Consider the following 121,896-nt stretch of genomic DNA (forward strand, 5'->3'; position numbering starts at 1 on the left):
GCCTGATAGGGCTTTTGAAAGTAAAAAAAAAGCCCCGAAGTGTTAAATATATGTAATATAATCATGGCGGTAGCTTGCAACGTGAATAGCTTATTACTAGATCAAATAGAGTTTATGCACCACAGTGATGACAAAATTTTACATCATTCGCTTCCAATCAGTCAGAAAACGGTTCTTATATGTGTAAGCATGCAAACCGACTCCTTAAGGCACGAAGCTACAAACTGGGGTGAGAATACCCGGCGAAGCTTCGTAAATAACTGTAGACGCAGCATATTAGTTCCTACTGGTAACACGAGCGAGCGAATCTAATTTATTTCACGCCAACATGCAGCTTATAGGGAGAGAGCGAGTGTGGTGAAGTCCACTTCCAGGACGATCTGACTTGCGTGACGTCACGCCGCCGTGTGGGGGCCTTCAGTCTTCTAGGTGGTGTTGCTTGGGCTCCGGCCCAGGCGCATCGCGGCTCTAGCGATTCGGCTGGCCTGGGGGGTGGCTGGTAGCACAATTTAGCGAGTAAATCCGCCTGCACTACCTTCGCTTGGGCCTCGAGGAATAGCTCACTTTACTCGAGGTTTGCAAAACCGCGTCCCCGCAAATATGGCTTGAAGCGCGGATGGCATTGCCTGGCCACGCGCGCGACCTGTTCAAGATCGGTTGCCGTGGGATCTGCCCCCTTGTAGAGCTCCTGAATTGCGCGTACATACTCGAAAAGCTCTCCTCTGGGCACTGTGTGCGCAACGCTAGCTCCTCAAGCATCCGGCGCTCGTAATCAGGCGGCAAGAACTCGGCACGGAAGCGATCAGTGAAGTCTGCCATCGACTGGAGGGCCAGCTGGCAGCGTCTCCATCGCGCCGCGCTCTCAACAAGTGCTGCGGGAATCACCTGCGCTAGCACCACGTCGTCTGGGGAACCCAGTGCTGTCTGATAATCCTCGAATTCTTGTAAGAACTCGTAAACTGACTTCACGTCCGTGTAGCCGGAAAAGGAGGGAACCTCTACATTTATCCGCGGACGGGAGACGCCCGCCGCAGCTGCGGCTTAGCCGAGCTGACGGAGTAATACAGATAACATCGCGGTCATGTGCTGCATAAGAGCGGCTGCGTCGGGAACCTGTGCGGGCTCTGCCGCGTCCCTTGCCTCACTCCCGGACGCACCGGCATCCGAAGCGGCGGTCCTATCTGCCACGTCCTTCTTCGGCGGCATGCCTCACTCAAACTGTGGCTAGCCGAAAAAACTGTTCGCGCGTAAACACTACTCCGCGTCAGCAGGCCGGTCGCGAAGACTAATCCCGGCGACAACCCTCACGTCTATGTACAGCATATGCAAAAAAAAAAAAAAAAATTAAAACACAAACAGCCCGACACTAAAAAACACACACATAACCCAAAACATAATTGAAACACTGCACAAACACCACTATACTACATTCCGCCTCATCTACACACACCCTAACCCTAAATTCAAAATGGCGTCGCGACTATAACACAAAGAACGGGCCCGTCGTGACCCTTGCCATGCGCTCCCACGTCAGAGAAATCGTCCACATGGGTGCTAATTCAGCCCCAATTGGGTGCCAGCTTGTGGGTGATTCCTCTACCCGAGGAAGACGCAAGACACACAGCGGGCCGTGGAAGAAACATCTTTATCTCACTTCAGAAAGGGTCCGTCCATGGCGGTGCGGAAGGTCAGCGGGGTCGTCGTTGGGAGCAAGCAGGCTGGCCGCGGGCCGCAGGGAATCCAAGAAAGAACAGAGAGAGGCGACGGCGTGCGCCTCTCTTTATACACAAGCGTCAGCCCGTGACGTCAGTGGAGATGCGGCGGCGCTGGCGACAGCAGTGACTTTCGTGGTGTAGGCAAAAGGGCAAAAGCATGGGCCGTCTGCATTGGATGCGCGGCGCTTGGTGCGTTTTCGAGCATAATTCCCGATATTCCTGCAATGTGTGGTGCGGTTGGTTGAGCCACCAAGCCACAAAAAAGAAAATGGTACCTGTTCTCACTTGTTTCTTGCGGTCGGATAAAGATGAGAGCGAATGACAGAAGAGATGAGCGCGACAATTGTAGGATTGTAGACTCTTCGGCGAAAGATTGCCTTGGCAGTTAACTTGCTTTGCACTTCTGCACTGAAACTTGATCAGTTCGTTTGCAGCTCTTAATTGTCGTGATTGCTTTTCTCCCACATGGCGAATAGCGCAATAACAAACGCCGCCAGCTCGTTCACGTTTTGGTGTATAGACCAACACCGATCTGTGACGTAAGCACGATGCGGTGGCGCTTCTAACGCTAGCGTGGTCCGACTGGGGGTGAAAAATAGGCTTAGCTCCCATAGGAATACATGGAAGCGAAATATTCCAAAGCAGTTTTCTAATTTCACGGGTCATCTGTGATGTCGTTATTCGGTACAAAACAACCATGAACAACATCCTAGAACAGATCACGAAAGTATCAAATCTCATTAACGAGGCGAAGTATTTTTAAGACACCGCAAAACGTATGCGGGTGCGAGTTGAGAGAGCGACCCATAGAAATATATGTAAACACAACTTACCGCAACGTTTTGCTCGGTTCAGCAGCGTTGAACCCTTCTCATTTTTTAATGAACGTCTTGCACGACGCCCCGAAGTCATGTTGCATGACACACTACATTCTCTTGCAAGTAATGCAAGTCTGACGACTTGCGAGACCGCTAACAGCACGATAAACTGACCGCGCACAGTTGCAGACGACCATATGCATCACCTACGCTGTCGCTAGCAGACGCTCCGGAGCTGGAGGAGACCGCGGTGGGCATAGCCAGCTGCGCTGTCGTCTGCTGCAATGCGCGAATCTCGTTCGGTTCATATTGTCGTATGGCGTTTGACAACTGCTTTTTAAATGTGATTCTGTCTAGCACGTATCACTGGAGCGACAGTATTATCAAGCTTATTTACCCTATGCGGCAGCATATCAGACTGTAAGCAAAACTGCGCGATTCGCTACACCCAGCTTGCCTTTTGGCGGTGTCTGGATTCATAACACAGGTTATTCGGGGACTTTTTAAAAGTAGACTGCCTCCATAATGACGCACCATACTTTATCAAACACTTCTTCAAAGCGCTGGTCAACGTTTAACGACCGGCCAACACTTCTGATGCTCTGCGAAATGAGAAAAATGTCCCGGCAAGTTGTGTTTGCATGACTTTCTACGGGTCGCCCTCCCAACTCGCACCCCAACATGTTTCGCGGTATTTTAAAAAATATTTCGCCTCTGTAATAGGATTTCATATTTTGATGATCTGTTCTAGGATGTTCATAGTTGCTTTGTACCGAATAACGACATCACAGGTGCCCCGTGAAATGAGAAAACTGCTTTGAAATATTTCGATTCCATGTATTCCTATGGGCGCTAACCCTATTTTTCACCCCCAGTCGGCTGCGGCGCCGCGAGCGTCCCCTTTGTTTGTAAACACGGTGTTGGTCTTATAGGCAGCTTGCATGAAGCGATGCATGCTTGGTAATCCGCCATGATGTTGTCGCGGGCAGCAGACGACGTAGCACGGCACTACCACACAGCCTCGTCTACGTCGTCACGTAGTGCACGCAGACGATGCTGGCGCGATCGGACAGGCCGACTGCGGGTTCTTCACGATTCCAAAAATACGTCTGCACGAGGGAGAGAAGGCAAGGGATTCCTCTAGCGACGCCGTCGCGAATGGCTCGCACAGGCCTACACACGCCAGATAGACGCCAATCCGGGCAAGCATCAAACTACTTGCCAGAACTAGAAATCATGAATGTCGGCGATGTCGACGGGTGGCCAAATCCAGACGCATGGTGCATTCAGTCGTTCTCGCGTAGCTTGAACAGGCTCGCGTCGCACTGCTTTGCATTTCTTCCTAGCGCGGCAGATTTTTCGGGCAGAGCGTCGACACGTTCCTCGGGAATCTGCCGACAATTGCACGCACGTAAGGGCAGCGCACGAAAAGCCGCGTATTCGCTCGGTGGACTGTCGAAGACAGCAAGGCACTTGCCGTTTTCGGCTGCGCTGCCTGTCGTCTGCAGCCAGCATGGATAGCATGGAGGAAGGCAGCCAGTGACAACATCATGGCGGATTACCCAGCATGCATTGCTTCATGCAAGTTCCCTATATACTACCAGGCCATAATAAGTTTAGGCGTGATATTCCGTGCGCGTATGATCTTAATCGAAAGCAGCTAGGAAACCGCGCTGCGAGTTCCATTCATCTGAGGTACTACCAGTACATATTTTAGTACAGAAAAGGACACAAAAGCTGCTGCAAAGGCAACTGCAGTTACCTTGAGCGGTCACTCCAGCGCGATATTGCCGAAACAGGCCAATAGTTTCGAAGTAGCTTTTCTCTGTTTTCACTTTACCGAATTTAAACAAGTGACGCGCACTTCAACAACGGTCCTAGAAATCGAGTGAACATCGTTAGGATCCGGACAGTCAAGCAGCGCTGTTTCTCAGAGTATTAAATTTTATTTTTGAAGGCCATTAAGATCATAATGAACGAATTAACCACGTACAGCCAGCTCTGATCGAGCAAGATATTTAATTGTGGTATATACGGTACATTAGGTTTAATGTTCTAAAGCGGAATTGACTATAAGGATGAAAAATAAGCAGAATAAGATGACGCGCCATTTGAATAAAAATTTCCCCAATATATATTAAAACATGCTCAGCAGATCGCGCAAATTGCGCTGCAAGTGATCGTGGACATCGTGGAGAACATTGCATTTGCGCTCATAGCAAAAAAAAAAGCATTCTTACGAGCCTTCATGTATATATTAACCTCTGAATGACCCTGACTATGTCTGTGCGATATTAAACAGGCGTCGAACGTCTTTTTACCGAGCAGGATAAAACAAGTTGGCAGCGCGCCCATTAGGCGAATGTTACAAAGAACTAGAGAACTGAGTTCTTATTCAGTGAAATTCTGTGACAAATTTGCTGGTATACAGTGAGCTAAAAATATGATTTCTAGTTCAGTATAGTTGCCAGTAATATTGTTTAGAATGAAGGTGCTTGGAGCAGCAGAAAACTACCCATCAAAATAGTCGTCATATGAAAAACGCACTTCCAATAATTTATATCATCGTCCTTGAATGCGCTAACAATAGGCCCGGAAGTTGGACAGTGTTCACAATATATTAGTTTCTCTTATACATTGTGATTTCTCGTTTTCATTAATTTAATCAGTCACTATACAATCCAGCGTTGCTATAGTCGCCCACCGTAGCCGCGCGCTCTTCAGGCCACGGAGAAGGAAGCCAATGCAGCGCTGTTCGCCAGTAACTCCAGCAGTAATCAGCTAGTAAAGTGCTGAACTACTCTCCAGACATAGACCAAATTATTTCTACGCACAAGCAAAGCTTACGTTTCAGAATATTTGCACGCGCGAACTGGGTTCGAAGGCGGCGTCACTTGGCGCAGTGCAGGCACACTGCGTTTTTGCCTACACCCCTTGTCGCTGCTGATCGCAGCGCCACCTTTGTTTACAAACATGAGACCGTTTTCGCGGCGAGGAGGAAAATAGCCTCGAACTGGAACGCGCTGCGCGGCTCCTCCTGTCTGGTATGTGGGTAGGGTGTCTAGAAGGGGAGGTGTGAAAACCGGACAGGAAAAGCTGGTCCCTTCCGCGTGATCGGCGCGCGGCGGCGCTGTTGTCAGCGGCGCCGTCAGCTCGCGCGGCGCGTCTGCTTGCTCGAGCAAGGACAAGACTAGTCGAAACGCGTTCCGTTTAATGTTTCGAAGTTTTAGCAGACACCGCAGGTCTTCAAACATTATAAAGCGTGACTAATACTACTGTTGACATACAAACAAAGAGAAACAACAGTGTCTTTGGGCATCTGAGCAAATTTCGCGCGAGTTTTCTGCTAGCCGAAAGCACATATTTTACGAATCTATTAAAGCCAATCAATTTTTATGGAGCTTAACTACGACGGAATGTGTTGTATACGCAAAAATTTTCCTCTTCTGCTTGGTACTACTGTTGACATACAAACAAAGAGAAACAACAGTGTCTTTGGGCATCTGAGCAAATTTCGCGCGAGTTTTCTGCTAGCCGAAAGCACATATTTTACGAATCTATTAAAGCCAATCAATTTTTATGCAGCTTAACTACGACGGAATGTGTTGTATATGCAAAAATTTTCCTCTTCTGCTTGGTGAACGTGATAGTTATTGCCAGAATCATACGATTCTTGCGCACGTTACTTTTTGCGGCGGGTGTTATCACGCTCGAAAGCGATTGAATGCGATTAAACCTACCAGAGCATTACTGAACCATCACAAACGTATTGAAAGGTTTCAGAGCCATTTCAACTACTTTTTCCTCGAATATTCGCTGCTCGTGCTGTGGTAGGCGTCATGCAGCCTACGTAAACAAAATTAAGCTTGTTGCCCGTGCAATAGCAAGATCGTGTGCTGCAACCAACATTCGTGCATTTTGGATATGATCAGTTCAGTTCAGTCGTTCAGTCGTGTCCGGCTCTTCGTAACCCTATGGACCATGTCACGCCACGCTTTCCGGTCTCTCACTATCTTCCTAACATCACATAACTTAATCTGCAGTGCCTCAAGGATGCCATCTAACCATCGCGTTCGCTGCCTACCCCTTCTCCGGCGACCCTCAACCTCTCCCAACATCAAATCTTTCTCCAGTGACTCCTCTCTTTTCATAAGTTGACCAAAGTAGCTGAGCTTTAACTTTAGAATTTGACCCTCCAATGAGCAGTCAGGGTTTATGGTCGACAATATCGACTGATTTGATCTTCTGGCAGTCCAAGGAACTCTCAAGAGTCTTCGCCAGCACCACAATTCAAACGCGTCAATTCTTCGGCGGTCAGCCTTTTTCACAGTCCAACTCTCGCATCCATACATCACAACTGGAAAGACCATAGCACGAAGCAGGCGTCTCCTAATTTCAGGACTGCAGTCTCCTTCCGAGGTAATATTGGAGCCCAAGAACAGAAAATCTGTCACAGCTTCCACTTCTTGTCCATTGATGCTCCAGGACAAGAACGCAATAAAATCATGCAATGTGTTCCTGGACAAGCAAGCTTTATTGGCACACAGCAGAATGTTTTCGATCAATTTTGCTGTTTACTTCAAATCACACAAGGCTTTGTTCTTTTACCTTTTCTTTTTTTTCATTAATTTCCTGATTTAGACCCTTCAAAAGAAAGTGGATTCTGGTGAGGCAGAAACACCTTACTACCGATTTTGTGATTTCAACACAATGCTCCACACAACCAATCTGTGGCACATTTGAGCTCACTTTCTGCAGTATGCTGAAAATAAATCTAGAATGCAGACGGGTTCTGCTGAATTCATGTGTCAGCCTATTTTCAAGTGTTGGAATGAAATTATACAGTGATGATGATGAATACAGTAGCCCACCCACTCTTTACAAGCATCAGCTGGAAGATCCCTATAGGGACGCAGTCTTTCTCCACAAGGCAAGCCTCCCTGCATGCTATACAGTTTGTCGACAGCACACGTTTCCTGGCCACATAGCCCGCAATATAATATACCAGCCGAGCGTCGCTTCGCTTTTCGACATAATCTGTGTGGTCTAACGCGGCCTCAACAGCATCCAGGGGGACTGCAGCTCACTTCGAGAGCTGATCTGGGCAAGACGGTGCATGGAAAAGAGACACTTTTTCCGAACACGACTTGTAACCCGAATCGTACCCGGGAACAAAGCACCACCTCTGAGTTTTTTTTCTTTGACGTCGGCGGCATTTCTGCCAGCACGCAGCGAGGGTATGCAAGCAGCACACGCAGGAAATCGCCCCGAAACACACAACGACGACGGGTCAAACCGCGCTCTGACTACCTTCACTCTGCCGCCCCCTCCGGAATGCTGACGGCGCCCCAGACCGCGGCGCTCCCTGGCGGCAGTCACGCGCAGGGGGCCACTCCTCTCTATGGGCAGCGCGCCGCGTTTTTCACACCTCCCCTTCTAGGCACCCTAATGTGGGGACGCGGGGATAGCAGCGGGGGCGGCAGGGCATTCTACGGAGAAAGGGCACACGTTGCAGTCTTTTGCACACAGAGTATCTCGAATAGCCGCAAAGTATCTAAGCCGATTAGCTGTTGTGAGTGATGTGCTTTCTTTCCTTCATTTCCCTGGTCGTTTCATTTCCGCCGGCCGCAGTTTAGCTGCTAAGAGCTGCCGCAGTTAACGCAATCTTTTTTTTTTTTTACTCAGTTGTTTGCAATAACAAAAAAAAATAACAACCAAACAGAAGATAAAAGATTAACAGCGATGGTATGCGCGTGTGTTGCTCTACACTGTTTCACTTGCAACTCACTCAATTGGACGAAGACGAGCAGCTTCTGAATTTCAAGCCAAAACCGAAAATGTTTCGCTTTGGCAGCCTTTCGTGCGAGTTCCGAACACTGTGTTTCTAGAGTAGGGACCGGAAAAACTGAATACCCGTGCAACAACGGCAGACTTTGGGCAACAAGCGGATGATATTCCTTGCGGCAAATATTTACGAGATGCCGCCAGGTAAAGAAGAACCACGGCCGCTCAATGGAGGCCATTGAGCGGCCGTGGAAGAACTATTTCGATTCAGTAACCTGAGGTTAATGCAAGTATGAAAGAACCTGTCCCACTTGAAGACAACGATATACTAATAAATTGGTTGTCAACATATTTAGTGAAACAGCGCTAAATTTTTTTTTGAAAACACGCATCTCGTAAGATTTTGCTGCCGATAATAAATGGGAATATGATCATAGGAATAGCAGTGATTGCTTGCAGTAAGCAAACCTTGCGACGAAAAATAGACTATATAATTGTTAATAAAAGCAACTTTCGATGAGGTCATTCTGGGACATAATTTAAGGTCACTATTCCATAAATGGGAATATGATCATAGGAATAGCAGCGATTGCTTGCAGTAAGCAAACCTTGCGACGAAAAATAGACTATATAATTGTTAATAAAAGCAACTTTCGATGAGGTCATTCTGGGACATAATTTAAGGTCACTATTCCATAGGTATCATTTGTCCATTTTATCTTGCATTTTAATGTCAGCATGACGGCAGCGTCAGACAAACACAACTAATGCCCAGTCAGAGAAATTGCAGGATAGCAGCTTCCGCTGTTGACAAATCATCGCCACTCTCCGCACATACCGGCAAACAGGTGGTTGAGTCATGTAGGCATTGCTGAAATCCGATTGCCTGGTAGTGGACGCTTGAACACCCTGCCTGATTGTCACCCAACAAAAGTTGCCAGGGTAGAGTAAATGGATCCGAAATGGATAATGGATACTTAAGAATAGAACCCCAGTGGAGGTGTGGGAACTTCCGCAGTAGTCGCTCAAGCAGTAAAGAGTATGTGAATGATCGGTTGACCCAACAAATCTAGCGTGATTAGCATTGCTCCTAAACGTGACATATGAAACGGCTACATTCGCCTTCTTTCTTTCCTCAAATTGTTACGGTAAGCCATCTCTAGAAATCATTTAAGAATAAAAAGTAGATCGAAAGCTGCCATCACTGGCAGTGGTGCGCCGCCGGCTCTCTGTGCCACATAAAAGTTACACACTAATTCGATCATATCTACCGATCTACTATCGATCATATCCATACCATCAATCAGGTGATAGAAAAATGCTCGGAATATAACCAGCCCTTATACATAGCATTCATTGATTACGAAAAAGCATTTGACTCAGTTGAAACCTCGGCGGTGATGCAGGCATTGCAAAATCAGGGGGTAGACGAGCCGTACGTGAAAGTGCTGGAAGATATATATAGTGGCTGCACAGCAACCATAGTTCTACATAAAGAAAGCAACAAAAATCCCATAAAGAAAATTGTTAGGCAAGGAGACACAATCTCCCCAGTACTATTCACAGCTTGTTTAGAGGAAGTATTCAGAGACTTGGAATGGGAGCAGTTAGGGATAAGGGTAGATGGAGAATACCTCAGTAATCTGCGATTTGCTGATGACATTGCCTTGCTAAGCAACTCGGGAGATGAACTGCAAATAATGATTGATGACCTAGACAGGAAAAGTAGAAAGGTAGGCTTGAAAATCAATATGCAGAAGACTAAGGTAATGTTCAACAGCCTCGGGAAGGAACAGGAGTTTACATTAGGTAGCGAAATACTGGAAGTAGTAGGCGAATATATCTACTTAGGACAGGTAGTAACCGCAGATCCGGACCATGAAAAGGAAATAACAAGAAGAATAAGATTGGGATGGAGCGCATTTGGCAAGCATTCGCAGATTATGACTAGCAGCTTACTGGTATCGCTCAAGAGGAAAGTATACAACAGTTGCATCTTGCCTGCACTCACCTATGGGGCTGAAACGTGGAGGCTAACCAAGAGATTTCTACTTAAGTTGAGGACAACCCAGAGGGCTATGGAACGAAAAATGATAGGGGTAACATTAAGAGATAGAAAGTGTGCAGAGTGGGTCAGAGAAATAACTCAAGTTACCGACATTCTGGTGGACATTAAGAAGAAATGGACATGGGCAGGACATGTAGTGCGAAGAGAGGATAACCGATGGTCGCTTAGGGTAACAAGCTGGATTCCAAGGGAAGGAAAGCGTAGCAGGGGGAGGCAGAAAGTTAGGTGGGTGGATGAGATTAAGAAGTTCGCAGGGGTCAAGTGGATGCAGCTAGCACAGAACCAGATTAAGTGGAGAAATATGGGAGAGGCTTTCGCCCTGCAGTGGGTATAATCAGGCTGATGATGATGATGAATTGTAATCAGGCTTGTAGCCTTCAGCCGACCTGATCAGGAGCATATTTTTTGTCATTTCTGACCGAATGGCTTCGCTGCTACTGAAAACTTTTTTTTCTTTCAGCTAGGTACTTTCAGAAAGCAACACTTTGCACGCGAAAGCTCCAAAATGCCAATTTCCGCTACTTGTCGCCTGTTCCGCAGATGGGACCCCACATACCAGCATGGCGGTTGTTCACAACTCGGCCGCTAGATGGCGCCACATACACAAAATGGCAGCGCCCATGATAAAACTGTCTCCCCGCTCGAGACCGGTTATCCCGGAATAAGCAGGGAGAGGGAAGGGGTAAAGCGGCGGCGCATCGGTAGCCGCGGGAAAAGCGCTCCCTTTAAATGCGGCTGGCGCGGTCCCCACACATCTTTGACGTCACCCTAATTGACCGATTCAATTATCTATTTTAGTATCTGATACATTCAAGTGTGGCGCCAGGTCATTCGCTAATAAGACCATTTTTGCCTTTATTTTTCATTTTTTGCCTAATTATTTACCTAATTAACATATTGGCTTAATTATTGTTTCGCACACTTTACATCAGCATCTATCGATTGACACCACTCATTAACCTCTACGGCTTCCCAATTACTCACAAATGCTGCGGAAACGATATTGCAAATTGCGCGCTAATCCAATCCCTTCCTATGCCCTTTTTCGGCTCTACTTGCGGTTACGTGACGTCACATCTTTGACGTCAATTTAATTCACTTCTTGCTTACCCATTTTAGTCTTCAGTACTTTCAAATTGCGCGCCAATCCCTTCCTCTGCCCTCTTTCGGCTCTACTTCCAGTTGCATGACGTCACATCCTTGACGTCACCCTAATTGGCTGCCTTAGTTAACTGCTTTCTGTGAACATAACGAAGTAATGCTTTCCCGTTAAAACTGGTATTCCTGTTGTTCTCTTGATGCATTCCGTCAATTCGACACAAAATTCAAAAACGCCGATCCGATGAATTGCCCAAAATGACCGAAATTGGTGGATCCCATGGAAGGCACGTCCGCTCGATTCCTTGGCGAAATTAATGAGGCAGACCTGTTCCAACTTCCAAGCACTCGAAAACAGGCTTGACGAAAAACTGAGTGCCTTCATGAGCCAAATGACCCAATTCATGAACCAAATTCAGAACCAGGTACAGGCACTTACAGGGGAAGTGCAAAGAGTTCGAACCGAGCTCATAGCCGTCAACACGTGGCAGCAGAAGGTCGAAGGGGACAACAACGCGCAAGCTTTCTGCGCTGCAAAATGGCCAGAGGCGTAAATGAAAACCAAATTTACTAGTGGAACTATCGCGGCTTAAAGCGCAAGAGAGCGCTGCTGCAGCAATACCTTCCACTCATAACTGAGACCCCCCTCGCATCGTCCTTCAGGAAACGGGAAAGCGAGCCAAACTAATGGTAAAGCAGGCGTTCAATAGCGACAGGGGCGAGAAATCGAAGGTGGCCACCTTTGTCAAGCGCAACGTAGCGGTGATAGAACACGATTTGCATTCGACAGAGATATTAATGGGCAGAAAGAAGGATCCCAGTCTATTCCTTTTTAACATATATACAGTGTTCTGCAACTTTATCGAACCCCCGTTTGAAAAATTATCCCGTCTAACTAGAGACTCATTTGCGCTGAATTAAACTGCGCAGAAAGCTTGAGCGTTGTTGTCCCCGCCTTTACGAGTTGAGTTTGGCCATGGTGCTTACTTGGTTTGGCCGCGCATGATGAGAAAACAACCGTCTGCGACGAGACTGAGGAGTAAAAGACGCAAACGTAAATTTTCCGCCGAAGGGCAGCAGTGGCGCCATCTATCATGATTGCAGTAACGTGCATTGCATGCCTGGGCGCTTTTGAAACGCAGCACTTTCCTTGAACGACGCTAGATGGCACCACAACTGTCTTTTGCTTTGTCTTTTACAATTGACAGTTGACAGCTGTGTGGTGCGGAAGCGTGTTCCATCGCTCCTCCGATTGCACGTGGCTACCGGAAACGGACGGATTGGCGACAGCGGGAGCTTCCGAAGCGTCAAATAGAGGAGTTCTTTCTTTTATTAACTTGATTTCGTTTTCAGCTAGTTAGGTTAGGTGCAGCCTAAAGAATATATTTTAGCTTTGTCCTAGCGGCCTGGTTTTTCGTGCCGGCAGCTAGGTTTTGTCGGCGTTCATTCTTTAACTATTTTGTTTAGATAAATACTTTTTTTCTAGGCTATTGGCATTCGCAGAATTTATTTTAACGCGTGTTTGCTAGTCGTTTCTTGTGTCTTCTTTTGGCAATTTGTATTTCTGAGAATTCGTAACAGATATAGCTCAGTCGATATATGCTTAAGATGTGCAATCAAAAGAAGGTAAAGTGTACTCAGTGTGGGGCGCAGGTTAATCTCAAGGAAATGGGTTTTGACTCTGTAGCTGAAGCGGAAGGCAGCGACTTTTTGTGTTGGTGTTGTGTGCTGAGTGCGCGCCTAAGATTTGATCAAGAAATGAGCAGTTTAGTGTCTCGTGTGGATGATTTAGAAAATTAAGTACGTTTGTTAAGGGCAGAAAATCAGAAACTGCCGGGGCAGCTTTCTCAAATGGAAAAAAAAAGTGGCAGATTTTATCCTTGGAACCAACGAGGACAAACATTCCAGTGCGGGCCATGTGGCTGGGACCAGCACTGGCATGGAAGGCATAAACAAAGTAGGTCAGGCGGATCCAAACCGACAGAGTTATTTAGAAGCAGCTACTAAGAAGCCGGAAAAAAAGAAGCAAGGAAGAATGAAAATCCCAAAGATAAGGACACAGATAACCAAAAGCAGGAGCCAACAGTTGGGAGAGGGAGAGAGAAGGCCCAGGTGCTTATCGCCGGAGATTCTAACATGAGCAGGTGCAAGCGAGATATCTTGGAACGTGTAATGGGTGATAAGAGAGTGTTGGAGTCTTCCCAGGGAGCACAATGAGGGCAGTGCTGAAAGAGAGTAAAAATAGGCTGTTGAAAAATTCCGCAAAGCGCAGTATGGTGATAGTAGCCGCCGGGCTAAACGATGTCCTAAATGGTGAAGCTGCAGGAGTGGTGGAAAGTTTAGCTAAGGCAGCGGACGATATCAGGGAGATAACACAGCAATTGCAGAGAATTGTATGAACAGTACCGGAGGTGCTAGGATTGAACGGAAAGCTGGAAAAGGACGTGGTGACAGTTAATCAGGACATAAGAAAGTTAAGCCTGGAGAAGCGTTTCGAAGTGGTTGAGGCAAACAGGGAAGTGCATAAAGCAGGTTTTGGTAGGGCTTTTCAGAGAGATGGCATTCATTTTAACAGAAGGGTGGGAGCTGAGATCGGCTGGCGCCTGGCAGGCAGGGCTGTAGCTTTTTTAGGGGGTCCACCAGGACTCCGTGCACAGAAGTAGTTAGAAGTGAAGCAGAAGAAAGTGTAATAACAGAGGCTGAGCCCCAAAAAATGGCAAGGAGGAGGTCGAGAAAGAAAAGTACAAAAAAGAAATTCAACACTAGGATCGGTTACATAAACATGCAAGGAGGTAGAAAAAGAGCGAAATGGCTAGAGATAGAACAGCAGTTGAAGAATGACAAAATAGGTGTGTACGCTCTTTGCGAGACTCATCTCAGGGATCTAGAAGATCCGCTGTTTATAGAAGGCTACGTCTGGGAAGGGTGCAACAGAACGAGAACGGAAAAAAAGGGTGGAGGGGTAGGTATGTTGATACACCAGGGAACAAATTGGCAAAGAATTAAATCATCTTGTAAAGAACATATCTGGGTATCAGGAACAATTGCCGGCATAAGGACATGGCTAGAGGTAGTTTATTTAGGAACAGGAGACCAATGCAGGCAAGAAAACAAGGATCTTGTTGAATGTCTCAGTGACGATATAAGCCAGTTTGTAAACGGGGCCAATATTATTCTGCTGGGGGACATGACTGGCCACATCGACGATCTGGATGGATACACGGATTGTAACGGGAAGCTAATGATAGATTTCTGTGAGCGACACGATCTATAGTAAATAGAGAAACAAAATGGTGAAGGCCAAATCACGTGGGAATTTCGCAACAGGCAGACGACCATCGACGATTGTCTAATGTCGCAGGAAATTTATAGCAAGGTCACAAAAATGGAAATAGATGAAGAAGGGGAGTGTAGTCTGGGAAGTGATCATAAACGTATTAGTCTGCAGATGGGGCCCTTGATGAAAAGAGAAATGGAACTTACACAAAACGTAAACACAAAATTAAACGACGATCAAATAGCGCAGATAGCAGCATAGAGAAAGCAATAGAGAAAAGCCCCATGAAAGACTGGGATTATGAACAGGTAGAACTACTCATAAGGAAGAAAATTAAGGAGGTTAAAGTAGCAAACCGCTGGAATGGAAAGAGGAAGCCACAGAGCTGGTGCAATAAGGAAATCAGGGAAGCTATTGAACAACCACGGGCTGCTTCAAGGGAACACCGAGTGGCAAAGAAAGTGCAGGTATCTCAGGAGGAAATCGACTAAAAATGGGAACCATATCGACAAAAGAAACTTGTGGTACAGGCTCTCGTCCAAAGTAAAATAAGGCAGTCCACCAATCGCTGGATGGCTGACATACACGATGCCTCTAGAGGCGGAGCAAGAAAGTTCTGGAACCATATAAGCTGGCTAGGGAAGAAGAATCAAAGAAAGCAGGATTGGATTCAAGATAATGAGGGAAATTGTTTAACGGGAGACAACGCAGTGAACTACATTACACCAGTTATAGCTGAGTCATTTAAGAGCGACGATAGGGTAATCTCCGCAAATCAGGAAACAACACAAGGTAGCAGAATACAAAGCAGCTTAGAACTGACCAATCTAAATGGAAAAAGGCAGAAAAAAATATTCATAAAAACACATCTACAGGAATAGATGGAATTCCAATCAAGCTGATTAATGAACTTGGTCCAAAAAGTAAGGAAACGTTAAAAGCTCTGGAAACAGTCATAACGAATAAACAAATTCCGGACAGCTGGCGGCAGAGTAAAATGAATTTGATTTATAAAGAGAAAGGAGAAAGGATGCAAATAAAATCCTACAGGCCGATTACCATAACATCTGTTATGTACAGGTTGGCCATGCATGCGGTGAAATTAAAGGTGCAAGCATGGGTAGAAAGTAACAAGATACTCGGAGAACTTCAGAACGGCTTTAGAAGTGGTAGGCGCTTAGATGATAGCCTGTTCGTGCTTACCCAATGCATCGAAATATCTAGAGTGGAACATAGACCTTTGTATTTGGCCTTCCTGGACATAGACGGGGCGTACGACAATGTAAACAGGGAATTCCTGTGGAACATATTAAAAGAAGAAGGTATCGGTTATGAGATAATAGAGTTCCTACAGGAAATATGCCGGGATAACAAAGTAGAAATTACGTGGGAAGGGATAAGAAGTACGGAAGATGTCAAAGTATGCAAAGGATTAAGACAAGGCTGTCCTCTATCACCGCTGCTGTTCATGCTTTATATGATAAACTTGGAAGGGAGGATACAAGACAGTAACCTAGGTTTTAACCTGTCATATAGATTAGGTGGAAAGGCGGTAGAGCAGCGCCTCCCCGGTTTGATGTATGCAGACAATATTGTGCTGCTAGCTGAGAGTCTGGAAGAATTGCAAGCTCTAGTTAAGTATTGCGGAGACGAAGGGGACGCTCTAGGCTTCAGTTTTAGTGCAGTTAAGTCGGGTCTGATGATTTTCAACAGCTAAACTGATCAGGGTCTTAAAATACAAGGCCATGAAATACCCAGAGTAGCAGAATATAAATATCTGGAGGTGTGGGTAAACGAAGGATTGGCATACATTGGAAATCATGAGCCAAAGGGTGAAGGAATGCCGGGATAATAAAGCATAGGGCATTGTGGGGATACAACAGGTATGAGGTTTTGAGGGATATTTGGAAAGGAATTATGGTGCCCGGACTTACTTTCAGAAATGCGGTTTTGTGCCTAAAATCAGAGGTACAGTCGACATTAAAAATAGATCAGAGATCCGTGGACGATTAGCACTAGGTGCCCACGGCAAAACCACAAATGAGGCGGTACAGGAAGATATGGGCTGGGCATCTTTCGAAGTACGGGAAGCTCAGAGTAAAATATTATATGAGGAACGCCTGAGGAAATTGGACAGTAACAGATGGGCAGCTAAAGTATTTAAATACCTGTACTTAAAAAGCGTTGACTCACAATGAAGGAAAAGAACTAGGAAACTAACTAGTAAGTATGCTAGTCACAAGGACGGAGAAATAAAGAGCACTAAGCAACAGGTGAAAAATACAGAAGGTAAAAATTGGATAAATTCGATGGAAAAGAAACGAAGTGTGGAATTATACCGAAAGTGGAAAATGCAGATCAGGAAGGAAGATTTCTTTAATAACTCAAGAGGGAGTGCCCTACTTTTTGAAGCTAGATTAGGGTGCCTTAGAACACGCAGCTACAAAAAGAAATTTAACAATGGAGATGACGCATGTGTTGTATGTGGTAACTCCAGTGAAACAATTGACCATATTATACTCGAATGTAATGGTATTCATCCGGAAGTTGATGCAGGTGCAGTCACTGTTCCTGAAGCTCTGGGGTTTAGAGATACCAGTGGCCGGGTGAATAAACTGGCAGTGGAAACTAGCAAAAAATGACTGGAAGATTGGTGGCTTAAAAGCAGAAAAGTGACATAATGTTAGTAATGTAGAAACAAAAATTTAATAAATAGAATGATGGTTTAGTTAACCAATCTAAATCAATAATTAAGATATAGGTAGGAAAATGAGCATGATAGCTACTGCTACCACCCCGTTTCAAAGCGGATGCTCCTACATTCCATCCATTCCATCCATCCGCTAGAAACTGCGCTGGCGTTTTTTGCTCTCGCCCAGATGTCTCTTCTATTACAGTATGTTTTTTGGTCCTCAGTCTCATCACAGACGGGTCCGTTTTTCGTCATGCGCGGCCAAACCAAGTAAGCACCATGGTCAAACTTACCTGGTAAAAAAGGAACAACAAATAGCAAGCTTTTATGCGCAGTTTCAGCCCAAATGACCCTCCGGTTGAGGTGGGCGAATTTTTCAAATGGGGGTTCGATAAAGTTGCAGAACACTGTAGCTCACCGAAGCAAAAGAAAATTAGATTTAGGGCCCTGGAGCGCAAAGCCATCAAGGCGGCTGGGAATAATCCCTTGCTCATCGTTGATGACTTTAACGCCAGACATCAAGAATGGGGCTACGCTATATAGGACACCAAAAGTGGGTAGTTATGGAAGGACACGCACGAGCTAGGTCTCACCCTCCATACGGATCCCGATCATCCATCGAGGATGAGTAATAACGTATGCGTGGACACATCCCCAGACCTGACATTTTAAAAAAACTTACAGGGTTTAGACTGGCAAAATTCGGAGCTAAATGTTGGCAGTGACCATTTCATTGTTGTTTGGTCCTCAAAGAAGGCGTCAAGACGCGCAGGGCGCACCAACCGGCCATTACGGAATGGGATCAATTTAAAAAAAATCAGGGCAACCACGCAATCAGAACGGATTGGGAACATTGAGAAATGGACGGAGGCACTCAGACGCCACGTTGGGAAAGCGACAAAGACGCCAGTAAGAGGCGATGCTCTTGATGGGTGTAGGTAAAAACGTCCCCGGAAAAAAGGTCCCCGGAAGATACGTCCCCAGAAAAAACGTCCCCTGAAGAAGCGGCAACTAGGATAAAACGTCCCCAAGGCCAAAGCATGCACTAAAAAAGATTTCTTCCAGAATTTACATGTACAAAAACATATTTTATGCCATTCTTTCTTGGCTTTGAGTTAAATGTAATCATCATTTGGAACCTGCATCCTCTGGGGGCCCGAAATGTTTACAAGAACTGTGTAAAAGCATGGTGAAAGAGTCACCTGGCTCTTTATACGTTGCGAGGTTCCGAGCTCCGCAGCTCGTTAAGCAATCATATATGGCAGGTCTAATAAGTTTGGTAACACTGCCCACTTAGAAAGGTACAAGCGGATCGAAGTATGGTAGTCTCAGGCAACCACCCAAAAGCAGTACACGTCACTAGAATTACTTTCCAGACCTTCTGGTGACGAGGTTCAACCGCGTTCTTCTGATGCTGGTGTAGAACTGCGATAAGGGTGATGATGGTATAAGCAGAACGAGGCTTAACCGGTCGTGCATCATGGACATGTTAAAGCATCGCTCCAAGCTTCTCCGGTAAAGCCGGTGATCAGCTCCACTTCTCCAGTGAAGACGAGGCGCTGTCACTGGTATTACCACTGCCATAATTTTTTTTTGTCATGAATGCCCGCATCAGTTTGATGTTCGCAGTCAATTCTAAGCCGACAAGTGAAACCGCTGTAATAAAGTTAACATGAATCATTCATCATTGCAGCTCTCCACGGGGAAACATAGTCTACGTAATATAGCGCAAGACTTCAATCCCATTCGGGGACATTTTTTCCTACTTCGCCAATAGAGACATTTCTTCCGGGGACATTTTTTCCGGAGACATTTGCTCCGGGGACGTTCTTACCGGATCCCACTCTTGATACAGCAGATAGCCAAGTGCTCCACATGTGGGACGCTAAACAAAGCATGGAACGCAGGCTGAAAAAGCAAAAGTGGAACAAGCATCTCAGAAGATGAATCGCGAGGCATAACAAGGAAATTGAAAGATACGCGATTAAATTGTGCTAACAAAACTGGTTCAGCAGATTCGAAGAAATGGAGGGAGGCATGAATCTCTCCAAGACGTGGGGCATGTTCCGGCATCTGCTGGACCCAACAAATTCAAGAACTCAACCGTGAATAAGATTGGCAAAAGTCAGACACTCTTTCGAAGGAGACGACGCGGCGTTTATGAATAAGTTAGTAAAAACGTACGTTGCAGACAACCAGCGTTCCCCCCTCCCGAGCTACGGTGGGGCGCCCAAAGAGGCGCGTGATGCCCCCATCATGGAGGCAGAAGTGAGGGCAGAAATTGTAAGACTGAAAACTAAATCAGCCCCAGGCTCCGATGGGATCACCAATAAATTGCGAAGGAATCTGGATGATGACTAAATTAGTGTTCTAACAGAATTCACTGGAAAAGTCTGGGAAACGAGCCAGTTGCCAGATTGATGGAAAACGGCAAACATAATACTAATACCCAGACCGGGCAAACCCCTGCATTTGGAAAATTTAAAACCAATTTCCCTAACCTCATGCGTAGGGAAGTTGCTGGAGCACAAAGTCCAGACAACATTAATGTGCTTCATGGAGCAAAACGACTTGTGGCCGCATGAAATGGTCGACTTCCGACCGCACTTGTGCACGCAGGACGTAATGCTCTGACTAAAACATGATATCACAGACTCGTGATCGAAAGACGCTAAATTGATCCTGGGCCAAGACCTCACCAAGGCCTTCGACAATGTCAGGCACGAGGTTATCTTCGAAGGGCTCGAAGTGCTCGGAGTAAGGGAGCGAACGTACAACTACATAAAAAGACTTCTTATCGGGCAGAAAAGCATGCATGATATTTATAAATTTAGAATCTCCCATGACAGAGTTAGGAAGCAAAGGCACGCCGCAGGGCTCAGTGCTGTCGCCTTTCCTATTCAACGTGGCGATGAGTGGCCTTCCGGGTCAACTTAACCAAATCAAGGGGCTAATTTTTAGCATGTATGCGCACGATATCAACCTCTGGATTAACCAGGGGAGGAACACCTGCAGGCAGCGACCGACATTATTGTCGATTGCGCGGCTGAAAGGGGACTTTCGTGCTCCCCGCAAAAATCGGAGTTGTTCGTATACAACCCAAAGCACCTCCGCTGCAAGAATAGCGGGGAGTTTCGTATTCAGGTAGAGGGCAAACCGGTGCCAAAAGTAGATCAGATCAGGATTCTGCAGATGGTCAGAAATTACAGTTACGCAATGCAAACCCTCGGGCTCTTGAGGAGGGTCGCCACTATAGGAAGAGGCCTCAAGGAGAGAAATTTACTAAAACTAGTCCAGGCGCACGTAATAAACAGAATCAGTTATGCTACACCCTACCTGGACATCAAGGCCGGAGAAAAAGAGAAATTAGACTGCCTGATCCGAAGATGCGTTAAAGGAGTATAGACACCATTTTTTGAAGCGTCAGAAGGAATACGATTGCTTTCCTTGTTATACAGAGATGCTCCCCAAGCAATCCCAACCTCAAAGGTTTCCGCGAAGATATTTTAATTTGATTTTAAAAACAAGCCAGGCAAGTACTCCGTTTTTCAAAACCCATTGGCATCGACATCTCTGTGACGAAAACGTGTACATAGGTAAACAACATGACATCATCAAACAACTCTGACGTGAAGTCGGCAAAGCAAAGAGCAGTGACGACACATAGCCGGACTCGAACAGCGCCGCTGCCGCTTCGGACCGTGCCCTGAGAAAGAACTCCGCTTCTGCTCGCTTTACTCGATGGCTTCTTCGTTGGTGCATGTTACAATTACCTCACCGGTGTACGTATGGAGACTGCCTGCTAAACTCAGGCCCCAACAGCATGCTTGCACAAGTGTAGGGCTTACGGCAACGGTGCCTGTCGATGGCGCGCCGGGAACATACTGCGCCGCTCCCCGCCTACCCTAGACATCGCTAGCCCTAGCTGGTTTCACATCGAAGTGCCAGCGAAAGGCGCTTCGGAACGAGCTAACGCTGTAAAAAACGTCGGAGTTTGGCGCCGCTTTACTGGCAAGCCCATTTCTTAAAATAATTTCTTGCTTTACGCGACGCCTTCAGCAGCGGAGCTAGCTGACATCAGGTGCGTCACACCGGGCAGCAGCTGTCGGGAAAAAAAAAGTTCGCTTGCATCACTGTACTTATTTCTACAGGACCTCCGTATTGGTCGAATAATCCTCGCAATTTAATCGTGACTGATAGTCCTTTGTACAAATAGCTAAGTAAGCGAATGAGCAGCGATCTGCGATAGCTAGATTACCGATGGCGGATGCTGAGGCAGCTATGACTTGGGAGCCGATCGCGGCAGCCACGGCTTTATGCACCCAGATTGCCTTGACTGCGCCAGATGGCGCCACATGCTTGGACGGCGGCACGCAGGCCTGCCGCGTCGGGACCAATCAGAGCGTGGACAGGCGTGAGCACGGGAGCCATCGGGAGAGCATACAGGTTACGGTGGGCGATCGCATCATTACTAAAACATTTTTTTAGAAAAGCTAGGCTCACAGCATTGGCCAACCGGACTGATAAAGCAGCATCTTTACGGTTCCTTTGTTCAACATTCCTACCAGTTGACATCTCCTGCGCGTCAGCCCACCAAGCTTTCGTGGCTGCTGCTGATTCCTGCTTCGTCGCTTGAGTCGCAGGCGAGCGGGTCGGGATTAAACTGCCCAGAAATGTTAGCAACATCCACGCTATTGGGCGAAACAACGTCGCAGTACTAATTATGCTACGCTGAAGCGCTGCTCGACGACGATATTTTCGTGCAAGTGCGACAGCAAGCAGACGAAAAACGCGACCCGAATACGTCATCAGATTTTGTGTTTACGCGATCACCAACCTTGCCAGTAGGGGGCGCTCGTGTGGCGTTCTCGTATCTTTGACGTCATCGCGCGCTCGTGTCTGGAAAGATCGAAACCGAAACTGGCCCTAATAAATGCACTGATAACAAATTAATTATCTGTGCTGGGGCTTTTTAGGTCGCAGTCCCTGTTTTGGACCACTGTGGATCGATTAAAGCAAAAATACCGGAACAGAAAATGTACGTGTCTATACTCCTTTAAGAAGACGCTAGGACTGCCCATGGGTACCTCGAGAGAATGACTGCTCGAACTCGGGGTGCATAACAAGTGGGCAGAATTGGCGGAGGCAGTGCGAGTCTCCCATTTAGAGACTAATGGCGAATTCAAGTGGGAGAGCAGCATGGAGGAAGGAAAACGCTTAGGAGAGGCCCTTGCCATTCCCAATGCATTGGAGAAAGTGTGGCGGAAGTGAGGTCAAAATTTAGGGTTAGCCAAGTCGGGCCATTAGCAACGGCGACGCTGTTGCTATGAAAACTCGGGCCACTGGCAACAGCGTTGCTAAGGGCCCTAGGTATGTGAGCGTCGCGGAGAAAGTGAATGCAGAGGGTAAAGGAGGAGGAGAGACGCAGCGTCCGGTCGCGGCGCGGCCGCGCCGGCTTCAAAAAAATTACGTCAGGGCCTCTCCTAAGTTCTTTCCTTCCTCCATGGAGAGCAGGCACACTCGAGAGCACTTCGAAAGTGCTCTCAGACAAGTGGGCGCCCTCCAGTGGGAGAGCAGGAGTAGAAACACTGGCTTCCAATGGCAGAAGAGGAGGGCTTTTCCTCCGCTGAGAGCACCCAAGTGCACTCCCGGCTGCTCCCTCGTATAAAGAGAGTGTAGAGGAAGTCAAGTGGCATAAAGCGTCACATCCGCGCCATCTTTTGTTTTTCTTCTCTTGAGTCGGCGACGCTCAAAATGATGGCTGCAAAGAGTCAGCGCTCGGAAAGCATTGCTCAGGTGCTGTATGCATGTTTGAGAGTCGCTGCTGGCATCGAAAGGGCCCAAGGAGGCAGATCGCCGCGCTTTCAAAACAAGCGGTTCTTCATGGAGCATTGGCCTCTCCTCGGGTTGCAACTGCCGCCACTGCAGGCAGGCGGAGAATGCTGGGGAGAGAAGTGCGGTCACATGGTTGTGGCGTGCTGCTCTCGACACGCAGAGAGCGTTCCCGTGGGAGGACAGTTACACCCTCGCTCGGCGTGCTCCTGTACTGCTCACCGCCTCTGCTCTCGTCCCCCCAACCGAATGTGCCATAAGCATGACTGAGACGGGCAGGGTGATCCTTGCAAAAGTAGGATTCAACCCAGACAGAGGAATTAAAAAATAGTCACAATTAGTAGGGAAAACAGGAACGCCTTGGTAGTCCCCCCCCCCCCCATTCCTCATAAAGATGCATCCAGAATTTAATGTCGAAAGAAGGGCCACACGAGCCGAAGCTCTAAAGCGAAGGAAGTAGTCCATGTTGATGCGGCAAGTGGCAGAACACGTGCGGCGGTAGCCTCGGTAGTCGATGGCCGAGGGACGCCGGATCCGCGGCAGCCATCGGAGGCCGCAACATAGACACTGCGGAGAAAGTTGCGATAGCGCTAGCTTGCGTAGGGATGGAAGCCAAGTTCATAATTAGCGATAGTAAAACTGTCATCCAACATTTTGCAAAGGGGAGGATATCGCCGGAGGTAGCCAAAATCCTCACCCAAAGAACGCCGAATAGGAAAATTCAGTTAATTTGGACACCCGCTCACGCTGTCGGCCCTGGTAACGAGGCGACTCACAAGCTAGCCCTAGCTGTCTACTTCCAGGTAGCCATCGAGCCCCCCCGAACACTGGGCATATGACGAACGCCTGCAAAATTATGGGGAAATCATCGACCATTATAAATTGGGACGTGGACTGCTACCCCCGCCAGATGTTAGCCTAAATAATAGAGAAGCTGTCTAGTGGAGGCGGCTACAAACTAATACCTTCATGAGCCCGGTGTGGGCATTTCACGCGCTACCAGACCGTAGGGACAATGATCAGTGCAAACACTGTGGGGCGAGAGGAACCCTAAACCACATAATTTGGGAGCGCCCACAATCCCCAGGGATAGGATTAAATATAACAAGTAGATAGGCCTGGGATACCCTGCTGTGAAGCGCGGACTCTGTAGGGAGCCTCGATGCTCTCACGCCCTTTTTTAGGGTGGTGCCAACTCCAATAAGAGCGGCGTGAGTGGCCGCTAGATTTGGTGAACCAGCCACACTGTGCGGGCAGCGGGTGGGTAGCGGCCGCTAAATTTAGCGGGCCGCAATTCCGCGCGTGCGTATTGTCAGCCCCACTATTACCCTATCCGGTTAGGGTCCCCTATTCTAAATCTTCTCCACCCCCCCCTCCCCAGGGTGGCAGTGCTCCCCCTTTATTCCCGCGTTAAGAATGCCCGAAATCCTGTTCTCTCACAATGGCCTGTGCGACGGGAACTGCATCCGAAGCTGCGTGGATTGTAGTAGATGCATGCACTGCATTTAACTATTATCCCTGAGTCAGGTTCTGTCGCTATTGTGCATGAATTCCTGCCTCACAGGGAAGCTGACTTGTGAGACGCGAGAGTCAAAATGGCGACTGGTTTTTGGCGGCGATCTAGCGGGCGGCGGCCTTTAAAGGCTGGCACCACCCTAAAAAAGGGCGTTTGCATCGAGGCTCCCTAGGACCCTACAATGCAGCACCACATCTGGCAGAAGAGGCCACAACAAGCCAAGCCACCTGCCAGCCGCGCGCGACTGGCAGGTGGCTTGGCTTGGCGCGTGACTGCGACCGACTCTCGGTCTAAATGGCGTCTCGTGAGTGCTTAAACATAAACACAGAAAACATACACAATTTAGAATTTAGTGTTTGAGCTCTAAACTCCAGCAGGAATGCGCCGACTCGCGGATTACGACTGTGTCCCCAGCGTTTGTTTACCCACCAGCGGCACCGACAGCTGCCGGCTAGCGATCGCCAGAAAGGCATAGACAGGGTCACACATTGACGCTTCCTGCTCAATGTGCACGCGCTTTGTGATGTAAGCAGTCATCGATTTGGAGTCACTACTGCCAGAACTACACTCCAAGGATGTATGCAACCGCTAAAGCTCGTGAACGCGCTCCCTAATCGCCGAAACTCTAGACCTGAACCCCGCATACTCGCGCTACGCCTACTCGTCGCGGAGCGGGCCGATAGTTCGGCGCAGACTAATATTTCTGGCCAAGATCATTGCTGATGAGAAGGGGGAACAGATTTTTACGGGGAACATCTACAGACCGAAAGCTGTCCGCACAACTAACGTTGATGACAGCACCGATTTCACCCCCCTCAGCGTAGTCTTCTTCTAGGAGTCTGTTGCACTTCATCATCCTCAAAACAACCAGCGAATACCGCTAAGTAACACTACCCCCCCTCGAGAAAAGCACAGTCCCAGTGCAGTCTGCGATAGCGAAATAGAACGTGCATAATAGGGCTTCAGACGGGACACATGCACTATTTCGGAAGTTGGTGCTGTGGACGAGGACTTCGGAAACAGATTCAACTTCGTATGTGACGTTGGTCACGGGGCACAAAACACGGTAAGGGCCTGTGTAACGTTTTTCACGCAAGCCCACTCGCAGCACGGGAGCCACAGCAAGATGAGAGATCCAGGAGTCTAGTGGACATCACGGTGGCGACTGTCGTACCAAAACTTTTGGGAGTCCTGGGATGCAGAGAGCCTGGCACGAGCTATCCAGCAGGCATCATGAGCGCGGGCGACGGCATCACTGGCGTAAGTACTGCAGTGGCGTCTGCCGTGGGTAGGGAGGTGTCGAAGGGCAGTAACGGGTGTCGGCCAAATAATAAAATGGGGAGTATCCAGTGGTAGAACGGACATTAATTGGAGGCGAATGTCACAACGGGGAGATGAACGTCCCAATCTCGGTGGTCGTCAGAGACATACATGGCCAGCATGTCTGTGAGGGTATGGTTTAGACGTTCCGCGTTGGTCTGGGGGTGATAGGCGGTGGTGAATTTGTGGCCGACGGAGCACGAACGGGGAATTTCGTCAACCACTCACTACAGAAAGCAGCGGCCACAGTCAGGAAGTAGTTCACGAGGAGCACCATGATGAAGAATCACGTTTTCTAAAAGGAAGTCAGCGACGTCTGTGGCGCAGCTGGTTGGAGTGGCTAGGATAATAGCGTAGGGAGTAGCGTAATCAGTGGCGACGGTGATCCATTTGTTCCCCGAAGTGGAAACTGGGAAGGGGCCAAGGAGGTCAACGCCTACACGGGAAAACGGGTCAGTCAGTATGGGGATCGGCTGCAAATGACCTGAAGGCAAAATTATGGGCTTCTTCCGACGCTGAGCTGACACAGTTCACATACGGCAATGTACTGCTGGACAGAGCGGTAGAGCCCCGGCCAGTAGAAACATTGGCATAGGCTGTCGTATGTGTGGGAGACACCCAGGTGGCCAGCCGTGGGAGCATCATGGAACATTTAAAGGATGGTGGAACGCAGGTGTTCGGGAACGACGAGCAAAAGGTCTGTGCCATCTGGCCGCATATTACGTCAGTATAGGCCTGTGTTCTCGTGGAGCACAAACCAAGCGAGAGATGGATCAGGGCGGTCGGAGGTAAGAAGGAGGATAATGGAATGCATCGAAGGATCTAAGTGCTGTTTGTCGGCAATGTTAGAAAAGGCCGAAAGAGATAAGACACATGCGTCATCGTCAGAGTCGATAGGACTACGGGAGTCGACGGGATGGCGGGACAAGCAGTCTACATCTTGGTGAAGCTGGCCGGACTTGTAGACGACGCAAAAGGTATATTCTTGCAATCGTAGTGCCCAGTGCCCCAAACCACCAGTAGGATCTTTGAGAGAAGAAAGCCAGCACAAGGCATGATGACCTGTTACAACAGTAAAAGGGCAGCCAAGCAAATAAGGGTGGAATTTCGTAATGGCCCATGCAGACAAGCGCCAGGCACTCTCACTCTGTGATAAAAAAATTTTGTTCGGGCGTTGAGAGGAGGCGGCTGGCATATAGAATCACCCTTGTACAGCCATGTTGTCGCTGAAAGAGTGTAACTTCTATGCCATGGTCATTTGCGTTGGTGCGGAGTTCAGTATTGGCGGATGGGTTGAAATGGGCCAAGATGGGGGGAGCAGTGAGAGCAGCAATAAGCTCCAAGAAAGCTGCAACTTGTTCAGGCCCTCAAGAGAATGAAATGTCTTTCTTGAGGAGGTGGGTGAGAGGACGAGCAAAGGCTGTGAAGTTCGGGACGAATCGACGGAAATATGAACATAGGCCAATAAAACTTCGAACATCACTGGATGAACGCGGAGTGGGAAAATTTCTGACGGCATGTATCTTGTCAAGGTGAAGCTGAACTCCAGAAGCATTAACCAAGTGACCACGGACTTTGATTTCTCGGTGACCGAAGCTGCACTTCTTGGAGCTTAGTTGAACTCCGGTGCGGAGAAAAAGTGAAAGAATTGTAGAAAGGCGAAGGAGACGGCTGTCAAATGTAGATGAGAAAACAATTACATCGTCAAGATAACACAAACAAGTGGTCCACTTGACGCTGATGACAACACTGATTTCACCATCCTCAGCATCGTCTTCTGGGAGTCTGTTGCACTTCATCATCCTCAGCATGACCAGTGAATACCGCTAAGTAATAATATAAAGAGTAACCGCTTGTTTTTCTTTTTCTAACACAGAAGCTACAAACAAGCACAGCCGTTCAAGCCATTACTCATCGGATGTCAAGTTCTCGCTCGGTCGCCAATCGCGGTCCGACCAATCGCGGTCCGATCAGTTCTGTCGGCATCACGGGGCTGAAAACCGCACACTAAGGTGATAGGCGACCATTGGTCGTCCTGGCATCTTTGCCGGTGTAAGTAATGCGACAGATCGTGCGTCGATAAGCTATGGAACCAACCGTGCAGCGCACTGATTGTGACCGTGCCTTATGCTGAAGAAAACATGCCTTGATCTACTTCACTGTCGTGCGATAACATTGTTACGGGGGTAGCTCAGCTTTTTCTGCTTTTTCTGATGGCTTTTTCCGGTATGACAGCGGTCACAAGCAGCCACGTAGCGGCGGACTGCATGGTATAGGCCTGGCCAAAAGAACCGGGGGCGCAGACTGTCGTATGTGCGAGACGCCTAGATGACCCGCTGTGGGAACGTTGTGAAGCTGTTCAAGGACGGCTGTGCATAGGTGCTGAGGGACTACTAGTAAAAGGTCGGGGCCATCAGGTCGCATATTGTGCCGTTATAGGGTGCCGTCATGGAGCACAAACAAACGAAGGGAAGGGTCATGGCGATCAGCACTGAGGCGATTGATAATTTCGCAAAGCTGGGGGTCCTGGCATTGCTCACGGCAAATGTTGGAAAAGTCAGAAATAGAGAGCATGCAAGCGTCATTGTCACATTCAGGTTGGCTTGGCGGGTCGACTAGATGACTGGACAAGCAATCGGCATCTCGATGCAACTGGCCAGACTTATAGACCACTGAAAAATTGTACTCCTGAAGGCGCAAGGCCCAACGTCCAAGGCGGCCAGTAGGGTCTTCGAGTGTAGAAATGCATGGTGGTCAGTGACTACTGTGAATGGCCGCCCATACAAGTAAGGGCGGAACTTCGTAATGGCCCAAACTAGGGCTAAGCACTCACGTTTAGTTATGGAATAATCCTGTTCGGCCGCAGAGAGGAGTCGGCTGGCATAGGCGATGACGCTAAGGGAACCGAGCTGACATGCGAGAATGGCACCAATTCCATGACCACTTGCGTCGGTTCGTACTTCTGTGGGCGCTGACGGATTGAAGTTAGCCAACACTGGCGGGCCGGTGAGGTGGCCAATAAGAGCGGCGAAGGCGGCCGTTGTTCGGCCGATTGTTCGTGGCCCCAGGAAAAGGAGACCTCTTTTTTCAGAAGCTGCGAAAGTGGACAGACGATTTCCGCGAAGTTTGGTACAAATCGCCGAAAATATGAGCAAAGTCCGAGGAAGCTACGCACGTCGCTGCGAGATTTCAGTATAGGAAAACCATTTACAGCGTGAATTTTGTCGGGGTCATGCTGGATTCCATGGGTGTTGACCAAATGTCCTAGGACCTTGAGTTTCCGGCGACCAAAGCTACACTTCTTGGAGTTCAACTGAAGGCCAGCTCTTCGGAAGACGCCAAGAATAGCCAAAACATGATGGAGGTGGCCCTCAAAGGTTGATGAAAATACGATGACGTCATCGAGGTAGCAGAGACATGTCCATTTGAACCCGCATAGTAAGGAGTCCATCATGCGCTCGAAGGTCGCAGGAGCATTACATAAGCCGAAAGGCATCACCTTGAGTTGGTAGAGGCCATCCGGGGTCACAAAAGCCGTCTTTTCACGAACTCTTTCGTCAACAGAGATCTGCCAATATCCAGAATGGAGATGATGGAGGAGAAGTATTTGGCACCATGCAGGCAGTCGAGGCGTCATCGATCCTTGAAAGAGGGTACACGTTTTTCTTTGTTATCTTGTTTAGGTGTCGATAATCTACGCAAAACCTCCAGCTGTTGTCTTTCTTTCTGACCAGTACTACCGGAGATGCCCAGGGGCTGCTCGACGGCTCAATAATGTTGCTGGCTAACATTTTCTCCACTTCTTCCTGAATGATCCGGCGTTCGGAAAGAGCAACTCTGTAAGGCCGTCGGTGAATAGGGCGGGCATCTCCAGTATCGATGCGATGCGTGACGACGGACGTTTGACCCAGGGATCCGTGACCGAAATAAAAAATGTCGATGTATGACCGCAAAAGGCCGGCAAGGGCACTGGCATATTCAGGACGCAGGTCAGAGGCAACCATGGCTGAGATGCGGTCCTCCGGACTATGTGACGGGACAGGTTGGGCAGGTACCTCGGCGTGACAGTCGGACAGCACTGCAGATATAGCAAAGCTGGACAAAGGTGACAGCTCGGCAAGAAAAATGCCCTCTGGGAGAACTTGCGAAGACATGCTGAAGTTGAGTACTGGAATGTAGGTGAGGTTATTCGAGACGTGTACAATGTTATGAGGTAGGACGATGTTGCGCTGTAGAGTGACGTCGGTGATGCGGTTGACAATGTAGTCGCCGTCAGGAAGGGAAGGAAAAGGTGACATCTTCGGCACATATACTGCCGCCTCGGGAGGTAGGCGAGCGAATGTACTGGAGCGGAGACGAGGCTGGGAATGGTCAGCACTAGGGTCGTGAACACAGTGGGGTAGGGCTAGGCGCAGAAATCCGGAGGAACAGTCAATGAGAGCGGAATGGGCTGTTAAAAAGTCTAGGCCTAAAATGACGTCTTAAGGACAAGTAGTAAGGACGGCGAAGAGCCCAGGGACGTGGTGGCCGGCGATGCTAACATGCGCAGTGCACATTCCGATGATGGTAGCAAAGTTGCCATCAGCAACACGAACTGTAGAGGTGTTAGCGGGCGTAAGAACTTTTTTGAGGCGCTGGCGGAAGGAAGAACTAAGGACTGAAATATGGGCTCCAGTGTCAATGAGAGCAGGCACAGGGACTATCTATGAGGACATTGATCAGGTTGCGGCGTGGTGCGATGGTCGAAACACAGTTGGCTGTCCGGGTTGGTAACGTAGCGTCACGACCGGGCGCTGTGTTGCCTAGTTTCCCGAGTAAGGGCCTTGGTACGTTGGGGACAAACTGCGGCGAGGAGTAGGTGATCGGGAACGGTGGGCTTGAGGCGATGGCGAATGGCTAGGACAACGAGCGTGCTCAATGTTCTCAGTATACGAAGCTGTGCTGGGGTGACAGAAACTCTCTGTGGTGCATAGTAGTCATGGCGGACAGGGCTGTAATAGGGGCGAGAGGGGGGAGCCGGGCGGCTGCGGCAGTAGCGGGACGTATAGCCAGCCCGACAGCAGACAGAGCAAATAGGCCTATCGTCAGATGTGCGCCACTCCGCAGGATTGCAGGCAGGGTAGCGCGGTGTGTAGGACGGTCTTGTGGCAGCAGCAGCAACCACTGGTATTGACTGTGGTGCAGGGGGTGGCGTGGTAGGATTGGAGACGAGGCCCACATTCGCGAATTCTTCGCGGACGACAGCCTGTATCATAGCTATTGTTGGCTCTGGAGGAGGTGATGTAAGTGTAACAAAAGTCAAGGCCTCGATTTCCCTGCAGACGATAGTAGTGAGGTTGTTCTGGCTTGAAGGCTGCTGCAAAGTGGGCAGGTTGTCACATGAGGATGTAGTCGCCGTGTTGGGAAGGCGCTCAAACCGATGGACGATGCGGCGCTGCTTCGCCTGTTCGAAACGGCGACAGACTTGCAGGACTGAGTCCACCGTAGAGCAATCTTTTCAGAGAAGTATGTTGAATGCGTCATCAGCGATACCCTTAAATATATGGCCAACTTTATCATCTTCGGTCACGGAGGTGTTCACCTTTCGACACAGGGCGAGAATGTCCTGAATGTAGGTGAGGTATAATTCGGTTGACGATTGAGCACAAGTAGCCAGGTCTTTTTTGGCTGCTAGAGCTCGCCCAATCAGCTTGCCGAACAAGTCTTGAAGTTTTTGTTTGCAGATGTCCCAAGTAGGCATCTCCTGTTCATGGTTGGTAAACCGTCTTCGCCGTTCCCGCTAGATAGAAGATGATGTTGGCAAGCCTTATATGCTAGCATCCCACCGGTTGTTCTTGCTGCATCTTTCGTATTCATCGAGCCAATCTTCAACATCCATCTTGTCTTCACCGTTAAAAATAGGTGGATGGCAGATTTTGGTTAAGACCATGGGAGCAGGTAGTTTGCGTAGCTGATAATTCATCCTGGGATGCCATGTTTACTGCGGCAGTCGGTGGGGTGAGCACGGGGAGATGGCGTCCACTGCGCAAATCCAAGTTTCTGGCGCGGAAATACGAGGAGCTGTGGCAAGGGGATCGAAAGCGCCTCCACCAAAATGTTATGGGGGTAGTTCAGCATGAGGTTTCAGAGAGCGGAGACGGGAGACAGGGCTTTCACACAACAGCCTTTCCTGCAGGCACCAGCCGACACTGCTACTGAGATTCTTTTTCCTTCTCATGCGCATATCAGTGCATGCACCGCCTAACGTAACAATATCTTCATCAAGCACATCTGTATAACGGACGACCACTGTGGCAATCATCCTTAAGAGAGATGTGCCATTTTATATTGCAGCCTGCATTGCAGACGACACTCCGCAGCATATACTCTGTGACGTCACACGAGCATTTCAATATGGCGGTTGCTCTCGGTGGGAGGAGCTCCTCGATTCCGATTTCTATTGAGATTTTTTTTGTTATATGCATCGCTCGCTAGGCACTAAAGCTTTGCATGTAGAATGACAGACCAGTACAATATTCACATAAGTACAAAACAGCAATACATCAACCGACCTTGTTATCGCCCTTTTAAAACAACAAAAGGTTCCGGCGTATTGCTACGGGAACTTTTAAGGTGAAAGCTTTTAACGGCACATCGTTGTCGTCAGCAAGTGTCATGTTTTTGCGATGGCTGATAAAAAATAAACTAATCAACCTTGTCACAGTTGCTCTACATTGTGGTTGATTTTAACGGGTGTGTGGCATTATTAGTAATCAGTTAATCAATTATATAATGGTCACTAATTAATAATTGTTAATTATTAGGCATTATTCATTAATTAGTAATAAATTAGTACATAGCAGTGAGTACTACATTAGCCGTTAATAAAGATGAGTAATTAATTAGAAAGCAGTCATTTGTAATTATTTATTTAAATAGAATTATTAACATTTAATAATCACTGCCTAATTTGTTAACTAATTACTTATTACACATTCCTAATTAATTCCTAACTGCTAATTACTTAACTTAGTAATTTCCTAGTAATTTGTAATTAGCAATCGATCATTGATTGGCATATGGCCATATATCACATGCATTCGCGCATACTGTGGTGGTGCTCTGTGATTGGCCTAGACCTCCATGATGTCATTCTGTCTCGACCCATCAGAGCCGGCGCAAAAGCATGACAGTTTTGCTGATGACGATGAGGCAATAAAGGCTTTCGCCTAAATAACTCTAAACGAATCCCCCTCCTTAAAATAATAAATGCATTCAGAACATCAGACCAATGTCGCTCACCCAATCCTGGCAAACATTCCTCCTGTACACCTAACCATCTAAAGGGAAAATACATTATTCAGCATACTACACAACAAAACTCCATACAACACAAATGACGTCACATTCAACTGAGACAACATTGCAAGAGCCACACCAGCCGCTCCAATATTATAAGTGAACACATAAATATGGACGTGACGCCAGCGCTGGCATAGACATAATAGAAATGGCTCCGAAAGGGGACGAAGAGCCCTCTCGGCAGTGTTCAGCCCCAAGGAGGTTGAATTTCATGCGCAGGATTTTAATTCTTGACAATAGAATGCTTGCTTTCATATTGCATACTGCTTGCTCATGATCTAAAAAGAACCTATTTTCAAACAAAATTTGTTCCGTGGACAATACAGCAGGCGTGGACAAGCTATAAGCAAAAGAAACCCTATTTTGAGCTAGAATTTTCTCCTTGGGACTAGGCACCGGGTGGGGACTATAGTCCGGAAATTGCGACAGACGGACAGACAGACCGACCGACCGACTGACAGACAGACAGACAGATACGTTTATCAATAGGAAAAGCACTCAGTTTGGCTGGAATGACAAAAATTAGCCTGCTACTCAAAGCTGGGGAAGTGGAGAAGAGGATCATGGCGGGTGGCGCTAAAGAAATAGAACAAACAAGGAAGAAGCACAAGAACTTGGACTATCCTTACGATTACAAATGTCGTGAAATGATGCTCGGCCGTCCTTCAAAACACTCGCAGTAACTACCGCATCCCATGCTCGGCTAACGAATCCCCAAGCTTTGATGAGTGCCGCTTCGTTACAAGGGTTTCCTGAGTGGGCCAGCACCCATATCAATTCAGTAATTGTGACTAAGTGTATGTGGCAGTATACCTTATATCACCGTAAAAGGCATTATTTCTTTTTATAACCATGTAAAATAGGCACAACATATGCACGAGCAGCAAACAGCTATGAAAAGAGATTGTTCGCTCCTTCAGCGCAACTATACATCTTTATTATTATAAATATTTGCTATTTTTCATATATTTTCCAATATTTCTTTGTTGCACCCGGATAGCACTGTCACTTGCATGAGAATACCAGCAAAGTCTTCAGGAACAAGGTTACAAGAATAATGGGATGGCACCACCAGACGACAAGTGCCGCTCCGTAAAAGTAGAGCAATGTATGAAGCCTTCGGCGCACATGCGTTCCAGCACATTACAACTGCTCCTACTTTCCCAATTAAGAAAGTATGCGCTGTGACCAAACGCTCCGCATGTGCAATTCCAGACGATAACAGCTAATCGCTCCATGTCGGCCGTCAGTGTATTGTAGTGTGCCGCGTGTGTGCATCGTAAACAGTGATGTGCAGAGTACTCAGCGACATACATTTGCGGGCGAGCCTGGAGCAAACTACTGTATATTGTGCCAGTGTATTTTTTTATTTTTTATTTGAACTTTTGTATTTTTTACCTACCCTGTCCTTTCTCCCTTTCGCTCACCTGTTTGACATCCCTACCACTTCCTGTCTACCTCCGCCGCAGCCCCCCCATTCAGGTGCTTCAGATATCAGATACCGGGGCTGGCAAACATCTTTTCCTTCCTTTTGGATATATAATAAAATAGCCACTACTGCTACTTTCCAATTCAGACATTTATGTCGGTGCTTGGCCCTAGAACATGTTTAAATACAATATCACCTCGAAGGCAGTGTGGCGGTTGTGGTGTAGTGGTAGAGTGTAGGTTTCATGCGGTCTAAGCCCAAGTTCCATTCTCACGTATTCACATGTTCTTCATAAAATAATGTGGTTTGTTTATAAGCGCATGTAGGGACACTGTGTGTAAACAAGCAACCCTCAATTGTTTGAAGGTCCTGAAGGCTAAAAAACTGCATTTTTTTCTCCGGAAAATTTTTCATGGCCGCATAAAATGAAGCCGCTGAACGAGTGAATGGCTAAGCAATAAAATTTTGACCTTTTTACCGCATAGTAATGTCCTGATTAATTATGAAGCCGATATTAAGTGGGTCACATAAAAAATATCCTGCCGAAACAAAGGCTGCTTTCGATGGGTGACGCACACACGAACTGCTTACAGGAGTCAATTCGTCCCCAACTACCATTTCAACGGCGCGATACAGCCGGGAAGAGTGTACCCCTGGATAGCAGTGTACACTTCGGTTAATGCTTTATGAGATCACATACCTCTTAGTTGGCTACACTGTCCTAGTTCACTAATAAGGCTGCTGAAGCATCCACAAATTTTTCTTTTGATATGAACAAATTTTCCATGCACTACTTGCCATCTCCAGGTTGCCCACGTAAAGGAAAGATTTTAAGAACTAAAAGAGCTTCAGACGGGAATGGAATCAGATGCAGACGGTTACCACAAGCCTCACATTACTGAGGCTATTTTAATTAGCCCTAATTATTCCTGTTAATCCTTCAACTTGCTAATATTGGCTGCCAACCACAAAGCAGAGTTGTAGAGCATGTACAAAAGCCTATAAAAAAAAGAGCACTGCAGAATCTGAATTGGAGTAATGCGAAAGCACGGATGCTGCTATTGGTTGCTTCTAGTTGCTTACTTCTTGTTAACCCATTTTAGTCTTGTAGATTCAAATTGCCGCCAATCCCTTCATATTTCCTTCTTTCGGCTCTACTTTCAGTTGTGTGACGTCACATCCTTGGTGTCAAAGTATTTTAATTTTTGCTTCCTCATTTTAGACTTCGGTACTTTCAAATTGCATGCCAATCCCTTCCTATGCCCTTTTTCCGCTCTAATTCTGGTTGCGTGACGTCACATCCTCGATGTTTGACTTCCTTAACTACTTTAGTCCTTGGTACTTTCAAATTGCGCTCCAAGCCCTTCCTATGCCTTTTTGGCTCGACTTCAGGTTGCGTGACGTCACATCTTAGACGTTACCTTGACTGATTTAAAACTATTTTAGTAGTTAATACATTCAAATGAGGCGCCAAGGGCAAATGAGACCATTTTTGCCTTTACTTTTTACATTTTCTGCCTCTAATTAATTACCCAATTAACTTATTGGCCTAATAATTTTTCAGACAACATTACATCACCCTCTATCGATCGACACCACTCATTAACCTCTACTACTTTTCAACTACTAACAACTGTTGCAGACATACATTTAATTTCTGCCTGTAATAATTTATTAAACTTATTTGTCTAATTAATTTTTCGGACACAACATTACGTCATCCTCTATCAACAGACGCAACACATTAACCTCTATCACTTCTCAATTACAACTGCTGCGGACATGATTTTGCAAACGCGGTCTGAGGACGGTCTGCGAACAGAAATCTGTGAACATAGCGAAGTAATGCTTTCACATTAAAAAATTGATTATATGTTGTATGTATCACGTGTTCTGTTTTTTTTTTAGCATTCCAAAGAAATTCTACAAAACGTGATGAGCAAAAATACATGTGACAATCGCACTTCCGAATCGCTGTTCTAACAGTGAATAAGATAACCGTTAAATTAAGCAGATGCTCTTATACGGCCCCAGCAGGCGATTTTAACTCTAAACGCACATAGCGAAGTTGGTAAGGCGCGCCAGCTTTAAAAATGAGTGCCTCAAGTCACCGAATCTCGAAAACCACAATGATAATTGGTTGTATTTTTTTGTAGGCATCATATAGGTTTATGCAGGCGCTAGCACTAAGTCAACATTTACATCTTGCAAAGTCATCGAAACTGGGGAAACTCCGCAACCGTCGAAACCGCACAACCGCCGCCGCTTCTTTCCTACTGAATAAATGGATTGGTGAACAAGGCTAAATCATTTGAATGTGTCTGCGACAGCGCATGCAACCTTGCCCTGACTACTAACATATTTGGCACTTATTCCTGCCTTGACTTCATGAACCAAAAAGACTGAATTTGGTTGTAATGTTTTTTCATCGACAGTCCTTACACAATCTTTATGTAGGTGGAACGTCTCGCAGACTCGTTGAAAGCTCGACCTCTGCCGGACAACACCAGTGCCTTCTTTTCGGTTGTGTTACTCTATGCTTCTGCTGCTCTCAAACTTACAGCGAATGAACGAGGTAGGACACACTGACAGGCCAAGGGGAAGTGAGCTGCAGGGCGTTCTGCCACCTGTAAGTATTTGGGCATCTGTTTCACGTTGCATAATGGCACAAAAGCGTGTTGCTGACCGAGCGTCACGGAAGTGATGAAGCATCCAAGATTGTGAACGAAGAGACCAATTTTTATACCCTGCTGGGAGGAGGTGATGCTTGGTAAGTATCATGATTTCACACCGGCATCCGACGAATGCCGCTCTTTTGCCACCTTGCCAGTCCGCAGCAGTGGGAGGCTGCTTTGTCCAGCCACGAGCCAGATCTCGAACTTCGACTGGGGACCTTGGCAGAAGAATTCGAGACTAGGCATGGCCTGGACGCCAAAGAAACAGCAACAAGGATGCCTGCAACGCTGCTATGTAATGTTTTTTTCTTCTTTTTTTCTTTTCACCTCCTTATCAATAAAATTTCTTCACCACCAAATAGCACGAATGCCGGAGACGCAGATACATACGACCGGAGCTCGGCCGCTTTCCCATAAAATAACATAACTAGGACAAGGGTACACTCGGGCCCGTTCGAGGTAGAGCTCACTGTTCCGTGGCCCAGGCAGTGGTGCATATAAAAAAACATTTGGCTTAGGTGAAAACGAAAAATAGACTACTGACATGCAGCAAGAAGCAACTACAGGTCACCTAGTTGCCAAAATACAGGCAAGATTAAGTAGAAAGTATATTAGTCGTTGCATCTAGATGGTATGCCCCCACCCCGCTCGATTCAAGGTGTGTACAATTATTAATCTATCGATTTATTCACAGAAGCACACCAGCACAAGCCCAATGATTGTGGAATTTTCCCAGTTGCGCTGAGTTCGGTTGTCAAGGAACCAGGTTCTTCACGTCAGCTTACTCCTGTTTGGCCATCAGTCATCTGCGAGGGCAAGGAAATGTCATCAATCGTCACAATGTCGATGCCTGATAAGTCCTGGCAGGCCAGATAACAAAATCATAAGGGCACCTTATCTGACGCAATGCTGTGGTAAAATTCGGCCAGCTTTACGTGCTTGGTATCAAAGATGCAGGAGTAATTTTACACCACGAAATCCACATAACTCCCAACTGTGTACCTTCCGACTTTCAAGCACAACACGAAGGGCATTCTTGGTAATTTTCTGCATGACCAAACAAAAGTGGGGCGATATTTATGATATTTGCGAGGGGGCTAATTCTTAAAAAAAAAAAAGCTTTCTTTGAAGAATGACCTGTGCCCCAGAGAGAGAAAAGGAAGGTTAGATTCTGTAATCCTAAACCACAGTGTCCTAAACCTAGGCATTCTACTAATGGCAGCTCGGTGAAGGCAGTAAACTATATCTGTTTCTTCAGCAGCCCTTGTTGGTGCCATCTACACTGACAATGATGGATCCACCAGGCGCGTGGGCAAATCACTTTTGATGTTTCTAGAAGTATGATTTCGCAGTGCACCACGAACATCTCCTGCGATTGCTTCCAAGCTGTGCAAAGTATCACAGAGGAAGTAATGGCAACGGCCGTGTCAGTACAGCATGCAATCACACACGCAGACTGAGAAAAGCAGCCTCCTGGCCTAATGCCGTTAGACAGCCATTCTTATTATGCGCTTGAATGGACAAAGTCGTATGTGATGCTAGAGTGGTAGCCTGTGGACCTAGAAGCGTGCCCAAAACGGCACCACGATGGTTCGAACATGTACTTGTCAAAGGCTAGAGAGGGAATTGACATACAAGACGTGGCTGCAAAGGCATCCTCTTCAGATGCCTTGTGTAATGTTAGTGAGAGCAGTCATGTTAGTGAGAGCCGTGCGGCTTGCAGGCAACACACAGAATTAACTTAACCCATAATACGGTCATCATCTGACCCAAAACGATCCGAGTATATGCACTGTTCCGAAATGATATATGGCCAACCTTAAAAATTTCCGGGGCGTTCTGGAAGTGGCATCTTGGTAGTTGAAGATACACTGCGAGATCGTGATTATGGCATTTCTGTTCGCTGGTGAATGGCATACGTGTATTTTTGAGCAAAGACCAAGAAAACACAAGGACAAGTAAAGAAAAAAGACAATCTCTTGCCTGTCATCTCTTGGCTATTGCGTGAAACAGGGATTAGAAACTAGCTTAATTCCACACACACAATAGCTGAAGGCTCGTTGATGTAATATGAAAAGAGAACGCCAACCAGATCTAGATCTAGAGTGATCAAGGTTGATTACTCTAGAGTGATGAATCTACTACCCGACCAGACGAGTTTTCGTCAAACATTAGATTTCAAGGCTCGTTGATAATTCGAAGCTGCCACGGAATTCTGGGGCTGATTTAAGGGTAATGTGTGAGCCATTATACAACTCAAGGCTCGTTGATAATTCGAAGCTGCCACGGAATTCTGGGGCTGATTTAAGGGTAATGTGTGAGCCATTATACAACGGTGACCTCCATGTGGTAACAGCATCATCGTACACTGAGGTCGAAATGACATGCCAGTGTCAACTCGTGAAGGGAAGAGGAAATACGCACCGGGGAATATTCTCTGTGTCAATATAGATTCTTGGCATACAATAGAGTTTGATACACACTCCACCATCGTGTGTATCGAGACACATCACGTGCGACCAGTGCTGCCAAGCCAAAAGTGGGAAACCAGCAACAGGAAGCTTCAAAACCAGAATAAAATTGATAGATTCAGTATTTGAATCAAATTGCTGCTTTTAACACATTATATTTTGCAAACTTTTCTGAAAAGCATATAACTGCGATTAAAATATATTAGTAAGCACATTTTTTTTTTACTAGAATTTTTTAATACGAATGCTTTCAGTTTTCAGAAATAATCCGGTCTCCTTCTCTAGGTTTAAATTAAATTTTCAAAAGCATTTCATTCTTTCCTGACACGAGGTGTGCACGGGCTCGGCCACAATGAGACCCACTACCTCAAGCTCCACTGTGCCTGGGCGAGGGATTATTTGTCTCAGGATGGCCGCACCGGGCACAGCGACCCCGAGAACACGCCATATCGGCAAAAGCGCGAACATGGTCATGGTGTGTGTGCTTGGCGTCTTGAATACACAAATATAAGTGTTTTCTTGCATCCTCAAAATATGACAGCGTCTGAGTTCTGCCCTGACGTCGATTAGCCTGTTCACAATACGCCCCGCCATGAACAAATGCTTCAACGCTCATTTCGAGATACGTGCCATGCTGTCGCCTTTCGTGCTTAGTTTGTGGCTTACTCCTGGCCTCGACATAGCCTCGGTGGAAGAGGGGCACAACTTCTGTAGTAAAACAACCATCGTTCTAAAGTGGCCTCGTAATTGTTGAGCCCGAACAATGTCATTGCAACGCGCTTTGCCGGCACTGTGAAAGGCGCACGGTGAGCGAAACAACTTCACCGAGTACTCGGGCACGCAATTCACTTTTTGCTCATAGCCTTTCCTAGGATCTAAGTTGCTTGGATCACTGCCTTGTCGTGGCGGAGGGGCTTGCGAAACTCGATGAAGTCGTGAGCTCTGCTGTGTAGGGCCACCCAAGATAGACAGGTCACGGCAGAGAGTTCTGACAAAATCTGATTCACTGGAGAAGGTAATGGCAACCCACTCCAGTATTTCCTGCCAAGAAAACCCTATGGCCAGTCACAATAGCATTAATGATATGGCGCCGGAAGATGAGCCCCCCAGGTAGGAAGGCGTCCCACATGTTGCTGGGGATGAAGAAAGGGTGATTCCTAGTAGCTCCAGGACGAATGAAGCAGCTGGGCTAAAGCCAAAAGGACGCTCAGTTGTGGATGTGTCGGGAAGCGAACGGAAAGTCCGATGTTGCAAAGAGATATCTCACATAGCAACATGGAATGTAAGATCTATGACGCAAGGTAAACTGGATGTCGTCAAGCGAGAAATGGACAGATTGAACATTGATATCTTGGGTATCAGCGAGCTCAAGTGGACCGGAATGGGAAAATTTAATTCCGGCGAACATTCTCTTTTATTGTAGGCATGAATCCAGGAGAAGGAATAGGGTCGCTCTCACATTAAACAGAAGATGCTGTGGAAGTGAGGAATCGATTTCAAGAATTAGATCTAGAAGACGGAGAGCCTGAAAAGATGTGGACTGATGTTCGTAATATAATACAAGAAGTTGCTACTAAGGTAGTTCCAAAGCAAAAGAAATGCAAGAAAGCAAACTGGTTATCTGAAGAGGCTTTGCAAATAGCTGAGGAAAGGAGAATGGCAAAATTATGGGGGAAAGAGAAAGATACAAGGTTCTCAATGCGGATTTTCAGAAAATAGCACGGAGAGATAAGAATGCCTTCCTGAACATACAGTGCCAAGCAGTTGAGGACAACAGCCAATTGAGGAACACAAGAGCTCTGTATAAGACAATCAAAGATATCAAAGGAAGCTTCTGTGCTAAGCTGGGTGTGATAAAGAACAAACGAGGCTCGGACCTCACTGAAGCCTCAGAGATAATGAAGAAGTGGCAGGTATACACAGAACTGTACAAGTGGGACCCGGATGTGCAGATCCAACATAAGACGGTTGTGATAACTGATCTCGAGCCGGGCATCCTGAAGTGTGAAGTTGAATGGGCCTTAGCCAGCCTTGCTAAGAACAAAGCTAGCGGAACTGATGACATTCCAGCTCAGTTGCTTCAAAACCTCAACCATGACGCTGTTAACATTCTGCATACATTATGTCAGAAGATTTGGACAACCCTGCAGTGGCCACAGGATTGGAGGAGGTCAGTTTACATCCCCATTCCAAAGAAAGGCAGTGCCAAAGATTGTTCCAACTACTGCACGATCGCGCTTATTTCGCATGCTAGCAAGGTGATGTTGAAAATCCTCCAAGATAGGCTGCAGCAGTATGTGGATCGGGAGCTTCCGAATGTGCAAGCTGGGTTTCGCAAAGGCAGAGGAACTAGAAACCAGATTGCCAACCTTCACTGGATCATGGAAAAAGCAAGAAAGTTCCAGAAACCCATCTACTTCTGCTTTATTGAGTATGTGAAAGCTTTTGATTGTGGCAAGCTCTCCAAGAAATGGGAGTTCCAAATCACCTCATCTGTCTCCTCAGGAACCTGTATGTAGGGCAAGAGGCCACTGTCCATACTGGGCATGGTCTTACTGATTGGTTTCCGATTGAGAAAGGAGTGAGACAAGGCTGCATACTGTCGCCCTGCCTAATTAACCTTGTGGTTTCTACGTGGGCTTAGACCACCAACCACCGCGGGTTCGAGCATCGCGCGAGCCGAAGCCCCGTTCAGCCGTCAGCACGCGCACACTGAAACACCGCAGCGCGCACTCAACCTCCACCGGGAGGAGAGCACTTCGCTGCAAGGACACAAGCCTCCAAGTTCACAAAGGAGACGTTTATTGAAACGCCATCCTCCAGCGGCACACACACACACGCACATACACATACACATATATACAAATGCATATACACACACATACTAAGTCAACGTGTCCCGGGAGCGCGCGAGGAGCAAGGCTCCCCTGCGCGCACAAAGTGACACGGAGTGCACGCCGCAAGCACGCAAGGGTGTGCTGTGAACTCTCTCTCGCAGTGACCAGAGGGTTCCTTTGAGAGAGAGTGGGCAACCACCGCAAGGTACGCCTGTCTTGGATCGTTGGATCACGATCGACAGGCTCGAGCTGCGCTCTCAGGTACGACCCGGAGTGGACGAACTCGAGTACACACTGGTCTGCGCGGACAAAGGCCAGCAGACAAGAACAGTAGCGTACGCACCTTGCGATGTCTCGGAGGGGTCTCACCCTGAGCTCCGCTCGGACAGTCGCGCGAGCGCGGCCGTCGAAGCGGTGCCGTGTTCCCGCCAAACGGCGCCAATGAGAACAGCCACTGGGACGCCAGGGCGGAGCTGTGGCCCGAATGACAGTGACAAGTCGTTCCAGCCTCTCTCCGCCGCCTCAGGCGGGAGAAAGGGAACGAAGGGAACAACTGAGAAGCGGGCGGCGGCCGCGCAAAGGGCAGCCGCAGCAAGCCCGAATCCCACATCCTCCTCTCCTTAATTGCCCTCCTACCCATCAGCGAAAGCAAGCGGCAGGTCCCCAGAATGAAGAAAAGAATGCTATCCTCACGCAACAAGTCACCTACGCTTCAGCTCCAGCCAAAAAGATCTCGAAAAGACAGACACTCAAGAAAGACAAACACCAACAAGGCACACACAAAAAACAAAAACAAAGCAAAAGGATAAGATGACCTGAAGAATAATATGTAAAGTTCCGAATACGAAGTAAATACAAAAGTGTCAGCGGCAAGGTTCCAAAGTTCGACAAAGTTCGTCGGTGCAGCACAGAGAGCCGGCGGTGACCGGTGACTCACCGCTCGCCGACTTCTGGGTGGCCAGTTGGCAGCTGCTGGCTGCAGACGATCTCCGATCGCAGTCGGTGCGGGAACAGTGAACACGCGGAAGGGGGCCCAGGTGCGGAAACTTCTCGGCAGCCATCCAAGACGCACATGTGGTGACCGCGCGGGGCGTTTTTTTTTTGCTCAGCACATGCGGGCTTCTTTCCACCGCGCTCAGCACACGTTGGCAAACACACGCCGCAACGTCGTCGCCTCCGCTCCCGGGCACGCTCACCAACAGCCACGCCACACAAAGTGTTACGCCGACCTTCAGCGGCAACCTGTCCCGAGCACCTTCGCAGCCTCGGCGGTCTTGGGTGAAGGGGGAGGGGGGCATGGTCCACGCTGCTTGTCCCCAAACTACCCCAACTTCCCTTCCACACGCACCGAACACAGCCGCGCGACGGGCATGCTTAATGAGCCACCGTCGCGTGTTCAAAAGGAAAGAGGAGAAAAGACGCGCTCTGCAAAAGAAAGTACTCACTGTACAATAGGTGAAGCGAGAACGGAATGAAATAAACAACAACACAAAACAAAGATGCTAGAAGAGACAAAATTCAATAACACAATAGCGCACAGAGGCTGGAACTAAGCGGGACAGAAAGGGGACGGCTGACATTTCCGGGTAGGGTCCGACGAGAAAGCTCGCTCGGTGAGGCGATATGCCTTCGGGTGCGGAAAAAGTCCGCCGTCCGGCATCAAATCACACAGGTGACCGTCGCCTCAGATTGTACTGGTGCGGGGCACGCTTGCATTCCGCCGCATCGGGTGTGCCTCGTCGCTTGCCTGCGGTGACAATGGGCACCGACGCAAGCTCGTCAGACTGCGACACATAGGCCTTCAGGTCTGCGATGTGGGCACGGCTGGTTTTCCCCGTAGGGGAATCCTCCAGCAGGTACGCGAGTGGCAACCAGACTTTGACCACTCGGTACGGACCAAGCCACTTAGGAGCAAGCACGGCTGAGAACCCCTTGCTCGCGTCACTAAGAGCGTGGTTGCGCTTCAGGACAAGATGGCCCACCTGAAATGTCAGGCTGCGGTGCTTGCGGTCGTACTGAACCTTCTGCTGGGCTCTGGCCATCCCCAAACTCTGTCTTGCTCTACTGAGAGCGCGACACAGCCGGTCCCGAAGCGTTGACGCATAAGCAGAGCAGTCTGCTCGCGCCTTCTCATCTTCGAGCTGCTGGCTCTGAACGACGCCTGACATCAGATTCGCCAGCTCCCTTCCGAAATTGAGGAAGGCGGGAGAGAAACCAGTTGAGCGATTCTCAGCTGTTCGAATGGCGAACGCGAACTCACTTAAATGGTCTGCCCAGTCTTTTTGACACTCGGCAAAGGCCGTAAGCATTGGCTTGAGCGTTCTGTTGATCCGCTCGGTCAGATTAGACTGGGGATGGTAGGGTGAAGTGGTGTAGTGCCCAATTCCGAGGGAACGGCAGGTATTACCGAACACCCGAGCCGTGAAGTAGGACGCATTGCCCGTGATCAGCCGTTCCGGAAAGCCGAAGCGACAGAACACTTTCTGGAGTTTATCCAGCACCGCTCGCGCTGTCAATTTCCGAAGGGGTACAACTCGACCCACTTGGAAAAATGATCAACGACTACCATCAGGTAAATGAACCCCTGCTTGCTTCTGGGGAAAGGTCCCATCAAATCGCAGGTGGCCATCTGCCACGGACGCACTGTCAATTGGTTTCATCATGCCCAGTGGCTTGCCACCCCTTGACTTCACCGTTTCACAGATATGGCAGGAGCGGCAATAGCGGAAAATGTCGCGCTTCATGCCGGGTCACGTCACCGATTGACTCGGTTTTGTGAAATCTTTGGAGCCACTAAGGTGACCGGCAAGTGGCTCGTCGTGAGAGAATCGCAACAGAGCGCCTCTCAGACTTTTGGGGATAACCACTTTAAATGGGTCAATGGAGTCATCATCTGCGGCTATGTACTTCAGCAGGAGCCCGTCACGGTCCAGCAAATATGAGTCCCCGGGGCTCGCCACGACACACGCTGGCTCTTGCCCCGCTGCGCCCGCTACAGTACAAGTAGCGTCACGGCGCTCCGTCTCCCTGAGACCGTCGCTAACCTCGCGACAAAAGGAGTCATTTTGCTGGGCCGTCAGTAGCTCTTTACGGCTGAACACGATTCCAGTCATCCCAGAGGGGAGCCCGTTTTCGTCCCCGCGCAGGTTAGCCGCCAAAACTTCGCTCGCTAGCCTCGGCGCATCTGGGGTGCTCACAAACAGCCTCCCCCGTCGCCCGCTTCGCGAAGTGCTGCTTGCCTGGGTTGCGGAATGGGTAGGCCCGTTTGCGGGCGTCCTCCTCCTGCCGCTCTGCGGCTCGTCCGCTGTTTTGCCCTCTACGCTTGCCGGCGCAAAGGCACCACTGTCGAGTGGGGCACGAGATAGTGCGTCAGCTACCACGATCGTGCTCCCCTTCCGACACTGCACCGAAAAGTCGTAATGCTGTATCAGGAGAGCCCAGCGCGCCAGCCGTCCCGCAGGCTCCCGGAGCCGCATCAGCCAGCTGAGCGCGCTGTGGTCTGTCTGCACCACGAAATGCGTTCCATCAAGGTAGACGTCAAACTTGCGCAGTGCAAACACGATGGCGAGGCATTCCTTCTCAGTAACGGAGTAATTCCTCTCCGCGGGCAGCAAAGAACGACTTGCAAAGGCAAGAGGTTGCAGCACGCCATCGAATTTCTGTAGGAGAATGGCTCCTAATCCCAGATCGCTCGCATCAGTCTGGACTACGAACTGTCTGGTCAGGTCTGGTAGCCTGAGCTGCGCTGTCTCTGCGATGGCACTAGACAGGCGGCGAAAGGATTGCTCTTGCTCAGGCTCCCATCGCTACGCAGCAGTCTTTCCCAAGAGCTTGGTCAAGGGCGCCGGCACGCGGGCACAGGACGGGATAAATGACCTATAAAAATTTTCCATTCCCAGAAAACGGCGCAGGCCGCGTACGTCCTTGGGCACAGGAAACTCGAGTATGGCTCGAAGTTTTTCCTGATCCGGCTCAATGGAGCCTTCGCCCAGCGTAAACCCAAGCAACTGAACTCGGGTTCGCGCTATTTGGGCTTTTGCAGGATTCAGTCATCCTGGCAGCCCGTACCCTCTCGAGCACGTCGGCAATGTGGCTTAAGTGCTCATCAAAGGTTCGTGAATAAATCACGATTTCGTCCAGGTAGCACATGGCATGGGACCATTTCGCTTTGCCTAGGACGCGGTCCATCAGCCTCTGAAAAGTCGCAGGACCATTGCAGAGGCCAAAGGGCATGCGAGTGAACGCAAACAGCCCTCTGTGGCACGTGAACGCGGTCTTAGGCCGGTCAATGTCATCCATCTGGGCCTGTAGGTAACCTTTGGAGGCATCTAGCGTGGTAAAATACCGCGCACTGCCTAGGTTTTCTACAATTGAGCTGATCGTTGGGAGCGGATAGGCATCCTTGCGAGTTAGCGCATTCAGACGGCGATAATCCACACAGAAGCGATGGCTGCCATCCTTTTTGGGCACCAACACCACCGGAGATGCCCAGGCGCTGAACGAGCGACGGATAATGTCCGACGATAGCATCTCATCCAACAACCCATCAATCAACTGCCTCTTTGCAAGGCTGACGGGTCTGGGATTGCACTTCAACGGAAGCACTTCTCCGGTGTCGATCGCGTGGCTCACTAAAGTGGTACAGCCAGGTTGATCGGTAAAGAGCTCCTCGTACTGACACAAAAGTGCTGTCAACCGAGCCTTCTGCGTCTGATCCAAAGTTACCGCAGAGGCGGCCAGTGGATGGGGGGCGTCGTTGTACCACGCTGCTCGCTTCCAAAGGGGGGTGTGAACGACATAACGCTCGACACAAGGGCAGGGCCCCGATCGCTGAGCGTGGCACTCTCCGAACGTCTCGACTGCACAGGCAGATACCGACGCCGGGGGGCTAATGAACGGCTTCAGCTGGGAAAATGGTCCTTCGCGACAGCCGCCATTCGCAATGTCCACCACGATCCTGGTTTTCAGGAGATAGTCCCTTCCGAGAATCATGGGCACACTGAGCCCAGGGAGATGAATGAAACGCGTGCGTCTCCCTCGCTCTCCCCATCTGACAGTCAGCCTCGCGGCGCCAGCCAAATGGGCCACGCCTTTCAGAAAGTTAAATGTCGAACGGCAATCCCGCAAGCGCACCGAGTGATTTTGCAAGTGGGACAACACCTGTTCACTGAAAAAGGAGGCGCTGGCTCCTGTATCCAGTAACGCCGGAAATTCGCGGCCAGCAAGGGTGACCGAAATAAACGGCGCGGGCGCACCACCGAGGCAGCTTACCCTGTACGCAGAGGGAATAGACCTCTCCTCGGGTACGTCACGCGATGCGAGTGACGTCACGGTGGTGACGTTTCCGGTTTGCGCCGCAGACGCCGATGGGCAAAACAGTCGCCTGAATGCATGCGTTCGCATAGACGTTCGCTGCGCGAGCAACAATAATCTTCATTGCGGGCATTAGGACCTTTGCCTCGACCCTGAATCGTAATGCCTACGAGCTGCTGTGCAGTGGGATGCACCAACCGCGCCAAGAAAGGCTCTGGTATACGCTTTTTTCGTTTTACACGGGACGAAAATCAAAGAGTGTGTGCACGCACTGCGCCGAGACAGACCGGATCTGCGGAACTTGTCCATGCTGATTTGTTCTAGAGTTCAGCTAGTTTATCATTCACTGGACTTAACTATCTGGTGATTTACATAAAACTGTTTGACTGCAGGTTGTTTTGTACCCATAGAAGTAGGGGCTTTGAGAAGGCAAGCCGTACCTCATGATTTACCTTCTTCGTTAACATTTTTTCATGTTTCCTCAAAAAGGGTGCTCAACTCAACCTCTGTTGAGCTCATATATATGCAGTTCATCTCAATCATCTCAATGGTAAGTAGCAGCTAGTAAGGTATGTTGTCAGAGAGTTTAAGCTAAAACTAAGGTAATAAAGATCAAGTAGTTAGAGGGAATAAAAAATTTGTTACGTACACTTTCACGGAACTGGTTGTTCCACTCACAAAGCTGTGAACTAGCAGACCGAATGAGTCCAGATGAAACGAGCATTTCCACTTTGAAGAGTAAATAAGCTACATGCGTGGCTAAACTAAAAGAAAAATGTTTATTACTGTTAAATGTCAAGCATACAAGTGCGCGCACACTGAAACATGTAGATTACCATTCGAGCTATTGCAGCAACTAAAGTGCCAGAACCTCTAGAAAACGTTCAGCGTGCACAGGGATGGTAGAAGGTAATAAACATTTTAATTGTAGCAAACTGGTATCATAGTGCATAGTACGATTTACAAGTGTAAAGGCTAGATAGGTAGGGTCTGAAGTGCTCAGGCGGCACATTGGTTGTGAGGCACGTCGCATAACACGGATCCGGAGCATTTTGGCCACCTAAGACCCGACACTGCACGACACAAGAGCACACTTTCAACTTTGGCCCCATCGATAAGTTGCCGTCGCTGCAACCGCAGCCGGGATCGAATCAGCGACGTCGAAAATCTTATAACACGATCAAAAAATACGAGATCCTATGCTCTGCGTATCGCAGGCTGATTTCACGCGTGAAGGATATAGTCTGGCGGGACGATTTGCATGTACTGTACTTCCAATCTGCCGCATCCATTCATATTCCTTCCTATCAAAGTAACCTGTTAAAACGCTATTGCTCGACGTCACAACACCGAACACAGCTTACCCGGCCATGCATGTGCAGTGAGCTGCCTGTACGATTCCGTCCTTGTGCAAAAGCGTCCTGGCTTCATATAGCTTGCCGGTTGTCCTCTGCGACGGCGCCACTTTAGCTTTTAAAAAGCGGCACTTTAAGCCAGCGTCGGCAATGAAAACTTGGCGCACATGCCCTTCCGCTGCAAGAACGTAAGCCTTCAACGAGCGATAGGACTTCAAGCTATCCGTGGCGTAGCTAGGGCCGGGCGTCTGAACAAGATACACGCATATGTCACCAAAACGAACATTCGGCCACAATTTGGGGTCATTTTTCCAGTCCATCGAAAGGAAGGGGTCGGGGTATTGGTCCCCGTCAACTACTAACTTTTCAACATACCGCCGGCGAGCGATTTCAGGCAATAACGTCGCGTACTCAGGCAGCTCCATCGGTTTGGAATACACAGGAACGCATTGGAGGCTAGTCGAGACAAGGAATGGGCCTTGGTCAAGACAACGGTGTAAGAAATAATCGAGACACAAGCGCGCGCCGCTGCATTCAGTACGGCCGCGGCCGAGAAAAACGACGGATTTTGCCCATCGCCGCTGCATCGAAGAGCGCTGCAGTCGCCGCACGTGCGTTCCGTGACGTCATGTTGTTTACTCGAGGGAGAGGTCTATTAGCAAAGCTTGGGCCGGCTGTCTCTTTACAACCGACCCCCGTCGCCGTTTTCCTGCCTCGCAGGAGGCCTGGCTACGGGGCATTCTCTTGCTAAGTGTCCCCTCTCTTGGCAACGGAAACAATGCACACCCCCGCGAGCTTGGCCGCGTGACAAAGGCGCGTTTCCCTGCCTAGGTCCGCTCGCTGTACCACCGAACAAGGGCCGGTTTGTGCGGGCTTCTCCTTCTGCTGTGCTTTGGGTCGCTTGGCGTCCTTCGGCACGCGGGTAAGAAAACTGTGCAGCGCAGGCTGCTCGTCTTCCGTACGAGTAAGGATCCAGAGCTCTTTCGCTCAGCTCCCAAGCGTCGTTTCGCCCGCCAAGGCTGCAAAGGCAGTTTGTGCGGGTTCAAGCCGGTGGGGAAGGGTCATGGCCCCTCTCCATGCGCAGCGTGGCTCACGGGCCCCGCTTGCCGGCGGGTGGCGATCGATAGGCACGCGCGGCGAGGATGTCGCCTTGAATGCGCTTTGCCTCAGCGGCCAGCTCCTCTAGATCTCGGAATCGGCCGCCGCGCAGGTATGCCGAAAAAGTCGGATGTGCCTGCCTGATCACTCTTTCGACGTGTTCTTCGTTTGAGGCTGTTGGCTCAGCGATTGAGAAAAGATCTTCCATCGCCCGCACAAACTCCTGGAGCGACTTGTCCGGAGCCTGTGTGCGGAGCTCCAGCTCTCGCCGCATCCTACGCTCATAGTCAGCGGGCAGGAATTCGCGCATGAATGCTGCATGGAACTCCTCGACAGTCGCTGCTTGGTGGCCGGAAAGCCGGTACCACCTAGCTGCCGCGTCAGTCAGCGCTGCGGGGATGATGCGTGCAAGCACAACCTCATCAGGAAGACCCATAGCTCTCTGGTAATGGGCGAGGGAATCAATGAAATCCCGGGCACTGAGAGGATCATCATAGCCGCGGTACGTCGGCATGGGCAACATGACCGCGGGGTGAGACAGCTTCGGCGCGGCCGAAAGCGCCTCAACCGCCCCTGTTAGCGACTGAGTCATCTGGGCAGCGCTTGTGAGCAGCGCCTGCGTCCTTCCCTCGGAGGAGGTTTGGGCGGGTTGCATGAACAAAGAACGCAAACGGTCCTCCAGTTCGATGAGCGGCGCAGTCTCCGCAGGGAGTCCGGCCGACGCCTCACCGCCGTTCACCGAGCAAAACTGACTGCTAGCGGGGCACGTCTGCTGTTGCGCGTAGCTGCCGGTAGCGACGGCATCGCGCGAACTGCTTCTGCCATGGGCGGAAAGCTGATGCAGCGGAGGTATCTGTGTAGCGGTCCCACCACAGGGTGGTCCGGAGAAAGCTCCAATGGGAGCAGAGTGATCAACGTTACTCGCGGCATTGCCGTATAGCCCAATGGGGCCGACGGCCAGCCACTGTGTTTGGCTGTTCAGAGGAACAGCGACCAACGGATCAAAAGACGCTACGACTGCGTAAGGAGCCGACATATAGCGCGTTTCATATTTGCTGCCGTGTGCCCCGCAGGGAGCGGCAGACATGGTGCAAGAGCTTGATCGTCAAGGTGACCGGCTCAGCCGACGTGCAGTCCAACTCAAAGAGCCAGGACAATTCACGTTGGGCGCCAGTTGTGGTTTCTATGTGGGCTTAGACCACCAACCACCGCTGGTTCGAGCGTCGCGCGAGCCGAAGCCCCGATCAGCCGTCGCCTTGTGCACACTGAAACACCGCAGCGCGCACTCAACCTCCACCGGGAGGAGAGCACTTCGCTGCAAGGACAAAAGCCTCCAAGTTCACAAAGGAGACGTTTATTGAAACGCCATCCTCCAGCGGCACACACACACACACACACACACACACACATACACATATAGTATACAAACGCATATACACACACATACTAAGTCAACGTGTCCCGGGAGCGCGCAAGGAGCAAGGCTCCCTGCGCGCACGAAGTGACATGGAGTGCGCGCCGCAAGCACGCAAGGGTATGCTGTGAACTCTCTCTCGCAGTGACCAGAGGGTTCCTTTGAGAGAGAGTGGGCAACCACCGCAAGGTACGCCTGTCTCGGATCATTGGATCACGATCTACAGGCTCGAGCTGCGCTCTCAGGTACGACCCGGAGTGGACGAACTCGAGTACACACTGGTCTGCGCGGACAAAGGCCGGCAGACAAGAACAGTAGCGTACGCACCTTGCGATGTCTCGGAGGGGTTTCCCCCTGAGCTTCGCTCGGACGGTCGCGCAAGCGTGGCCGTCGAAGCGGTGCCGTGTTCCCGCCAAAAGGCGCCAATGAGAACAGCCACTGGGACGCCAGGGCAGAGCTCTGGCCCGAACGACAGTGACAAGTCGTCCGAGCCTCTCTCCGCCGCCTCAGGCGGGAGAAAGCGAATGAGGAGAACAACTAGGAAGCGGGCGGCGGCCGCGCAAAGGGCAGCCGCAGCAATCCCGAATCCCACAACCTATATACTGAGTGCATCATGAGGAAGGCCGGCCTGGATGAGTCTTCAGCTGGAGTGATGATTGCTGGAAAATGTATCAACAACCTTAGATATGCAGATGATACCACTTTAATGGCAGAAAGTGAAGAGGAACTCAAGAGACTTCTGATGTGCGTACAAGAAGAGAGTGAGAAGTTTGGGCTTAAACTGAACATTAAAAAGACAAAGATCATGGCGCCTTGCCCTATCAAGTCCTGGAGCATCAAGGGACAAGAAGTGGAAGCTGTGACAGATTTTCTCTTCTTGGGCACCAAGATTACTCCGGAAGGAGACTGCAGCCATGAAATTAGGAGACGCCTGCTTCTGGTAAAGAGAGCCATGGCTAGCCTTGACCGCCTAGTAAAGAGCAGAGACATTAGTCTGCCAACCAATATCCGTATAACTCGTGCTATGGTCTTTCCAGTTGTGACGTATGAATGCGAGAGTTGGACTGTGAAGAAGGCTGACCACCGAAGATTTGACGAGTTTGAATTGTGGTGCTGGCACCACAATTCTCTTGAACTCTTGAGAGTTCCTTGGACTGCCAGAAGGTCAAATCAGTCGATATTGTCGACCATAAACCCTGACTGCTCATTGGAGGGTCAAATTCTAAAGTTAAAGCTCAGCCACTTTGGTCATCTGATGAGAAGAGAGGAGTCGCTGGAGAAAGAATTGATGTTGGGAAAGGTTGAGGGTCACCGGAGAAGGGGTAGGCAGCGAACGCGATGGATAGATGGCATCCTCGAGGCGTTGCGGATGAAGTTATGTGATGTTAGCAAGATAGTGAGAGACCGGAAAGCGTGGTGTGATATGGTCCATAGGGTCACGAAGAGTCGGACACGACTGAACTACTGAGCTGAACTGAACTGAAGTTGTGTGTAGCGGCAAATGCCATGGGAGGAATGAAAAAAAAGAAAGAAACGTTGAGCCAGTATCCTTGTCTTTATTTTGACTTTATTGAGATGCATCGTTCAAGGAACGTCCTAGTAATTCCAGCCACAAAATAGAGCAGCGGAAGAAACTTCAGCGCTATCAAATTTAGGATTCTGATTCATGTCGGCCCAGGCTGGGTCTCATGTCTGCGTACAGCGCCGGGCCGGACTGGACTGGAGTATCGGTCCGGAGTGTCGGTCCGAGCAGGGCTCGGACGTCTAGCGTAGGGCTCGATCTGGGTTCGATCTCACAATTTCGGCCCGTGCACACTTCGATTACTGACTGAAAAATGTTGCCTGCACGCATTTATGTGCGCAAAATAACGCGCATAAATGCGTGTTGTCTTCATCTTGATTTCCTGGCTATTCCGCAGGCAACTGCACGATCGAACGGCGTTTTAGGCGCGACTTCATAACTAGTGCCAATGCACAGTCTAATGTGATTTGAAGATAATCATGTCAGGACTAGGGCGCATGAAGGCAGCTGCTAGCTACCTTGCTCAGAAGCACCGAAGACGGCTTTGCTAAGGGCTCCTCGGTAAGGAAGCTTCCAGATCAACATGAAGAAACCTAAGCAGTGAAGGCTTCCTTACCGAGGTAAGGAACCTTTCAGAGTTTGACGGTAACCAACTCTGATCAAACTGCTCGAACAAAACTAAAATTGCATTACCACAACAAATATTGCACGAACTTAGCTCCACGAAAGGTTACTCTCTATTAACGCGAAAGCATTACTTCGTTGCTATGTTCACAGATCTTTGTCCGAAGACCGCGTCTACAGGCTGCGCCTGCAGACGGCGTCAGCAAAATCTGTCCACAACAGTTGCGAGTAATTGAGAAGTGGTACCTGTTAATGAGTGGTGCCAATCAATCGATAGAGGACGATGTAATGTTTTGCCAAAAATAATTAGGCCAATAAGTTAATTAGCAATAATAACAGGCAAAAAATGTACTCGTTGTCCCCAGATGTGAGTAATTGAGAAGCGGCAGAGGTTAATGAGTGGCATCAATCGATTGAGGGTGACAGTGTTGTGTCAAAAAAATAATTAGGCTAATAAGTTAATTAAGTAATCAATTAGCGGTAAAACACGCAAAATCGTGTCTGCAGCAGTTGTAACTGAGAAGTGGTAGAGGTTAATGAGTGGTGTCAATCGATAGGGGTGACATAACGTGTCCAAAAAATAATCTGGCTAATAAGTTAATTAGGTAACTAACTCGAGGCAAAAAATGTAAGAGTAAAAGCAAAAATGGTCTCATTAGCCATTGGCTAATGAGACTTAGCCAATGAGACTTGGCTAATGAGCCTTAATGGCCAATGGCCAATGGGACTTAATTAGCCAATGGCTAATGGTCTCACAATGGCTAATGAGACCATTTGAATGTATCAAATACTAAAATTGTTAATTAAATCAGTCAATTAAGGTGCATCATGGATGTGATGCCCCTTTCACGCAACATGAAGTCGAGTGAAAAAAGGGCATAGATTAGTGCACAATTTGAAAGTACCAAAGGCTAAAGTAGTAAAGGCAGTCAAATAGGGTGACATGAAGGATGTGACGTCACGCAACCGGAAGTAGAGCCGAAAAAGGGCATTGGAAGGGATTGGAACGCATTTTGAATGTACCAAAGACTAAAATGGAAAAACAAAAAGCAAATAAATGTGACGTCAAGGAACCGGAAGTAGAGCCAAAAAAGGGCGTAGGAAGGGATTGGCGTGCAATTTGAAAATACTAGACTAAAATGGGTAAACAAGTGAATTAAGCAACTAGAAGCAACCAGAAGCAACCAACAATAGCATTCGTGCTTTTGCATTACTCCAATGCACATTCTGCAGTGCTCTTTAATTTTTTATCATATCATTATTTGTGTTAAGGGTTAAATTCTTGTTGCGCCAGGAAATTTTATTTGCCCGTTTTGCTGGAATGAACACGATCACTTTCAAATCTTGCAGGCTGTATAGCTTCATATCGTGCTGACCTTGTAGAATTTTTTACAAGTACCTTGTAATTTCAGAAACAGTTTCTCTGCTCTCGCTATCCGGCAAGTGGAATTAAAATGAGATTCGTCATCTCTGTTGACATAAGGTTCCCGGTTTACAGTCAATAACACTTAATTGACTGAACATCCGTGCAAACTCTGCCTTGTACTAGACCAGTGTCAACAGGAAGAGAGATAATTCAACCATCTCGAAGAAGGGATTCTAGTCGAAAGGAATGCTGCACTATTTCGCTTCGACTCGGAACATAGCTGTGCTCTCATGGCTGTTCAAAATGACAAGAGTGGTATCCTTTTATTGCAGTCGACTGGCAGCGATTTTTTCTCGATGCTCCCAAGAATTCCACAGGATGAACCGATGACTAAACCCACAGAGGGCATTAATCTGCATTTGGAACTTCCAATACAGTCAAACCCGAATATAACGAACTCGGATAGAGCGAATTATGTTTTATATCGAACACTCGAATTTCCTCTAGCATTATGCATATAAAATGTATTTTTTATAACGAACTACACATCGAATATAGCGAACTCCGCGCGCGCGATCGGTCGCCAAACGCCCGCCAACGGGCGGGCCTTTGTGCCGGCTCCGAGTTCTCTCCGGGCAGCCCACGCTGCCGGGCCGCAATACTTCTAGCGCATGCCGTTGTCAGATGGGAGGGGGATTGGCGACGGCTCCGTTCCCCAAGGTCTCACACAGCGCATACGTCATCACGCGCCCGCTAGGGTGCTTCTGCTGCTTCTGCGCCGATGCCACGCTTCCGTAAAACGCAGGAGGGGCTCTCTACAGCAGCTTCCACGAGGGACCCTCCTGTACGCATGCGCGGCCGTCGCCCGGAGTAGCGTGAGTAGCCTTTAAAATCCACGCCATCGGCCAGCCTCTCTTTGCAGCGCTCCTATTCGGCAGCTGCCTACCATGTGATCAAAGACGTTCGAGCAGCTCCGGACCTATTGCGCTTCGAGAAAGAAGCAACACCGGCCAGAACTGGTTTCAAGTTTGGGCGAAGGGAAGGCAGCCTCCGAACAACGAACGCGTCAGTGGCGAACTTTCCCGCATCCTCGAAGCTTTCTTTGTTCACGTTTGCAAGTCGTGCTGCTGCTATCCTCACGATTCCGGACGTGCCTACGTTGCTGCTGGCTTGCATTCCGGTGCTACATCCTGCAAGATGACGACGAAGCAGCGGCGTGCCCTACCGCTTTCCGACAAGCTGGAGATAATTCGCCGCGTTGGCCGCGGCGAAAAAAAGTCTGACGTTGCCGCGCATTTCAAGATTCCGCGGAGCACGTTAAGCACCATTTTGAAAAACCAGTCAGCCATCAGAGGCAATGCACAGGAACGACCAAATGGTGACGGCTTTCGCCACCGCAAGCCGGCTTACGACCAAGTAGAGAAAGCGCTGTACCAATCGTTCTTAGACGTTCGTGCGCGAAATCTGCCGGTCTCTGGCCCCATGCTACAACAGAAGGCAAAAGATTTTGCCTTCGTCCTGGACGTCGAGGGGTTTACAGCGGGCAGTGGTTGGCTCCAACGATTTAAAGACCGCTACTCCATCACCGGGAAGGTGGTTGCAGGTGAAAGCCAAGCAGTGGACGCTGAGAGTGCTGAAAAGTGGGTGTAAGACGTGTGGCGTGCTGTCACGGAGAGATACGAACCGTGCAATATTTTTAACACCGACGAGACTGCCTTGTTTTGGCAACTGCTGCCGAGCAGAACCTTGGCGCTAAAGAATGAGAAGTGCCATGGCGGCAAATTGAATAAGGCCGGAGTCACCGTTCTTCTCACGACAAACATGGACGGTACATCAAAGCTGCGGCCGCTTGTCATAGGCAAGTTCAAGTCTCCTATGTGCCTGCGAGGATGCACTTCACTCCCAGTCACATACAACTCAAATTCTAAGGCCTGGATGACCAGAACGTTGTTCGAAGCGTGGCTGCGTGGCTGGGACGAGGAACTTGCAACGAGCGGGCGAAAGATTTGCCTCCTCCTCGATAACTGTTCTGCGCACCACTGCGGCGTCGCGCTCAAGAACATCGAGCTTTGTTTCCTGCCACCGAACGCAACAGCGGTTTTGCAGCCCCTCGATCAGGGGATCATCCGCGCTTTCAAGCTGGGCTACAGGAAACGCGTCGTTGAGCGGCTGTTGGTGAAATTGCGGGTTAACGACGAGCTCAAGATTAATTTGCTGGCCGCAATAGAAATGATTAACCGTGCCTGGCAAGACGTGACGCAATCCACAATCTGCAACTGCTTCCACCATGCTGGACTATGTCGAGAGGATGCAGAAGCTGCTAGTGAAGCGCGCACTGTGCAAGATGACAGCGATGTTGCCACGCTGTGGGAAGAACTCGCTGATGTTCCGGACGCTGTGCCCGAAGAAGTTGCCCTGGAGGATTTTCTCACTGTTGACGACAACGTAGCCGTGACAGCGAGCCCGTTGGACTCGGAAATTGTTGCCGACATGCTGGCATCTGGTGCGAACGAGGAGACCGAGGAGCTGCCGCCGGAGGACGATCGCCCTCGCCCGACGTTGCACGAAGCCCTCGCTGCTACCGATCTGCTGCGCCGATACTGCTCCGGAATACAGGGAAGCGGACTGGAGTTTGTGGAAATGATGTCGCGTGTGGAAAGTGCGATTCTCGCTGATGGAGTTAAATGCAGTGTTCAGGTGAAGATCACTGCCTACTGCAAATAAGTGAGCATTTATCTACAATAAATTTCTTTTGTAGATTCATGGTGAGCGGCACGGTTTTTCTTTAGTTAGTGCGTTTTTGCTGCGCTGTCTGGACATCGTGTATAACGAATTTGGTACTGAAGTTCGTTATAAACGGGTTTGGTTATAGCGAAATACTTCATATAGCGAACAAATTGCATTGAATTACGCAGTTCGTTATAACCGGGTTTGACTGTATACAGACTCGACACATCGGGAGCTGCAGCTGCTATTTTCTGCATTTCTACACATAGTTAACGGGCTGCAGACCACACGACCGTAAGCCCACCAGCAGCAGACACGACAATTGCATAAATGTGCTGCATGAATTTACCACGTATTGGCGATTTTGCAATATCCGTCATCTTGATATCTTAGTGACGTCTGTGCTCACGGCGACTTCCTTTTCCAAAAATGAATATCATTTTGAAGAAGCTACATTAATTAACCAAAAATTGTAGGACCACCCTAAATCGAAAACAAATGCCAACAAGACCAAAAATCGCTAAAAATTCCGCTGCCCGCAATACATTCTTTTCCAGCTAAACAGTGTAGAGCCACTAAATTTAGCGGGAAAACTGCTAACTTGGCTATAGTGGACAGCGTAACATGCGTTGAGTGTGCTATTTAGCAATATTATTGAAGAACAAATACTACAGTACCATGCAAAATAAATAGCAGGTTTCAAAATTATTGCTACATTTCTCAGGAAGCCACTGCACAGTCTCCTAGAAAAGCTGTTCTTGATATCGGTTGCTCTCGAACCCCCCCCCCCCAATGCGAAATAAATCTCTTCCAATGTGAAGCTACAACTCAGCGAACAGCATACAATAAAGATTCGATGAGTGACGAACTTGCCCACTACTTTGCCGGGTGATTCCCGGTGCCATTCCGATAATGGTGACACGTATATGTCAATTAAGTTAATCTGTGTACCGATTTGCGTGCTGTATCTCTGTCAAGCTCAGATAGGACAAAACTAATCCCTCCCCCCCCCCATATGTAACAAGCTATTAGAAAAACGAAACATCTTAATGTTTTCAGTCGAAGAAAATGGTTAGGCATGACACAAGCAAGTGGCTGTAGCAGGAAGTGTGGTCCATGTTCCGAGTTTGCATCGTTATCAAAAGTGTCACTATCTCCGTGACTTCGAGATGTGTTTACTATAATTTCTCACTACCCCAGAAGGGTCAACCATGGCCTCTCGATGACACATAGTAAACTACACCTTCGTTGCTGACTTCCATTCTCTAGCTCACGTTGGCGTCCCCTAAATGGCCGATGCTTGTGTCCACTGCCTTGTGCTTGACAGGTGTCAAGAAAAAGAAAATAAAAAGTGCGTAATAAAAGCTGGTGAACAAACAAAATCAAAACATTTATAAGAAAAGTTTTTTACGCAACACAACCCTTTCTACAAGCAACACCAGCAGCCAAAGAATCTCTCCTAGATTTAAGATAATACCAGAGTTCTTCAGTACTCCAAGGGGTCATGAAACTCCCGCCGAAGTTTGGTTCGGTGACAAAAGCGGTAAAGCCCCTCTATCTTGGAAAGTAGCGAAATTGTAAGATCTTTGCCGCCGTTTCCCTCTCCCGGCGCTTTCCTCCTCGCTCCTCTACGCTCCCCTCTCCAAAGAGAGAGTGAGGGCGGTTTTTCTGGTTTGTCATTGGCTGCCGGGCCCCCTCACATTACCAACACGTCACCATACGTCATCAGCACACGCAAAATCTTGTTTTGCTTGTTTTTTATTTACTCATTGCCACCATTAAACTGCCTCATCGTGCCGTTCCTGTGGCTTGCGCGCGAAAGGTTTCGTGCGCGCGATGTCGTGCTGCTGCGCGTTTCAGTGTTCAAGTAGAACAGAACGACTGCCGCGCTTCGCTGATTACCAACACGGCACCGGCAAGGTTAATTGAGTTTAAGACGTTTTCACAGTCTCACATGTCACTGACGAACCCATCACCAGCCGTCATCGAAACTGTAAAAATTGCTGAGAACTTTTTCCGCAGTAACAAAGAGGCTCTCCTCAAAACTTCAATCAGCACTGCACAACTGCAGACCCGGATAAAAGATAGCATTTCATTGGTATCTTGCTTCCCAGACTGCCATGATGTTGTAAACGAGATTGTGAGTGTTTTCGCGAAAGTACGGATCCAGATCTTTGTCCCAGATGAAGCCTCCAAATTATCTCCAGTGACTAGCAGTAAATGCGGTAGCAAAAGAGCATAAGATTCAGTGACAGTATGCATTCGTAATTTCATGTTTTATTAATTTGAAACATTTGTGAAAGTTGTAGTTTGAAAATCTGTGTACAATCATTATTTTGCCTGTCGCCTGAATGAATCTGTAAATACTTCAAAATTTCTGGTAACTGCTTTCATCTTTTGAAGATATTCTCGTGCATATCAGAAGCTTATTATCATCGAAATTAAAATTGGATTGCAGCGTGTGAAAAATGTTTGTACTAAAATTATTTGCTTGCGCTTCGTTTTCATATCTTTTCATTTCGTTAAGGGTTCTCAGCATCTTCCAATTGTCTAACGGTGTTTTTCTGTGCATTTATTTTTATTTAGAAATGTGTGCTTTGAATTAATGTGCCTGCGCCATGTCCTACGACCCTTTTCAAAGCGACCAGTGCTGTCTCAGTAAAATCAAAGATGCTACTTGGTTCGAATTTGCAACAGTGTTTATCGCTACATTTCTTTTGTATTTGGAACTGTGTATTTTGCATGCGCCACATCTTACGACCTTTAAAGCAAACCAGTATTGTGCCAATAAAATAAGACGCTATTTTGCCTGAGTCACTTTGCTGATCAATTGATTTTGCGAAGAAATAAGAGCCACTTTTTGCACCTACACTGCCTCTGATTAGCAGCCGTAGGAACATTGCTTCATCGTTTTCTTACAGATGCCATTTGAAAATGAAAGCATAAAACAATAGACGCTTTTGCTTATAGGTTAGCCAGAAGCGATCGATGTCAAAATTCACCGGTTTGCCGCTCACGCACAAATATGCAAATATGCAGAAGAAGATGACCCTCATTCAGGGTCATCTATCTGCCACCCAACACAGATGACACCATAATTGCCGGCTCAGTTTATTTCCCGTTCTTGATGCTTCAGAGTACCCGAGCGCGATGCTGAGTGCAAACATTTCTTGCCGTTTTGAGCGTGTCTTCTCCTTCCTTCTTTGTTGTTGCGAGCAATATGTGCCGCTTAAACCAAACATAACATTTTCAAATTGATTATATATTTAGCTGTGCAAAGCAGATTTAAAAGAACTCTTTAAAAGGCAGCACAACAAGCCCCCGCCATTCACTACCATTGACCCTTCCGCGGCACCCCTCAAGCGCAGGCAGGTTCAGCGTGCTGTGCGCAGTGCTCCCGCCGGTGGGAGAGTGAAATCAGAGGAGAATTGAGAAGGAAAGCAGCCGAAGGGAGGAGAGTTTTGCTACTTTCCAGATAGAGAGGCTTTAAAAAGCGGCCGCGAGGGGCGCCACCGCAGATCGTGGGGTCGTGAGCGGGCAGCCGTCCCAACGGCATACGGTCTTGCTTTCCCGCTGCTATTATTTTGTCCCGTTTTGATTGATTTGTGCGAAACTGAAGCCAAGGTCCTATATCTGCTGCATGCACATCCGTAGGCTTAGTACAATTTAAGCTTGTATAAAGAAGGCGCTGCCAGCACAGCCATGTGCAGATTGATCATTACCCTTGATTTTCTAGCTCCTGATGGGCGAATTTGTGGAACACTAAAACATTGCCGAATAGTCCAGTGTGTTCATTAATCTAAACTACGTGTGACCGTGGAGCATGTGACAGTAAAGCAAAGGCCATGTTAGCAAGCAGCACTCAATGAATTCATATTGCGCTTGTTGCTCTACCGACTTTGCTCAAGTGGTCATCCGACTTCATCAAAGGTTTCACAGTACGTCACTTCATCTTGCTGTACGCTGATGTCTAGATGAAGTGGGATGCTAATGGACAGTTGAAAATGAAGCGTCAGAGACTAGCGCGAGAACGTGCAAAACTTCCGCACTCGTTGCTGCAGTGCACGGCATTCAGGCACTAACCAGCGAATTTTGTAGGTCGCGACACTTGCACAGCAAAGAACATTTTCGCTTGTTCTGCTTTTGAGCTTATTATTGTACATTTTAGTACGCACTGATTTACCATTTTGACGGCGTGGTGCTATGATTTGTAAATTGAATATTCGACAACACGGTATCGCTAAATTTTTCGACCTCAATCAAATAACACCGTTTTTAATTTCGACTCGCTTAAATACATACTGTGCCTTTGTACCGATGTGTTTAGTATAGCAATGTAACTTATTTTCTTCTACTTAGCCACCTCTGATATGGGCAGAGCACATGGCAAGATATAAAAAGGGAGTTCCTTGTACAGAATGCACAATGTATTCGCTTACTATCACGTAGTTGGGAAGTGCGGAAAACAGCAAATAGTTTTCCAAACAAACACTTCATTGAGGCTGACAAGCGCCAGCAAAGAAACGCAAACTCGGCGGCGTAGATAGCAAAGTACTTGGCGCTCAAGAAAGTGCAGCTAAACGACAGTAAAAACTTTGCTTCTGTCAGGGTATTTGAATGCCCACCATCTAATTAGCGACGCACATGGGGTTTAGAGTCTTGAAGTGACTCAAGCTATGAGAGATACCGCAGTGACGGGCTCCGGAAAATTCTACCACCTAGGGGTCTTTAACTTACACTGACATCGCACATGGCCGCCTTGCTGTTTGCTCCAACAAACAGCGGCCGCCACGGCCGGCATTCGATCCCATGCCATAGAGCACAACAGTCGAGCACCATAACCACTGCACCACCGCGGCGGGGCAGAAGTTGTAAAAACAAAAACTGATAAGAAGCACAGCTGTAAAGTAAGCAAGTAAAATAAGAGCAAATGTGAAGAGATCAGAAGAGCAACGAAATGCATACGAGATCATAAAGGAACTATGGGACGGAACACGGGATGCTTTCGCATTTCCGCTAGGAAAGTGACCCACTCTAATTTTTCTAAGTAGTCGACATTACCGGCTGCTATATGTGATACCTGCTTCATCTTTCCTCTTTTTCGTAACAAAGTCTTTTTTTTCTATGCCGCTTTAACGGCTTTTTTTCTTTCTGTGCTGTGTAATGCTATGTATATTTCCTCCCGCTCCCTTCTGCAATGCCTTTAGGCTCTGAGCTTATCTAAAGATGAATATATATACGCTGTCAATATTCTGCCTCCGCTAGGTGGGTATTTAATATGCACAGTCGCATTCAAAGTGTTGATTTTTACACTAGTGAAAACATGTACACAGCGTTTCAGAAATAATAAAATATAGTGCCACTTGATGATAGGATGCGATTTTGTCTATAACGTGGGAGCCTTTCTAACACTTCCGGTACTGCTACAGTCATCAGTTTTGGGAGGTTTTCAAAGACACAAATTTGCCATTCACTTCGAAGTTGTGATTTTCCCATATATTTCCCATTAAAACACACTTTTGTTGGGGCAAATCAGAAGTCACGAACTTCTTTTTTGTGGAAGGTGCATATCTACGTCTGTTGTAGTTTGATACCATACGTGGAACAAGGAAGCAACATCTTTTCATCGTTGCTCCCAGAACCGTAGCACCAGCCCATCACGCAACAAGCTGACGTCATCGTTCGCAGAACGCAATGGCTTTACGAAAACAAGCGCATTTGCATATTTCAGCAAAGCACCAAAACAACAGCCACGAAGCGAATACCCTACAAAGCATCCAACAACACATCACTTTTCACGCAGATGGGCGCCTGCTCCGCCATCCGCAAAAGCATGTGCCGCCGTGCAGCCGCTCTGGGCAGTGAACCAAGCTCTTTCATGAGTGACAGAGAAGGTTCATGACCATAAAAACTACTTAAGGAATATGATAATACTGATTCACTTGAATTCATTTGCTACAAATGCCTTTTTATCACCAGCAGACTACCAGCAAGTCTCTCCCAAATCAATTAGCCCTATAAAAAATTGACACAGTGGAAAAAATCTAAATATGTACATTCATTTTTCTATTTCGAAGGTGGCATCAAAATGTTTCGAGACAAATTATTTATTTCAAGACTTATATACCCCATATTAGCAGAACCCATCAAAGTGTCCAGGAAAAGAGGTTCTGGGAAATTGGCATGACGTCATGGGCACGGCCATGTAGTGCCAGTGGTTCTTGAGATAGTCTGTGCAGTGTATATGGGTGACTACGAACAGCCAAGTTCATTCACTTCTTAATCCGCGCAATTCGCCTTAACCTTCTTTCTAATCAATCTCAGGCTTTGGCATTCATAGCACGTAAATAATATTAGGTGCCGTCTGTAAAGTTAGAAGGGGTAGGGTGAGAGGAACTAGTGCTGATAGCCCTAAGCTTGCAGAATGCGGCTGCTGATGTCAGCTTTTATTGTAAAATACACTCAGCTACATAGCCATGCTTTCCATTATTTTCGTATCAACAACACATCAAAATATTTATGACCTACGGTCCTCCTCGTTTGTAGGTGCGAGCATGAAATGATTTTTGGGAATGGTATACCGCATGCTGGAGCAGCTTCTGCGTGCTACCCACACCCTTCGGTTCAGTTTCAAAAATCGTTAGGGGACTTCATATGGTTTTCTCCTGTGGCCACAACAGATGTGCAACAGCATAATATCGTCAACCTGCCAAGCGCATCCTTTCTCCTGCGTTTCACTAAATATTCGAAAGACGTTTCAGAGCGCAAATACTGGATGCCTGTTCCTGGGCTGCAGCGTCGGTGTCGCTGTCGATTGCGCAGTCATAGTCAGCGTAGTCGGTGCAGCTGTTATGTAGCACGCCACCTCTCACTTGTGGCAGGGGATAGTATAACTAACTACCATCTGTCATAGTTTATAGTTAATGAAAAGTGTAGAGGTGGAAACTGCCTCCTTGCATTTTGGTGACAGGGGAGAAGAGAGGGGAGATGCAACAGGCTTACTGGCTTAGTCTGTATTGCGAGAGCGAAGGTGTGCATCATGGGAAGAAGAACCTGGAATTTGGCTGCCACGGGAGGAAGACGTTGTAGTAATAGTCGACTAATGCTCAACATGAAAGTAGCGCTAGAAGAAGCTGAAAGGCGACCGTCGACATGCAGAAGGTTATAGAGAGGGCACAGGAGCACACCTCACAGCAGTCTGAGAATGAAAGGCGGAGGAGCTGAAGTTGGCTGTAGAAGGGCGAGGTCCATGACGGAAGAAGCAAAAGTGAAATGGTATGGAAGAAAGTTGAACAGTGTACTGCACATGCGAGAGAGTAGTCGTAGTCGTAGCGCTGCATTTGTGCCGGATGATGCGTTTTAACGCAGGAAAACTATAGAGCTCCCGTAACGGAAACCCCGCGGTGTCAAGGTTGCAGTCGCCGTTGTGAACGAACAAATCACGGGCCTGTCTCGGGCATGTGAAAGTCACAGCTTCTAAATGGAGGTTAGATGTGGTTCTAACCCTGCACTCAGACATCCAAACCCTCGATCACACAGGAACGGCTGTGTGCAGGGCACGGTTAATACTTGGCTTTCTACCTAATGACAGTGGTCTTTAACACAATGCGTTATCTTACGAATGTATGATGAAGAAGATGGCTACACAGTACGAAACAGGCACTGAACAAGGGTTGTTGGGGAACCTCTGTTCGCAAGCCGAGACGTTTTGACAACGAAATTTGTCGAAACGTTGGCTGGGGTTGTGAGCGGCGGTTTCCTTTCCACACTTATTCACTGCTCTTTCATATATAGGCCTGTATTTTATCCGTGACAATATATGTATGTGAGGCAGCAGCTGAAAAAATTAAGGAAGTCATGATTATTACGTTGAAAAGATGAGCACATAGGCGAACCCGGATCCTAATATGGATCCTGAGAACGATGTCAGTGATACCCTCAAAAGGGAAACTTATGTTTACCCTGAATGTTGCCGCGCAATCGAAACCCTCCCACGTCGCCCAGTCTGCCCTTGAGGCGAGGTCGACGAGACACACCATGGCAGCACCAGCAGGCTTCATGCCGACCTCTTTTTTATAACAGTCGCGAACTGGAGATAAATTCAGTTCCATTTAAGGAGGGACTCAGGTCTTTGCAGCCGAAAATCGATCAGAGAATTGGATTTTCGATCTCGTTTTCGCGATTCTGAAATCTTTCCGCAGCTACCTCTGAAGTTTCGTTGAAAAATATCGCCTAATTTGCACGCTACAGTGTTCCAAAGATGAGAATCAGTGCATGTGACCCTTTAAACTGAGGTCAAATCGAGCCGAATTTCGATCCCCCACAGCTCGAGAAATACGCGATCTGCGGGCATATTCTTGGTGTCATTCTTAAATCGCGATTCAGGCCATTCCTATATTTCGGTAGGCGACCATGAGCGAGCCCACCGAAATGGGAAAACAAAAGTATAATATCGCGTGAAACATGCGCGCTGCTATTGGTCTCCCACCACACGTGAGCAAAATGCCGAGCTATGGTTGGCTAGCGGCGTCGACTGCTCGTGGTACGGTGCCATTTTGATAAGGTCTCTTTGTTAGGCCTAATCGGCCTAGTGCCGTTCCCTCGTCGTAACCACAACGTGAAATGCGCAATATTTAGATTCGTGCTTTGTTATTAGCCTAAAGAAAGTAGCGAGAGGAGATAAACGCGCTGGGGACGCTGCATCGTCCCATCTGGTTATCTGCGATCAATGACAAAGTGCCAACACTCCGCGTCAAGTCCGCGATGGCCTGATAACGGCGTAGCATAGCCGCTCGTGCTCAGCGCGACAGCGAGGAGCAGCACGACCTGCCCGTATGGAATCGTGATGGTGCAGATGAGCAAGTACAGCTTTCAACGCAGGGATAGATCGCCCTGTGAGGCAATGCCGCGACCGACCGCAGTGGCAGTGGCGAAGCAGCAACCCGCAACACACGGAACATAGAGAAAAGATTGTGCGGAACCCCAAATACTGTCGAAATAAACTTGCTTCTGAATGCTACGCGGTGCAAGACGAGCAATGGGTGCTTATCACTAGTTGCAGGCTGACTGCATTTACAGCATGAACGTGAGAATGGCGGTCGCGCGCCAGAACTTGGCACCAACTTTTGCGGAGGTCACGGTGCAAATGCACTCGTCTTGGTGGCGGCCTCTGGACCATGCGTTCCGTTTGCCAGAAATTTCATTCTTTGAGGGCAAATTATATTGATGGTAAATGATGCATTGACATCGGAAGCTAGTCAGAACCCACTTAAATGAGTTACTGTTAGGTTTGATGCTTCAAAAATTTGTCAACACGTTTTTCTTCAATTTCTCCAAATGGTAAATGTTTGGAGGTGCACAATCTCTAGTTCTACTTAAGATATTGCTATAATTCCTTTTGCACCAGAAAAGTAAACTCATTTACAGTGCGAAACTATCAATTAATTTGTGGTATTTAATGAGGAAAGGTTTTTAAAACTGCATGTTTTCTGGAGCGTCCAGGTGGCATTTTGGTCTTTGAACTTTGACAAGCTGTAACTTCGGTTAAAATAAGACCAGGACATTCAATCTTGATTTTTGCATTCTTTGTGTGTTTTAAATTGATTTGATAGGTCAATTTTCATTGTAACTTCTGTAGTTTTAATGACAGCTCCCCTCCAAACAAAGAACATAAAGTGCTGAATATCTTCAAAACTAATGGCTTACAGAAAATTTATGTGCATATTTGAAATCAGCACAAAAAGCTGCCTAAATGGTGCAACTTTCATCAAAATCTACCAGTAAATAAAAAATATTGCCTTAAGACCAGGGTTAAGCAGGGAAAGCAGGGAATCTCTAACTGCAGATAAGAGATCCCTATGCTAAATTTCTTACCTGAGTGAAGCGACAAAAATAAATACATGAACCGGTTTCTCGTGTTGTGCATTTACAGCGTATTCTGGGAATATATATATCCTAATACCTCCCCCCTTTGCATGAACGAAACACAAATTCGCTCAGCATGGCTGTTGTAATAACGAATTCCAGTCAAGTATTTCGAGTTGCATCATGTAGAATTGGCATCAATCTCAGATGCTCGTGTCACTGTAGCATGGGAGGCAACACATGGAAGGTGTACATCAGCGTCCTTTTCCAGTGACTTAAATATTTATTAGCTGTGAAGTCGATTTGTTGGGGATTTATTTCTTGAAGCGAGCCAGTGGCCATGGTACCTGCGCATGCCCGGCCTAACAGCTAGACTTTGTCATCGAGGATTTCCCTCGACTATGAGACCTTCTACTGCTCGAGCGTGGAATCTATATGGGAGATACTTCAGCGACAGACTCACATTCTACGGTATAGCGTTGGTCCACCTGCGCCAAGCACATGGGCCTTGGCATGAGATTGGGCGGACCCTATTAATAAAGAGGTGCAGGAAAGTGCGCGCCTGAAGTTCCCTGCACTGGAGCGACAGCTCTACACTTGACATGACATGAAGGGAAAAATCCTTTACGGTGCCCTTGAGAACTTCTGGTAAGTTATCGTACATTTGCTGCACTGGATCAGTACCCTCTCCTTAGACCACCGCTAGGATATAGACATAGCAAGCCACCGCAGAGGCGATTTCCTTTCTATGGGCTTCGGTGGGCTCGGTAGCTGTGCCATGATGCAGCCTCCTCATCCACTGATTTTCGCTACGCAGGTGCTCGCGCCTGCCTTTGCCTGCATCTTACCAGCCATCTTCGACACTTCGTGGCTCGTTCTACGAGACCCGGGACAGCCGTTCTACGTCGAGATCAACGGACCCTTCGTTTTGAGCAGCGCTGATGCGTCGGTGAAAACAGCGCTCCCTTCCTGGACCATCGACGCCGGATAGCAAGCGCAAGCGACAGCGACATCATCGACCCTGTCAACGTATAAAGAGCACCGCCTTCCGCCTGCGCTCTGTGGGCTCGGTAGCTGTGCCATGATGCAGCCTCCTCATCCACTGATTTTCGCTACGCAGGTGCTCGCGCCTGCCTTTGCCTGTATCTTACCAGCCATCTTCGACACTTCGTGGCTCGTTCTACGAGACCCGGGACAGCCGTTCTACGTCGAGATCAACGGACCCTTCGTTTTGAGCAGCGCTGATGCGTCGGTGAAAACAGCGCTCCCTTCCTGGACCATCGACGCCGGATGTCAAGCGCAAGCGACAGCGACATCATCAACCCTGTCAACGTATAAAGAGCACCGCCTTCCGCCTGCGCTCTGTGGGCTCGGTAGCTGTGCCATGATGCAGCCTCCTCATCCACTGATTTTCGCTACGCAGGTTAGTTCTTCATACGGCCTTTTTTCTAAAAAATGTAGTGACCGTTGCCCGGTACAGCTGCCGAGCCTGCAGTGCTGCATTTCTATGGCTGGTGAATGCTTTTGTGCTGTAAAATCTCTTCTTCTTTTGTCCAGCGATATTGAAACGAACCCTGGTCTGGACAAACTTGATAGTGTCCTTGCTGAACTTAAGAAATTGTCAGCCGGTCAAGGCCAAATACTCGCTGATGTACAGGAACTCAAAGATCAGATGCGTTCTGTCGACCAAACCATTTCCGATCTGAGTAAGTGCCTAGCAGACCTGGAATGCCTCTTTCAGGACATTCCTACTCTAAAACTTGGCATAGAATCCGCCCAGGCCGTTGCCGCTGAGACTGCTTCTCTTGTTACCAACCTTGAGGCTCGAATAGACGATACAGAGAACAGGTCACGCCGCAACAACTTGATATTCTATGGCCTTCCAGACAACAATCCCCGCGAGTCATTCACAGAATCTGAAGAAATACTAATTAAGCATTGTCAAGATGTCTTAGAATTTACCTTGGAGCCCAGTCAGATAGAGCGTGCTCATCGCTTGGGACGCCATAACAAGGACCGTCAACGTCCTATTATAGCAAAATTAGCCTCTTTTAAAACAAAAGAAACCATTCTTTCCAAAGGCCGTATGCTGAAAGACACGGACTATAGTATTGGAGAAGATTTTACCCGCTCTGTTCAAAAAGCCCGCAAACATCTTGTCGCATTTGCAAGAGCAGAAACCGGACCGTTTTCTATGCGGTACAAGACCCTATTTCTCGGCAAGAAACGCTACACTTTTGATGATGCTACTGAAACTGTTAAAGAAATAGCATAGCGCTTGCAGCACCGTCAACACTTATCTAATCCTCGCCATAACTCCCCTCGACAGAATATTTCGTTTTCGGTTATCTATACTAACATACGCAGTCTGCTCTCTAAGTGCGATAATGTATCCAGCCTTGTTTCTTCAACGGGCAGTAACCTGCTTGTACTGACAGAGACTTGGCTGACCGATAACGTGAGCGACACTGAAGTTCTGTACAACTTACCAAATTTAAACCTTTTCCGAGCTAATCGCAAAGGCCCCCGAGGAGGAGGCGTTCTTATCGCTACCAGCAATCAACTACAGTGTTCCCACATTCACATAAAATCCGACCTCGAAATATTATGGCTGCTTTGTCGCGCCGCACCAGTATCTATACTAATTGGTGTTTGCTATAGACCCCCCCCCCAGTAACCCCGAATTCCCTCGAAAGCTGCACATCCTGAACAAACTTACAACAAAACACCCTAATGCACACGTTTTACTTTTTGGAGATTTCAACTATCCTGGTATTGATTGGAATAACCCTCATCAGCCTATTTTTAGACAGGATGAACCACGGGAATTCATGGATGTGTGCTTAAATTTTAATCTAACTCAATTAGTAACCCAGCCTACACGCATCGCAGGAGATACCGCTAACATTCTTGACCTTATACTTTCTAGCCACTCTGACAGCCTCAATTCCATTACTTATCTTCGGGAAATTAGCGATCACAAAGTCATCCATGCGTCCTTCTCCTTCACTCTAACAACAAAAGAAACTTCCAAAAAAACAATCACCCTTTATAACAAAGGAAACTACGAAGCCATAAATAGTGAACTGGAAGCTTTTTTCCCAACTTTTCAGCGCTCTTTCCAAGAACAAACAATCCACGAAAATTGGTTGATGTTTACCGATAGAATGAACGAACTTACTAACAAATATGTTCCCAAATGCAGCTTCCGCGCGAACAAACAGAAACCATGGTTCACCAAGGCTCTGGGGAGATTAGAAAACAAAAAGAAACGTTTGTTCCGAGGGGCCAACCAGACTGGACAGGACAGCGCATGGGAAAAATATTACACCGCTGAAAGGACATACCTGGTTGCAGTAAAAAACGCCAAACGCTCATTTTATCATATTGACCTGCCCAACATACTAAAAGATAATCCAACTAAATTCTGGCAGCTTTTAAACCCGCAATCTATACGAACTGTTACCCTCACTGATGATTCCGGACGCGCTGTTTCCGATGATGAGTGTGCTAACATCTTTAATTCTGCTTTCGCATCTGTATTCACTAAAGAACAAGAACCGCCTCCCCTCACGACAGCAAATTACCAAAGAACTTCAATGCCTGCCGTTACTTTCTCGGAAGCCGGCATATCATGTCTTATTGATAAACTAAAATTGTCATCATCCACCGGCTTTGACAAAATTAACACAAAGGTTCTAAAAATGTTAATCATACTTCTGCTAAGATTTTATGCTTGCTTTTCTCGCAGTCTCTCTCTACAGGTGCCATACCCCATGACTGGAAAGTGGGGAAGGTCATTCTGGCCCACAAGTCGGGTAACAAAGATTCACCACTTAATTATCGGCCCATATCACTCACCAGCATACCATGTAAACTTATGGAACACGTTATTTACTCTTTAACGATGAACTTTCTGGATTCAAATAATTTGTTTCATTCTTTGCAGCACGGATTTCGCAAAGGATACTCCTGTGAAAGTCAACTAGCACTTTTCATTCATGACTTACATGCTAACCTTGATGCTAACCTCCAAACTGACGCTATTTTCCTCGACTTCGCCAAGGCATTTGATAAGGTACCTCATAACCACTTATTTTTGAAACTTTCTTGCCTAAACTTGCATCCCGATATACTAGCATGGATAAAAGAATTCTTAACTCACCGCTTCCAATCAGTCATCGTCAATAATCAAATGTCTAACCTCCTACCGGTCTCCTCGGGCATGCCCCAAGGATCCGTCCTTGGGCCACTTTTGTTTCTAATTTATATTAACGACCTTCCTGAGAACTTAGATTGCCATATTCGGATGTTTGCTGACGATTGTGTTATTTACAGAACAGTCACTAACACTTTCGAACAACAATCCCTTCAAAATAATTTAACTCGTGTGAAAGACTGGTGTAATGAATGGCTAATGACATTTAACACAAGTAAATGTAAATATATGTCGTTTCATCGTCGCCATTACCCCCTCCTGTTCAGCTACAGCATATCTAACGTTCCTCTCGACCTTGTCCAATCATACAAATACCTTGGTGTTCATCTTTGTCAGGATCTTACGTGGAATACGCATATCTCAAACATCATATCATCCGCTAACAGAACACTAGGATTTTTAAAGCGTCACCTACGCTCTGCACCTCAGCATGTCAAGCTCCTCGCATACAAATCACTAGTTAGATCAAAATTAGAATATGCATCTCCCATCTGGTCTCCGAAACAAGCATATCTACGTAATTCAATTGAAGCAGTTCAAAACCGAGCAACTAGATTCATTCATTCATCGTATTCTTTTGATATCAGCATATCATCCTTAAAATCACAGTCCAACCTATCTACCCTTGCTCACCGTCGCTACATTGCTAGTTTATGTTTGTTTCACAAGTTTTTTTACTCCGAGCTACGACAGGAACCTTACATCTGTGCACCCCCACCACGTATCTCCCTCCGCACCGGTCATCAGCAGCAAGTGTCCCGACATCGCGCCCGCACCACTACATTTTCTTCATCATTCTTCCCCCGGACTGCCAACGACTGGAACGGCCTTCCCCGAGAACTTGCTGCTATCACATGTCCATCTTTATTTCTTGAACAAATCACACGTGTACTTGCGCAGTGAAAAATCTTGTATTTTTATAACTTACTTACACATATATGTTACCAATTCTGTTTTTCATTTCTGTGCGCCGCACCCCTTATGTAATACCCTCTAATGAGGGTCTTTAAGGTATTAAAGTGATGTGATGTGATATTGAGTCCGACGTGTGCTGGAGCCTATTAAAAGATAAGTTTTCTTCAGCTGGTGCAACCTTCAGTGCAAGATTCGAAGAACTGTCCTGTTGAGAATAATGCTTGCGTAATTATGTGAGGTTGTCTGCGATTGACGTCTCAGATTTCCCTATTAACCCTTTGAGGGTTTTTGCCATACATGTATGGCGGTGGTCTTTTGTCCCGCAAGGTTTTTGCTGTACCTGTATGGTTTCAATCCTCCGTTTGAAATGTCACGCCCTAATGATGATACATGCTCACTGGGAGGCGCTGCCACCTCCTAGGGCTTACAAGGAGCACTTGAAATTTATGGTGCTGCCTTCTTGCCAAGATAAACAGAAGGGATTGGTAGCTGCAGCCTGGTCTGCGGCAACACCACCACCATGATCGCGGAGGTGCGAAACTTGATTTCTATATTTATGGGCCCTTCTGTGCAGGGGATAAACAGAACTGATTCCTAGCTGCAGCTTGTGGCCCAGGCCCTTGCATGGTTTTGGCTATCCCCCCATGATCGCAATGGAGGCATGCAAAACTTGATTTTTATCTTTATGGCCACTCCTGATGCAGGGGCCACAGAAACCTATATTCATCTTTATTGGGGCTGCTGTTAACTTATTTATCATGGAGGCTCACAAGTATTCCTGCTCTCCTTATTGTTTCCGAGCAACGTTGACTTCAAAATACGGTTCCTAATATTTTTCGACAACTTTTCCCTGACTTTACTCATATTGAACTTTCAAAATCCGCAATAAAGTAATTTGACCATCTGGGGAAGTTTTTTCAAAACAATTCGACCCTCAAAGGGTTAAAAATCTATGTTGCTGTCGGCAGAAAGTGATCTATACGAGCGCACCCAAGCCCACTAAGAATAGTGACAAGGCCAGATATGAAGCTAGGGGTGTGTTCTGCTCTAAATGGTACGTTACAGTTTTTCCTAGATTTAGGCTCTATTAAAAAACAAAATACATTGGTTAGAGCTTATATCGACGTAACGAAGGTAGGGGGATTCGATATAACATTGTCAGTGGATTTCATGTGATCAGCAATATAGTATGTTGATTCCTGCACCCTAAGTCACAATGCACGCTTGTGCAGTGTTACATGTAGTTAAGGCAACCACAAGTGAAATTTCACTCGCTTTAAAACTGCAGAAGGCAGTACAGCGACTTTAAGACCCATTCATTCAATCAAAAATGTTCTCGAGAGAGATAAAAATCCCATAACATTGGGAGCTTTGGGAGCAGTAGTAAAGCCATTTTGCAGCAGCTCTGGAGCAACAAAACGAGAGCTTTGGAGCATTTGAATTATGTTTTGGAGCATGTTTCTAAAGTCAAACGCCTTTGATAATTGCAGAATTCTTTTTCTGAAATGCAAAATCTAATCTGATTCCTTTTATGCAAGTTCAATGCCTTTCCAACTTCGCACTCACCTCTGACAAGTCAAATGGTCAATCATGTAAAGATATCATGCAAGATGCCGACCTTAGCAAAACTTGGAAAAGACTAGCAGCAGACGTAGCGCTTGCTGGTTAGCTTCAATACTGAACATCTAGTCTGACCTAATGCTTTTACCTGTTTTGACTTGATAGATTCAAATGTCGAGTCTACCACTTCGTGTGTCCTGTGTCTTCTTCTCTTGTGTGTGTCTTCCCGTGCGCTTTATCTTCAGTCAAGTTACAATGCACCATCTAGCCCAACTTCAAGTTTTGTTAATCTACCACTTCGATGCGCTCTAGCAGCAATACTAATTTGGAGTTCAGATTATTGGGCATGAGATTTCCGCTCCCTATCTTGTGCACATATATTTTATATTATTTATTTAGAATACACCTTAAAGACTCCAGATAAGGGGTATTACATGATCCCTTTTGATCCTATGCCTGGACTGATAAATTACTGAGCACATGGATATTTTGTCTCTCAAAAAGGCACCAGACCACTATAACGCACCTTGGCAAGCTTGGCGCCCCTGCTGCTCCCATGCTTTTTGCATACTATGGGATCGCAGACTGCAGCACGACCTCGATTGTCTTGTTCATTTGTAAATATGGCGGAGGTCTTAACAGAGCTGGAAGCAGGCTCGGGCACTTTAGAGCAGCTTTCGGATGTAGACAGATGGCATTGAAAGGTAGTCTTTCCATCCTACAGCTCTTTTACTTCCCTGCCTCTGGCCAATAGTTCATCATTCTTTGCTTGAGCAATGCTGAGGCTCATTTTTAATATTTTGGCGATAAACACTGTATGCCTTTCCAACACTCTTGAGAAGCATCCTAGTGATTGACACCTTTGGCGTACCAACCCATAATACTTCAAGTATGGTTTTGTCTACAGTAGGCCTAGCAAGCTTCTCACTGACAAAGAGGCTCGATGGTGAAGTACCTGCTCGTTTTCACAGCAGAACCATTAGAATAACTCATAAAGTTTTTGCAGTTGGGACAAGTTTTCTTCCTAATGGCTCACAGTAGTTTCCACTACCACTTCGCTTGTATGTGATCAGTATTCAGAAAAAGTCAAGTACACATAGCAGTTGTATGCAGCTCCCTCTTGGAGATTTGAGAGCGAGACAGCATGTGAAACAAACAAGACAGTGAGACGGTATTTATAACTGGCCTTCACTTTACAAGAAAAAAAATGCATGACGCTCATCTGAAGTTGCAGTAGGTACGCGACGCAACATGCCATCAAAAATACTCCATACACAATTTCCCTTTTGTTTGTAGCAGCCCACAGCTATACTGCATGCAACCATCTGGCCCCATCTACTTTGCTAGGTTGAAACATCATTCATTGGCCACCTTTAACATAAATCGCCTGGCAATCGTTATATTGTTTGACCACGGCAGTGCTCCTGCGCTCCCCACTGCAATGCATGGATTGAACGCTTACCTTTCTCCCTAGAGTCAATATATTAGAAAAGTTTAGTCTAGCGCGTGGACGCTGATGTACGAGAAACGCCAGCAATTTGCGGGACGTCACTCCGTCTGTCGCATCGGCACTTTTAGTTGATCGTACGAAAACACGAAAGTAAACTGCAGCGGTGAAATCTATATTCGAAACAAGGAAACACACTGAGGCTTTCTTTTTGTCACTCGGAAGTCAAATCCAGCTAAGTCGCTTTGGGACGGTAACCAATTCAGGGCAATAAAAGCTATGCCAACAAAACGATGCGCCTTGCTATGGTTAGGAACAGCGGAGTCGTCGCAAAGAATCGAAAATAAGGCAAGTTTATCTCTCATTCGTGCTGCTGTCGGCGAGAGGAAGTAATGCGAATGTCATTTGCATAATTTAAAGGCAGTGAATATGACAAAAAAACTAAATAACATTGACGAAATCTCGTCGAGGCGGGTGACTTGGGCGCCACCATGTTGACGCTATTTTTCATCGCGTCAGCAAGAGTGCTCACGCTGAATTCGACAAACGGCGTACGTGAGGCGGTCGTATGTGAATGCTCGAGCTCAAATAGCACTTCACAGCGCATGCGCACAACGAAGCACGCTATTTTACAGCCTTCACTGTCCCTTAGCGTATGTCTGCGTACTCTCTCATAAAAGTCTCTTAACACTATATATGATCAGTGTACTCCGGTAACACTTACGGCAACACAGTGTACGATATGACAAAGATGTCAGTTATGCCAGTCTCCTAACGTGTGTGTGAAAATGCGCACGAGGGACACATGCGGTAGCCGGTGAAAACATCAAAGCGTGCGTCATGTAAAGAACTTCACTTACTCTTCCATCTCGTGTTGATGCCGTAGTTGCTCCCTGTATATCTGCTACCACTGGTTTTTGGTCATGCCGTACAAAGTCTTGAAGTCCGCGTTTTTGTTTAGAACATATCCAGGTGAAGCTGGCAGGGGCTCTGCGAATGCCACACAGCAGGGAAAATATCCATTTATTTTGTTCATGTTTTGCAAAATATTACAAAAAGCTTCCACATTTTACCCCCAAACAACCCAATCCGCATCTACTGTCCAGTTCAATTGTAGCGTCGGAAGAATCTACGTGTCATGAACGAGCAGAAATGGTCGTTTGCTGCATTTTGTGCAATTCATGTTGTATAGAAGGTCAACACAAATTTATTGAATATATTATGTGGATGAAAAGCAGTTTTTTATATGTACCGAACAAATATCTTATTATTGCAGCAAAAACTCCATCTAAACATCAAATGAGAATCAACTTGAACACTGGCAAGACGTATAACTGTATCTGCCATGTTTTCATCAGAATGCATCAAGACTTTCCCATCGAAAACAATTCACTACTCAAGCAATGCTAATAGGTAACGTTGCATGCAATCTAGACGTATCAGAAAGTAAACGCTAAGCAAATGGCAGGTCACAATATTAAGTATTGAAAACATTATACTTTAGAAACTCGCTGCGATGGTTTTTCAAATTAGGGCCTTCGCCTGCTGAACCCAAGTATGTGTGATCGAATCCCACTAGCAGTGACCATTTCTTGGTGGAGGCGAAACCCAAGGCACCTATGCATATTTTGATGTCAGCACACATAAAGCCGCATGGGGAGGAAATTACCGTGAGAACTGCACTATCCCGTCCCTCAGAGATTCTGTCACTTTGGGACGTTAAACCCTCCAAACTAAACCAAGCCATTATTCTTTCCCGTTGGGCATTCATTGCTTGTTGCTTATTGTTGTATTCCTGTTTATGACTTGGGCCACAACATATCTAAGCTATGTCTTTATTTCTCGTTACACGAGATTCTATTTCTATACCCCCCCCCCCCCCATGCTGCTCTATACACGACTGCAATAGCCCAAGAACATTACCCCCCCCCCATGCTGCTTTATACACGACTGCAATAGCCCAAAAACATTAAGAAAAGTGGAATGCATGGCTTCAATCAGTAGATGAAATGTGCTGATGATGACAGCTACAGCCCTCGCACCATACACACAGAAACGGCAGTTTGTTTCACGCGCGAGTTGCGAGCTGATGCGCAGTTAATTTAAGACGAATTCGTAATACTGATGTTCCTAGATTACAGAAGAAAAAATAAGATATGTACGTTATTCTGAAATATTCGTTATTTTGAAATTCGTAATTCTGAAAATGTTTTACATTGGCAAAAGCAGTTGTTGGGAGAGTTGGTGTTTTCGATGATTCATAATTACAACGCAAAAGACAGGACAGAGATGAAGGAGGGGAATCACACATTGAAAATGCAGGAAATCTGCTGGGGATTATTAAAACATTCGTTACTGTGGTGTTCGCAGAAATGAGATTTAACTGTATATGCATGAATCACCTGCTAACTCGTGACGTCAGTTCCAGTTATTATACATGACCGGAGAAAACTAATACCCCAGTCACACGGGAAAGTTTAGTGACACTTTCACGAAGTGCACTTACATAGGAAGAGTGACACTTTCGGTGCTTGCTGTCACAGTGCAAAATCAAGTGTCATTTTTAAATGACGGCAGTGCCGATGCGGATGCTGCATCTGTGTGGAAATTATTTAGTTTTCACGAAAATAACTTAAAATTCAATTTTATTGCAAGCACAATTACCTTAAGCTAATATTCAGTTTATTTGTGCATTTCAGTACATGGTTTTCACTAAAAGAGCATCGCGATGTCGCACGCGCTTTTCGCTAACATGCATGGTCACTACTGTTTACAAGCAAAACCGACCTCGTTTATGATAAATAGTTGAGCTACTAACTGCGGTTATCGTGAACGTAGCTTTGCAACTTTGATTTGCATCGTTAACCAAGAAAATGCCGGTAACGCCTACGTATGGAACGGTCACCGGTGTTTGAGCGCAAAAGTGCACGAGTTGTATGATTCAGAGCAGTGTGCATTTTTCACACGAAATCATGTCCGACGGCGCTTCTATGCAGGCTAAAATGTTCAGCGGTGCAGTACCACGCATGGCAGCATCGTCACGTCTTCACAGCATTGCTTGGCATGTAGTTGTACACAGCGTCGAAAAATGTCCAGTTTCCACAGCATCACGAAAGTAGGCGAGAAGTTCGCAGCGTTCACAGCACCGGATGCTACTAGCTTTCCGCTGTAATGCCGCTCGTGAGCGCCCATGAACGGCAGAGCGCGCGGGGCAAGTAGCGCTTGGCCGTGCGCTCCTCCGTGGTCGTCGCTAGGCCTATAGTGTGTTTCGCATCGAAGTATCAGTGGGCGGCACATTCGTACGGCCAGCTTAATAGGACATATGGCTCACTTGTGGCATTGCCTTGAGAAAAATGAGAATAATGAGAGAAATGTGCAATTCAAATTGACGCCTTAGGAGCGTAGCTAGCATTTACGTGTACTACAATAAGGGTGAGCTGCGCACCGCCGCTGGTGACAATGGCTATGAAGTTCTGAGCAGAAATTTGCTTGTATCGCAGCAATTACTCCTACTAGCGACTCGGTACGGGTCAGCGAACCCCAAGAAGAATTATTTCTGATATTGCTTTACTCCAGGGTTTATTATTTATGGGAAAAACAAATTTTCGCACACTTTTCTGATGCCGGCAACAGTGGGGCCGGATGCGCCATGCGCCGTAAGGTGCTGGCTTGGAGCTGGCCGCTTGCGGGAGCAAAAGCGGTGCTGTCTTCGGCCGGCGCTTGAGCGAAATGCTGCCGTGTCAAGTGATGACTTTCTAGACATTGGGTTACAAATAACTCCAACTTCGTTGATGCAGCTTGAGATACCCCATACCATTGAAGTGCAGCAGCAGACGAACGCTTTCACCTTAGCGCAAGCACTGAGAGCGAGGGTAGCTATAAGTATAATCAGTTTTTAGTTGGTGACAGCTTAAATCCCTTGCCTATTAATAGAAACGCTCATAAAATAACGATAAACATTTCAAAACCTTGTAATTCTCAAAAAAATGTATGAGTATTATGAAGTGCCCTGTTGTAGAGACTACACACTCGCTTGCCGGACAAAGTGTAGTGAGTTCGCCAAACTCACTTCACGCCGTGTGTTGAGCAGCGCGTGTCATTAAAGTTCATCGTGTGACATGATGCGAATGACACTAAAGGCGAGTGCACTCGTTGAAAGTGACACTAAACTTGCTCGTCTGACCAGGGTATTAAGTGGATGCTACTGGCTTCATTGGCGTCCCACGCTATTTTGATGCAATTTTGACATTTTTGACTATAATTAATCAACTAATAATTGTAAAGTCATCAAACTTGTCTTCTAAGTTAATGTTTTCCTCCTCTATCTGATGCAAGCATTCTTTTTGTACGATCTTTATTATTTCAAACTTAAAGAAAGCATTACGCACGGACACTATAATGGCTGCGAGCATGAGCCGTTAAAGGGGAGATGACAGGGTTGTTCGATGTATTGCCATCTTATACTTCTGTGAATAATATACAGGTCCGTGATTCTACTCGCAAAGTTTCGATGCCTAGCGCGCGGCGCATATTATAAAAAAACGCGATAGAAATCAAAATTGGGAAGCTCCTCCCACTAAGAGCAACCGCCATTTCGAAATGCTCATGCGACGTCACGGAGGATACCCGGCAGAGCGTCGTCTGCAATATCAAAGGACGACTGACACAGCGGTTGTCCCTCATGCCGAAGTGCTTGGTGAAGATGTTACCACACGAAAGCGATATAGATGAAGGCATGTTTTCTTCAGCATAAGGCACGGTCACAGTCAGTGGGCGGCACAGTTATAGGTTCCTTATCTTATCGAACACAGAACTTTCGCATTACACCGGTGATGACGCCAGCACGGCCAGCGGTCGCTTATCACCGTAGTGTGATGTTTTCGGCCCCGCGACGCCGACATAACTAATTTGCGGCCGGTCGTCCGATCTGTTTTGGTCGGATCGGAGGCCGAGCGAGAATTTGCCACCCGATACTCAAGTGAATGGCCTGAACAGCTGCGCTTGTCTGTAGCTTGCTGAGTTAGAAAAAGGAAAAAAGAAGCTACACTTTATATGTTCCCCCTTGTCATCAGCAATGACCTTAGCTAGAAATGTTAATCGGCGCGTACTGCCAGCTCGTTCAGCGACGAGTAGGCCTAGCGCGAGTATGCAAGTTCGGGTCTAGAGTTTCGGCAATTACGGAGTGCGCATTCACAAGCTTTAGCGGTCGCATGTGGTCATAGAGTGTAGTTCTAGCAGTAGCGACCCAAAATCCACGACTGCTTACCTCACAAAGCAAGCGCCGTTATATGTGACCCTGTCTATAGCGAGCGCAGCCGGCAGCTGTCAGCGCCACTTGTGTGTATACCCAGCGCAGGCAGGGGACGTAGCATCCACAGCGGTTCTTGCAGCGCAGTTATAGCTTGTGAACAAATCAAGGTGCAACTGTTGTGAAAAGAAGTGGATAGTTTTGGTATTGCAAGCTCAGTTCGCATTTTATGCCATGCGAACGAGAAGCATACCATCCAGTCATATCGAAAGCTAAAAACAACCACGCTGGGGGCGCAGTCGTAATCTGCGAATCAGCGCATTCCAGTGGAAGTTTAGGGTTCACACACTAAATACTAAATTGTGTATGCTTACGTTGAAACACTCTAGAGTCATTTGCTGGAGAAGCACCAGAAAAATGGAAGGTGAGGCTTGGGAGTTCGTCGCAATTGTGAGCGCGGCTGCGGGGGAGGCAAGAAGGAGACGGCAGCGACTAGGAGACTTGGTCGGTGCGAGCATGCAGTGAGGAGCAATCGAATCGCGTTGGGTTTTGCCATGACGGGACTGAAGAGGCGGCACATGCTTTCGTGCACTGGCTGTGGCCAGACTGAACATAGTTTTGCAAAAATGCTTTACAGCCGAAAATAATTCAGTCCGACTAACACGCGCATATTACAGCAAGTCATGAGGTAGTGATTCGCTCAAAAGTTTTGGCTGCTCCTCTAATAACGCAAGGTATGCTCTTGCGTCGAGTTATGCTTGTTTGAGATTTACTCTTAGTTTTTAAACCCAGGAGTGACGACAATAGCTCAACAATCAGGAACATTACGCTATCCTCCCCACCAGTTTCACGGTACATGTACATGTACGGCCGAAGGAAACGTTGGACAAAAGCTTTTATATGCGGGAGCGCTTGTTGCTAAAAAAAAGCTAACTCTCATAACGTAGTAATAATATGGTTTTGGCTGCATACCTAAATTATATGCCAGAGCCATCGATTTCAGCCTCCTTAGCAATCTCTAGACGCAACCCAAAACAAGTCCTAATCACTAAGATCGCATATTGTAGTGAAGGCTTCTCAAGGAAAACATGATATGTCAACAAAATATTTTTGCTGAAGAAAAAAAAAGCTCAATGACCACCATCCAAAACGTGCATGCAAGAGTGCCGCCGGCACCGCAAATAGCAGACGACATGGAGACGTCAACGTTGACGTGACGTCAGCCGCCAATGGTTGCCAGACCAGAAAGCTGATTCCGACATTAATAAAAATTAATTTTGAAACTATCTACTGTACGGAATGAGCTCAAATTACGAGGATTTGTAATATAACGTGTGAGGAGTGAAATGTGATATTTTTATGCTCAGTTGTAGCTGTCATGACCCCTTTAAAGGCTTTTGCCCTAAAATCGTAAGGCCTTGTTTCATTTATATTGTAGTGCTTGATGTGTACCCTAATGCAGGGCCTTTTCATTTAGAGAATAATATCATAACATTTTGGGCAGTGTTCAGTCCCTTTAACCTCCCAAAACAACCATGAGCAATGCCGTAGAGGAGGACTCCAGAAATTCGACCACCTGGGGATCTTTAACATGCACAGACATCGCACAGCACATGGGTGCCTTGCTTTTAGCCTCCATCAAAAAAGCAGCCGCCGTGGCCGGGAATTTGATCCTGCATCCTTGGGCACAGACATCGAGCCCCCTAACCACTACATCAAGCACTACAAGTGTTGCACAAGCATACACACACACACAAAAGAATGGTGCAACAGGAATTTTTTTGTGGAAAAAAAAAAACAAAAAAAAAGAACTATTTCGCATGGTTAGATAAAATGTAAATTAGGTGCATTAACACATATAGCTGGCATTAATACCAGTAAATTCAAGACTTGCAGAACTGGCAGGACCTCGTTTCGAACGTAAAGTTCAACATTAAGGCACACAGCTCACGATGAGACCTAGTGAGGATGGTGGCAAGTTGAGTGTTTTGTGCTCAGGCTATAGAAGCCGCCACTGTAGTGTCGGAAAAACGCCACCGCGCCGGCGGCAGAGGAAAAACGCTGTGCCTATCCAGACAATAAATTTAGTATGTTCTCAGGTTAATTTGAAACAAGCACATGAAAGGAATTAGTCGTGAAAAATTCTTAGTTCACGTGACAAACTTCCTTCCACGAATTTTAATCACTGGTGGAGAGTGTGGCGGGAGGCGTGATGAACTGGCACCACAAACTACTATGGGCTATTAGGAGGCTGTCTGAAAGTGAGAAGTGAAAGCAAGCAGAATGATGAGCATATGATGTGTAAAGAAGCTGCTAAACAGTACCGGCTACTAAGAACTGCATGAACTGTTCACTTTCTGTTACCACAGGTATTTTCCCCATTTCATCTAACACCGTCAGCGAAACCGTTACAAGCCTGTTCGTTGTGAACGTAGTGGCTGTTGCCATGGTACTTGTGTGCAAACATGTCATTTTTGTACATGCATTGTTGAGTGTGATGTTAGTTTGCATAAAGCATGTCATTCATGCAGAATGTTTTGTGTTGCTGCCTGGCCAGCGCATGGCCATGCTGCAGGGAAAGTGTATTCTGCTACTGTATTGCAAACTCACAGCTGAATCTGCTGCATGAAAAGAATCAATACGCACGAGAGGTGGCTGCTGGACAAAATATGTGGAAGCGCTGGGTGAGAGCAGCATGCGACAAAAAGTAGCAATAAACAATCCGCTGGGTGTGCCAGCGGAACAAGTATGGTAGGCACTCCCGATGCATGCGCTGCCATAAATGATTGGATTGGCTCGTGCAACTTTAAGCCAGCATCAGTGCACTTATGCTGCCAGTAAAAGCTAACAGTTTTAACTGTTGTACACACCGCTATCACTATTTTCATTGCGGCTAATCGCAAAATATGGTAATTCAATGCATTAAATATCTTGCTCTGCCTAGTTTGTACGAGAGCATTTCAGGAATCAAAGTATTTACCTCCAAAAAAAAAGCCACTAGTGTCGCCAGCTACCCCCCCCCCTTCCCCACTACTTCAACGAGAGTGCCAATGGCCTAGAAAGATGCCTGCTGCATGCATCGGAAACCTGCTGCCCTTACCTGTCCTATTTTGCCACTTTCCACCTGAGGTGGTAACTAGAGATCCGTACGGCGCCCGCCTGCAACATGCAACTGCGCATGTGCTTTCCGGACTGCCGCTCCCACTTCGACACCCCACCACCCCAACCCCCTCTGCGGAGATAGGGGCGTATTTGGCGCCATCTCTCGACAACCGCCCACAAAATGCAGCAGGTACGGATCACAGTTCCCACCACCATACTACCGAGGAGACAGAGGCATCGCCCTTCTGTATCAGGCCCGCACGGGCGCTCTCCTCACAAATCAACGCCGTTATGAGCTGTTCAACGTGGACAATAAGTGTCAACTGTACGGTGCATCGGAAGAGACCCTACTAGATGTCCAACAATGTCCAGCTCTTCCTGCGGATCCGCGATCATGCACCCTGGCCGAATGCCAGGGTACATGATCGCCAGGCCGAAGAGGCCCAATCAGCACACGCTGAGGCCACGAAGGTACGGCTTCAACGTTGGGAAAGGCAGCAGCCACGCCGAAATATCAGCAGGGAATCCTGAAACGGGTCCTGGCCTGCCAGAGCAGCTCTGAACTACTTGGGAACAGCACGACAACAGCGGCTACAACGCAGTGCCAAGGATTTGTGCTACCACAGACAAAGCATGCCGGCAACAGCCACAACGGCTAGGGATGGCTGATTTTGCGACTGGCAGTGAAAGATGCTGCGACTTGGCCTAAACGTGGCTACTGGATTGGATTCATGAGGCTTCATGAGCCCGCTCGACTGACGGTGCCACGAAAGACTCATAATGCAGTGCACCGTGATGCAGTCTTGTGATGTATTTCTATTTTTCCCTTAACTACTCTCCGGTAAGCTTCTTAAGGGGGGGGACTGGCTCTTAGCTATTTTTCTTAATTTTCGATCAAACTTGAAGAAATTTGGTACTCGTTTCTTGCACCGATTTCAAATATGTCACCATTTTTCCAATTGCCCAATCAGTTCAAAAGATTAATGAAATTAAGTGCTCAAAATTTTCAAAAACAAAAAAAAATAAACATACTACAAAAAATTCACATGAACACTTTAGAAAGCAAAAGGAATGCAATGTTAGGAGCACTTTTTTTATATAACGAATATTAGAGAATTTAAAGCAGTTCAAAGTCCACTGTTCCAAATGTGCGTGCCCTACTGCCTCATCTAGAGCATAACTGAAAAACTTGAAATGTAAGTTGCAAAATCTGTTTCTAACATTGTGTGCTTTGCATTTTTAGCTACATGGCACAACAAAAATTATGGCTCTCCCTCCATTAAAGGCAGAGATATCACTTCTGCAAATGAGCATGAAGTCAAGAATGGGTGTTTTGAAAAAACGAGGAAAAAAAGAAATTACTGTCTTTAGAACTATCTTTTTAGAACTATTTTTTTAATTTATGATTTTCATTTATGATCTTGAATCACAATCACTGCAATAAAGCATAAATCAGCATTTTCGAGGCTGATTTGGACGAAAGTTACAGCTTGTGAAACGTGGCAAAGAAAAAGCTCATTCTGGCTACAGGGACAAAATATTTATTTTGATAATTCGGGAAAAAAAGATCAGTGGTTAAAAAGCAGTGTTGGTGCAGGACTTATATGAGTTTATCTTTCAGGCAAAAAAAAACAATTATAGCAATAGAAGCCGAGATATCGCTCCTCCAAAATAAATTGGTGCAAAATGTTATGCAAATTTTTTTAATTACCAAGGCTAACAGCAAGTCGATAAAGTGGGTTATGACTGGTTTTTGGTGTGAACGCACCATTTCCCGTCGAGATAGTTCCCCTGCAACACGGAAGGAAATTTATTTCAGAAAGCTTTGCAATTCCACATGCCGTGAGTGATGCCGTTTCGCGACCGCCGTTGTCGCCGCGCTGCTAACTTTTCTGAGCGTTCGACCTGTAGCGTCCATGAAAACTGCTTAGGTATCACTTTTTCATCTGCATCACCATGATTACGATGATCACACGCAAAAGGAATCGCCTCGAGAAAATCGTTCGCTCTCCTGTCTGTCATGCCGAGCACCATCGGCAACGCCGTTATCCGACCGTTATCGGCCCATCGCGGAGCGTCAGCGCTTCATCACTGATGCTGACAATGTGATGGCGCATTTTCGCGTCTCCGTAGCGCCTATCTTTACCTTTCTTCGCCTTTCAGACCAGTATAAAGCTCGAGCCTAACTTCTCCGCATTTTACACCATCACGAAGTCACAGTTTGGACAAAGTCCGCCTCTGCTCTCACACTGACAAGAGGCAACAAAGAAAGAAGGCCGCGGCGGCCGCAGCAGCGCGAAGCTGCACCGCTGCGCCGGTTGCATCGCTGCATCACAGGTGCTATCAGTGCTACCGCGTGCATGCATGCACCCCCTGGAGTAAAAATGGATGCTTCCATCAAGGCGGTAAGCAGAGACGAAGGAGCTGTCTATCGAAAAATACGACAAAACAAGGGAGACCAGTGACCCGTTGAACAGCGCACGTGTGAAACGTAGGAAGCGCTTGCTCTGCCGTCGGCCACATAACGCCGGGGTCCGCTTTCAGCACGCTTCGAAAGTCGAAATACCGCAACGCTTTATCGTAGTGTACAATCTTGCAACACTAGCCCGCTTTATTTACACGAGCCAGCATTATCGCGACTTTAGTTCCCTTAAGGTAGAACTGCTGCTAATTTTCGCTAATATAGGCACGGACTCCCCGAGTTTTCCGTGAGTTTTTCAACATTATCCAGATTCCCTGAGAATTTCCGGTTTTCCCGGTTGGTAGACACCCTGAGACGATAGCAAATTCTCCTAGTTATCTCCTACTGAGACCATCTTGGGCAAGCTCTATATGTAGCCTCCAGCTCATGCCACTCGTTCCCCGCTATACGCTATATGCGATGAGCAAAACGCCGACAACGCCGCCTGTCACCAAAGCCGCAAAGCGTAGGTGGACTCTGTCGGGCGCTGTTCATGTCAGCGTCTATGCGCGCGCGTCGTGCTTTCATCCTTGGTTGCGGTTTAACAGATATAACGCCACTGTCAACATTTAGCAATGTCCAGGAAGAATTGCTGCGTATTTAGTTTTTCGAACTCACATAAAACCTTGCCAGGAACACGTTTGCATCAGTTTCCAGTTATGCTTCACGAGAACGACGGCGGCCGTGAATCGCAGCTGTTCGACGCAGAAAGCAAGCAATCCCACCGAATTATATTTGTTCAAGTTGTCATTTTTTCGACGCGCTGCTACAGACCAAAGCTAATGCCATTTCCAAATTATGGTAACTGCGATTAAAATGATAATGTTGGTACGCCTTCAGTATGTTGCAAAGATGACTGCGCTATAAACGAAGGCAGCCTTTAAATTGACATTCATGTCTTGCATCCCTTGTAAACAACCTGTGGATTAGGACTATCAGTTACGAAGTTAGCGAGAGTGTCGGCGGCATTTGTTTACGAAAAGACACGGAAGGTGTGTACATCTGTGTTCGACTGCGAAGAGCGTATGAGTTTCAACAACATAAACTTTGCGCACTAAAGCAAGTGTCAAGAGCAACACAGAAAATTGGCAGTATCTAGTGTACTGTCCGATGGCGCTTTTATAGAAACTTCGAGTATCGCCCTACGGCGCAGCATACTACAGCCCCACTGACTCCCGTACGTTTTCGCCAGATCGTTCGCTCAGCGTATTAAGACCCGTCGAAGAGCTTGGCCTCATGAAGAGAGCATACAGCAAATTTGTAACGCTTGCCACATCGGATACTGCGAGCTTACCGTAGCGATGCTGCCGACGATGGCGCTCTGGCCATGTGCTAGGCCCTAGTCGTCGCTATGCCTAAACGCCTAAACAGTTGCGCATCAAAGCCGTAGCTGGAAGCACTTTAGAAGTAGTAAACTTCTTATTCATAAAACTGCCTTATAGTATCAGTTCAATTGTCTCACAAATTGTCTTACAGTAAAAGGAAGGCGTAACTTCGGCGACGCCTTTGCAGCAGAGCTAGAGAACAAAATCGGATGAGTTGCGTCACACCGGCGGCAGCTGCTAATGTGAGCAGAAATTTGTTGTATTGCGCTTATCACTTCTTCCAAAATCTCGTTACATAACAGCGATCCTCAGTAAAGAAAAATTTTTTTTAGATTCCTTCGTCAAATTAAGCGCGTATTATTTAGGATCAGCAGACATGCTTTTCTGAAGGTGGCGAAAGAAATCCGGCGTGCCGGCAGCTCAGCGCCGACGGACCGCGGCAGACGAAGCAACCTGTTCTGCCCGCGCTGAGTGCGTAGGCTACGGGTTGGCTGGCAGCGATGGGTGCGTTTTTTTTTCTTTTTTTTTACAATGCTATTTGGCATTTTTCACATAGATGACTGGGTGCAAAATTACAGGAGCACAGTATAGTATTTAATGCAGGTGGCCCATTTGTAGTTTATTTTGGGTGTATCTTCTCACCAATTCTCTGCTGTGGAGATAACACATTTCCTCGTTGATCGCATTTGGTAGAGTACCTCAAACTCATTCAGAACCTAATTTCGTTTTCATCGAATGTCATATTTTCTCGTGTAGCAGCAAACAAATATAATTTTGAACAAATGTCATTCGATGGAATTGGCATTAAATTTGCCGTGTGGCGGGGCTGAGTGATAACTATGTTTTTAGTGTTTTCCGCTTGCCATTGCACCTTCGGTGAACACTTTTTGCTTAAACTTGGTTGCCTCCGCTAGCGAAGAAGAAACAATACGCTGTCTGGCAAGATTACGAAAACATAACATGTCGCTGCACTTGCTGTTTAAACTAGGGCTCTAGAGCTGGTTATAAAGCGCGCTGTAGTTCTGCAGTTTGGCGCGATGGTGATACAAATGAAATGAAGATGATACTACAATAATAACATAGGATATAAAATTCAAATCTAATATGCTCTTGGCTAACCTGTGATGTAGCTTTTCAGATATCGCCTGTGCTAATATCTCACTCTTCCATTAAATTATCTACCCGCTCTGCCTTTTTGACGACGGAATACGTGAAATCCATGCTGTACAGGCAGTGGTAAAGCACAAGAAAAATCTCAACTCTTGCTACAGGAGCCCAATATGCGCTATTTTTCTGATGCTCAGAATGCTGATTTGCAAGCTCGCTGGATTTTCCTGCGGTCGCACCGGTACGAAACCACTCGCAGTTTCGACGATGCTGCCTAGTTTACTGTAGCAATATATTGCATATAAACGAAGCAAGCGTGTACCATTAAGCAAAGAAAGAACATCGGTTCATAGGTCAAGGAATGAACTAATTAGCATGCCGTTATAATGAAAGCAGGGCACTCAAAATGAACTCCACTTTGTACGGAACCTTGTTGACGCTCGTCTACAGTAAGCACTTGATGCATATGGAGGCGATGTAGTCCCAGACGGCCGTGATAACCAACACATGTACACTATTATACAGTACGATTCCCTTGCGCACACTGTGTGGGATTCGGGCTTGCTGCGGCTGCCCTTTGCGCGGCCGCCGCCCGCTTCCCAGTTGTTCTCCCCGTTCCCTTTCTCCCGCCTGAGGCGGCGGAGAGGGGCTCGAGCGACTTGTCACTGTCGTTCGGGCCACAGCTCCGCCCTGGCGTCCCAGTGACTGTTCTCATTGGCACCTTTTGGCGGGAACACGGCACCGCTTCGACAGCCGCGCTCGCACGACTGTTCGAGCGGAGCTCAGAGAGAGACCCCTCCGAGACATCGCAAGGTGCGTACGCAACTGTTCTTGTCTGCCGGCCTTTGTCCGTGCAGACCAGTGTGTACTCGAGTTCGTCTGCTCCGGGTCTTACCTGAGAGCGAAGCTCGAGCCTGTCGATCGTGATCCAACGATCCGCGACAGGCGTACCTTGCGGTGGTTGCCCACTTTCTCTCAAAGGAACCCTCTGGTCACTGCGAGAGAGAGATCACAGCACGCCCTTGCGTGCTTGCGGCGCACTCCGTGTCACTTGTGCGTTTTGTATATTTTGTATGTGTGTGCGTGTGTGTGTGTGTGTGTGTGTATGTGCCGCTGGAGGATGGCGTTTCAATAAACGTCTCCTTCGTGAACTTGGAGGTTGGTGTCCTTGCAGCGAAGTGCTCTCCTCCCGGTGGAGGTTGAATGCGCGCTGCGGTGTTTCAGGGTGCGCGTGGTAACGGCGGATCGGGGTTTCGGCTCGCGCGACGCTCGAACCCGCGGTGGTTGGTGGCTTATGTCCACGTAGGAAACCACAACTGTCAACACGGAAATTCCCGCGAGACGTGCAGAAACGGCAGATCGCATGCACGCACCACGGCCGCGCTTCCCGCATGAGGTCCGCCTCGGGTTCCACCAGCCGCCGCTACGCGGCTTTCAGTGGCACCCCTATAGGCGCTGTGCATAGCGTATATTGTTACGAGGCACGTCGAGATATTAGGAGGCGATGGTACGTCGTAGCCGCAACAGTTCACCGTCAGGGACACACTCACAGGAGAACCAGACGTAGCTGCAGCGTCGTCTTTCTCTACTAGCCCAGCACTTCGTCATCGTCTTTTTCACTGCGTACCGTAACAATACCCCCTCGCGGAAGAAGCACAGTCCCGGTGCGTAGACTAAACAGGTGAGCGCGAGATATAAGGTTTGAGACGGGCGACATGCATGACTTCTGGATGATGGTTTGCCGGAGAGTGGCGGTTCACAGGGATAATCTCGTACGTCACGTCGGTAAGTTGCCGCAAGACCTGGTAAGGGCCCACGTAGCGGGGCAGAAGTTTTTCGCACATGCCTACAAGTCGAGCAGGGAGCCAGAGGAGTACGAGGGAGCCAGGAGGGTAGTAGGCGTCACGGTGCTGGAGATCGTAACGGTGCTTTTGAGAACGCTGGGACGCACGAAGCCAGTCTCGAGCAATATGACGGGCGGCATCAGCGCGGGCGATGGCATCAGAAGCGTAACTGCAGGAGGAATCGTCAAGAGGCAGCAAGGTGTCGAAGGGAAGTAGAGGGTCGCGGCCGAAGAGTAGATAAAATGGAGAGTATCCGGCGGTATCATGTCGTGAGGAGTTATAAGCGAATGTTATGAAAGGTAAAGAGATGTCCCAGTCACGGTGGTGGTCAGAAACATACATTGACATCATATCGGTCAGGGTACGATTAAGGCGCTCAGTAAGACCGTTCGTTTCTGGATGGTAGGCCGTTGTGAAGTTGTGGCGCGTAGCGCATGAGCGCAGGAGGTCATTAACAACTTTAGAAAGGAAGCAGCGACCGCGATCGGTGAGCAGTTGACGAGGAGCACCATGAAGCAAGATGACGTCATGCAAAAGAAAGTCTGCGGAGCACCATGAAGCAAGATGACGTCATGCAAAAGAAAGTCTGCAACGTCGAAGGCACAGCTGGTGGGGATAGCTCTGGTTATGGCATACCGGGTGGCGTAATCGGTCGCTACGGCAATCCATTTGTTCCCTGAAGTCGATGTGGGGAATGGCCCGAGTAGGTCGAGACCAACTCGAGAAAAGGGCTCAGTTGGAACTGCGAGCGGTTGCAGGGGCCCACTAGGGTGAAGAGACGGGGTCTTCCTGCGCTGGCACAGCTCACAGGCAGCGACGTAGCGACGAACAGAGCGGTAGAGGCCAGGCCAGTAGAATCGCCGTCGAACATTGTCGTATGTGCGGGACACTCCTAGGTGCCCTGCTGTAGGAGCATCATGAAGGTGGGTGGTGCAGTGGTAAGACGCCCGACTACTGTGCCGGAGTTCCCGGGTTCGAACCCGACCTCGGCGGCTGCGTTTCGATGGAGGCGAAACGAAGAGGCGTCGTGTGCTGTGCGATGTCAGCGCACGTTAAAGATCCCCAGGTGGTCGAAATTACTCCGTAGCCTTCCACTACGGCTCCTCTTTCTCTCTTTCCACTTTCACTCCCACCTTCCTCCCTTCCCTTACGGCGCGGTTCGGGTGTCCACAGAGCAAGTGTGACAGTTACTGCGCCTTTCCCTTCCTGTGAACCAATTTAACTTAACTTAACTTAAGCAAGAACAGCAGAGCGTAGATGTGTCGGGACAACAAGCAAAAGGTCTACACCATCTGGGCGCATATTGCGTCGGTATAATGTGTTATTAAGCAGCACAAACATACTGATGGGCGGATCGGTGCTGTCATTGCGCAGGTGATCAATAATGGGGCGCAGGGAAGGATCACGACTCTGTTCGACGCCGATGTGGAGAAAGTTCGAAATGGACAAAACGCAGTCGTCAGCAGTATTGTCAGGAAGTTCAGGAGGGTCAACGGGGTGGCGGGACAAGCAGTCGGCGTCTTGATGTAGGCGCCCTGACTTGTACACAACAGCAAACGTGTATTCTTGTAATCGCAAGGCCCAGCGACCTAAGCGGCCAGTAGGGTTCTTAAGTGATGACAACCAACACAAGGCATGATGGTCCGTCACTACGCTGAAGGGCCGCCCAAACAAATAAGGGCGGAATTTGGTCAACGCCCAAACAAGTGCAAGGCATTCGCGCTCCGTAATGGAATAATTGCGCTCGGACTGAGATAGAAGGCGGCTGGCATAGGCAATCACACGAGAGTGGCCGTGCTGGTACTGGGCAAGGATGGCGCCAATGCTATGTCCGCTAGCGTCGGTGCGCAGTTCTGTAGGCGCAGACGGGTCGAAGTGCGCCAGTACAGGAGCAGCGGTGAGCGCGGAAATGAGCGTTGTGAAGGCCTGAGCTTGTTCATGGCTCCACGAGAAATTCACGTTTTTCTGCAAAAGGGAGGTAAGGGGACGTGCTAGGTCAGCGAAGTTCCGAATGAAGCGACGGAAGTAGGAGCAGAGCCCGAGAAAACTTCGCACATCACTTGTATTACGTGGTGTAGGGAACTCGCGGACTGCACGAACTTTATCAGGGTCGGGCTGCACACCATTTTCGTCAACCAAATGTCCCAGGATTTTGATCTGGCGGCGGCCGAAGCTGCATTTTTTTGCGTTGAGTTGAAGACCGGCGCGGCGAAAGACTGCCAGTATCGTAGAAAGCCGTTCAAGGTGACTTGTGAACGTGGGAGAGAAAACGACCACGTCATCTAAGTAGCATAAGCATGTTGTCCACTTGAAGCCACGGAGAAGCGAGTCCATCATGCGCTAGAAGGTCGCAGGAGCGTTACAGAGGCCAAATGGCATGACCTTGAATTGGTATAGTCCGTCAGGGGTGACAAATGCGGTTTTCTCTCGATCCCGTTCGTCGACAGCTGTTTGCCAGTAGCCGGAACGCATGTCGATCGAGGAAAAATAACTGGCACCATGCAAGCAGTCGAGGGCGTCGTCAATTCTCGGGAGCGGATAAACGTCTTTTTTAGTGATCTGATTGAGGTGGCGGTAATCTACACAGAATCTCCAAGTTTGATCTTTCTTTTTGACTAAAACGACAGGAGACACCCAGGGACTGCAGGAAGGCTCAATAATATTATTTGTCAACATCTTGTCGACCTCCTTCTGTATCACGTGGCGCTCAGCAAGAGAGACTCGATAAGGCCTTCTGTGTATAGGGCTGGCATCACCAGTATTGATGCGATGGGTAACGACAGATGTCTGGGCCAAAGGTCGGTCGGAAAAATCAAAAATGTCCTTGTACGAAAGCAAAAGGTCGGAGAGAGCACCGGCTTGCTGAGGTGTCAAATCCGGTGCTATCATGGGAGTAAAAAGGGTCGAACGAGAAGCTGATACGGGGGGTTCAGACAGAGGCACAGGCTTGGGGGCAGAAACTTCGCAGTCAGCCAACGGAAGCAAGTCAGCGAGTGCAATGCCATGGGGCAAAACTTGGACAGAGCGGCTAAAGTTAAGGACGGGAAGATAGGTTCTGTTATCCGTGACGGTCAGGACAGTGTGAGGGAGTATGACATTACGGTGGAGAACAACATCGGTGATTGGACAAGTGACGTATGTACCATCAGGAATAGCAGGAAACGGGGCCAAAGGAACATACATGGCAGCTTCGGGCGGTAGGCGAACAAACTCGGCGGAGCAGAGGCGTGGCTTGATATCTGTGCGGTCGGAGCAGAAAGGCAGGTCTAAGCGAAGGAGGCCACTTGAACAATCAATCAGGGCAGAGTGCGCCGTTAAAAAGTCGATGCCGAGGATCACATCGTGAGGGCAGCGGTCAATTACAGTGAAGAGCACAGGGGTAGTTCGACCACAAATGCTCACGCGCGCAGTGCAAAGTCCCACGACGGCAGCGACGCCTCCGTCGGCGACACGAACGGCTGATGAAGAGGCGGGTGTGACAACTTTTTTGAGTCGGCGGCGAAACGAAGAGCTGAGGACGGAAATTTGGGCACCAGTGTCAATGAGGGCGGTAACAGGCACACCATCTACAGATATCTAGAAGATTGCGGCGATGAGCGAGGGTCAGCAGAGGATTTTCGGGCCGGGTCGTCAATGCAGCTTCACCTCCGGGAGCTGCATTGATCAGTTTTCCGGGAGCGGGCCAGAGAAGTGAGGGGACGAGGAACGGTGAGGTAGGGGGGAGCGGGAACGGCGGGTCTGGGGAGACGGCGATCGGCTGGACATGCGCGGGGATGGCGGGTTAAAGTCACGAGAGGGCATATCACGCAGAGAGGTTGGGTGTGGTCCGTAGGCGGTGCTGCGATCATGATAGTAGCGAGGTCGAGATGGCGGAACCCAACGGCTGCGGCAATGGCGAGAAATGTGGCCGGCACGTGAGCAGTTGAAGCAGATGGGTCGGTTGTCGAAGGTCCGCCATTCTTCTGGGTTGCGGTAGCGTCGGGTAGATTCGGGATATCGCGTCGGGAAGCAGTCGGAGCCGCAGCAGCTACCACCGGAACGGTGGGCTGGACAGATGGCTGTGCGGACGGCTGACCAGAGCTGTGGCTTACGCTCGCATTAAGGCCCACGTTTGCGAATTCTTGCCGAACGACAGCTTGGATCAGTGCTATAGTAGCATCCGCCGGCTGAGGTGTGAATGCGATGGGGGCCATTGCCTCCAGCTCTCTGCGAACGATCCTGGTCAAGTTTGGCTCATGGGACGGCTGCTGCAGTGTTGGCAGATCTTCACACGAAGACGTAGCAACTGTGTTTGGCAAGCGGTCGAAGCGGGGAGCAATACGACAATGTTTAGCTTGCTCAAACCACCGGCATACCTCGAGGACGGAGTCGACCGTCGTACAATCTTTGCAAAATAGAAGGTTAAAAGCGTCGTCAGCAATGCCCTTTAAGATGTGGCCCACCTTGTCACACTCAGGCATGGCGCTGTTCACTTTGCAGCATAGAGCTAGTACGTCTTGTATGTACGACAGATAGGATTCGGTCGACGACTGTGCTCGCGACGCCAGGTCCTTTTTAGCGCCGAGCTTGCGTCCGATTGGCTTGCCAAAGAGATCCCGAAGCTTCTCTTTGCACATGTCCCAGGATGTTAGATCTTCTTCGTGCGTCTCGAACCAGACACGCGCCGTACCAGCCAGGTACCAGCCGTATCAGCCTCAAATGCTTATGCACCCACGCCAGCCTCTTCGTGAAAGCAATAATTTCACTTCCAGGAACTGAATTTTTTTCCAGGCATAGTAATAAAGACTTATAAAAGTTGCCTTGAACTTTGGCCTTAATTGCATTAGACAACAACTTTAAAGACGCACTTTTGCAAGCTCCCAATGCAGGTCCTCCGTTGCGCACATGCATTATACCACATGCTTAATGACTAACATTTTACTACCAATAAATTTTCGTTCTCAGTGCCGAATCTGGATTTCCTTTAGAACTGGGCCTTTAACGCCAAAGCTTCTGATGTGTTTTCAAAACTAAGAATCGAACTATCCAAAATTCCTTTTCCAAACACCGTATGTACGCAGCGTAATCAGCAGTTGAGCGCGCAGCACTCTCCTTCCGATTTATTACCACGAAACGAGTTTCATGCGCCTCTTTCTTAACAAGTGCCATGACGATTTTTCGTTAAAAAAGTGTATTACTTCCTCACCATTTCTTAAAGAGCACTGTGACAATTTTTCATTAAAAAGCATAACCCTTCAATTACAATTCAATTGTAATTACTTGCGTGGATGAGGTTAAGAAGTTTGCAGGAATCAGGAGGTTACAGCTAGCGCAGGACCGGTTAAATTGGAGGAAAATACGACACTTCTTAGCACTGCAGTGGGTATAGATCAGTTGATGATGATGATGATTTCTTAAAAAGCAGTCTTCATTCTCTTAAGGAAGGCATTACACTTCAGCCCTCAGGCACTAGCTTCATGCAGTTTATTTACGCCTTCATCGTCGCAAGCATGTCGTGCACTATAAAGAGAGACAACACAAATTTTAGATTTCGATGAGATTCCAGCGTTCGAATGTATAGATTTTAGTTTATGCACTCTACCATTGGAAACAGTAGTGCAATCAGCCATTAAATTCGCGACGACTATCATATTTCTCCGCACAGCACATCGACGGGCGGGGGGTGCATGATGACGTCATTAATGTTACCAGTACATTTCCCGCGTGGAAAGCAACACTTCCGAAAGGAAAGGTTTAGAAACATTGTTTGCTGGCATCAGAATATGCACTGCAGGATATGGGTGAAAGCTACAACAACAAAAAAGAAACGTTGCAGTCCGTGACTTCATTACCGACCTTTCCAGCAATCCTTCAGTGTTATGAGAAGGCCAAGATTTACTCTTTGATTACGCCATCAGTTTCAACTTTAACGCAAAAACACTTTGCATGTGTTAACTACGCCTATATAGTTTGGAATCCTTAAATATCGGGAATACTCAAAAAGTGATAAAGGTACCTTTAAGAGCGTGTCAGAAACACAATCATATGAGCTGCTTTTAGTGTTTTTCTCTTGATGCTTGGTTAGGCACGCGTCCGTTTCGGCATTCTTCTTTAATAACAATACACCCTAATCAAAGCAAACAAATGACAAAATATTATTCATGTATTTTTTCAGTGTCCATTATCCATGAGGCATCGCTCACTTACTGGCGTTCCAATTTTCTTCTTCGTCTATTGCGCGTGCAACAGCTGCTTCGCCACCAGCACAAATATTACTACTAGTGAAAATGCCATTAAGTTCTACATGTGTTTGTGATGTCTGTGCGTCACACGGATCGAAAATCCCGACCTATTTTAAGGCACGGAATACAAACATGCAATTAATGAGACATTATAGCATCTCTTTCTCGATTTTTTGCGCTCCCTGAAAGTATAGAAATCGTACGCAGAAAATACTAGTAGCGAACAAAAAATAAGTATATCTCTGCATAAACAAGACAAAAAGTGCCTGCAATTTGCAAAAAAAAAACAGGAAATCTAACTCTTGTTTATTATGTAAGGCGTAATTTAACTGCTATGTTAAGGAAAGACACCTTTTATAGTTTGAATAAAAATGCAGGAGCACTTGCAGATAACTTTCACAAAGCATTGAAAAAAAAACGATATTACATGGCACTCTCTTTTTCCACTTTAGATACCTACTCCCAAAACTGATCTGTATATATTGTCAACACAGCAAGTATGAAGTGTCCCGTCCTGTGCCGGCTTTTATTTACCATGAATTCACTCCCACCGAGCACAAATTCCAAGCTCCAACGTAGGAATGCTAACAGGGGACCATTAATACAACTGCTTTTGTACCCACCTTCAAATATGCACCCTTAAAAAAGCGTTGCGTGAAATTAGGTAAACGGTACATATTCAAACAAAAACAGTGCAAAATATACCTGGCATGCTGCAAAAATAAGTCCTCCACACATTGAATGCGCATTAAATTTCACACACACATATGATAAAGGAGGGCAGATTGTTGGGCATGCTGGTAGATATTCCTAATGGAAACTAAAGAGCAAAAATAAAGAAAGTACAAGCACACCGAAAGAAGAGACCACACAGGAAAAGCACTTGTCCTGTGTGGTCTCCTCCTTCAGTATGCTCTTTTTTTGTGCTTTAGTTTCCATTATGAACATACATGCTACATTATGATACACATAACAGACCTTTATATACAAATTAGCACGGCTGCCGAAGCCTATGCAGAATACAGGTGTATGTGAGCAGTATTCAGAAAAAGTACACATAGCGGTTGTATGCAGCTCCACCTTGGCGATTTGAGAGTGAGACAGCATGTGAAACAAACCAGACAGCGAGACTGCTTTTATGGCTGAGACGTGTTTTAAGGCACTCGGGAAAAGGCGGGAGGCGTGTGAGCTTGACGGACAAAATAGAAGTGAAGAAAAATCCCCTGGATAATTGGCCTTCACTTTACAAGAAAACAAAAAGCATGACGCTGATCTGAAGTTGCAGTAGGTACGCGACGCAACATGCCATCAGAAATACTCCTCACACGACGATTTCCCCTTTATTTGCAGCAGCCCACAGCTACACTGCACGCCACCATCTGGCCCCATCTACGTTGCTAGGTTGAAAAGTCATTCATTGGCCGCCTTAAACAAGTGTAAATCGCCTGGCAACCGTTTGATCGCAGCAGTGCTCCTGCGCTCCACACTGCAATGCATGGGCTGAATGCTTACCATTCTCCCGAGAGTCAGTATATTAGAAAAGTTTAGTACAGTAAAACCTCGTTAATTCGGATAATTCGGCCTGCTCACTCCCTCCCTTCAAAAATGTACTTATGTCTATAGCAGCAAACTTTCATTAATTCGGCGCTAAATTACGTACGTACCGGTTGATTCGGACTGAAGGCGGGCCGAGGCTGCCGCGGAAATTAGTTTTCAGAGCACAAATCTCTACGGCCATCATTTCACAAGGACCAGAAACATCGGAAACTACTATTTAAAAAACGTACAGAATGCGGCGCTGCTCTACACATACATACACACACACACACACACACACAAAAATGGTTGGTTTCAGGCGCGCATCGCTACAGCCATCATCTATCTATCCGCAACTCCGCTACTGTGCCGACGGTCCAGCTCGTGTTTCTCCTAACACTCCTGCCGTGCTTCACTCTATGGATCAAGGAGTTTTCCAATATGTAAAAAAAAGAAAAGTATCGTAGGCAAGTGCTGGAGCGTATGCTTCTTTGCATGAATCGGAAGCAGGTGTGCATCATCACGCTTCTGAGTGCCATTCATATTTCAACTCGCGTATGGGCACACACGCCAGGCATTGTGGATTTGTGTAGTCTGTCACAAGCCTAATTGGAGCCTGCAGCGCCAGCAGCAGCGTAAAAAGACGACGATGAGTCATTAGTCAGCCTGCTGCCCGCCGAAGTGAATCTCGCAGAATACATTTCTATCGATGGCGGCATTGTTGTCACTGGCCAGTTACCGTGTTTACTCAATTGTAAGTCGACCCCCTAAACCGCATGTCCCAAAAAAAGAAAAAAACATACATACCGTTGTGGATGCTCTCGACAATGAAAATTTATTACCTGGCTTTACAACTCGTTGCCACTTCAAATCATGTATTTCGGCGATATACGCGGCAAGCTTGGCCTCCAAGCTCTGGATAGCTTACCATCTGTATCCTTTGGAAGCCTCTTCGCTTTGCATTAAAGTTCAATATTTTGTCTCGCTGCACTTGCTACCACCGCCACTCCCATAACCCGTTTAGAAGCTTCAATCTTCACATTTCTTACACATAAATGATAGCCACCTCCTTGAACGCTGCACGGAACAAGCACCGAGTGCTTTTTGGACTGGAGAGCTCGTGACGAAGCATGTGGCCGGTCGTAAAAAGTGTGAACGTGCAACGTGCCTGAACTCGAATGATCAGTGTTGGCTCTTCCATGAACCATCGGCACTCCCTGGAAGTGCCGCCGTGTCATGTGACCCAACGTGACTGACGTGAAAAAAAGGAACGTCGCCGCGATTCGAACAGCGGCTCAACTATTGACACTCCCGCAGCTGCAGTTTGTGCTGTGCAGTAAAAGTTAAAAAAAAATTCTTCCTGAGAAGCACGCACAGTAACTGAATGTTGCACTTAAAGCCATAGAGCAAACAAATTCACCGTAGCCTCCCTAATATGGTTACTGTCTTGCTCTTGTTATCAGTGCCATGCTTTGATTTCGATTATAAATCGACGTTCCAACTTCAGGTTTTCGAATTTTAAAGAAGGGGTCAACTTACAATCGCGTAAATATGAAAACAATAATGAGATAATCAGTGATGCCCTTGGTGTGGCAGATGAGGCGCCCGGCGAAGAGGGCTCGCTCGATAATGATGAGCCCCCGTGTGATGAGCCCCCAGTGCGTCGTACCGCTACAGAAATCGCGGATGCTCTAGCAGTTTTAGAGGACGTCTGTTATGATGCTCCTGGCATTTTGCTCGCCCTGGAAGGGTTGTCCCATGTCCACAAACTGGTCCTCACTGCCCAGCTTTCCGCGAAAAAGCAAACGAGCATTTCTGACTTCTTCACAAAGTAAAGGTATGCAATAAAAAGAAAAATTCACATGCAGTTTTTGTTGCACATTCGATGATTCGACATTCGGATAATTCGGTCATTTTTTTCACTCCCGTGAGATACGAATTAACAAGGTTTTACTGTATAGTGTGTGGATGCTTATGCACGAGAAACGCCAGCAATTTCAAAGACGTAACTCCGTGTGTCACATCGGCGCTGTCAGTTGACGGTACGAAAACACGAACGTAAACTCCAGTAAACTCCCAGATCAGGGCAATCCAAACCATGCCAACAAAACAATGCGCCCTGCTAAGGTTAAGAACGGCGGAGTTGTCGCACAGAATCGAAAATAAGGCAAGTTTATTCCTCATTCGTTCTGCTGTCGGCGAGAGGAAGTAATGAAAATTTTATTTGCACAATTTAAAGGCAGCGAATATGACAAAAAACTAAATAACATTGACGAATTCTCGCCGAGGCGGGTGACTTGGGCGCCGCCAAGTTATTTTTCCTCGCTCCAGCAAGGATGCTCACGCTAAATTCGACAAACGACGTGACACGGTCGTACGTGAATGCTCGAGCTGAAATAGCGCTCAGCACATGCGCAGAACGAAGCATGCTATTTTACAGCATTTGCTGTCCGTTAGCGTATGACTGCGTAATATCTAATAAAAGTCTCTTAACACTATATATGATCAGTGTACTCCGGTAACACTTATGGCAACATGGTGTACGATATGACAAAGATGTCGGTTATGCCAGTCTCCTACCGTGTGCGTGAAAATGCACACGGGGGATACATGCGGTAGCTGGCGAGAACGTCAAAGCGTGCATCATGTAAAGAACTACACTTACTCTTCCATCTCATGATGCTGTATACCTGCTGCCTGTTTTTTTGACATGCTGTTGTTGTTCGGAACGCATCCAGGTGCAGCTGGCAGGGGCTCTGCGAATGCCATACAGCAGGGAAAAATATCCGCTTATTTTGTTTATGTTTTGCAAAATATTACAAAGAGCTCACACATTTGACTCGCCATCCACCTAATCACATCTATTGTCCAGTTTAATTCTAGCGCCAGAAAAATCTACGTGTCATAAATGCATACCTGCCAACCTGAAGATTTCAAAATTCGTAAAACCTCCGCGACCGAGGAGGGGGGCTATTTTTTTTTTTTTTTTACTTTCCAAGAATTTATCTTTAGTGTCACCCTTGCTCACTCACCCACAAGCAAAATCCGTGTCCCGTAGAGTAATGAGCGAAAACTCCATTGTGTCACGATTTATTTTTGCAACGCTTTTGTAGTTGATGACTTCGCCTGCTTCAAAATCTTCTCTGTGTAGGCTTGTTCAAAGCAGGTGCCACTCTGGTGTCCTTTCACCATCAGCAGTTTTCTTGAAAACAGATGAGCGAAACTCATTCGAGTTTTGTTGACAGAGCTGAATATTCTCGCACATTCAGTGTTACTGTGGGGAATGGAGTATGCCCAGCATAACCATTGAGATTCTGCGGAATCTGGGCGATCCGTCAACATCTCGAATGCTTCCCAATTGCGACCACTGCATGTCGCACCTTAGCTCATTCAGTATGCCTGCTGGAATCTGGTAAGCTTGTATGTTGGCAAACTCCACTTCGAGTGCATCAATTGTTTCTTCTCGTTTCCCCACTCTGCTTGGGCAGAATAGCAGGAAACGCCATAATGAAATGAAGTACACTGCTGAATGAAGCAGTTTCTAGAGCCTGCACTTGGGCATCTTCAGGCTGACGTCTTCCAGCGGGAACTTGTGGTGAATATAATCACATGCTGCAGTGAAGTAGAGACGTACAGCCGAGAGCTGCTCTTTCTCATTTGAGGTCAGCGTCTCAACTACAGAGGAGGTTGTCATGCCAATGACGATGTCTTTATCATCTTTTCGATTCTCTACAGCTCCATAGGCAACCACAGGCAATGAATGGCATCCCTTGAGAACACCTGGCCGCACAAATAGAGTCAAGAGATCCTCGAGAAGGTGGTTCAAGAGGCCCCTGAGCACATGAATCTGAGGAGCCTGTGACTAAAGTAGGCAGTTTGTCTTCTCAAAAAGAGGTATAACATTTTGGAGAAAAAGACAGCATGCCCTGCTTAGCTCTGATGACAAAAAAAGAAATAGGCGCTCTTCACGGGTCACGTGGCTAGCTTCTGCAGATGCCTTGCATTGAAGTTTCAGTTTCTTTGCTTGTGGTTCAGAATGAACTCCTTTTCTTTTTAGTGAAGGTCCATCACAGTCGGAGCTTTTTTTTCCAATGCCTGCAGCAGCCTTGGGAAGGTGAGCAGCAGTATTTGAGGCCGACGCAGGGTTCTTGGCGATTTGTAAAGAAGTCTTGGGAATCTAGTAAGACTCCAAAAACAAGCTCTGCTTATTGCACTGTTTTGTTTCATTCAAGAAAAAGCTAAGTAGTGGTTTCCACTGGTCCAGCAGCCTCTTCTAATACTTCCCCAAAAACAGCCAACGTGTCAGCGAATGCTTCAGCATCTTCCTGGCGTTGACGTCGTGCAATCTTTGAAAGTCTTTCAGTCGATCTTTCCGCTTTGAGCTTTTCTCCAAGTAAAATAAAAATGCCAACCAAGGCCTCATTTTACAGGAAGACATGCAGCTCCTTCTTGGGCTGCCAAGTTGATGAGGTGGCATGGGCAACCAACCCCGACCAAAGCTGGTTGGGCCTCCCACAATACAGTCGAAATGCTGTTTTTTTTGTCAATCACGACATGGGCATTGTCCGAAGACAATGCCAACAGGTTTTCAAGAGGCAAACTTCGGGACTTCATTTCGTCCAGAATCAGATTTCCAATTTTCTGACCCGTCGCTTCCCCTTGGATTGTACCAAGGCAAAGGAGGCGGCTTTCAACTCTACTGGTTTCTTTAACGAAGTATGTCGCAACAACAGGGTAAAGCTGCGTATCCCTATTGTTACCTCCATCTACAGCAATCAAAAATACCTGCTTTTTTTAGGACATCCAGCAAAGGAGTCTCTGCGTTCGCGGCCATTTTATGAACAATTGCCGTCATCTTCGTCCGTCCACAGGCGTAGCGTTTGGCTTCCTTGCACTTGGGGAACATTTTCCGGAAAAGTGGTCTAGCATGATCACTGACACTCAGCGGTATGTTGTGTTCAACTAAAAATGCCGTGAAATGGCATTCTGCACGAATCACACCGAGGTCGCTGTCACTGCGAACAAAACTTGTCAGGCTCGGCTGGCTGTCCGCGGCTCGCACGCATCCTTGGTGCTCTTTCGAAGCGATGTGGATCTTTATGCTGGACTTGCCCCCATGTGAAATGTTAACATCACAGGCACCATGTGGTGCAAAATCAGAACTTCTCTCCTTTTTAGACGGCACGAAGCACGGAAATTCTGCCGCGTACGACTTCAAAAATACTTGGAAGTACTGTCGCGGCTTTGAGCCCGCCACTGCACTGCGAAACCGCTACTGCTATAACTTCAGAGTCACACTGAGTCGGACGCGGCCGCAGATCACGCAAAAACAGAGGCCAACACCAAAGTTGTGCAAACACATGAACAAAGGAACAGCCAGTAGCCTGGCGGAGGCGGTATCGAGTTTTGGATATGGATTCGTGTTCCCCCGAGTAGACGATAGAAGTCACTACGTTTTCAGCTGCTGATGATGATATCACAAATATGTGTTGCCCTCTCGTGGCCGCCAAAGGTACCATAATAGTGTTAACATGGTCTCAGAGATTACCCTTCCACGCGTGTGGTGTTATCTCGGAGGCCATGATGTTAATAGATGTCCGCACTTTTTTTTTTCCGAAAATAAAACATTTTCCGTAAAATTTCCCGCAAGATTCGTAAAATCGTAAGACTGGTCAAAATTCGTACATTTTACGGAAAATTCGTAAGTTGGCAGGTATGTTATTACCAATGCACGCAGGCTTTCGGACATCAAACATACATCCACCACATTTTTGTGAAACTTATGTACCTCAACCTGTGAATATTTTGCTCCGGCACTGCAAGTTTGGCTTATGAGGTTTGTAAGGACAGAACACTGCAATTTAGGCCTCAAATCGGCACAATGGAACGTCTGTTGTCAACTGCAGAGTGGTTTTATAAAAATGCTGCACGAAATTTTGCCTAGAATTCTTTTTATCTGTGAATAAGTATGCTTTTATGTAGCCTGATGTTGGTAGTAGACAAAACACAAGAAAAACAAATATTGTAAATTTCACCCGTCAGACAGAAGTCGGACATTTTCAGTGTAAGAGGAACCCATTTCTGTTTCCAATCGGTTCAACACCTCTTCGATGAATGTTTTAGTAGGCTCTATCAGCACTTCATCTAAGGAATTCAAAACACTGTGGCAACATCTACCGACAAAAGCTGAAAGCATGCCACTCAACTGAAGGGTGCACTGAAGAGTGTGCAGAATATATGACATGCACTCCTAAAGAAAAACACTACCCAATTTTGAAAATAAGTGATATTTTCCCGAATGTGATCATGTGAGGTACTACAGTGATGTAACAGGGTTTCTCAATATGATGTCACCTCAGTTGTTTGTCTTTATGCAATTTTCAAAGTATTCATGCAAACTAATTTGAAATGCCGCTGGTGCCTGCTATACTGCGTCTGCTTCTGCATGCTGTGTGGTGCGGCGTTAGAGGAAGCGCCAAATGAAAGGCGCTGCACAGACGCTTGGCAGGACCAGCTTCGTACAGTCAAATCTCGATATAACAAATACTGCAAAACCGCAAAGAATTGTTCATTTTGAAATGTTGTTGTAATGAAAAATATGCTATTATAAGCCAGTAGTCAAACCTAGGAAAAAAATTACATACCTTGGCAGTAGACACGTTTGTAGGCAAGCAAAGCCTCAAATGAAACTGTTGTACTAACTTCAATGCTGATTTATTTGAAGAAATCAATTGCTTTTCTTCAGCTGAGCGCAGCAAACTACCACGCACTACATTCCATTACTATAGTACATACACCTACTTTCCGCAACACCACACTGGATGCGTGCTTGCACCGAGCGATGAAAGTACAAACTTTGTCCATGTGAAAAAAAGAAAAGAAAAAAAAACGCCAATGTTCGATATAACCTCATCTTCAGTGCTCTGGAGTTTGAAAATCTTGTCTCAATCTTTCAATATGATTGCGGCATTCGATGGGGCAATGCTAGCTGTCTGCAGGGGCCGATTCACTTTTTCTCTCCGTCAATTTCTTGCAATGAAAGCTGCGTTCCTATCTTCCTGGCATTTCGCCGGCTGCAGTCATAGTCACATCTCTCACGAACTTCACAATAAAATCATCCGCGACACACACACAATTGCAATGCTTTACAAACAGCATTGCTAATTTATTTGCTGACAATGTGGCGCATGTAGTCCGAAACATAAGGAGGTCATTATTTGCTAAAAGATGATTGTGAAGGTATGAAAAATTTCAGTCACTGCTATAATCATGGGAAAATGTCGCATGGCCTTGTATAGCCAATTAGGGCCAATTGATGAGAAATTTTTGCTCAAGATTTCTGCCAGCAGAGTAGGCATTGCTGTCATTTCTAATAGCTATTTTGTTGTTCATTCATTTGCAGCGGTGCCAACATGTTCTGTTGTTTGTGTTTTGTGCACCCATATTCTGTTTGTTGCCTTAAAACATTTCTGGGTAAGTGCGGTCGAGATTGCGAGCATAGTGTTGGACGAATTCACCAGGCAGCATGACAAAAGGAGGCAGTGTGGCGTAGAGGAATGAACTTGTGCTAAAGACAGAGACTGCAACCATGCCAGACAGGTTGCCAAGACATCGAACGAGAAGCCAGACTAGACCATTGCCGAGAAGCTTACCAAATGCGGAATCGAGCCAAGATTGAAGCGGCAGCTACAAATGCGGCACCAGCCGATGGCTAATGCTCTTGACTTGGTTCAAAGAAAGTTGAACCTCTACAATTTTTTAATGCTTCATAACAAAGGCTTCAAAGATTTGCCTCAAGTGATTCCGGGTTGTCCTGCATGCACAAACCTTTGTCACAGATACACCTGCAAGAGACAAATAGTGACGCATAATTGCTCCAAACTATGTTCTTTTTGTTTTCCTTTTTAACTTGATACCATGAAAAGCACCCTGTGTGGCAGCACTTGCTGACTTGGTCATGTCATGTAGCCTTGTGACGTCACACAACCTGACGGAAAGTCATTGCAGTGCTGCGTCACCTTCCTGCCACTTGCCAGATACATGCCCATAATTTTTCATGGATGCCAGATTTTCTGGAGTATGGGACCCATCACAATTTTTTTCGTTACCAGAATCCAATAGTGCAGTGTTTCGTGATTTTTTTGTCACTTGTCCGGCAGCAAGACACATTTATTGCCGAGATATTTCGATTTGAAGTTGAAGGTCTTTTTTCCTTCCAATGGATTCAGACTCGGGAAAATGACGCAAACGATGGTGTAAACATAGACTCTGTGATTCTTGATGCGAGCAGTACATCTAGCAGCAGCTGAAATTAAAGTCTGTAGCAAGCGAAGCTATGGATGCGGCCACTGACATTGCTGAGCTACCATCACGAGTGACAAGTAAAGACTGCAACATAGGGTTTTTTTTAATAGCAGCAAGGGATGAACAATGCATTGTGGCAGAAAGTTAAAAAAAAAAGGGGGTACACAGGGCCTGTTTTGCTCAATTTATTTCGTTTCCTTCACTATTGTATTTCTTAATATGAACCAACTGAGCTCCCTTTCGTTCAATGCTTCCTTGGGTGTCTACACCTTATGTGGTGTACTCTAGCATCGCTGCCCTGCAGATGGCAAACTGATGTGCCAATAAGGTCTGTGCATGCATGCAGGGACAGCAGAAAATAGAGAAACTGAAATATACTTTGGCAAACTCCTATGCTTATCATAGATATGAGACATCGGTGACACTATTAACAGCCAGCAAAAGCATTCAGCACACTTGGAATGCAATTGTTTAGTGGCGACTGAGTGAAAAATGTGTAAAAAAGTGCAGTTGCCCTACACAAGTAATGTAATGCGAGAGGTCTCAGCTGTTCGTGTGGCGCAATGGCTAAAACATTCAGTTAAAACTCCAAAAGACTTAGATTAAATTGTGTTTGAGACAGTTTTCTTTTTGTCACTTTTTTTTTTTCTTAAGCAACCATGCCATTTTAAATCTTACTTTTTCCAGCCTTTCTTTTCTTTCCCAGCTCCACTCAGGTCTGTGCAGGTTTATTCTGCACATTAGGTTATAACTTAATCCTGTGTGCATTTCATACCAGATTTTTCAATAGAGAAGTGCTTTCTGAGGCATGAACTCCGTCAGAGGAAAACTCTGCTGATCCGCACTTGTAAACCAAAGCATGCATATCAAAAATGAAACCATGTGGGCATGCCAAATGCATAGCTGTGATTTCAAAGAACCTAAACATACCAAAACGAAACTGACTGCCTGTGGCACTGCCAAGTGCAAATTTTTTTTGGCTTCCAATATTCAGCTTGTCTTTTTGGCATTTTGAAACAAAAGTTAACAATTCAGACATGTAACCATAATACACATTAGGCAGCCTCCGGGATCCCTTGCATGTCATTGTACATGCCTTTGCAATTTCTGTATTTCTGCAAAGCCTGCATTTCTGTTCTTTCTTTTCTACCTTATAAAAGTTTTGTTTTCAGTGAAAGTGGTGTTTTTGTGATTAGGAGCCAGTATACCAATGCTGCAAGCCTACTTTTTTTTTCAGTGTTCCTTTAGCGCTACTTGCCGGTCTACAGCAGGTCTTTCATATTGCACGCTGAACAATTTTTTACCCATGCTTTTCATTAAGATTTTCGAAGCATGATGGGTTGTAGCGAATGGATTTGATTGCACCTGAAATATTTCAAACACAAATTGAGAGCCTGTAATTTCTCTTTCTGTGTTTTTTTTTTTGCTCACTGCGTGCTCTTTGTGATTGATGAATTTGACCACTTGCTTCACGAGGGAAGGCTCGAGGACGTTGAAGCTACTTTGAATGCCCGTTACTAAGCACAGTTATAGCAGTGTCGTAGCTTACTGGGTGCATGGGGAGTTTGAGGTTACTACTCCTTATCGCCATAGACACCAGCAGGTTCAACATATCTATCTAGGCATGCGGCTTCTTGTTGGTTGACCCCTTATGATTTATACTGTGCAGTTTGTTGAAAAATGGAAGCGTACAAGTTGACGCAGAAAATGAAACGCCATGCAATCCTCATCGCACTGGCCGTGTGTCACAGTGACTTGGAAATTGCCAACTTTCTGAATGTAGTGAAGCCTTTCGTTAACAAAGTGCGGACAGAACTGACGTGCTGCGACGGTGACGTGGCATCTGTGGTGAAAGGGAAAAAGCATAGTCAGTAGTCAGACGTCGTCAGAACACCTGATTTTCTTCAGAGGCTGCAAGTCATTGTGAGTGACAAACCAGGGGAGTTAATGCGGGCCATTGCAAAGGAGCTCGATGTCGCAGAGTCAGCTGTCAGGCTTGCTGTGCACGAGGACGTGAGGTACTTTTTCTATGTCATGAGGAGGGCGCAATTCTTGTGTGGTAAAGCTCGGGAGAATCGTCTGCTCTGGTCCAAGCGCTTAATAGGCAAGCTGAAGAGACCTGAGGAGCCTGGAATGCTCTGTTTTTTTTTCTTTTTCTTTCAGATGAATAGAACTTTGATCAAGACCAAAAGGCTAATTGCCATAATGAAAGGTGGCTTTACGGAAGCGCTAATGAGGTGCCGACAGTGATGCACAGCAGCCGTCAGCAACAAGGGTGATGTCATGCCGCCACACTGTTTTGCAGAAGGACTCCGCATTAATGCTGCCGAGTACGCGGAGGTGCTTGCCACCGTTTTGAAGCTTTGGATTGATACTGTTTCGAAAGGAAGACCTTGCGTCTTTCAGCAAGATTTGGCTCTCGCCCACACCACCTGCGTCACCCAGGAGCGGCTGGCCAACAACTTCCAATAACCACATCACCCCCAACTTGTGGCCTCCTAGTTGTGCAGATTTGAATCCACTTGGCGTCGTTGAGAGAGAGGCCGACAAAAGGCCACATAATACAAAAAACTCTCTGAAGGTCGCTATTGGTAACTCAATGGGCAGTATCTCTAAAGGCCATCTGATCCATACATGCAGCCAATTCCGAAGCCGAATTGAATTAGTTATTGCTGCAAGTGGTGCATTCATTGAGTAATGTGAAAATAAACAGTAAGAGAAATATTTCCCAAAGTTTGGTGAAAATATATATATTTTTGCTGGAGATATTCTCTGCCTGAAGCCACCATTGCATCCTCAAATACCTCGCGCACCCGGTATATTGCAGGATATGTGGCTCGAAATTTCATGCACAAATCAAAATGCAGTACTTATTCTGCGTATCTAATTTCGAGCAAATTATGTGCGCAAAAAAAAGAAAACGAATTCATCTCGAACTTTGGCCACCGAGGTCTTCTTTATACGTCTGCGGAGCTTGCAAATCTCGTAAACATGCTGGGAAAGTAGTTTTTTTTTTATTATTTATTTCATTTTAATAATTGAGATTAACACAAGCAGCATTCATAATTTTGCGATGTTTTTGAAAAGCCCAGAGGTTCCCGAGCCTGGATGTCCTACCCATGACAGAAAAATGACTCTTCGCATAGAGAAGTTCTACGTCCAGATGAAGTTCTGTTTTTATGTGAAATCACTAAATTAAGAGCAGAGCTCTAAACCAGAGCAGATAATGCACCTGAAGGTGGGGAGGTGGAAAAAATTATGTTCTAGGGCTCTATTCAATGACTCTGCCCGCGTCTGGTGTATTTTCAGATTTAGCAGCTTAATTCATTCACGTGCTCGTAGTTCAGTGACATTTTCATATAATTCTGTAGTGTTTCTTATGTTGGTACCATATGCTTGAACTATTTATTTATATTCACTTAAAGGGGTCATGACAGCTAAACTTTGAGCATAAACTGATTATTGCATTTCACTCAATTCACGTTAATTATAAATCCTCGAAATTTAAGATTTCAGTGGAGTAGGTAGTTTAAAATGAATTTTTATTATTAATAGCGAAAGCAGCTTTATGATTTAGCAACCTTGGTCGCTGACGTCACACAATATCACCCCCATGTTTTCTGCTATTCGCGGTGACGGCGGCACTCTTGCATGCATGCCGTGGATGGTGGTCACTGAAAGCCTTTTTCTTTCTTCAGCAAAAATATTTCATTCGCATATTTTTTTTTCCTTGGCAAGCCTTCACTATAGTGTGCAACCTTAGTGATCTTTGGACTTGTTTTGGCCTTCGTCTAGAGATTGTCGAGAAGGCCAAAATAGATGTGCGCATGCTGTATTATTTAAGCATACAATCGGAAGCAAATTATTCTTGCGTTTTGAGAGTTAGCTTGTTTAGCAACAAGCGCTCCCATATATAAAAAGGCACATGTCCAACATTTCCTTCCTAGTCTCAAATCGGTAACCAATCAGCAACACAGCTGACATTAATAGAAGTTCGGTTTACATCCGGCTTCTGTGTTGGTGAGCAGTCAAGGTCGACAAGTCTCGTTCTGAACGAGGCCAACTTGGGAAAGTGACCCACGGGTTGCTTTTGCAAGTGTGAACATCGGTCAAGCTGAGCAGCTCCCTGATCGCACACCCTTTGCAATCCTCAAGTGTGAATGGGCCTTTAAACTGCACGCTGGTCACATGCTGTTTACAGTCAGTCCGCAGTAAAACATCTTCAGAACACAGCAGGCCTGTTTGTAAGCAGCACAATTTCTGCTGCCAAGAAGGGTAGAAAGGCCTTTACGACTTATTGGAGATTTACATTGACCACAGGCTCTAAAGTTTCTTCAAGAAGCCGATATTTCTGCTATAAAACATTAACATTTCTGCTCCATAGCTGTTTCAGAACATCTGTTCTGCTTTCTGCTCCATATAGCTGCTCCAAAAAGCATATTTGCTTGCTCCATGAGCTGCTCTAAAAACCTATTTTGGCCACCCACACATGGTACTGCTTTTCACGAGCCCCTGTCCAAAAGTGCTGTTAGAAGATAATAACGATGCTATTTTGGGACCTACTTCATGCAACTTCTGCACTCAGACTTCGACTACCTTGAAGGAAAGTTGTCCTTGCCGCTCAGAGTGTTCAAACATGGACTAGCCTCCTTTGCGCTTTATAATGGCATTCACACCCAACAGGACCGCCTACTTACATGTCCCTGTGGGCCTTCTCGATGAAATCCTACAGGCCCCTCATGATGAGCCTACAGCTGGGCACCTAAACTTTATTTTACTCTCAGTCGCATTCAGGTTAATATTAGCCCATATTGGCCTTGTCTATCTGCTAGTGTCACGCACTATGTCAGGAGTTGCTGCAACTGCTAACGCCACCGAACACTGCTAACAAGGCCTGCAAGATATACAACCAAACCAATCACTTGCGAGGCCATTCTAACAGATCAGCATGGACTTACTTGGTCATTTCCCGACACTGACATCTAGCAGCAAGTGGATAATAGTAGCAACTGACTACCTGACTCGCAACGCCGAAGCAAAGGGCCAAAGGCTTCTCCAAACTAATTATTGTTGTAGAAAGCGAGAAGCACATCATAATATCCGTCGTGTAAAAAACCCACTTCTCGTTGTCCGTGGCATTGTCTTCCTTGCATGCATTAGCCGTCAGTCGGCTTGAAAGTTAAGCCGACGTAACTAGTTTCTCGCTTTAATGTCAGCAAAGTCGCCCGCCGCGCTGTTGCTGCCAGCTAGGAGCAGAGAAGCAGGTAAACTCCATTCCACCTTGTGTATGGCACGGAGCCCAAAAATTCCGAGAGCACTGTGGAATCTACACTGCAGAAGTGCGAAAGGCTGAGCGTTGCTGGTGCACACGGTGCATCACGTTTGCTCTCATCATTACCAACTAAATGCACCGTTATCATTGATAATGCCGTCATTGTCATGATCACTAATTGCAGCGTCATTGTCAGCGCTACTATCGTCGCATGTGAGACCACTGCCAAGCTTGCCTTGCAGCGCCGGCTGAGCACTCCGCCATAGATGGTCCAGCGAGGTATACAAATACATCAAACTCAAGTGCTCCAACACCAGATGGATGCTTTGAATGCGAAGGTTGGTAGAGAAATACGGAATTCCACAAGCCGGCCTGTTGGAAATATTCCAGCTCGCGTGGAGAGAGCAGATCCACAACCAGGTTTGGGAAGCAGAAATGAAGAGATGGCACAGCAAAGTACGGGCAAAGTGATCAGTGGCGGTGTAATCCAGCACAGAACAGGCCATCGCTAATGAGAACATCTATGACAACACACTAGACAGCGGACGGCAGCGGGTTACTCTGCGAGGCACGGAGTGGTTTTCTGCTCACAAGGACGACCAAGGCCAAGTACACCCAAGGCTTGGATACCAAGTGCCCCAAGTGCGACGCAGCCGATGAAAACCATACAGCACGTTGTGATCGAGTGCCCGAAACTGCGGCCCTCCCCCCCTACAACTGCGACATCAGCACTGATGGAGACTCTTTCGACAACACTTCACCCAAAGAGCACACCCTAGGTAGGGCAGTAGAGGTGACAAAGCACCACCTTGACTGGTGGCATAAAAGAGAAGATTGTTGAAGGACTCCCCCTTTTTTTGCTTCCTCTTTTCTTTTTTCTAGACTTTTGACCAATGCACAGCAGTTGGTATAGTTTTTGTTCTTTTTCTACTCCTTTATCTATTGGCCTAATCCATGTGACCCCTCCTACAAAGGGGAGTGGCCGCATCAGCATCATGCAGACAAGGTGAATTATGATGTGTGTTCTAACTGTCATCCTCACGATAGACAAGGCCCCGCTGGGGTGGCACAGTGGTTACGGCGCTCGACTACTGTTCCCAAGAATGCGGGATCGAATCCTGGCCTCGGCAGCCGCTTTTCGATGGAGACGAAAGCAAGGCACCTGCGTTCTATGCGATCCCCAGGTGGTCGAAATTTCTGGAGTCCTCCACTACGGCATCTATCATAGCCTGAGTCACTTTGGGACGTTAAACCCCACAAACCAAACCAAATCACTGTAGTCAAGATTTATGTGCAGTTCACGATCCTGGGCGTGGCACAGTTGGTTAAAGTGCTCAGCTGACGATGCGAGGGATGCAGGTTCGATTCCCGGCGAAGACAGGATTTATTTTTAACTATCATCCTCACGGTATACAAGGAAAATTATGATGCGTTTCACAATCCCGGGCGAGGTACAGTTGATTAAAGCGCTCAGCTGGGGATGCGAGGGATGCAGGTTCGATTCCCGGTGGATGCAGGATTGTTATCTTTCTAATGACATTAGTTTAGGTTTCAGGTGATGTTATTTGATTGAAAGCTATAGTGTGACCAAACGCAGACAGTATGAGCCCCTTTAAAGCGCAGCTGCATCACTTTTCGAGAATTCTGAGATATTCAAGAATTTGAATCGCCATAAGCTGTCAGTAATGCTTGCAAAGTGTTTTTGTGCTATCATTAAAACTGATGAAGTAATCAACGATTAAAATTCGAGCTTCTCCTCACAGCACTGATGGACTGCGTAGAAGCTCGATGATGACATCACAGACGGTAATATTTCTTCTTTTCGTTACCTTCGCCCACATCCTGTGGTGCCTTTTCTGATGCCACCAAACAATGTTTCTGGACCTTCAATTTTGGTAGCCTTAATTTTACTTCTTCCAACCAAGCCGTTCTATGCGGGAAACATACCGGTACCGTCAATGACGTCATCATGTGCCCCCCACGCGCCGCTGTGTGGTGCGGAGAAGCCTGATAGCCGAAGCTGTTTAAATCGCTATTTGCGCTATTATTTGAAATGCTAGCACGAAGATATCTCGCATGCTTAACCTGGAAGCTGTAATCATTCGATTCCTCGAAACTCATCAAAATCTACAACCGGTGCTATTTCCCTTTAACCCCTTAACCGTTTCGGACGAGCTGCGCTCGTCCTTGCAATGCCGTCCCCAAACCGTTTTGGACGACTGTAGCTCGTCCTTGCTGAATAGGTTCTTCCCTTCAGCGTTTCGAACGAGCAGCTCTCGTTTGTGGCTTAGATGGCATTTTGCTCGACAGATGGCAGCACTGACCTGTTGACTTCGTTTTTTTCTACCACATAAACGTCTTTTACGTATGGCAGCATAATAACCGAAATCAGCACGAAAAAAATAAGTAGTTTTGTTAAGAATTTCGTTGATATAACAAAACGGTTAAGGGGTTAAAGGCTTTCGCCTTAATACAGCGCTCGATGTCATGCTGACGCCACATGTAACGGAAAAGGACAGCCTCAGTGTCACTGCCTACCTTCAGTGTGCAGAAGCAGCCCGACGACTTGCCCAGCTGCGCATAAAAAGCCAGCAAGGCACCAATGCCTAACATAACCTACAATGACAATTACAAGCCAGGAGACCGACTCTAGGTTTGGATGCTGAATCACCATCGTGGATTTAATGAAAACCATAAATTTTATGCTGCTGTTTCCACAAATTAAGTTCACTCATCTAGATGAAATGGGCTATGGAATTGTCCCCAGATGTTACTGACAGCACCCCAGGGGTGATACATGTCCAGAAATTGCATGTTGTGTGCCTAAAGCCCTATTATAACTGATGGACACTGTGTTTATATTTTGCTTGATGTTTATTTTTGCCTACCTTTCTATTCAATGTAGAGCATTGGGCTGATGCTTCTTTGAGGGGGAAGTCATACCGCAAAGCTGTTTTTTTTTTCACGCTTTACGCCACCTGGACGCAGCTTTTACTTTTTTTTGTTGTACAGTGATGCACAGAGATTTACCTCGAGTAATTGCAACAACACAACACTGCTTCTATATTGTTCCTGATCATTGTACTTGGAAGGTTTACCTCTGCTTCCTTGTTGCCTTTAAACTGAGCACTGGGCATTCTGTTGTTCGATGACCAGTGCCTTTGTTGTGATTGGCACCTTGTTGCAACGAAATAAACTCTGAAGGTGAATCCAGTGTGCACATAATGCTGTCAAACAGAGTACTGAGTTCTTTTTGGCTGATAGTAAATGATGGAATAAGAACACATGGTTGCAAAGAGCATATGCAGGCTCCTCAAGAAGTTACCTATGCTCCTTCTGCCAATCGCCTGTTAATCGGTGTAGTGAACCACTAGTTTAAGAAACACTATCACCAGCCAAATTATTCATTAGAACGCAACGTTTCGGGACCAACTCGGTCCCTTCCTGAGGGGCGACTAAAGTTCGAGGCCCGCAGTAGCAGGCAGCGGCCTATGCTTCGCCAATCTGAAGAAGAGTGGCTACACACGCGCCTTTATTCAATGTGCTTCCCGCCGTCAAGTCAGCAGGACAAGAGGGTCGGTCAGCATAGAAACGACGAAGCGGCCTCGCATTGTGCTTTCATAAGTAGCGGGCACCAGTGAGGCGCTTGCACGCATCCTGTGCAAACACGTCTGTGTGTCGCAAAAACCTACCTCAACAGTCGGCCGCTTTCTGCCGCTACCAAAAGGCCGTATTCCCAGAGAAAAACAACCAGGCGTTATTTATAAAATCCCGTGCTCCGAGTGCCCGGCCTCATATATCGGCGAAACGAAAAATATCTGTCGGCGGGTATTGTAGCACAAAAAATCACGTCCGGCAATTGAACTCGAAAAGCAACCCCTCGCCGAGCACTGCGAACGCGCCGACCACAAAATCGCCTTTGAGGAGGTGAACATACTTGACGTGGAGACCAATCCTTTCAAAAGATGTCACGTCTTTTTTTGGCTCCTCCGGCTGACAGCTGAAGCAGTGAATAGGAATCCAGGGACGCTACCCTCCGTGTACACAACTGGACTTCGCCACGTGTTGGGAAAGAAGCATAGGCCGCTGCCTGCTACTGCGGGCCTCGAACTTTAGTCGCCCCTGAGGAAGGGACCGAGTTGGTCCCGAAACGTCGGGTTCTAATAAATAATTTGGTTGGTGATAGTGTTTCTAAAACTTTTGTTTCAAGTACCCAACCAGGCGGAGTTCCACCGAAGATGTTCTCGTTCAAGCCAATGAACCACTAGGAAAAGCTTTAGGCCTTTCCAGTGACAGGCATCATAAAGAACCGATGAGTGTGGAGGGCAAGTCTATTTGCCATGTCTTAACCTAGTCAGAGCCTGCATAAAGGCACATAAAAGAACTTGATAAAAAGTTATCTAGCTCATTTTGGATATGTTGACATTCATCTAGCAGTAGTTATGGCTGACTGCATGGTAGTGTAGCCTAGCCCCTGAAATCTGCTTCCAAAAATTGATGTCAACATACGCAGTTTACTTGTGCAATCCGCTGGTGTTGGCAACACCTGTACTTTTGTTTTTGTATTTTGTATTTTCCAGTCTACAAGAGTTCTGTTTCTTGCTGTCTTTGTTTGAGACTCTTTTGACAACTTGGAAAATCTTTCTTTTTGCAGAGTTCAAAGCCTGGAAGGACCATATGGAAATCTGTGAAGTGGCTCATTTTGTTAGTGGCAGGCCAAGGCATCCAACACTAGGAATGGCTAAGTGTCCTTGCCATTGCATTACAGTGAGAAAGGGGAAGGGGGGATTTTGTCAAATGTAAAATTACAAAGCAGTATAAAGTATGACTGTCACTATTTTTTCTACAGTGGCAGGATATGTGCAGTGTATCAAGGTGAAAATTGCAGTTACTAGAAAGAATACCATCAGCATTCTCTTCAGTAATTTAGAAAGTTGCATCTGCATACCATGCAGGTTTTTGCAAATGCACATCTGTTTGTTAGCCGACTTTGAAAAATATGAGGGCTGAAGAACCTGCTCCCCATCATGTTCAAAATAGGCCGTGCTTATATGCCTAAGTTGCTTCTGACATTGACATGGAGCTTTTGATTTTGTATACACATGCTATCCGAATAAAACGTGCCTACGAATTTTGTATATTTAATGAACTCAAGCATGTGATGGCTCACATGCATGACATTGTTAATGATGGTCCCCAAGATACACAGCATTCAATTGATGCTAATTATGTGAAGTTAGCTGCCCGTTAACCCTGTAACTGCCAAATTAACTTTTGAAAAAAATACTAACATCGCCAGGTTTAGTTGTAATGTTTTTATGCCATTCTAATTCTAAAAAAGTTTCCTTCATTAGTAAAGCATGCTGTCACTTCACCATCGGTTTTTTTTTCTTTACCAGTGTGTGCACATCGCAAATGGGGTCAGAGTAACTGTCGGGTACAAATTCTAGATTGTCAGCGAAGCTGTTGTCTGAACTACTTCAAGAAAGAGCTCTTTTTTGTTGAGGCATCACCGCCACCAGCACTCATTGTGTGTGGCACTATCTTAAAATGACTTTGGTCATGCCAAAAATGTGTGCTAAAGACTGAAATACACATTTTTTCTCATGGATAACTACTGCTCTGTAGAGTTGAAAATGCAATCGATGAATTTACCAAATCTATTCCTTTTCTTTGGCAGTGCAAGCAATGTAACAGCAGGTCAGACAAGTGCTACTTGTTACTGGCAATACTGGCACAATTGCCAATGGCAAATGAAGCTCTGAGCTAAAGGACTAAGCCAGCATATGGTTTTGTGGATGCAGAAAGCTATGTGTAGTTTGTCTAATTAAGTTTGTACACAGTCGTCTGAAAGATTCTCAACATTTTTACAATGATTATTGCAGGCCTGCAATGAGAAACTAGAATATTCACTTTACCTAGAAAAGTGATGCAGCTTCAATAGAGGCAATATGTGAAAATGCCCGTATGATATGCAGCAGTGTTAGCAGTGCACAATAAAGGTTCCCAAGAGGCTAAAATAGTGGCCCTCCTACAGCCTGGAAATAAAACCCCATGTACACTTTGCTGGTATGCACAGAAATACTGCCTTTCGATAACTAGACATAGGCTGCACCTACCTCTACCATCTGTGTTTGCCTTGGATTGCAATGCCTTATGTAACGTGCATAAAGGGATTGTACTTTATTTTGTAATCAATTTCACATGTACATTTTGGTGAACCGTCTGCAGCCACAGGGCCTGCTTTTGAGCTGCATTGATAGTCTTTTCCTCGTGGAAGTTTACAGTTGACAAGTGCTCTGTTCGGTTTATGGGGTTTAATGTCCCAAAGCGAGTTTGGCTACAAGGGATACTGTAGTGGGCAGCTCCAGAAAATTTTGACCGCCCGGGGTTTTTTATGTGCACTGACATCGCAAAGTACAAAGTCGCCGTGCATTTCGCCTCCATCAGCTGCCACCGTGGCTGAGAGTAAACCTATATCCTTGGGATCAACAATCAAGCTCTCTTATCACTGAGCCACCATAGCAGGGTACAAGTGAACATGGCTGAAAACAGATAAATGGCATGAAAAGGTTTTACAGCTGGTGTACTTATAGGCATAAGTTCAGGTGCAGAAACATTTTCTACAAAATTTTGCCTTGCAAACAAGCAACATTTGTGCACAACCTGCGCTGTGTGTAAGGAGGCTGCAGTGACAAAACCGGCACCTGTTTCCAAAGCTAAGGTAAAGTTTGGCCACAAAGCTGCATATGCAAAAAATGAAATGATGCATTTTGAAAAGCCCAATGCTCAGCTTCATTCAAAGATGTGTACAAAGCCAAACTTCCTTTCGCCAAACACGAAATCGAGGTTTCCTGCGCAGCTGTTGTACATAAGCTGCCCATCTCAAAACCGATAATCAAAAGTTTCGCACCTTGATTAACTGTGAGGCATCCATTTTTATTACATGCTTCAAGCCTACTCAAGCTGTTGGGCTATTTAAATGCTCTTTTTTACATAAACCTAACTCGTTAGCATTGTGCAAATTATTGCAGTGCAAGTTTGCCAGCTGGCTAATGTGCCTCATTTAAAATGATGCACTCTTGCCTGCAACCAAGCTCGAAGCATGCATACAAAACTAGCCAGGGTTCTTCAATAAATTTGCATTTCGGAAACGCCCTAGAGCCTGAAAGTTGCAAGGAATGGAGATTGCTAAATGGCCTTTTTTCAGCTGCACAGTGCATTCAATAAGCTCAAGCTTATGACACTGTTTGGCAGTAAAGTCTTCTACTGGCCTGATTGGTGCACTATCCACATAAAAGCATTGGCACTCGTGCTGAGCAGGTCTAGAATAGGAGCTGTTAAATGGTTCACAAGGCAGAGCACAAGCTGCTTTATTCTAGGTGTAGGAAATTACCAATATTACAAAATGGAGAGAGGGTACGTAGACAGGACAGGAAAGGAAATGGCTGACTAAATATTCTCAGCCTGTGCAGTCATCTGTCTGACTGTTGGGTCAAACGCTAAGCAACCACTTTTAAGAAAGGGCTAATGGTGCGTTAAAATTACAGTCTTGGGCTCGCCTCACGGTAAAGGCGGTAGTACAGCCGCCCTGATTTTGAACAATATAGCGCGGCGTCGACGAAACTGCTGCTCAGCGCCTTATCACGGCGATAAGCGTGCAACACGGCGAGAGTTCGCGCACGCGCATGAAGAGAGAGCGTCTTCTGCTACGCTGTTCGGATCACAAAGACACACGCCCTGCCAGTGCCACAATATCTGTTTGCGACGTTCCACATTCTTGCGCATGCACGAGCTCTCGCCGTGTTGCACGCTTATCGCCGTTGTGAGGTGCTGACCAGCAGTTTGGTCGCTGTACTTCCCTCTTTTGCTGTATTAAATAGCCGTATTGCTGACACAAGCTGCAAGTCTGCGAAGTGTTCACAAGACACACTGCTTTCAAGCAATGTAAACCTTGAACGCCACTACTTCTACCGTTCCACTAGCACAAGCAGCAAGCATCGGTGCCGGAGAGCTTCTAGCAAAGAACACTCAGAAGCATAAAAGTCGCACAAAAAAGTGCCTCGGTAGTAGTTAAACCGCTTGCGTTTTTCATTCCATGAGGTGAATGAAAATGCGGTGCCGTTCCGAATGTCACCAACAGAGCGAGGGGTGCAGACAAGAGTAGTAACCAAAGGAGAAATCTTTCTCCCCTACCGTGGTGGCATTCTATGCCATCGGGAGCAGTTCCCTCGAATACCGCGCGATGGGCCCTACGTAGCCGCAGTAGTCATCAATGTTCCGGGCGAGGAAAAAAGGTTAATAAATTATATTAAAAGCGATGGAATTCGGGCAAACATCAGTAAGCAGATCAGAATAGAGTTTTGACAGCGAGAAAAAAGCCTACATTTTCTGTCCTGATTTAACCTTCTTAGTCCCGGCGTCACCCATTCCTTGGCACTTAGGTGCACACTTCTGAACCTAAGCACAAAGATGTAACTTTCATAAAGCACAAAACAACCGGCGCAACAAAACGCAACATCGGGAATAATCGCGCCGTCGCGAGGACGTGCGGCGGCCCTTTAACGTCTTACGTCCTTACCTGCAAGAAAAAGCAGCACCTTGGATGCAGGATGTGTTCTTTATTAGCGAGGACCGTTAAATTTCGTTGTGGGTAAACATTCAGGACGAGAAATCGTCAAGAAAGACGGCCACTTACACGTCTCAGCGCAAAACATGAAGGCAGCCATCTTGAATGTTGTTGTTTTTTCCTTTTTGGTGTAAATGCACGACAGATGACGCGAGGCGCTAAAAAACGATAATGGTGATAATGGCCGCAAATTGAATTTGCAATTTTGGCCCAGAAAATTGAAGTGCAAAAAAATCGAGTGCACTATGAAGAATAAACCTGCGGAAGCGCGGCATAGACATGGTAGAAGTTGGCATAGACCTTGGCGCGGCCTCGAGCGCCCGCTCAAAACGGTTTAAATGCCGCGCCAAAATGTGCCGCGTGCTCTGGTGTTTAAAAATGTAGGGCGGAGTTCGGAGGTCGGCTTGTTTATCGTTGTCTTTCGCAATTTTTTTCATTATGGCGCGGTTTTTTTTTTTGCTTGGGTATATGTGGCAAATACATTTTGTGCATTAAAAGATCATATTGTATTAAAAATATTTACTTTGATAGCAGATGTTCCGCTAGTGGT

The 121,896-nt window shown here is 47.0% G+C and overlaps 1 long non-coding RNA gene across 2 annotated transcripts; it reads right to left on the minus strand.

The window, feature by feature from the left end:
* Positions 1 to 38,228: 38,228 nt before the first annotated feature.
* On the minus strand, positions 38,229 to 121,571 carry LOC146203928 (uncharacterized). Of its 2 annotated transcripts, none has more exons than XR_014702565.1 (4): positions 121,416 to 121,571; positions 101,807 to 101,897; positions 77,158 to 77,287; positions 38,229 to 38,371 (listed from the first exon to the last, which is right to left on the minus strand). It is a non-coding gene; the product is annotated as an uncharacterized LOC146203928 (long non-coding RNA). The 2 variants fall into 2 exon arrangements; XR_014702564.1 differs by having other exon boundaries at positions 121,299 to 121,437.
* Between the last annotated feature and the right edge of the window lie 325 nt (positions 121,572 to 121,896).

Source organism: Amblyomma maculatum, chromosome 1 (assembly GCF_055883805.1).
Source record: "Amblyomma maculatum isolate TAMU_Amacu chromosome 1, ASM5588380v1, whole genome shotgun sequence".
NCBI classification, from domain to species: domain Eukaryota; kingdom Metazoa; phylum Arthropoda; class Arachnida; order Ixodida; family Ixodidae; genus Amblyomma; species Amblyomma maculatum.